The 121896-nt window shown below is 37.4% G+C and overlaps 3 protein-coding genes across 4 annotated transcripts in view; 2 read left to right on the forward strand and 1 right to left on the reverse strand.

The window, feature by feature from the left end:
• Window positions 1–6829, reverse strand: part of NMBR (neuromedin B receptor) — an 8285-nt gene extending 1456 nt beyond the window's left edge. Inside the window, exons 1-2 of the mRNA XM_052646046.1 lie at window positions 6408–6829; window positions 978–1326 (exon numbers count right to left, since the gene is read on the reverse strand). Coding sequence (XP_052502006.1) covers window positions 978–1326; window positions 6408–6829 — 771 coding nt within the window. The remainder of the gene's footprint in view (window positions 1–977; window positions 1327–6407) is intronic.
• A 29986-nt stretch (window positions 6830–36815) lies between these two features.
• On the forward strand, window positions 36816–38643 carry GJE1 (gap junction protein epsilon 1). The gene is made up of 3 exons (XM_052646108.1): window positions 36816–36854; window positions 37520–37702; window positions 38248–38643. The coding sequence occupies exons 1-3, from the start codon at window positions 36816–36818 to the stop codon at window positions 38641–38643; spliced, it is 618 nt and encodes a 205-aa protein (XP_052502068.1).
• Window positions 38644–46881: 8238 nt separating this feature from the next.
• Window positions 46882–119453, forward strand: VTA1 (vesicle trafficking 1). Of its 2 annotated transcripts, none has more exons than XM_052645791.1 (8): window positions 46882–47008; window positions 68430–68524; window positions 71252–71379; window positions 72050–72125; window positions 98884–98992; window positions 103770–103946; window positions 111377–111457; window positions 118366–119453. In XM_052645791.1, exons 1-8 carry the CDS (start codon window positions 46897–46899, stop codon window positions 118509–118511), a joined length of 924 nt encoding a protein of 307 aa, XP_052501751.1. In that variant the 5' UTR covers window positions 46882–46896; the 3' UTR covers window positions 118512–119453. The 2 variants fall into 2 exon arrangements, with proteins under 2 accessions (XP_052501751.1, XP_052501752.1); XM_052645792.1 differs by having other exon boundaries at window positions 103773–103946.
• The last annotated feature ends 2443 nt before the right edge of the window (window positions 119454–121896 follow it).

Here is a 121896-nt window from a genome sequence, read left to right on the forward strand (position 1 = left end):
CCTCCATAGCAGGTGGAGCCTAGGTGCAAGAATTTCACTGCAGTATACATTTATTTACTATTTATTTATTGGAAAAGCTATAAAGTTGAATTAGACCAAGTCTGACGTTGGCTCCAGCCCGCCCTCTTCTCCCTTTCACTCTTGTTTTGAGGCCCTCTGTTCCCAGTCTCCTGCTTTGGTATTCTAACCAAACCTCACCCCCAGTCCCCGGGTAGTGTCCTAGTCCTTTTCTGATGTAACCTTCCCCCAGACTTTCTGTCATCCCTTGTGGGCTACTGGGAGAAGACACAATAATTGAATAAATGTATACTCAAAATGTGACTCAGATGGTAAAGAATCCGCCTGCAAGGCAGAAGACCTGGGTTTGACCCCTGTGTCAGGAAGATCCCAATCCAGTCCATAGGGTCGCAAAAGTCAGACACAACTGAAGCGACTTAGCACACACACATAATTAAAATGTGAATTTTTTTCTGGTTTATGTGTTTCTTTGCATAAACATTTGCACATAAAGAAAAGCCATCAGAGACATTCTAACAGGCATGTTCAGGTGTCAGATAAATTGGACCTCAGTGGACTTTTACAGCTAAGCTGCTGCTGCTGCTAAGTCGCTTCAGTCGTGTCCGACTCTGTGCGACCCCATAGATGGCAGCCCACCAGGCTCTACCATCTCTGGGATTCTCCAGGCAAGAACAGTGGAGTGGGTTGCCATTTCCTTCTCCAATGCATGAAAGTGAAAAGAGAAAATGAAGTCACTCAGTCGTGTCTGACTCTTAGTGACCCCATGGACTGCTAAGACATGGCCACAAAACAGAGACCACTGTCTCCAACATCCCTTCTAGTTCAGGCTACTATGTGTCCCAGTGTCCTCTTACTGTTCTAATCATTCCTGATACTGAAAGCCCATGAACTAGAAACTCAAAATAGCACTGACTGCTTCTCACCAGCATGCCCTCAACATACACACCTACAGAGCTTACCTGTTTTTTGGTATGTTCATTGTATTCTCCTGGAAGATTATGTGCACTTTTAATTAAGGTCTTTGCAATGTGATAGTAATAAACACTAATGATAACAAGTGGTATGAGGAAGTAGACCAAGAAGATGAGCACTGAATGAATCTTTGGATGTAATTCATCCGTCTGAGGGTAGGGTATACACGCCGTGAAGCTGCCGTTATCCAAGCTGCCAATGCGTGCCACTTGGGAAAATATGGCTTCGGGAATAGCCAACAGCACGGAGACCACCCAGATGCCCACGGCCTTCACACAGGTCCACAGCACTGCCCCTGATGTCTGGATATCCATGGGGTTTACAATGGCTCTGTACCTGGGCAGACAGTACATCTCAAATTACTCTCTTAAGAAAGAAAAATTAAAAAGAGAAAGGAAAAGAGAGAGAGATTTTACTAAGATGCCAACCTGTTTACCATAGCCAAGACAAGGAAGCAACCTAGATGTCCATCAGTAGAGGAATGGATAAAGAAGATATGGTACAGATACACAATGGAATAATGCTGCTGCTACTGCTGCTAAGTCGCTTCAGTCGTGTCCAATTCTGTGCGACCCCATAGATGGCACCCTGCCAGGCTCCCCTGTCCCTGGGATTCTCCAGGCAAGAATACTAGAGTGGGTTGCCATTTCCTTCTCCAATGCATGAAAGTGAAAATTGAAAGTGAAGTCGCTCAGTCATGTCCGACTCTTAGTGACCCCATGGACTGCAGCCCACCAGGCTCCTCTGTCCATGGGATTTTCCAGGCAAGAGTACTGGAGTGGGGTGCCATTGCCTTCTCAGCAATGGAATACTACTCAGCCATTAAAAAGAGTGAACTAATGCCACTTGCAGCAACATGGATGGACCTAGAGATTGTCACACTGAATTAACAAAGTCAGACAGAGAAGGAGAAATATCATATGACCTCCCTTTTATAAAGAATCTTTAAAAAATAATACAAATAAACATTTATGAAACAGAAATAGACATAGACTTACAGAATGAAAAAAAATTTTTTTGCACTTAGTAATGTGAAAAAAAAAAAGAATTGTGGTTTCCAGGATTAAGGATGGGAGGAAGGATAGGAATTGACATGTACATACCACTCTATTTAAAATGGATAACCAACAAGGACTGACTGTATAGCATAGGGGACTCTACTCAATGTTATGTGGCAGCCTGGATGGGAGGGGGATTTGAGGGAGAATGGATACATGTATATGTATGGCTGAGTCCCTTTGCTGTTCACCTGAAACTATCACAACATTGTTAATTGGCTATACTCCAATACAAAATCAAATTTTTAAGTTTTTTTAAAAAGAGGGAGGTGCCAACACCCCAAGCTGTTATGTAGTGTGTGGAATAACTAAGAACCCTGGTGTCTGTCTGTCCACAAGTCATTCCACTGCTTATGAGCACAGAAAAGATGAGAAAAAAAATTTTAAATTGTCATTTCCCAAACTTCAATAATTTGCTTACATCCTTCACCAGTATTTTCTCCATCTACACATACTGCAAGTATTATCATATATTGAATAATTTTAATTAAATACTTTTATTTCCAATTACTACTGCAATTACTATAACACATAATCATAAATATAAAATGTTCACAATGTTATAATACTTAATAATAGTATTATTAAAATTTACCTGAATACTTTTCTAGGGCTTCTGAGGTTGAGTCTCCTATGTCTTTTTCCCCCTAAGGACATTGAGAAACCTTAAAGAAGAATTTAGATGGGAGTTTTCTCCTTAATTTAGTCACAAGGACAGAAAGAACTGGAAATGGAATAGCATTCTGTCTTTATAGCTCAAATTTCATTAATGTCAAGACCTCATGAAGTCTTCTCCCACCTAACACCATCATAGTAGTAAATGAACCACACTCCAGGACACAATAGCTTAAACAATCCAAGCCTTCTAAACCTCATTCAATTGCACATAACTATTAAGTAAGTTAACAATAATGCAAACAAAACAAAATCATATGTAAATCTCAAATCACTTATATCTATCTTTAAAAGCATTTCAGGTTACCCATATACCTAGGAGGTTAACAAGATACAGAAAAAAGTGATTTTAGTCAAACAAATTAGCACTGTTATTTCATCTCTGATATCTTTTAGAATATCACTTCAGATCTTTTTCTGCATCTGTAAGGTGGGGATAAAACCATCTCCCTCAAAGTTTTGTGATTAGAAAAACTGTACAGAGTACCTACTACAATGCCTGGCACCTAGCAGTTAGTTACCATGCCATGAACCTATGCCTTCTCTTTATTTATGTTTGAGTTAGTTTTATATTTCAAAAATTCAGAATAGTTTAAGCTATAAAACAAGCAGATAAAGTCTCCCTCTGAGGTTCTTTAAGAATTCATCCCATTGCCCATAGGAGAGGAGCAGCTCCCAACCTCAATAACATAGTCTTTCTCCTTCCTGACTTGCACCAGATGTCATTTCCAGACCCTCAACAGGAAAGTGGCAGTTCACATTTTCATCTAGAGGGGCTTCCCACGAAATATACAGAAATGAAAGCAAAGCAACAACAAGCAGCTTCAACTCCAAATTTAATGAAGTTGCAAACACATACAGACTTTGCACATGGCAGAACTCAACAGGCATGAGTTTCTTTCTCCTATTCTGATTAACTGAATGTTCTTCCAAAACTGAAAGAAATACAATCAGTAACTAGAATGAGCTAATGTATCTTCTTTTCTAAACTTTATCAGATGAATACATTCAAATAGGCTGGTTTGTTTTTCAAATCAGAGCGCACTGAGTGCTACAAAGCAGAAGTCTCTCATTCTATATCTGGTCCCACTCCTGAGTTAAAACAAATTTCAAATCATTACCTCCTCATGTCCAAGAAATGTACTGCTGCCATTGTCCCTTGAATTAAATATTACAGACATTAGCTCTTGACATCCTGTTACGATATTTAAAGATTTTCTTCCTTATACCTCCTTTATTCTTCTCGTTCTGAACTTCTTGATTTAGTAAGATATATTACATTTTTACAAGATAGTCAGTGCCGTATTATTATGGCTAAACAAATATTGCTCACTGCAGAGTTAAGTAGTATATTATGATGATGTTTTAAACTTAACTTTTCAGTCTGCCACTAAATAGGAAAAGCCATTAAGAATTTCTTATACCAGGGAAAGTAATAATGCATCTTAATGGTGAAGAGTCCAGGTTTTGAATTGGGTTCAGACAATGGTTCCATCACTGTGAGACTGTGGAAATGTTGCTTAATTTCAGGTCTTAATTTTCTTCACTTTAAATGGTAATAATTACAGTGCCTATTTCATAGTGTTGTGAGGATAAGAAACAAAAAAAAAAAGTTAGCACAGTACTAAGGGCAATTAATCTTACACCTATCTCCAAATCCATAAGAAATTAAAATGTTCAGTGAGATGAAGTATGAGGTTAATTACTAATCAACACTTGATTACTATGTTCTGGGAGAAAAATAGAAGTGTAAACATATAACAAAGCGTTTCCAAACCATTTGAAGTGTATTTTGGAATGTACTATGTAATTTCACCACTAGTAATTCCAGTTCCTTGGTTTAAATTTTCAAAATGCACACCGAGAAGCAAGAGTAGGCTCTGGACCACACAGAAGAGGCAACCAACTTTATGCTGTTATTAAAGTACCCACACTATGTTTACAAAGTATGTGATCCATGTAAACTGAAAAAAGTCAGTAAATATATAAAGAATAGCATTTTCTCTTTCCTTTGTCAGAGCCAGTTTACCAATTTCCAAAACAGTAGATTGAGAAAAGTAATCTGAAATAAACTCAAGCCCTAGGTCTTGCTACTGATATCACTTTTTAAAATGAAAGCATAAAGAGAGTAACTATTATAATGATAGCTCTTCATTAAGTTTTATTCTAATCACTAAGTAGAATTTTTTTCACATTCTAATTAAAATGGATTTCATGAAGAAGGGCAACTAAACTAAAACATCACATTTTACTTCTGATACACAAAAAAAGTGTTTTAAAAGATAATACTGAATAGAAATGGTCATAGAAACAAAATGAGATGCATAACTTACTCAAAGTCACCCATCTTTATAGGAATGTGGTTTTAGAAAGAATACATTATACAAACTAAAAGGTCAGTAGTATTTGGTTTAAAAGACAATGGCTCTCAACTTTCTATTGAATATTGTCTTTTCATCAACAAAGATTAACTTCTCAATGCCAAAGTGATGTAAAGGCATTATTACAAATGCCAAGAAATTTAGATGGACTCATTTTTCATTAATAATTTAATATGTAAATTAAAGTGAAGGATCATGAACACCACCTTAATCATTCAAGTTAAACTGTTTAGATAAACAGTTTAAGTCAACAACCCACTCCTAAGGAAATTTGACCAGGGTTCCAAGCAATGATGTCTAATTACACATTTCTCCCCACACCCATCCCGATATTCCTCCTGCTTAAATTCCCCAAATCATGATTGTAGAGAGTCTGGGATAGGGTACTAGACCAAGAGTCAACAGGACTGGATTCTCCTCCCAGGCCTGCCTGGGCTTCAATATCCTCATCTGAAAAATAACACAGTCGAACTAGTTGATCCATAAGGTAGATAAATAGACATTTCCCACTCTTGAAATATATGGAAAGAAGATTTTATATCAAAGATGCATTTTTCAGCACTGTTTTAAGACTGAAACTAAGTATCTTACCCGTTAGTAGGGGGGAAAATCATATCACTGGACTTCAGGTAATAAAACTAGAAGACTATATAAAGTCATGTCTGAAGAACATGTACTATTCTAGATGTTTTTGCTTCAAATAAATAGCAGCATTTAGTTAGGCAGTGAAATAAGTCTTCTCCTCATTTGGAAAAAAAAAAATCAAAATCAAACACTTTCCTAGTATTAAGGCAGACAGTCTTACCTATCAGGTTATTAAACTATTGAATAAGGAAAGTGCACCTCTAATTTTTTAGGGACACACCAAAAGCTTCTACAAGATTGTTGCACACCTATTCTACAGCTTTTCTATGAAATGGATAATGAAGATCCCCAAAGTGTGTGTGACTCAATGGACATGAGTTTGAGAAAACTCAGGGAGATAGTGAAGGACAGGGAAGCCTGGCGGGTTTGCAGTCATTGGGTTGCAAAGACTCACACACGACTTAGCCACTGAACAACAAAAAAGTGTGGAAGAGAAAGGCTAGGCTGTGCAATTTTAAACTAATGTAAATATTTTTTAAATAATTATTTTCTTATTATTTTTTCAAGCTTCCCATCTCTGTCCATTTTAACTCCTTTTACTCTAATTCTCTGATAGAGTCTCTCTCCTTCTCTCCCCTCTTCCTCCCTGCCCTTCCCTTACCCTTCCTTGCCCGGGTACACTTCTGCCCCTCTCCACGGCCGCGGCCTCTGCCCTTACCGGTCGGCACTGAGGGCAGTGAGAGTGAACACGGACACCCCCACGGAGGTGAGCTGGATCACCGGGATGAGTTTGCAGCCCACCTTCCCGAACATCCACTCGTCGAAGAAGTAGCGCGAGGCATCCACCGGGACGCAGGTGAGCAGCAGCAGCACGTCCCCAGCGGCCAGGTTAGAGATGAAGATGTTGGGGACGCTCCTCATGGCGCTGTTGGTGATGAAGATCTTCACCAACATAATGTTGCCCAGCAAGCCCACTGTGATGATGAGCAGGTAGAGGGACGGGATCACACAGCGGATCACCAACTCCGGAGTGGTCCGGTCCGGAGCGGGTAGGAAATCCCTTTCCGACATCCCGGGAACGAAACCGCTCCGATTCCCGCCCGCGGGCTGGGAGAGGTTGGAAAGAGACTCGGGTGGCATGGTCTCTTTTCCAGGAGAGTTCGCTGGAGTTTCCGTGCGGCCAGGCGCCCAGAAGAGTGCAACTCACTCTTAGGCTGAATGGATTTCCCTCTCGCCAGGACAAGCTTCCCGCCCGCGAGGATCGGGTCACACCGCGTGATCCCCAGGAAGACCCGGCGGGTGAGAAGTGTCCGCAGGACCCAGCCCTTCACTTTTAGAAGGGGCGCGTTGGCTCCTGCTGGCTCCGAATTGAAAAAGAAAAAAAAAAAAAGGCAAAGCAGTTGAGTCTTTGTTCCAGTTCTCAGGGGATTGCCCTCGCTTCTAGCTAGCAGAAAATAACCCTTTTGTGAATAAAGAGTTATCGCTCTGAAATTAGTTGAGGTACCTGTCAGACTTTTCGCGGGGAAGGCAGGAAGTCATCCTGTCGCTGTCCAGCAGCTGAAACGCTAGGAACTAGCAGTGGGGCGGTTAGCACTTTACTGGTCCCACAGCTTTGCTCTTGTTCTGCAGTTCCTGCAGCGTTGTGTGGGATTGGAGGGGCTCCGAGTCCTTTCTCTCGCGGGACCTCGCTCTATAGATCCATCCTTACCCGCCTCCAAGCAAGAAGCGCCCCAGACAGAAGTTTGTGAACCTCTGAAGATTTGGGGGCTGAGCTGGTGAGTCCCTGATCCTCGCACACTGAATTTAGGAAAGAAAAGGAGTGACAAAGGAGGAAGTAAATGAATGGTATTCCTTACTACTTTTCTTCCTTGACCCACTTTTCTCACTCCAAAGATAGAAACTCTTTGCTATAGTCAGCATATTGTTTCTTTAACTTACATTTCATTGAAATAAGATGACACCACCCTTAGGGCAGAAAGTGAAGAGGAACTAAAGGGCCTCTTGATGAAAGTGAAAGAGGAGAGTGAAAAAGTTGGCTTAAAGCTCAACATTCAGAAAACGAAGATCATGGCATCTAGTCCCATCACTTCACAGGAAATAGATGGGGAAACAGTGGAGACAGTGTCAGACTCTATTTTTGGGGCTCCAAAATCACCGCAGATGCTGACTATAGCCATAAAATTAAGGCGCTTACTTCTTGGAAGGGAAGTTATGACCAACCTAGATAGCATATCCAAAAGCAGAGACATTGCCAACAAAGGTCCATCTAGTCAAGGCTATGGTTTTTCCAGTGGTTATGTATGGATGTGAGAGTTGGACTGTGAAGAAAGCTGAGCACTGAAGAATTGAGGCTTTTGAACTGTGGTGTTGGAGAAGACTCTTGAGAGTCCCTTGAACTGCAAGGAGATCCAGCCAGTCCATTCTAAAGGAGATCAGTCCTGGGTGTTCTTTGGAAGGACTGATGCTAAAGCTGAAACTCCAATACTTTGGCCACCTCATGCGAAGAGTTGACTCATTGGAAAAGACCTTGATGCTGGGAGGGATTGGGGGCAGGAGGAGAAGGGGACGACAGAGGATGAGATGGCTGGATGGCATCACTGACTCGATGGACGTGAGTTTGAGTGAGGTGATGGACAGGTAGGCCTGGCGTGCTGTAATTCATGGCTTTTCAAAGAGTCAGACATGACTGAGTGACTGAACTGAACTGAACTGAAGGTACACAATTCTTAAATGTACAGATCTGGTATACACCATTCAGAACCTACAGTCTAACCACTATCTCCCAGTGTAACCACTGCTGTTCTGCCTTTTATCATCTGAAACAAGTTTACCTATATTTGAGCATCATATAAGTGGAATTATAAAATGTATAACCATGTGTTAAACACTTCTTTGGGCTTCCCTGGTAGCTCAGCTGGTAAAGAACCCTCCTGCAATGCAGAAGATCCCAGTTTGATTCCTAGGTCAGGAAGATCCCCTGGAGAAGTGATAGGCTACCCTCTCCGGTATTCTTGGGCTTCCCTAGTGGCTCAGGTAGTAAAGAATCTGCTTGTAATGCAGAAGGCCTGGGTTCGATCCCTGGGGAGGGAACATCCCCTAGAGGGCATGGCAACCCACTCCAGTATTCTTGCCTGGAGAATTCCATGGACAGAGGACACTGGCAGGCTCCCCTGGGATCACAGAGAGTCCACGGGGTCCCAGGGTCAGACACAACTGAGTGACCTTCACCTACTTACTCTGAGCCAGCTTATTTTACTCAACATTATATCTGTGAAGTCCACCCATGCTTTTGCGTATAGCAGTTTTCATTGCTGTATAGTATTCTAGTATAAATATACCATTGTTTGGCTATCCCTTCTAATGTTGCTTGACGTTTGGGTTCTTTCTAGCTTTAGGTAACTTGAATAATGTTTCTGAAAATATTCTTGTGCCTGTTTTCTGGTGCACATTTGAATTCCAGATGTGGATTTGCTAGGTCACAGTGATTAAGAATGTTCTACTTGAGCAGAAATTAACAATTGTTCAAAGTGAAGGTTTTTCCAAGGTTTTTCCAAGGTTTTCTTCTTTTGCATGTCTATGAGCAATTTCACCCCTATGTATATACTCAGTATATATCTGATACTGATAGAGTGTTTTAAATAGAATGTCACTAAGAACAAAATAACTTTCCAAATTCACACCATTTAAGTCTAATGTAAACCTCTCAGAAGTGGCACAGTTCTGAAGTTAACTAAGTAACACTGTTCACATTAGGAAATAAACATTTGGCTAGTTCTTGATTAAGGGATAAAATTGTATGATAACAAGAAAATTGGTCAAGGACTGCCTATAATGATCTAATGTGATGAAATGTGCCAAACCATTTGTAAAATTTAAGTAATTTTTTCAGATATTACTGACCAAGAATGGCATTTAATTATCATAGTTTAATTAGACAAGGTAAACATTTGCATTATAATCAATTTTATGTTTTTCTAATTCAGTTACAAGTCCTAATTATACTCTTCTTGGATTTCATTACTTAAAACAGTCTGTTATTGAAGCTAGCTAAATAGAATGTTTATATAATACATTTGAATATTTGTTAATGAACTTTATATATCATAGATAGCAAAGCAATTGATATTACATGTAAGTTGAAAATGTCTCTAGGAATTTTATCTTGTTATTTAAGTTTTTACTTAGCATCCAATCTCATTATGCAAAATAAGTTAACTAAAACCAATCGTCTAAACTCTGAAATCTCTCAGCCTTTCAAATTGCAACTATCCATCTTAGCCTATTTTATATTAAAATATATTGTAGTTTAAATTGCTCTATGCATAGTTTTATTCTCTTCTGGTTGTATTTGGACAATATTAATGATTTAGACAAGAAAAATGTCTAGTCTAAAACTGGATTAAAAAATAGCCAATTGCCTAGAATTGCAGAAATAAGGCATCTGAATTATTGATCTTTTCCATTCAAGTGAATCCTTATGCATTTACTCAAAGGCTTGGGTTGTGGAAGTAAAGAGTATAATAAATGTGTAAATAATGATGACCATCCTGATATTTTATTAAAATATGTTACAATTTTATTACATTATGTAGGAACTACTTTAATACATCACAAGTCACATATAGGTACATGAGTGTTGCCTCATTTGTATAGAATCAATAACATCAGAGATAAATAATACTGAAAGGACAAACATTTTTATTGGAATCATTGGGTTCTTCAGCATCATATCTAATTTAATGTGTATAAATTTTGAATCTTAATTTCACATATGAAACAATCAAAATTCACACAGACAAAATAACTTGCTTAATTTCATAAATACACTAGTAAAACTATATTGAAGTTTTTTTTCAAAACTATTTTGAAGTTTATTATATTTGACTTCAAAGTCTATTTTATTGCATTGTTCCCAGAGAATAAAATTGCCTGGAAAAAATGTGATTTCTATATAACTGAAGGGTGTATTTTTAATACTGACATTTTCAATGCTTTTAAAATGTATATATTACACGTTTCATTGCCTTAAATTGAACAAATACTGTTCAGAACTATATATAAACATTTCTTGCTGTTTCAAACTCATGCAAATAAGTTAGAAATCACAACCAAAAGTAAGGACAAACCAGTCAACTGAAACTACGCCAATGATAGCAGAGACAACATATAAGTAGATAAGAATATTTAAAATGTTAGTAAAACCTTATTTAGTGAGTTTGAGGAGGAATAGGGAAACTAAAATGTAAGGAGAGACATGGAGTATAAAAATACATATATGGAATTTATGTAAAAGAAAAAGCAACATTTGTGATGGAAAGCTTTATAGGATTAACAGCTGATCAAATAATATAGTACAGAGAGAAAAAGACTGAAAACAATGAATAAAGTATCAGAGCACTCGGAAAATTTCAGTGACCTAATGTATCTGTAATTAGGTTAACAAAAGACAGGAAACAAAGGAAAAGGTTTCTAAATAGTTGAAGAAATAACAGCCCCAAATTTTTCAAATTTGAAGAAAGTAGATCCCAGGTAGAAAAAACGTGAAGAAAATTCTACCAAGATTGAAGACTAGAAGTTTTCCCACTAAGGTCAGGAACAAGGAAAGGATGTCCTCCTTCATCACTTTTATTCAACATTGTACTACAAGTTCTAGGGCTGCAATAGAGACACGTGTACCCCAATGCTCATCGCAGCACTGTTTATAATAGCCAGGACATGGAAGCAACCTAGATGTCCATCAGCAGATGAATGGATAAGAAAGCTGTGGTACATATACGCAATGGAATATTACTCAGCCATCAAAAAGAATACATTTGAATCAGTTCTAATGAGGTGGATGAAACTGAAGCCTATTATACAGAGTGAAGTAAGCCAGAAAGAAAAACACCAATACAGTATACTAATGGATATATATGGAATTTAGAAAGATGGTAATGATAACCTTGTATGCGAGACAGCAAAAGAGACACAGATGTGTAGAACAGTCTTTTGGACTCTATGAGAGAGGGAAAAGGTGGGATGACTTGGGAGAATGGCATTGAAACATGTATAATATCGTATATGAAATGAATCACCAGTCCAGGTTCAATGCAGGATACAGGATGCTGGGGGCTGGTGCACTGGGATGCCCCAGAGAGATGGTATGGGGAGGGAGGTGGGAGAGAGGTTCCAGATGGGGAACATGTGTACACTCGTGGATTCATGTTGATGTATGGCAAAACCAATACAATATTGTAAAGTAATTAGCCTCCAATTAAAATAAATAAAACAGTCCATGTTAGAGAATGGCATGATTTTCTATGTAGAAAATCCAAAAATTCAACAACAAAAAACAGCTCCTGGAACTATTAATAATAAGTGATTACAGCAAGGTTGCAGGATACAAGGTTAATATATGTCAATTTATTTTTTATATATCAGCAATAAACAAGTGGAATTTTAAATAAAAATTAAAATTCCATTTACACTAGCACCCCCCAAAATAAAATACTTAGGTATAAATCTGACAAAATCTGTACCAGATCTAAGATTATTAAAGCAGATGAATCCATGAGGAATGCAAAAGGGCTCAAATACTGGAGACCACATCACCTGTAACCATGGTGGCCTATGGGAGACCCACAGGCACACACAAATAAAAGGATATTTGGGGGTAATCACTACCACATGAGTGTGTCTTGTCTACGTTTCTGTGTAAATGTGTTTCCTACTTTCACTCAGGCAGTTAGCATACAATGATACGACATATATGGGAGATAAAACAAGACTGGACTACCTTGTCAAAGACACTATTACCAGAAATGAAACTAGGCATGGAGAAATCAGCACAAACAGAACTCACCCTCAATGCAAAGAGATGTTCAAAGGATGAAAGCTTCTTGCAAAAATATTCAGCCCCATGATATCTTATTTTAGGGAGAAGGCAAATGATAGCAAGCTTCTCAGTCTGGTAAAGCTTTAACTAAATCTCTTCCAAAGGGAAGAACTGTTAAATGTGAGTGAACAAAACAGTGGGAAGGAGCTTGTGCTCCAAATCAAACAGGGATTATATATATATTATTACAAATAGAAGCTGAAGTACCCCAGGATGAGAGGACTATGTCTGGAATGACATCACAGACATTCGCCCTGTGAAACCCCTGTAATTGGTGAAAATTATAAATAAACATAAATAATCACCTAATGTCTCCAGAAATTTTTCAAGACACATACAGCAACTAAAGAAATATCATTCAATATTATCTACTAAATCAGTGAAAACATCCAAACTGACATTTGAGACTCAATCCTCTTTTTCTATCCCCACACTAAGCTCAGAATGACATTGCTCCTCTCCAACTGGGTGCAGCCAAGAACACAGGGCTCCCTCTCGCCCCAGAAGAGGAACAGATTATTAAGCGCCATGAAGAACCGTGGTAACATGACAGTCACACACAAAAAAGACAATTCTTCAGAAACTAGATTTAAAGTCACAGACTATTATGGTCTAACTGATGAAGAATTCAAGACAGCCACCATGAACAAACTCAAGAAGCTATAAGAAAGCTCAGATGTTCAGTAAACTCAGGAATAAAGTTAATGAATACGAGGAATACTTTATTAAAGAGATTAAAATTCTAAAAGCAAACCAAACAGAAATTCCAGAGTTGAAGAACTCAATAAGTGAGATGAAAACATCAGAAGGCACTGGAAAGAGAGACCATATGTTAGAGAATATTCGTGAGTTCGAAGAAAGAAATCTAGAAATGATAAAGTAGAATAGATAGAATTAAGATGTTAAAAGATGAAGAAATTCTGTGACAACTATGTGACTTCATTAGGAAGGGCAATGTTAAAACAATGGGTATCCTAGGAGGAGAAAAGAGGAGAGAGCAGAGAGCTTATGTAAAGAAATAATAGCAGAGAACTTCCTAAACCTGGGGAAGAAAATGGAGATCCAAGTCCGTGAAACTACGAGAACATCAAATTGCCTAAAATCAGAAATGTCTTCATCAAGACACATTATATAAAAGCTCTCAAAAGTTAATGACAAAGAAATAATTTTAAAAGCTCTCAGGGTAAAAAGAACATGAGGAACCTCCATTAGGCTATCAGCAGAATTTTTTCAGCATAATCTCTACAGGTCAGGAGAGACTTTGGAATGACACACTCAAACTATTGGAAGAGAAAAAAAAAAAAAAAACTCTTAGTCAAGAATACACAGCAAAGTTATACTTCAGATATGAAGGAGAAATAAAGGTGTTCCTAGAGGAACAAAGGCTGAGAGAGTTCATCAATGCTATTAATGTATCTCCTCTACAGGAAATAATGAAGGAAGCTCTTCTATCTAAAATGGAAAGGGAAAAAAGTACACAAAACTTTGAGTAAGATGAGAGAGACATACGGTAATACTCTATATCAGAATAGATTGTTTAAAACTTAATTGTAGTACAAAGGTTAAAGGGGAAAAAAGCAGTAAAAGTAACTATAATTACTTCAGTTTGGTAACAAACTCACAACATAAAAAGGGATAATTTAAGACCACAAAAATGGGGAAGAGGAAAAGGATGGAACCCACATAGGAAGATGAAGATAAGGTATTATCGGCAGAAAAAGGACTATGTTACCTACAAGACACTTTACACAAAATTCACAATAACCGCAAAACACAAATCTAGAGCAAAGACACAAAACATAAAAACAGGAAACAGAAAACCACCAAATTAAAATGGCAGGCCAAAAATGGAAGGAAAAAGAGACAAAAGAAATACAATCATATAAAAAGATAAATGGCAGGACTAAACCAAATTTAAAATCACCCTTATATAATTTTATAAACCAATGTTACCTCAATTTTTTAAAAGTTGTTCTTCAAGGAGATAAAACTGAAAAACCTTTAGTTAGATTGACCAAGAAAAAAGAAAAAAAATACCAAAGTCAGGTATGAAAAAGGATCATCACTTTGGTACTTTGCAGAACACGATGAAGAAAGTGGTGGGATGATACACACAATGGAATTTATAAAACCATATATTTAAAAAGGGACTTGCACCTTAAAAAAGAGCCCTTATAATTCAATCATAAAAGGGTAAATAGCTCAATTTAGAAAGGCACAAAGGATCTAAAGAGACATTTCTCTAAAGAAGATATATAATTGACCAATCAGCACATGAAAGGATGCTCAACATCATTAATCATCAGCGAAATGCACATCAAAACCATGATGAAAAACTCACTACGATCACTATGATTAAAAAATAAAGACATCAGGAAACGCTAGTGGTCCAGTGGCTAGGACTCTGTGCTCCCACTGCTGAGGGTCCAGGTTCAACCACTGGTCTGTGAATTAATATCCCACAAGCTGAGTGATGCAGCAAAGAATAAAATAAAATTTAAAAACTATAGACAAAATCAAGTGTTGACAAAGATGTGGGGAAATTCAAAGCCTTAGAGAAATGAAAAATGGTGCATTCACTGTGGAAAACAGTCTGACTATTCTTCAAAAGATTACACAAATTACCATATTACCCAGCAATTCTACTCCTAAGGATATATACAAGAGAATACCAGACCACCTGACCTGCATCTTGAGAAATCTGTATGCAATCAGGAAGCAACAGTTAGAACTGGACATGGAACAACAGACTGGTTCCAAATAGGAAAAGGAGTATGCAAGGCTGTATATTGTCACCCTGCTTATTTAACTTATATGCAGAGTATATCATGAGAAACGCTGAACTGGAAGAAACACAAGCTGGAATCAAGACTGCCAGGAGAAATATCAATAACCTCAGATATGCAGATGACACCACCCTTATGGCAGAAAGTGAAGAGGAACTAAAAAGCCTCTTGATAAAAGTGAAAGAGGAGAGTGAAAAAGTTGACTTAAAGCTCAACATTCAGAAAACAAAGATCATGGCATCTGGTCCCATCACTTCATGGGAAATAGATAAGGAAACAGTGGAAACAGTGTCAGACTTTATTTTTGGGGGCTCCAAAATCACTGCAGATGGTGACTGCAGCCATGAAATTAAAAGACGCTTACTCCTTGGAAGAAAAGTTATGACCAACCTAGACAGCATATTCAAAAGCAGAGACATTACTTTGCCGACTAAAGTCCGTCTAGTCAAGGCTATGGTTTTTCCAGTGGTCATGTATGGATGTGAGAGTTTGGCTGTGAAGAAGGCTGAGCGCTGAAGAATTGATGCTTTTGAACTGTGGTGTTGGAGAAGACTCTTGAGGGTCCCTTGGACTTCAAGGAGATCCAACCAGTCCATTCTGAAGGAGATCAGCCCTGGGATTTCTTTGGAAGGAATGATGCTAAAGCTGAAACTCCAGAACTTTGGCCACCTCACGTGAAGAGTTGACTCACTGGAAAAGACTCTGATGCTGGGAGGGATTGGGGGCAGGAGGAGAAGGGGACGACAGAGGATGAGATGGCTGGACGGCATCACTGACTCGATGGACATGAGTCTGAGTGAACTCCGGGAGTTGGTGATGGACAGGGAGGCCTGGTGTGCTGCGATTCATGGAGTCTCAAAGAGTCTGACACGAATGAGTGACTGAACTGAACTGGTGGCTCAGATGGTAAATAATCAGCCTACAATGCAGGAGACCAGGTTCAGTCCCTTGAATGGGAAGATCCCCTGGAGAAGGAAATGGCAACCCACTCCAGTATTCTTGTCTAGAGAATTCTATGGACAGAGGATCCTGGCAAGCTTAATCCTTGGGAATGTAAACAGTCAGACACGACTGAGCAACTAACACACTATACACAAATTAATATAGTTTTATTCATAATAACCAAAAAGTAGCAACAACTCAAATGTCTATCAAGCAATGAATAAATAAAATGCAATCTATCCATACAATAATATTCCTATATTGCATTAAGTAATCAAGTACTGACACCTGCCCCAATGCCAATGAAGACTGAAAACACTATGCTAGTTAAAGAAGCTAATCATAATAGACCAGATAATGTATGATTCCATTTATATAACATGGATTGTATGAAATTTATATGAAATGTTCAGAAAGGGCAAATCTATAGAGGTGGAAAGCTGCCTAGGACTGGAGAGCTGTGGGGAAATGGGAATAGGAAAAAATGCTAATGGGTATTGGTTTTGCTTCCCTGGTGGCTCAGAGGTTAAAGCGTTTGCCTGCAATGCGGGAGACCTGGGTTTGATCCCTGGGTGGGGAAGATCCCCTGGAGAAGGAAATGGCGACCCACTCCAGTATTCTTGCCTGGAGAATCCCATGGACGGAGGAGCTTGGTGGGCTACAGTCCACGGGGTCGCAGAGTTGGACACGACTGACAACTTCACTTTCACTTTCATGTTTGTGCACACTCAGCCATTCAGTCGTGTCCAACTCTGCGACCCCATGGACTTGTACCCTGAACTTACTATGTATGTTCTTTGATTTGCATCAATATATGCAACAAAATCTACTACTTGGGAAGAGGTTATTTCTGTCGGAAAGGAGCAATAAATACAACTGTTAGAATTTCTGATTTGTTGATTAAAAACAAAAAAAATAAGTCATTTTCTTAACAAGCAAAAGTTTGTTTGGTTTTAAAATAATGTGATTTCTGTGAGTATTCCAGTTAATAATGTTACTTGTAAAAAAATTAACTAGACTGCCACTTAGTCAAAGTGGTCCATATAGTCTAAGCTATGGTTTTTCCAATAGTCATGTATGGATGTGAAAGTTGGACTATGAAGAAAGCTGAGAGCCAAAGAATTGATGCTTTTAAACTGTTGTGTTGGAGAAGACTCTTGAGAGTCCCTTTGGACTGCAAGATCAAACCAGTCAATCCTAAAGGAAATCAACCCTGAATATTCATTGGAAGGATAGATGCTGAAGCTGAAGCTTCAATACTTCGGCCACCTGATGCGAAGAGCTGACTCACTGGAAAAGACTCTGATGCTGGGAAAGATTGAAGGCAGGAGAAGGGGATGACAGAGGATGAGTTAGTTGGATGGCATCACCAACTCGATGGACATGAGTTTGAGTTGGTGGACAGAGAAGCCTGACATGCTACAGTCCATGGGGTCGCAAAGAGTCGGACACTACTGAGAGACTGAACTTAACTGAGACTGCCATTTATGTAACAGTGTCTTCACCTTATTCAGAAGAAACTTCAGTGAAATAGTTTTATCCACCTGCTGGTTTCAAATGGGATTCACAAAAATTTCATTTTATGCAAATTAGGACATAGAATTGGAATGGGATTGGAAATGAAGGGAAAAATTGAAGACTGAAAAACCTGGGGTACCAGAAAATCTCAGGAACCTTTTAATCCGTGTAGAAATATGACTTCAAAGAATACGCATTAGTATGTTTCTAGTAAACTCTACTGAAAGATAAAGCTCTTTGTCTCTTGGTGGGATATCTCTGAAATAATTTGCTCAGAAATCACCAAGGCACTACCTAACATACAAGCAATTTGTGCAAATTATTATTTTGACAGAGCAAATAAATATTTCAATTCCTGGTAGTTAAATAGTATTTCTTATTCTACAAAGATAATTGAATTACTATAGTACATTAGGTTTTCATTCTAAATGTTTGGTAGAACCACAAAAGAAAACAAAATAATCCCAAATTGGAACGCTTGACCTGAATATGAAACTGATAAATAATCTGCCAGATATCTATCAAAAATAAGTAGGATTATAATTTCTTAGGAGTTAGTAGCTCCCAAGCATTTCACTTGAATTCATATTTTGTGCTTAAAGGAATAACCACAGTGTGATTTGATGTTTTCCCGCTTATGGTATATAAATGGGAAGTAGTTTATACAGGCAAACTATTTGGCTTAGTTTTCAGTAGAAGAAGGTGCTTTCTTTTTTTCAAATGTTATGAAGTAAACAAAAAAATATTATCTTCAAACTCAACATCAAGTAGGGATTGAATAAATCTCTAAAATCATTTGATGTGGCATCAGTTCAGTTCAATTCAGTTCAGTCGCTCAGTCGTGTCCAACTCTTTGCGACTCCATGAATCGCAGCATGCCAGGCCTCCCTGTCCATCACCAACTCCCGGAGTTCACTCAGACTCATGTCCATCAAGTCAGTGATACCATCCAGCCATCTCATCCTCTGTCGTCCCCTTCTCCTCCTGCCTCCAATCCCTCCCAGCATCAGAGTCTTTTCCAATGAGTCAACTCTTCGCATGAGGTGGCCAAAGTACTGGAGTTTCAGCTTTAGCATCATTCCCTTGAAAGAAATCCCAGGGCTGACCTCCTTCAGAATGGACTGGTTGGATCTCCTTGCAGTCCAAGGCACTCTCAAGAGTCTTCTCCAACACCACAGTTCAAAAGCATCAATTCTTTGGCACTCAGCTTTCTTCACAGTCCAAATCTCACATCCATATATGACCACTGGAAAAACCATAGCCTTGACTAGACAGACCTTTGTTGGCAAAGTAATGTCTCTGCTTTTCAATATGCTATCTAGGTTGGCCATAATTTTTCTTCCAAGGAGTAAGCGTCTTTTAATTTCATGGCTGCAGTCACCATCTGCAGTGATTTTGGAGCCCCCAAAAATAAAGTCTGACACTGTTTCCACTGTTTCCCCATCTATTTCCCATGAAGTGATGGGACTAGATGCCATGATCTTCGTTTTCTGAATGTTGAGCTTTAAGCCAACTTTTTCACTCTCCTCTTTCTCTTTTATCAAGAGGCTTTTTAGTTCCTCTTCACTTTCTGCCATAAGGGTGGTGTCATCTGCATATCTGAGGTTATTGATATTTCTCCCGGCAATCTTGACTCCAGCTTGCGCTTCTTCCAGCCCAGAGTTTCAGCACTCCTCAAATAAGACTCAAGACTACTAGCATGTCTTTATCCCCTAAATACTCATCACTAACCTACAATATCCCTTGTGGCTCAGCTGGTAAGGAATCTGCCCGCGATGCGTGAGACCTGGGCTGGATCCCTGGGTTGGGAAGATCCCCTGGAGAAGGGAATGGCTACCCACTCCAGTATTCTAGCCTGGAGAGTTCCATGGACTCTATAGCCCATGGTGTCGCAAAGAGTCGGACACGATTGAGCGACTTTGGGATCTTCCATGTAGCTCAGATGGTAAAGAATCTGCCTGCAATGCAGGAGACCTGGGTTCAATCGCTGGGTGGGGAAGATCCCCTGGAGAAGGGAACGGCAACCCACTCCAGCATTCTTGCCTGGAGAATCCCATGGACAGAGGAGCCAGGCGGGCCACAGTCCATGGGGTCGCAAATAGTCAGACACGACTGAGCAACTAACACAACAGAAAAAAAAACACTATAACCTACAATGTATCTTAACTGGCAATTCAGTCAGTTCGGTTCATCCCAGTCACTCAGTTATGTCTGACTCTTTGCGACCCCATTGACTGCAGCACACCAGGCTTCCCTTTCCATTACCAACTCATATCTGTCCAGCCGGTGATGCCATCCAACCATCTCATGTCATCCCCTTCTCCTACTGCCTTCAATCTTTCCCATCATCGGAGTCTTTTCCAGTGAGTCAGTTCTTCGCATCAGGTGGCCAAAGTATGGGAGTTTCAGCTTCAGGATCAGTCCTTCCAGTGAATATTCAGGACTGATTTCCTTTAGGATGGACTGGTTTGAGTTGACAATTCAATATTTTATGTCTCATTAGCGCCACCTACTGAGTTCTGGTCACATTTCAGAAATCTCAGTTACAAGCAAATGTAAACGAAACCAAAGTAACAAAAGGATGATAATAGAAGGATCACATCTCCAGCATTTTCTTTTTATTAATGCTATTAGAATAGAGGTGAGGTAACCAGAGCAGTGGATGTCAAGTTAAAAAATAATTAGCTTTAAATTTCATTTATATAACTGTGATACTTGATTAAGATATTTCACAAAAGCAAATAAGCCATGCCTATCATTAGACTTATAGCAAAAATTATATAAAATAATGCATGTGAAAAATCCTCCCAAAGCACAAAACAGTAAAAAAAATTTTTTAATTCTATACAAGTTAACCCATAATGGAATGCCATTTTCAGTTTAACTTTTTTCAAAAAATTTCAAAATGCCACAATTAAGCATATGATCTAAGCTAGTCTACTACTTTAACTTGATTAATCAAAGCATTTAGGAAGGCTCAAATATTTCATTTTACTGGAAAGATATTTCTATACTTGACATTTAAATCTTTTTCTTGGTATTTTCTCATTCCTAAAAATAAAGGGCCTAAAGTCGCATTTTATTTTTCAGTTCTGAAAATGTTTTGAATCATATACACTGAACAAGGCGTATAGAGACGCAAATGAAAAAAATGAGGGTAATTCAAACTTCTGACTTTGCTGAAATTACTGAAATGAAGAACTTAATGTGGTTAAGTGTCAAGTTTATAGTATCACTGTTAGTAAGTTTTATAAAAACAGAATGATTCTGTTTAGAAAAAGTTCTCCTCACAAACTTTAACTCTTTCACTACCTTCCTATAGAGCTTGTCTGAAGTAATAAAATAACAATAAATAATTAAAAAATAAAAATAAACAACTTCATAGATCTGATTAAGTACATTTATTACACTCATTTTTTTCTACCATATACAGAATGCAGGTACAACACCAGGACTGAGGAATCAAACAGTGCTCCTATTACAGGTTTTCTCATCCACAGTCACCAATCATATAATAAGCAGCTAACTAAATTTGGAAGCATCTAAATATCTGTAAACATTTCAATATTTGCCACTTTTTCCTGCACTTTCAGTTTTGTCTGAATGCTTCCTTTTCACACAGAGTCTTTGATGTTTTGAAAATATAAACATAGCCAAAATATTAAAGTCACTCATACTGTCCAAATGCAAACATGAATGTTTAGCAGAAATCTTCCTGTGGCCCAATTCCTTCCTATATTCACATTTTCCTGGCTGTAAATCTCTGGTGATGCCCCTGAGGTTTCTCAGCATGAAGAGCCCAATTATAAAATAGGAAAAGCTCCACCCAAAGCCAATGCATGCAGTTACAAAGTGCTTTGGAGAGGTTAAAAGAGTGATATGAATTCGGTCCACTGAATATAACCTGCAGCGATATTGCCAGAGAAGACAAGAATTTGAATGAGAGTAGGCTGGAAAATAAATTACCTTGTCGCCTTGAAGGCCATCTCCTTGGGTCAAGGCTAAGGGTCTTTTCTTTGGTGTTATGTGGCGATATCATCTCTATCATTATTTTTTTTCCCACACAACTAGTCTGTGGTCAGTAATCTGCTATTTTTTTGCACAAATTGTCTTTCAGAGAAGGGAAAGTGTTCTCATTCATTGAATGGGAATGATTAATCATGCTAACAACTGTCTTTCTCAAAATCCATCATAACTTTAAATCAAGGTGAGGGTATTAATAGGACTTTGTATTTATTTTCTCTTTCTAGGTTTGTACATCAGTATGTGTCTAGCTAATGTCAACAGCAGAAGAAAATAACATCATGCTTCAAAAAATGCAGTCTTGTTAATATTTAGTTAAGAGGTACTGACCTGATAAGGACCATCAGTAAACATTTCAGTCAAAACAAAACAAAATGCATTTACATCTACAAATACTTTTAATTTCCATAGCAGAAACTTTAATTCAAGGCTAAATAGACTAATCCTGAGACTAAGGATGGTGGCATAAAATATAATTATCATAAAGGTCAATACTTACTGATTAGGGTCTCTATGCCAAATATCCAGCTAGATGATTTACATTTATTATCTCATGTCATATTCTTACCGATGCTATGAACATACTATTATGATTGTTTCACAAGGAAGAAAACTAAATCTAGAGTGGTAAACTAATATATGTATAGATATTAGTTTAATATATATATCTATCTCCCAGGTCATTCAGCTAGACGGTGACAGAAAAGAGAACTGAAAACTAGCGCATCTCCATTCACTAGGAAAAATGTGTCCTGGCAAGGAGCTACATAGGCTAGGATTAAGAGGCACTCTTTTCTAACTCACTTAGAATCAGAGTTGGATCACCAGGCTGTGTGCCTGTGGGGCTGTCTACCCAAATTCAGTGTGTTCTTCCCATTCATACAAAGATGTCAAGGACATCCTGTGTGTTGCCAAATGTTCTAAAAATTCAGGGAGAGAAGTCTGCTGTTAGCTCAGTTGACCAGAAATGGGATCATAACACATATATTAAAATTTAGCCAAAAGAAAGTACAGAATTTGAACTAGGAATATGAAAAGGAGAAGGGCAAACTAAGACATTCTTGGAAACTGCAAAGGATTCAGATGTAGAAAAAAATAAGGCATGTGCGAGATACAGGAGCCAGTCTGAGTAACAAAAGCATAGATTTTTTTCAGAAGGATGGGAGATCAGACTGGAAAAAAACCAACTTGTGGAATTCTCAAAATGTTAAAATAAGATGTGGGATCTGTGGTCATAAAAATCTGGGGAACAGTAGAGGATTTAGGAGAGACACAGCAAAGACGTACAAAAATGATTTTTCTAGCATGGGGTATGGAGCAGTGGCTGTGTGGTGCTGGAGCAACTGTGAGGATATACCCCACATCCAAAGGCAAAGAAGAAGCCCCAGCAAGACAATAGGAAGGGAGAAATCACATTTAGAATCAAACCCCATACCCACCAGAGACGCTCAGAGGGCTCAAACAAACCTTGTGTGCACCAGGACCTAGAGACCCCACAGAGACTGAGAGAGAACTGTGTTTGGTGTCTCCTGAGGAGGTGCGGGCAGCAGTGGACTGCTGTGAGGACAGGGGCTCTGGGTGCAGTAGGCCTGGGTGCCGGGGTCCAGCCCCGGTGGATCCAGGGTGATTCGAAGGTGGGGACAGAGTCGGCGTCCTGGAAAAAACTTATTTAATTACAGATATACAGGGAGATTAGAAACAGATAGTGTAGTAGGAGAATTAGTGGAGAAAAGAGGCTGAACAACTGGTTTACATGGAATACCGATCACCACCTACGTAGGCCACAGGCGTCTTTCCATTCTCCCAAAGGAGAGGAGGCACTGAGGCCTCCCCGGTCTGATCTCAGAAGCCCAGGCAGAATTAGCAGGCTTGGTGAGTACCCACATTTCAGATGGGAATTCAGCCAGGAAAGCGGAGAGCGAGAAAGAAACGACACGGGGGAATCAGTCTTTCCAGAAACGGATCCGATTTCTTTATTTTTCAGGTTTGTTTATATACCTTTTTGTTATACATAGGGATGAATACAGAGTCACGTGGGGGTCAGCAGACCTGACCCTTGTCACAATCAGGTGCTTCATATAAAATTATACAAAGGTCTTATGAGTTTCATCATCTTTTGGCCATGAGGTCTGCTAACATTTTATGGCCCTTTCTGATACCGGTCAGTTAACCAGAAAACTTATTTTTCCAGGGGTGATTTTTTCTTAAATCAGGCGCCACCCTCCAAATAAAGTTGCATTCCTATAGGGTGAGGGTGTAGTGAGTTACAATCAAGAAAGGAATTTACTTAACCTAAGGTTTAACATGATTAATCTTAAAGGTTAATACTTATTTCTCCTATACGCTAGTTATATTCATTATAAGGACAGGAATATGGAGATTTAGCAGCAAGTATTGGCTCAAAAAATGTAAACCCTTCATCAATGTTCCCCTTAAGATCTATTTTGTTTTAAGATAAAGATAAAGTTACATTTTTGCATAGCAAGGACACAGTGATTTATAGTGATTTATAACAAAGTACAGTGATCTATAACAAAAGAGAAGATTCATTAACTCAAAAAGTCTAGTATTGCTAACATCAGAAACTACTATATTTCCTTTTCTATATTCCAAATACACTGATTAATATATTCCCAGGTGCCTAAGGATATGGAGGCCTGATGGCAATCATTGACTCATCAATGAAAAAAGCCCTATGCTAATACTCCAAACTCTCTGTGCTGTTTATGGCTGAGAGGCTGTCACACAAGCTAGTCTGTCAGCAGAGAGGTTTGACCTGAAACATCCTTGTCACACCCAGGGCAGGGAATCAGCAGTAATTATTGGCAGGATAAATGAAAAAACCCTTCACCAATATAATTCCTAATCATCTTACTAATACTATACTAATGATCTTCTAACTTCTCAAAAGAGTCTGTTTTTAGAAAGTTTTAAAACATCCCATGCCTCTCACAGTTGGGAGGCTGTAAACAATCACATGTGGCCGGACGAGCCTGATCAGGCAGGCCAGAGAACCTCCAGAGTTCATAAGTTGAAACACTCTTATCACGCCCAGGAATTTTTATTAACTGGAGCTGCAAGTTAACTCCTTCTCTGAGAGAAATGGTTATGGGGGAGAGCTCCCCATAAAGTACTCTGGTTTGGGGGGTAGATGCTCAGGAACAGGGGGTTTCCTGAGGATTGATCACGCCTTTGTGTATGCCAAGCTTCCTTCCTCATGACCTTTGCCATGGGAGGAGTTCCTCATGCTGGCTCTCAACACCTGGGTATGGCACAAGCCTTCTTGGAAAAGGCTGCCATTAACCCCCATAGAGCCACCAGAGCTTACACAAGACAGGGGAAACAGACTCTGGGAGGGCTCAAACAGAAACGTGAGCACACCAGGACACAGGGGAAAGGAGCAATGACCCCACGAGAGACTGACCCGTGAGTGTCCAGGAGTCTCTGGCAGAGGCGTGGGTCAGGGGTGGCATACTGCAGATTTGGGGGCACTGAGTGTAGCAGTGCATGCATGTGACCTTTTGAAGGAGGTCACCATTATCTTCATTGCCTCCACCATAGTTTGGCTTCAGGTCAAACACAGCCCCACCCTTAAACAGATAATTGGATTAAAGATTTACTGAGCATGGCCCCACCCATCAGAACAAGACCCAGTTTCCCCCTCAGTCAGTCTCCCCCATCAGGAAGCTTCCATAAGCCTCTAATCCTTCTCCATCAGAGGGCAGACAGACTGAAAACCACAATCACAAAAAACTAACCAATCTGATCACATGGACCACAGCCTTGTCTAACTCAATGAGACTTTGAGCCATGCCATGTAGGGACACCCAAGACAGGTCATGATGAAGAGTTCTAACAAAACGTGGTCCACTGGAAAAGGGAATGGCAAACCACTTCAGTATTCTTGCCTTGAGAACCTATGAATAGTATGAAAAGGCAAAAAGATAGGACACTGAAAGATGAACTCCCCAGGTCAGTAGGTGCCCAATATGCTACTTTCTGGAGAACTAACTCCAGAAAGAATGAAGAGATGGAGCCAAAGCAAAAACAGCACCCAGTTGTGTATGTGATAGATGATGGATGTGAAGTCCGATGCTGTAAAGAGTAATACTGCATAAGAACATAGAATGCTGGGTCCATGAATCAAGGCAAATTGGAAGTGGTCAAACAGGAGATGGCAAGAATGAACATTGGCATTTTAGGAATCAGTGAACTAAAATGGACTGGAATAGGTGAATTTAACTCAGATGACCATTATATCTACTACTGTGGGCAAGAATCCCTTAGAAGAAATGGAGTAGCCATCATAGTCAACAAGAGTCCAAAATGCAGTACTTGGATGCAGTCTCAAAAACAGCACAATGATCTCTGTTCATTTCCAAGGCAAACCATTCAATATCACAGTAATCCAAGTCTATGCCCTGACCAATAATGCTGAAGAAGCTGAAGTTAAATGGTTCTATGAAGACCTACAAGACTTTTTAGGACTAACACCCAAAAAAGACATCCTTTTCATTATAGGGGACTGGAATGCAAAAGTAGGAAGTTAAGAAATACCTGGAGTAACAGGCAAATTTGGCATTGGAGTACAGAATGAAGCAGGGCAAAGGCTAACAGAATTTTGCCAAGAGAACACACTGGTCATAGCAAACACCCTCTTCCAACAACACAAGAGAAGACTCCACACATGGATATCACCAGATGGTCAACACCGAAATCAGACTGATTATATTCTTTGCAGCCAAAGCTGGAGCAGCTCTATACAGTCAGCAAAAACAGGACCAGGAGATGACTGTGGCTCAGATCATAAATTCCTTATCACCAAATTCAGACTTAGATTGAAGAAAGTGGGGAAAACTGCTAGACCATTCAGGTATGACCTAAATCAAATCCCTTATGACTATAAAGTGGAAGTGACAAATAGATTCAAGGGATTAGATCTGATAGAGTGCCTAAAGAACTATGGATGGAGGTTCATGACATTCTACAGGAGGCAGTGATCAAGACCATCTCCAAGAAAAAGTAATCCAAAAAGGCAAAATGGTTGTCTGAGGAGTCCTTACAAACAGCTATGAAATGAAGAGAAGCAAAAGGCAAAGGAGAAAAGGAAAGATATACCCATTTGAATGCAGAGTTCCAAAGAATAGCAAGGGGAGATAAGAAAGACTTCCTCAGTGATCAGTGTAAAGAAATAGAGGAAAACAATAGAATGGGAAAGACTAGAGATCTCTTTAAGAAAATTAAAGATACCAAGGGAACATTTCATGCAAAGATGGGCTCAATAAAGGACAGAAATGGTATGGACCTAACAGAAGCAGAAGATATTAAGAAGAGGTGGCAAGAATACACAGAACTATACAAATATGATCTTCATGACCCAGATAACCACGATGGTGTGATCACTCACCTAGACTAGACATCCTGGAATGCCAAGTCAAGTGGGCCTTAGGAAGCATTACTACGAACAAAGCTAGTGAAGGTGACTGAATTCCAGTTGAATTATTTCAAATCCTAAATTCTAGATGATGCTGTGAAAGTGCTGAACTCAATATGCCAGCAGATTTGGAAAATTCAACAGTGGAGAAGGAAATGGCAACTTGCTCCAGTGTTTTTGCCTGGAGAATCCCAGGGACAGGGAGCCTGGTGGGCTACCATCTATGGGGTGCACAGAGTCGGACACGACTGAAGTGACTTAGCAGCAGCAGTAGCAGTGGCCACAGCACTGGAAAAGGTCAGTTTTCATTCCAACCCCAAAGAAAGGCAATGCCAAATTATGCTCAAACTACCATACTATTGCACTCATCTCACATGCTAGTAAAGTAATGCTCAATATTCTCCAAGCCAGGCTTCAACAGTATATGAACCATGAACTTCTGGATGTTCAAGTTGGATTTAGAAAAGGCAGGGGAATCAGAGAACAAATGGCCAACATCTGTTGGATCATTGAAAAGGCAAGAGAGTTCCAGGAAAACATCTACTTCTACTTTATTGACTATGCCAAGCCTTTGACTGTGTGGATCACAACAAACTATGGAAAATTCTGAGAGAGATGGGAGTACCAGACCACCTTACCTGCCTCCTGAGAAATCTGTATGCAGGTCAGGAAGAAACAGCTAGAACTGGATATGGAAAAACAGACTGGGTCCAAATCGGGAAAGGAGTACCTTAAGGCTGTATATTGTCACCCTGCTTATTTAAGTTATATGCAGAGTACATCATGAGAAATGCTGGGCTAGATGAAGCACAAGCTGGAATCAATATTGCATACAGAAATATCAATAACCTCAGATATGCAGATGACACCACCCTTATGGCAGAAAGTGAAGAACTAAAGAGCCTCTTAATGAAAGTGAAAGAGGAGAGTGAAAAAGTTGGCTTAAAACTCAACATTCAAAAAACTAAGATCATGGCATCTTGTTTCATCACTTCATGGTGAATAGATAGGGAAACAGTGGAAACAGTGACAGACTTTATTTTGGAGGGCTCCCAAATCACTGCAGACGGTGACTGCAGCCATGAAATTAAAAGACGCTTGCTCCTTGGAAGAAAAGTTATGACCAACCTAGATAGCATATCCAAAAGCAGAGATATTACTTTGCCAACAAAGGTCCATCTAGTCAAAGCTATGGTTTTTCCAGTGGTCATGTATGGATGTGAGAGTTGGACTATAAAGAAAGCTGAGCGCCAAAGAATTGATGCTTTTGAACCTGTGGTGTTGGAGACAACTCTTGAGAGTCCCTTCAATGGCAAGGAGGTCCAACCAGTCCATCCTAATGGAAATCAGTCCTGAATATTCATTGGAAGGACTGATGCTGAAGCTGAAACTCCAATACTTTGGCCACCTGATGTGAAGAGCTGACTCATAAGAAAAAACCGTGATGCTGGGAAACATTGAAGGCGGGAGGAGAAAGGGACAACAAAGGATGAGACGGTTGGATGGCATCACCTACTCAATGGAGTTGGTGACGGACAGGGAGGCCTGGCATGCTACAGTCCATGGGGTCACAAAGAATCAGACATGACTGAGCGACTGAACTGAACTAAATATGGCAACAAGAAGACAATTGAGAAACTATTAACATCAGAACTGAACTGCAGTGGGAGCAGAGAGGAGGGATAATCTGTCACTAGAAATGGCAACACTGATTCTTCCTCACTATGAATGGTAGTTTTAAAAAGTTCCTAGATGTAATATCTGTCCATGTGGGCAAGTTAAAACACCAGGATCTTTTGGAATTGGACATAGGGATAATGGTCAAGAAAGACTGTAGAGTTATTAAGATATCATATAGTGATTTAATAGAAATACTAAATCAAAGAAAGAACTCCAACATTCATTGCTCTGCATATTCTTTAACTCACAAAAACTTACACCAACCCAAACACATACTCCCACACCTACACAAAAAGATATCTCCAGCCTAGAATTACCACAGGAAGTTGTGCATAGAATAGTTGGCTCGAAGGGAGTGTGTAGCATTATTAAAGTTCTGCTTGAACACAGATAAAGGTCTCCAAGGGGATCTATTTTTAGAATCTTTTATGAAGGACTTGTGCTCAAACCGTACTTCCACTGTCTTGAAATCTGAGTACCTTGCTCTTGTTTTGAGTTGTGACATACCCAGAATCGGGGAACAGTCTCTATATCATATGTGATATCACTCGATTCCAATTGCTCCACCAACTTTGAGGTTTTGTTTTTTCACAGATCTCCTTGTGTCATTTGACAATAGATAAGCAATTTGCAGCCAGGTAGTACTTAGGCATTCTTCTATTTTCTTATCCATCAAATGTCTATTCATAACTGTTACATAATTTTAGCAGATCTTTTGACATAAAGTCATCTTTTAGATTATCATTATTGTAAACTTTATCCAGTTAGCTAAAGAACCCCATAATTATCTTTGCTATTAACATAATTGCTTCTAACAAATTCACTTCTGATATCATCATTAGAAACCTGCCATCTCACCCAAAGTAAGTCCTATATACATTTTAGAGATAAAAAGTGTTATTAGGAACTTGCAGCCCACAGACTCACCTTAAATTGTTTTATCTCAATAACATAAATGCTGGAACTGGTTTCCATTTGCTGCCATGTACAAGCGTGCTTGTGATGATAAGGACAGTAAAGGTCACTACACATTCAAAAACCTTTCACTACATCTTGAAAAGTATGTACCCTGAACATATAAATGTGGAAGAATCATTCCTTCTAAAACTATCTGTGTGATGGTTTTAGTTAATCTGACTCATAAAACTTGAGTAATTATAGTCAGTAGCACATTTATATAATCATCTCACATATGGTTTCATATTTTACCAGCTCTGGTACATTTGCATCCTGAGATATATATTAACATTTTAAAGATAAATTAACATTTCCTAATACTTAATAAGTAGGAATTCATAGAAAAATGGATATTAATATTTGTTTCTAAAGGGGAGCAAAAGTGGTTTATGTATCAGGTGTTCACAACAGGGAAAGACATTAATCAGCTTTCAAAAGCTAAATTTGTCTCAAGCTCATTATTATTCAAAGCAATGAATTTTCCCTGGTAACATGTCACAAAGGGAATAAAGAAAGGAAGTTCTAACGATAGCCCAGCAGTTTAGCACAGGATTTTAATTCAGTAATCTGGAGTTTATGCACATAAGACTGATTACATGCATAAAAGTTTGATTCTACAATCACTTCATAAATTAAAGGAAAGCCATGTATTTCAATATTACAAAATATGTTTCAACATATACTGGAATTAAGAAGCATTTGGAATATACTGCTTCACCAAACATAAAATAATTGTTAATTTTCTTCACACTAAAGCATGCAACAAAAGCATTTACAATTTCTCATTATGTCCAACATTAGAAAATTACAAAGAACTGATCACTTGTAGAACCTATATTGATGAACATTGGGGTACAATAGGGATAAGCATTAACAAAGGAATATTAAGATTGGGCTCCTGAGTTTGACTTTGTAGCAAATAATTTTACAAAAATCATTGATTGTCAGATGCTTGCATGCATGCTCAGTCACTTCAGTCATCTCCAACTCTTTGCTACAGTATGGATTGTAGCCCACCAGGCTCCTCTGTTCATGGGATTCTCCAGGCAAGAACACTGGAATGGGCTGCATGCCCTCCACCAGGGGAATCTTCCCAACCCAGGGATCGAACTCGCCTCCACCTTCACCTTCTGCATTGCAGGCAGATTCTTTACCCACTAAGCCACCTGGAAAGCCCGTCAGCTGCTTAATTCCATGCAGATACTTGGTACTCAGTTGACTTTTTAATTTTCAATATAAAGTTAGAACCACTGTGCTACAAAGCTTGCAAAATTGACATTATACTTATTCAAAGGTCATATGATCTTAACTCTTTGGAACATTGTCAGCCAAGAAACAGTGTGAAGGGGTTTTATGTTCAGAAGGAGTCGGATACGACTGAGCGACTGAACTGAACTGAGGCGTCCTTTTCTGCTTTCTGCTTAACAACAACTAGAAAATTGGATCAAAAAAAGTTAGCCATCATTGTAAAAGAAGAGACAGACAATGAAAAACAAGCAGCTCAAGACTGTAATCCCAGAGAGAGAAGTGATCCACAGGAAGCTTGATTGTTAGAACTCATTACCCTACAGGCAGTTTTCAGGCCACCAGTCAGAAAGTGAAAACCTTAACAGAGCAGTGAATTGAGGAACCAGAGTCAGTGTTTGAGGAGGCAAAGATGACTAGAATTTGGAGGATAGAGTATTATCAAGGCAGGAGCTAAATAGAGAGAACTCCAGAGATCTGCAGGGGGGCTCCCCTTAAGGCTTTGACCAAGTTGTTGTTCAGTCGCTCAGTTGTGTCCAACTCTTTGTGACCCCATGGACTGCAGCACACCAGGCTTCCCTGTCCTTTATCATCTCCTGGAGTGTGTTCAAACTCATGTCCATTGAGTCAATGATGCCATCCAGCCATCTCATCCTCTGTAATCCCCTTCTCCTCCTGTCTTCAATCTTTCCCAACAACAGGTTCTTTTCCAATGAGTTGGCTCTTCGCATCAGGTGGCCAAAGTATTGGAGCTTCAAGTTTAGCAACTGTCCTTCCAATGAATATTCATGGTTGATTTCCTTTAGGATTGACTGATTTGACATCTTTGCTGCCCAAGGGACTCTCAGGAATCTTCTCCAGCACCACAATTCGAAGGCATCAATTCTTCAGCACTCAGCCTCTTTTATTGTCCAGCTCTCACATCAGTACATGACTACTGGAAAAACCATAGCTTTGTCTATACAGACCTTTACCTGCTCATACATAAGAATAAACTTCCCATGGCCAGAGAAAAGAAATACAAACCAGGCTGAAAGTACCTTGTGTCTCCATAGCCAGACCCGAATTAAACTTCCTGAGCAGGGTTGGCTCCACAAAGATTGGCAATTTTTTTCTTAAAGGCCTGGATAGTAAATATTTTAGGCTTATGGGCCATATGATGTTTGTTGCAAACATTCAATTCTCACAAAAGCAGCCACACACAGTACATAAGTGAATGAGCATGACTATGCTGCAATAAAACCTTATTTCACAAAAGGAGTGGCTGATCCATGGACAATAAATAGTTCACTGACCACTGTCCTAGAGATAAAAAATATTGGAAATGAAAAGTGCTCTTAACAGGCTTAACTTCAGATGAGATTCTGTACAAGATCATTGTTAGCATAGTGACTATTCATGATGAAACACAATGAGAAAAAGGATTTATAGAGTGAATCAGGTATGTTTGGCAACCTTTCAACCATAAAGCATAATAATATCAAACATATCACACATAAATTAATATGTATTTATTCTTAGTCCCAGAACAAGAGGTGAAGGAGAAGGCAAAAATACTTGAAGAAATAATGGCTTAATTTTTTCCAAATGTGTTGAAAACAAATCCATAGATTCAAAGCATTCAACAAATTTCAAGGAAATGAGAAAACCAAGGTTTAGACTTGTTAGGTGAAACTCAGCGTTAACATGGAATGTTTAAACAGCCAGTAATGGAAGAAAAAGATAGGAACTCAGATCCTCTGGATTTACAGGCTGTGTTCTCCTACAGAGCTTGGTTATATGGATGGAGCAGCTGAAGAAGAAATAAGGGATGTGTATTATATAACTAGAAACCATGCAGTTTAGGAATATTTAAAATATAAACTTGTTGATAAACAAGGAGAGCAATACCTTTGATTTAACCATTAGGTCAAACAATTACTGGCATCACACAAATTATTGACAGTAAATCTCAGAGCTAGTACAATAACTCCAAGAGCGGTTATAAAACTTAAAATCAAAAAGTCATACATAGAAATTATTTCAAGTCATAGAATTCACTCTTTTCATTTTGTCGAAATGGGAAACACCCCAGAAACTTAAATAACTTGCCTAAAATCACACCATTGGTTATAGACCCTTTCTTTTAAGCTATCCCCAGCATCATTCCAGAAAATATAAATTATTCATACAGAAAGACAAACCCAATTTTGGCAGGTCAGAGATTTCAGTGAGATGTGAATTGGTTAAGGATTGTGATTTATGAATTGAGGCATCTATCCAGATTGCCTTCTCTCAGCTGTCCTGTGAAGCACACTGTTGCAAGCACCTAAATTGACCTCTATTTCATCCCATTCAACAGTCATTCCATAGCTCCTGTGGAGGAGGGCAAATTACTGTAACAGTTCAAAACTTATATAGAGATCATTTCTCTTTGTTTGCCAGATATAAAATAAGCCAAGATAGATTGTGACTCTACTCTGAAGGATTTAACAACATAAGTGATGCCTCATTTTAAGCAAGTTCTCTGCAGTGTGCAGTATACGGCTTCCTAGGTGGCGCTAGTGGTAAAGAATCTGCCTGCCAAAGTAGCTTAGATGTAAGAAACGTGGGCTTAGTCCCAGGGTCGGGAAGATCCCCTGGAGGAGGGCATGGCAATCCACTCCAGTATTTTTTCCAGGCGGGCTGCAACACACAGGGTCACACAGAGTCGGACACGATGCACACGTGCTGCAGTATACATGTCTACATACATATGTACAAATGTATACATATACATACAACACAAGCACACGTGCTCTTATCTAAGCTCCATGAAGGCAGGGGTCACATCGTTCTCACACATTCCCAGTACCTTACCTTACACAGAAGTTGATACTGTAGGTGTTCAATATTTACTGAATGAATGAAAAAAGGGTAAATAAGCACAAACACATAGAAAAGCATACCTCTAGAGCAATACATATAATTTGATTTTTAAGTACTAATTTAAAACAGATTATTAAATAATAATAATAAGTAACATCTAGGGATTAATTTCCATGCATAAGTTGCCATGAACAGTGCTTTTCAGCACTTTTATTTTAGCCAGTCTTGTCTTGAGATCTGCACAAAATTAGAGGTTTATCCCCTTTCTGAGTTAGACCACAAAGGTCTTAAATGTTTTTAGTCTCAGAAATTTTTAGGACACCAAGAATATCATCTGTCAAAAGATTGTCCATGACTTCTAGGGCTTAGATTAGTACTGGAACATAGCAGTGATCGATTAATGCCAGAAATTTCTGTGTGTGTGTATGTGTGTGTAATAGCGACAGTAGTAGTGGTAGCAGCAGTGCTAAATCTGGGCTTGCCTTCCATCCGAAGTTGAAAGCTTTCAGCAAGATTGAGCAAGCAAGTTGATATAGTTGTCTCAAATGTTAGGCCATTTACTCAGGAAATCCATTGAGGTGCCCTAATCATTTTTAAAGTCTTTGAGGCTGGGAGAGCAGAGAGAGATTTTAATAATTAAATTTACTCAAAGCCCACTGGGGTTCAATCCCACTAATCCTTGGTGAGCAAAAGTCCATGTCTCGGCATCTGAGTAATAGACTCTGATGGAAAAGACATTCCTCCCACATAGATTAAATGGACATGAACAGGGAGAGAGATGCTGCAAACAGACATGTATATATTTGAGCTTCCCAGGTGGGTCAGGTGGTAAAGAATCTGCCTGCAATGCAGGAGACTCAGGTTTGATCCCCAAGTCGAGAACATCCCCTGGAAAAGGGAATGGCAACCCACTCCAGTATTCTTGCCTGGGAAATCCCATGGACAGAGGAGCCTGGTGGGCCACAATGCATGGAGTCACAAAAGAGTCAGACATGACTTAGCAACTAAACAGTAACAAACAATAGCTATCATAACCTGCTTTACAATTTCTTAAGTTTCCCAGAAGTCAGGGTGTTTTTCAGACTTTCAACTTTTTATTTTGTATTGAGGTATCAGCTCAGTTCAGTCACTCAGTCGTGTCCAACTCTTTGCAACCCCATGAATCACAGCACGCCAGGCCTCCATGTTCATCACCAACTCCCGAAGTTTACCCAAACTCATGTCCATTGAGTCGGTGATGCCATCCAGCCATCTCATCTTCTGTCGTCCCCTTCTCCTCCTGTCCCCAATCCCTCCCAGCATCAGGGTATTTTCCAATGAGTCAACTCTTCACATTAGGTGGCCAAAGTATTGGAGTTTCAGCTTTAGCATCAGTCCTTCCAGTGAACACCAAGGACTGGTCTCCTTTAGGATGGATTGGTGGGATCTCCTTGCAGTCCAAGAGACGTTCAAGAGTCTTCTCCAACATCACAGTTCAAAAGCATCAATTCTTCAGCTCTCAGCTTTTTCACAGTCCAACTCTCACATCCATACATGACTACTGGAAAATGTATTGAGGTATAACTGATTATTAAAAGACGCTTACTCCTTGGAAGGAAAGTTATGACCAACCTAGCCAGCATATTAAAAAGCACACACATTACTTTGTCAACAAAGGTCTGTCTAGTCAAGGCTATGGTTTTTCCAGAAGTCATGTGTGGTTGTGAGAGTTGGACTCTCAAGAAAGCTGAGCACAGAAGAACTGATGCTTTTGATCTGTGGAATTGGAAGGACTGATGTTGAAACTGAAACTCCAATACTTTGGCTACCTGATGCGAAGAACTGACTCATTTGAAAAGACCCTGATGCTGGGAAAGATTGAGGGCAGGAGGAGAAGGGGACGACACAGGATGAGATGGTTGGATGACATCACAGACTCAATGGGCATGAGTTTGGGTAAACTCTGGTAGTTGGTGATGGACAGGGAGGCCTGGCGTGGTGCGGTTCATGGGATCTCAAAGAGTTGGACACGACTGAGCAACTAAACTGAACTGAACTGATAGCTGATTAACAATGTTGTGGCAGTTTCAGATGAACAGTGAAGGAACTCAGCCATATATATATATATACATTCTCCCCCAAACCCCTCTCCCAACCAGGCTGCCCCATAACATCGAATAGAGTTCCATGTACTATACAGTAGGTCCTTGTTGGCTATCCATCATTTTGAATATAGCAGTGTGTATATGACCTTCCCTAGCTCCCTAACTATCCCTCCCAGAAATCAGTTTTATTCTGTACAAGTAAACAAGAAAACATGGAACTAAACAAGAAAGGATGAATACATGGGAAGTTTCCCATGTACTTATCTTTTCAGACTTACCTAACAGGAAGACCCCACCCGCCCAAAAAAGATCACTCAATATTTCAGAGAAAGCTCTAGACTGGAATGCACTGATTTACACACAGGCAATTCTTAGGTAACTGAGAGGCAGTGTGTGTCAGAGCCCTTACTGGGCTGGCCTCCTGCTTTGCTGGCATGCCTGGGTGACTGTTGGCTGTGCTGACAGTGTAGGTCAGGGGATTATTAGGTCGACTACATACCCCAGGCTCTTTGTTTTTGTTTTGTTTTGTTTTGGGAGGGAGAGAGGAAAGTTGACTGGGGCCCCAGAGATCTATGAAAAAAAAAGAAAAGGAGGAGGGGAGAGAAATGTGCAGTGATAAGTGCTTTCTGTTGTAAAAGTCACGACAGGAAATAAGGGTTTGATTCTGGCAGAAGCAAACTGGCAATGTGAGTCAAGGATTAACCCTCAGAGATGCCAGGATAACATCTCCTGAGACATGTCTCTAAATTACATCAAAAACTTCTATGAAGGATGTGTGAGTATTATACAAACAGCAACGATTGTATGAGTCCTCTCTGTGTATTTTAACCTGATTCGCATGAGTGCTGATAAATAGGGTTCTCTACGTACATGGACAGTCATACAGATATCAACCATTTACTTCAAAATATTCTGAGTCTAAATAACTGTAGCTAGAATAATTCAGGAAGTACTTCTAGCTGTTAGTGCTTTAAAGCAGCTTGCTCTCTCAATTTGATAGTTGAAGAAGTAGGAAAGAAGATGTAATGACAACCAGATAAACACTATTTGGTTGTTAAGAAAGTGCATATACTAATGAGTCTAATGTTGGATTTGTTACCCAATTATTTTAATAGGTACTAGATATACTAAGATTATCTTGATTGTATTGCAAAAGGGATATTGATTGAATTCAAAGCTTTCTGCAAATTTCCAAAATTATTTATTTCATTAGCAACAAGGTCCCAGTTGACTGTTGCACTTCATATTTTCAGAGTGAAAAGCATTAAGAAATCTCATAGCACATGATTTAAAGAGGACTTGGTGATCTTTAAGTTTCTTTCTTCAAAATTTCATAAATCTTAAATTTTTAAAAAACGTGATGGTGAATACATACTTTAAAATGTCCTCCTTTAATTTTTGTTTTCAAAAGATTTTTTTTTTCTCCTAAAACTGTAACAGATGAAGCCTCCCACCGTGATTGGCCAATTTCACACCCTTTTCTTTGGATCGGTTCGAATGTTCTTCCTCGGGGTCTTAGGCTTTGCAGTCTACGGGAACGAGGCTCTGCACTTCAGTTGTGATCCGGACAAGAGAGAAATAAACCTCTTCTGTTATAATCAGTTCAGACCAATCACTCCACAAGTAAGTTTTCCTGCGTGTACATACATAAACCTTACTCTACACCTGATAAAACTGTTTCCTTTTTAAATGTAAATAATATGTAGACTATGCTAATGAGTATTATTTCTAGAATAATGTTTTTAAAAATTAATCAAATATTTCAGGTAAATCAATTTAAGTAGATCAAGAGTTTCTTCCAAGTCCAGCATTCTATTATCTATTGATGTTAGAATTATACTCCAGGCTTGTAATTAGAAAATGCAGATAGGGTAGCTACTAAAATAAAGTATATCATCATTGTTAGTAATTGGTAAGTGATGACAGTAAAATGCAACTACTTTTTCACAATTATTAAGACATCTAAAGTTTTAAACTTTAAACATCTTGAAAATTAAATGAGATATGTCCAGCATTGCTACTTTCATTATATTATTTTTTATTCCTCATAAGACTTACAAAACTTAGAATTTTTAAGTTAGCCTCTATTGAGGGTCAGTACATTTTGAAAGTGTATATTTTCATGACATGCTGATGGATTTTACTAAGATATTTCTGACACACTTTAGGTGTTCTGGGCATTACAACTAGTGATTGTCCTGGTTCCTGGAGCTATTTTCCATCTATATGCTGCATGTAAAAGCATCAATCAAGAATGCATTCTTCAAAAACCCATCTACACTGTGATCTACATCCTCTCTGTTTTGTTAAGAATTAGCCTAGAAGTGGTAGCATTTTGGCTTCAGATTCACCTTTTTGGTTTCCAAGTAAAACCTCTCTACCTGTGTGATGCTGTGTCTCTCGGGAAAAAATTTACTATTATAAAATGCATGGTGCCAGAACACTTTGAGAAGACCATTTTTCTCATTGCAATGTATACATTTACTGTCATTACAATAGTATTATGTGTTGCTGAGATTTGTGAGATAATATTTAGAAGATTATGCTTTCTAATTAGTCAATGACCAAAAGGATGATTAACTACTGTCATGCCACTATTATTTGTCAACCATTTTTACTTAGTTTTATCAGTGAGTACCTCAACTTCAAACATAAATATTTGTTTTTTAAACTTACCTCACTGTGTCTGAAATTTATGTCTAGTATAAAATATAAGACTAAGTTCTAAGGCAGGGATTATTGAACAAACATTTCATTCCATTTTTTTTTCCACACATTAAGAAATATACATGGAACTAATGATAACTCATTTTTTAAATAGTACTTTTACAGAGCTCTTTCATACACAACAACTTAATCAATCACAGTATTTTGGCCAGAGAAATTTTTATCAGCTCTTTTACACTGGTGGAAAAGTTAGGTTCACGGAAGTTAATGTATGCATCCAAGGTCACACAACCAGACCAGGATTCAGCTTTCTTAACTAGAAAGTCATTTGCCTCCCCATTTATGTAAGCAGCATACATTTTGTGGATGTAATTATTGTTGCACTCATATAAAATATGACTTACTGAAGTACAGCAGTTTTCAGTTAATTATTAAAAGAGTCATTTTATAATTTGATCACTAACTTGAAGAAATGGAGCACTTACATTTTTAATATTCTATTCATACAGTTTTCTTGAAATTTTTAATAATAAAGTATATGGTAATATGGCCACTAAATAAATAAAAAATGCTATGTAAAATAATGTGCATGGTCTCTTTGCTTCTTGTTGGAGGAAAAAAAATCCCTCTGTGCTCATAGATATTCTATAACTATAGTTTCTATATACAAGATTACTGAGATAGAAAACTATATTTATATTGTTAGACTTCCTAAATCACTATGAAATGATTTCTAAGGTATTTTCATATTAATTCAGTACATTTCTTTTTAACTGCCTGTTTTACCAATAATCATGTCCATATAATATCATTTAAACACTTTATGTATGACTGCCTTATACTAGCAGTTTATTAAGGAAATAAGTATAGTCAGTAAAAAACAGGTTTTCAATTTTTTTCTTAAGCATTTTTCAACCCATAGTTGATATCATGAATTTTTGCATTTAAGGATTTTTAAATCATTGATGCTTTCTCCACATGACAGCTCAAGAGACATTCAACAAATAGCTGCTTAGTATCTATTATTAAACACATACCACATTAAAAGTTCAAACACAAAGATAAATAAGGCTTAGCACCTTTATAAGACCAAGAATCCACCTGCTAATGCAGGAGACAGAAGTTCAATCCCTGGGTCACGAAGATCCCGTGGAGAAGGAAATGACAATCTACTCCAGTATTCTTGCCTAGAAAACCCTGTGGGTAGAGGAGCCTGGTGGGCTACAGTCCATGGGATCACAAAGAGTCAGACACGACTGACTGACTAACACGCATGCACGCACACACACACACACATACACACATAAATTATTGGTGTGTTAGTCGCTCAGTCATGTCCAATTCTTCAAAACCCCACAGACTGTAGCCTAACAGGCTCCTCTGTCCATGGGATTCTCCAGGCAAGAATACTGGAGTGGCTTGCCATTCCCTTCTCCAAAGGATCTTCCTGACCTAGGGATCAAACCCTGATCTCTTGCATTACAGGCAGGTTCTTTACCATTTGAGCTACAGGGAAGTCCTTACATAAATAATTCTTAAGTTCTATTCTGGGGCACAGTGAAATGACTTGAAAACAGTTGATCCTTGGTGCTTCCTTTTAAGCTCTGTGAGATGGGAGCAGGGTAACCCTCACCAAAGGCCCAATTTTGCTCCATTACTAAGGCAAACCTTTCTGAGTACCCTATGAGATACCCCTTTGATGCTTTGAAAACATTATTTTTCCACCATTCTCAAATTCTTGAATTCCCTTCTCAGGCTGGTTGACTCACTGTCTTAGTCCAATTGGACTACTATTACAAAATATCTCAGCTGGATAGGTTATAAACAAAGGAAATTTATTTCTTATAGTTCTGGAAGATGGAAGTCTCAGATCAGCATGCAGGCATGTTCAGGTTCTGATGAGAGTCCTCCTCTGCATTATAGTCTTGTCATCACAGCCTCACATGGCAGAAAGACCAGAGGCCTCCCTAGGGTTCCTTTTACAAGCACACTAACCCCATTCATGAGGGTTCCATTCCCAAGACCTACTTACTTGACAAAGGTCCCACCTGCTAAAATCATGACACTGGAGGTTAGGATTTCCAAAATATGAATTTTGGGGGGAACACCAACATCTGGCCCATTGCACTCACAGTTGCCACAGAAATTACTGTAGCTACATAAAGCAGGTCTTTGCTGTGCCCAAGGAAAGAAGGGAGAGGGGTAAAAAGACATTTTTCTTGATGGCCTCTTACAAATTTTCTAAGGGAAGATCATTAAAAAAAAAAAAAACAGAATTCCCTTTAATATCATTGCCCATTCAAAGATGAACGCTTTGATTTATTCTTATTCTGATTCATCCTAGGACATTTTCAAAGTAATGCCCCTTTTAAAGAGAATTTCTACCCTAGCTGTTGGGAAAAGTAACTATTCTCACTTCTATGTGACTCTTGGATATCGTTCCTTTTAATCCTTTCAGGTAGTTCTTTTCCTGCAAAGATGTTACATTGATCAGGACTCAGTCAAAGACCCTTTACAGATCTCTGGGCTCTCATGCTTTGCAGCTTCTCCCCCTGAGGCAGTCTGTCCTGTCAATCTAGCCTCCTCAGCCCTGGACTCTCTCTCCTCAACTGACAAGGAGGAAAGATAGCATTTCTAAGCCACTAGAGGAACTCTGGTCACCTCTGCTTCATTTAAGTAAATAGCGCATATGTGTAAAGATGCAGATTCTGTGTGAGTTTGTTTGGACAGTCTTTTTAATTCCTTAATGATATATATTATTCTATGATTTCATTTTGTTAGTAAGTATATCAGGATTGTTAGCACACAGCTATATATTCCTGGATAATAAATGCTACAAAAAATATAGCATTTATAACATATAAATATCAGATATTTAATTATATAAAATATAAAAACTGATTTTTCTAACAACTGCAAATGTCGCCAAAATGAATAAGAATGTCAAAGCTAAACAAATAACTAACTAACCACTTGAAAATATATTTAAAGATATATTTAAAGTTATTGCATAAAAAGTTATGGGGTCAAATAAGATAATTTAAATTGAAGTTTTTCAGTCTGTTTATAAATGAAAAATGGTCAGGATACTACATATTAAATCCTATAAGATGTTGCCAAAATTGTAGTGCATGGCAAACTGACAGCAGAAAATACACTTCATATTTAAAAAAGAAACAATAAATGTAATTCAAGCAGCAAATATAAGAACTTCAAAATAAAACTAAGGAAAACAAAAACAATTTAATAAGGATAAAGACAGAAAGTAACAAACTATAAAATGAACAATATACAATAGATAGATCCAAAATTTGTCTTGAAAATAACAATTAGAAAAATGTAGCATATCAAATCATGTGTGCAAGTATATCCTTGTAAGATTTTATAATATATATGGAGTTATACATTGTCACTTGAAATACACTGTGATAATTTAAAGATGTATACTATGAAATACAAGACAACTAGGAAAACAAAATCAACAAAATTTTGGCTACTAAGCCAAAAAAGGAAATCAAAACCTTCAACGAATCCAAAAGATGGCCGAAAAGACAAAAAGGAACAAAAACAGAAGAGACAAATTGAGCATAATAACAAGGTAGTAGAATTAGACCTAAAAATATCAAATTATAATAAATATAAAGGTCTAAGCATTCCAAAGCAAAACGGGGATAGCTAACTACATTTTTTAAAATATACAGATCAAATTATTAACAGGAAGCTCACTTTAAAGATTTAAAGATTCAATATTTTAAAAATATTTTAATGAATATTAAATAGATAATAAAAAGTAGAAAAAGATATATCATGCAAACGGTAAGGATCAGAAAGCTGAATTAGCTGTATTAATATATGAGAAAACACAAGCAGATTTCAGGGTAAGGAATAGTGACAAGGATAAAATAGACATTTTATAATGATTAAAGTTTAATTTCATTAGGACGCATAACAGTTATAAATGTGTATGCCTCCAATTAGAAAGTGCCAAAATATAAGAAGCAAAGCCTGCTAGAGCTTAAAAGAGAAACAAATCCAATTATAATTAGATATTTCAACATCAGTAATCAACTGACAAAGTAGAATATCAGGAAGGAAATAGAACACACCAATAAATAACTGGAACTAATCGATATTTAGAGAACACTCTGCCAAACAAAGCACAGAGTATATATATTTTTTCAAGTGCATGTGTACCATTCTTCAAGAGAGTACATTTTCTGAGTCATGATAGAGTCTCAAGAATTGAAATCACAATGGAATTGAACTAGAAATAAATATAAATAAGATATCTGAAATATGCTCAAATATTTTAGAAATGAACAATACATTTTTATGAACCTATTGATCAAAGAAAAAATTACATGGAAAATTTTAAACATAATTTATCAACATTTCTAGCAAGCAATTAAAACAGTTATTGGCAGCATATAAACAGCTCTAAATATTATATTAGGAAAAAAGAAAGTTCCACCTCAAGAAATTATTTTTAAAAACAGTTTAAATACTAATTAATTAGCAGGTAAATAAAAATAAGAGCACAAAACATTGAAATAGAAAACTGAAAGATAATAGAAAAATTAATGAAATGAAAAGATGGTCTTTGAAGAGACTAGTAAAATTGATCGATTTCTAGTTAGCCAAACTGAGATAAATTAGAGAAAGATATTCTTTCAGAATAAAAGAGAAAATGAAGATTACTCATATCATAAATGAAAAAAAGAAAGGGACATCAAAACAGAACATTTAAATGATTATAAGGAAATGCCATGAACAATGTTACACCGGTGAGTTTGATACTTACGTGAAATGGAAAAATTCCTTGAAAGAAACATATTACTAACAGCTGACTCAACAATAATCAGAAAATATGCACATCTCTATACATATTAAAGAAATTAAATTTAAAAATCAAAAGCTTTCTCAGAAAGAAAATATCAGGCCCAGATATCTTCAGTGGTGAATTCCATCAAATGTTTAAGGAAAAAAAAAGACAATCTCTTTTGGGAAGGACTATTTGCCGTGTCATTAAATGAAGCCAGTATAACCTTGATATCAAAAATGATTAGCAAAAACAGTCTAGCATATGTAATCCAGCAATATACATAAAAGATTAGACATCATGTTCAAATGGGATTTACCCCAGGAATGAAAGTTTGCTTTAACATTCGAAAACCAATTAATGCAATTCAACTAGATTAATGGAATAAAGGAAAAAACTCACCTAGTCATCTTAATAGATGCAGATAAAGCACTGGATTACATAACCATTTATTAACATAATGAAATAAATAAAAACCCATATCTCTCACTGTCAGAGAGTTAACTAAGCTTGATAAAAAGCGTCTAAAAATACCTACAGGAAATATCCCACTTAATAATAATGGAAGAATAAATAATTTCCCCTTTAGTCAGGTAAAAAGATAAGGCTGTGTACTTTTACCACTTTCGTTTAGCCCTGAACTGGAGGTCAAGAAGACTAAACAAAACAAAAAATACATTATACTTACTCATTAATGTAGTAAGACAAAAAATAGAACATATACAGATTAGAAAAGAAGAAATATGGTCACAGACACAACCATGAAATAAAAAATTCTAAAGGACTTACTAAAAGTTACTAGAATTTGTAATGAAGTTATCAAGGTTAAAATTTCTGTAGAGTAATAAAAATGAAATTATAATTTTAAAATATCATTTATGATAATATTCATAAACATGAAACAGATAAGAGATAAATTTTACAACAGACATGCTAAAGCTGTACAACGAAAACTAAAAAAATAATGTTGAAAGAGATTAAAACTGTTTTAAATAAGTGAGTTTTTGGTTTGGAAGCCTTAATCTTTTAAAACTCAGTCACTCGAAACTGATATGTTGATCCAACACAATTTCAGTTAAAATCCCAGCAAGCTTCTGTAGAAATTAAGAAGCTGCTTTTAACATTTACACGGAATACAAAAGACCTAGAAGAGCCAACATAATTTTGAAAAAGTAAAATAAAAGTAGGCAACTTACATTACGAACTCTCAAGACTTGCTCTACAATACAAATGAATGCACATGAATAATAGAAACAAACTCACAGGTACAGGGGCTTCACTGCAGGCTCACTGATGAAGAACCCACCCGCCAGTGCAGGAGATGTGGGCTCAGTCCCTGGGTCAGGAAGACGCCCTGTAGAAGGAAATGGAAACTCACTCCAGTATTCTTGCCTGGAGTATGCCATGGACAGGGGAGACTGGTGGGTTACAGTCCACGGAGTCACAAAGAGTTAGACATGACTTAGTAACTAAACAGCAACAACACACCTTCCTACAAAGGTACAATAATCAAAAGCGTGTAGGGCTGGCATGCAGATAGGCCTAGTGATTACAGGAATAAGAGATCAAAAATAGTTCAACACATATATAGTTATGTATTTTTTAATTCTCCAATATAACTTAATGGTGCTAGAATAACCAGATATCCATGCTGCAAACATAAGTAGCCTTTTTTTTTTAACCTTTATCCCTGTCTCAGCCATGGATGTGTAGATGGAACTGGCCAAGTCATTGGTCTTCTCTTTTAATCTTCTTTAGTAACTGTAAGAGGGAGGGAAAACAACTGAACTGAGGAGATGATAAACAATAAGAATGTGAGTCTCATATATCGGAAGCCAAATTTCTACCATAGAGAGTGTACCCTAAAGAAACAGCTATAGGTATATACCATCCTTATTAAATTGGCTGCTGCTGCTGCTGTTGCTAAGTCGCTTCAGTCATGTCCGACTCTGTGCGACCCCATAGACGGCAGCCCACCAGGCTCCCCTGTCCCTGGGATTCTCCAGGCAAGAACACTGGAGTGGGTTGCCATTTCCTTCTCCAGTGCATGAACGTGAAAAGCGAAAGTGAAGTCGCTCAGTCGTGTCCGACTCTTCTCAACCCCATGGACTGCAGCCCACCAGGCTCCTCTGTCCAGGGATTTTCCAGGAGTGGGGTGCCATTGGATGTGAGAGTTGGACTATAAAGAAAGCTGAGCTCCGAAGAATTGACGCTTTTGAACTGTGGTGTTGGAGAAGACGCTTGAGAGTCCCTTGGACTGCAAGGAGATCCAACCAGTCCAGCCTAAAGCAGATCAGTCCGGGGTGTTCATTGGAAGGACTGATGTTGAAGCTGAAACTCCAATACTTTGGCCACCTGATGCGAAGAGCTGACTCATTTGGAAGGACCCTGATGCTGGGAAAGATTGAGGGCAGGAGGAGAAGGGGACAACAGAGGATGAGATGGTTGGATGGCATCACCGACTCGATGGACATGGGTTTGGGTGGACTCCGGGAGTGGACAGGGAGGCCTGCGGTTCATGGTGCCACAAAGAGTCGGACACGACTGAGCAATCGAACTGAACTGAACTGAAATATGGTATAAGTCGGCAGCATTGAGCAAGAACTATTACGTGAATGCCTTATTTGTGCATTGACAAGATAGTAAGTATCAAAGAACTTTGCAAATTGTTCATTACTCTCCCAAAACCAGCTATCTACAACCCAGCTTAGAACAAAGGCCAGTTATCTTTAAGTTTAATGGTTCAGTATTCATGTTGAAAAACCATCTGGTTATTTTATCCAATGTGTCCATATAGAAGTGTAATTTAAAATTTTGAACACATCTCTCCTCTTATGCTAGAATTAAATTCAAAGTTTCTAAAGTCAGAGAGGCTTCTCTGGACGCTATTAATATAATGTGAGGAACTGGAAACGATAATTCCTGAAGGATGCCAAAGGCAATTCACCTCTTTACCTTTTCTCCCAATTAATAAACATCATTTTATTCCTGTTTTCCCCTTTCTACCGGTTCTTAAGCCACAAAAGGGGGGTCGATGGCGAAACAAAGAGAAGTAAAACAAAATCTCTCGTCCCTCCTGCCAGCAGCCAGCAGAGGGCGCCGGTGCCATAGGCAGCGGGATGGCCGAGGCGCTCAGCCTCCTCTCGGCTCTAACCGCTACGTGCCAGGCGAACTGAAGTTGTCCCTGCTGCCAACCCGTAGTTGCCTCGCTGTCGCTGAGCAACGGGGAAATGGGTGGGATTTGCTGTGCGCGTTCGTGCGGGCACCCTCCCAGGCGGAAGCGGAAGTGTCGGCGGCAGGCGAGTAGGAAGTGGTGATTCCTGAAGAGGAGATGGCTGCTCTTGCTACACTCCCCCCGCTGCCCCCACAGTTTAAGAGCATACAGCATCATCTGAGGACGGCTCAGGAGCATGACAAGCGAGACCCTGTGGTGGCATATTACTGTGAGTCCTTCCGAGTTTCCGCGGTCCTCCTTGGCCTCCGCCCCCTGGTTCTTAAGGCCGTCCCCGCCTCTCTAGCTTTAGACCTGAGCTTTGGCCTCTGACCGGTCCCTTGGGGACAGAAGTCCCTGGGGGTCCCGCCCTCCTCAGGGATCCCCAAGTTCTCTGCCCCTCCAGGCCTCAGAAAGGCAAAACTTCGAGAGTACTTTAGCGTCCACCAACTAAATATTTTTAAACGGAATACATGGGCTCATGGACTCTGAAACACAGTGTTCTAAAGTTTTCTCCCTGTGTGTACACAAAGGAGCTTTCTGTCTCCACCAGGAAATTAACCTGGGTAGTTAAGTAACTGAGTTGGGGATAAAAGGAAGGTAAGTGTTCCAGAGACAGTAGTGATGTGGGCAAAAGGAAGAGACTAATTGAAAACATTGTAATGAGTGTGGGTTAATTATGACAACTTGCAGGCCCAATCATAAATGTGTGGCTGCTGCAGAACAAACACTTCTGTTTGCCCATTTCACCTTTTGCATTTAAAGTGCTGTCTTCTACCAATGAGAACTTTTAGCCTTGATTTTGAGTAATAAATGAGGTCGAGACATTTGGTGACATACTCTCACTTTGGTTGTGATACATATAATCTACAGTTGATGAAAAACACAGACCACACTTGATCACATGTTTTCCTTTGTGCTAAAGAGAGTAGTTCCAGTATAGGTTATTTTATATTCCACATTCTAACTTTGCTGCAAATTAAACAAGTGACCAAGCAACTATAGTATGCTGAAAAGGATTTTTAACTTTGAGAAGCTCAGTATAATGTGTCTTCTCTTATAGACAATATAAGGTTAGCCAAAATATGGTCCACTGTCATCCTGGCCATAAACCAGGAGTACCCCATCTTCATTCCTCAAATGTGCAAGGCCCGTTCAAACCTCCACATTCTTCCCTTTCTTGGAAATCTACCTTTTTTCCACTTGGCAAACTCCTTAATTCAGATTCTAACTCAAATGTCACCTCTCCTGTGGGCAGTAAGATGATTACTTTCAAGGCTTTACCTCCTCAGTTTGTTCAGATCATAACATTTTTGCGTTATACTTGTTTTTCAGGTTCCTCAAGCAGGGACCATTAGTCATTCATTCAGCTTGTATTTATTGAGATTTTACCTGTATGAGTATTACCAGGCACAGTGGCTACAGCATTCATGAAGCTTACATATTATGGGGTGGGGGGATTAAACAGTAAAATGAGTAAATCATATAGAATATTACAAGATTGTGAAGGAAATTAAAGCTGGGAAAGAACAGGGAGTACCAGGAGTAGGGTGGTAGGAAATGAGGGAGGGATTTCATTTTCAGAGTGGTCAGGGAAAGCTTCACTGAGTTCACATCTGAACAAACTTAACCGGAGTGAAAAGCAAGCTTTGCATCACCTGGGCAAGAGTACTCTCCATAGAGGGGATAACAAGTGCAAAAGTCCTGAGGTAGGGGTTTGCTTAAAGGAGGATCAAAGTGACTCTTGTAACTAAAGTGAATAGAGCAAGCAGAAAAGCGATGTGATTAAAGTCAGAGAGATTATTTCTTGTAACAATAAAGTGGGAACCCTTGATTCTGGCTAGAAGCAGTCCCTCCATGGGCGCTGTATTCTATACGTTTGTCACTGTCCTGGGACCCTTTATTTCTTGTGTCACTATCCTCCCTCTTTTGCTGTTTCTTCCTAAACTTGCCCCGGTTTCCTTCATTTAAAAAATAAAAGGAGTTCTCACTGTGAAATTCCCCTAGAGTTGCAGTCTTGTCTGCCCAACCTCAAAGCTAGGCTTGAAATAGTTGTCTGTAGTTGTCTTTAGATCCTTACCTCATAGATCTTTTTCAGCCCATTGCAGTCTGGTTTTCAATTCCATTATTTCACCAAAACTGCTCTCAGCAGGGTCAAGAACCATGATTTTTATTGCTAAAACCAGGTGTCACTTAAAAAATATTTTTGTTATGAAGCACTGGAGAAGGAAATGGCAACCCACTACAGTACTCTTGCCTGGAAAATTCCATGGACAGAGGAGCCAGGTAGGCTACAGTCCAAGGGGTCGCAAAGAGTCAGACATGACTGAGCCACTTCACTTTCTTTCTTTCTTTCTTATGTACATGTTAAAGAACATATGTAATGTGTATATACAGTTCAAGGAACAGTAAAATGAATGCTAATATATCTACCATGGTTGCTGTTATTAGACTTTCAAATTTTTGCTGATCTGGTGAGTGTGAAATGATGTCTCACTGGAGTGAAATTTGCAATTCACTGAGTCTTAATAAGGTTGAGCATCTTTTCATATGGTAATTAACCATTTGTGATTTCCTATTGAAATACCTACTTATTGCTTTTAACCATTTTCTATTTCATTGTTTTAATCTAGCTACTGATCTTTTGGTATTGCAACTGTCTTCTCAAAGTTTATTTGAGAAGTTTGATTTTTGATTTTTCATTCTATTTATGAAATCCTTTGATGTGCAAAAGTTCTTAATTTTAAAATATGACCAATTGAGTAATTTCTTCCTTAGGATTTATGTTCCGATTTTCTAGGTCTTGATTTCTTTTTATGTACCTTATTTGAGATTTTGGCTTTCTGAGTTTGGGGTGTCATTCATCAAATCTAGAAAATTCTCTACTTTCAATGATTGTTTATCTGCTATCTCTGTTCATTCCTTCAATTTTAATTAGACATGTGTTGCATTTTCCTCCTTTAGCTTCTTTGTCTCTTAATGCTTTGATAGTTTGTGTCCATTTTCTTTCTGTGCTGCATTCTGTGTGATTTCTCTAGGTCAGTGTTCACCTTCATATATTCTATTGTATAACCCATCTGTTGCGTTTCTATTAATATTCTCATTTTTTATTTCTAGATGTTCTCTTACTTTGTTTTTAAATCAGCCTTGCCATTTCTGATCATCTTTTAACTGTTTTAAACGCACTCATTTCTTTAAGTGCTTTAAAAATATTTGCATTTATATTTGCTGTCTGATAATTACTGTATAGGTTATATTTTAGGTCTGATTCTGCTGTGTAACAAAAAATGGCTTATGACAGTTTTTTTCTTGTAACTTAGGCGCTGGAACTACTAAACTAGTACTCTTTAAACTTCAATATGCAAATAATTCTATAGGAATCATTTTCACATTTCGCAACTTCTGTGTTTCTTTCCTGACAAAGTTCCTTTGGTCAAGGTGGCAAAGCAGTATGCTTCCCTTTATTTATTTATGTATTTATTACTTTATCTTGTTCTCAGTTGCCCTCTTCCTACTTTAAAGGATAAAGGCAGACTCTCCTGCATCATTAGAATTTTTATGGTGTATTGTTCTGGAGGAGAAGGTGGAAAATCCTCCAGGGTGTCCAGGAAAAAAAGGACAGTTCTAACAAATTACTGGTGTTAGTGAAACCTCCATTTATTAAGCTGTTAGATAGAGCTTCCTGTCTTTATGTGTCTTATTTGGAAGAAAATCAGTCAGAGCACAGAATAAGCCTTTATTTAAAAATGCTGGGCATGGGAAAGAAAGGATGTCAAAGGAACATTCTAACATGCAGCTTTTTATAAGGGGAGTCACCTGGAGTCATCTCCTTTCAGGAATAATTAGTCAAGAATGAACCTCAGAAGAAGGAGGAATTTTTCTTAGCTATTAGCAGCCATTGTTCAATCATTTTGGATTTTATCCAGAGGAGTGCAGTGGGGCAGTTTGCAACCAAGGTCAAGTGCAAGATGGTATGGAGCATGTTGTCCTTGTTCTTGGGGAACATGGTAAGGCCATGTTCAAAACTAGCCTGTGTTGAAGTTTCAAAATGGTAAGAGTTTTCATTATATGATCCTAGCATTTCGTTCTCTGTTCCTTATTAAAGTGTCATTCCTGAAGTAAGTTCAGTTCAGTTCAGTCGTTCAGTCATGTCTGACTCTTTGCAACCCCATGAACCGCAGCACGCCAGGCCTCCCTGTCCATCACCAACTCCCGGAGTCTACCCAAACCCATGTCCATCGAGTCGGTGATGCCATCCAACTATCTCATCCTCTGTCGTCCCCTTCTCCTCCTGCCTTCAGTCTTTCCCAGCATCAGGGTCTTTTCCAATGAGTCAGCTCTTCGCGTCAGGAGGCCACAGTATTGGAGTTTCAGCTTTAGCATCAGTCCTTCCAATGAACACCCAGGACTGATCTCCTTTAGGATGGACTGAGGTAAAAGCAAAAGGGAAATGCTGAAATGGGAGTACCTTATTTCATTCAGGTGACAAGCTCATATCAAGGTCTGTAGGTTATCATCAAAATTTTAGTCTTAGAATCCAGAAATGAGAAAGAGTGTGTGGGAACATGTGTTAACATTTATTTGAATTAGAGAAGTCATATTTTTTCTGAAAAAAGTAAGCCTCTAATGGCTGATTGGTTTGACTTTAGCAGTTAGTTTTGCCATTTATGTAGAATGGTGGACATTCTCCTCAAATGAGGTAAATCTTCAGCTCTGAAGTGTTTTGCTTTTTTCAGAAATACATTTAAAACAAGTGATAAGATTAAAATATTATAACTTTTTTATTCCTGCCAGAGGATGTTGAAACAAACACTATTTCAGTTTTCCCAATCCTGTCTCACTCTTACAATAAAAAGAAGCCTTTGATTGAAAGCAAATGATGAGTCTTTATAAGATCCTCTCTGTATACTTCAGAGGAATTGAGATAACGAATACTCTGATGAAGGGGTGACACATTCTTTTCTAGTCTTAAAACAAATTTCGAGGCAAACCTAATTAAAATGTCAGCTAAGAAAGATTATTAAAAATGTTGTTTGATGATAAGTGATGATGTGGTTTTTAGCCTATAACCCAGAAGGAATTTAAAGAATTTGGTGGTTTTGCTGTGACAAAGCTTCCATTCTCATCTGCTGCTTTATGTGAATGAATTTTCTCCCTTGTTAAATTCATAAAAATGAAAGCAGGAATAGAACCAATACTCTGGTTCATTATGAGGATAAATCATGTTAATTCATAGATAGGCAGTTTAACTCATGCATTTCCAAGAAAATTTTACTTTTTATACTTAGTGATTATTAAGATAAATTAAATTCATATTGTTTTAAATGTTACATTGTTATATATAACAATTGCAAAAACTCAATTCCAGAAGAAACATTTTAACACATAGCACCTTCTCTCAGGAAATTTAATAAAAATTTAAATTTATTTTTTTATATACTTTTGTTGCAGAGCAGTGTGATAGGATAATCAAGTAACACCTTTGAGCATGCAGATACATTTTTATAATAAAGTCCTATAAAGTAAGTACATAGAAATATGGGTTAAAAGAAAATAAGACTGTATTCTGACTCTTTAAAAAAATAATATTTTTTATCTGAAAAGATTGTAATAGATACCAAATTGCTATGGTGTTTACAGTTGAAAGAGTGATAAAATTTTTAGATGTCAGTACTTGACATCTGTAGTACAGAAATTGCATTTTTTACCTGTTTAAACTTCAGATAAAAAGTAGTAAATGTCAACCTAAAAATGTGTGAAGGGATATATTTCTGTAAACTTAGAGCAAACAAAAATTTTCTAAATTCCTAGAGCAAGGAAGAATTTTTCGTGAGAAGAAAAACTAAAGGTTATTTTGCTACTTACTGATTTATGAAAGTTCCATATTCTCTTATATTTCCTCTCTGTATGTTGCTGTCTGCCTGGAATCCCCTATGACTTCCTCTTAGTCAAACTTAACTCTTATTAACTCAATACTTTTTACTTTTTTTCCTTTTGAACTGTGTGTAGCTGGAGTAAGCTATGCATTGGAGGCATTATTCAGACACATTGATAGACACTTCAGTGAATAATCGGGGTTTTCCATCCTCTGGATCACTTTTCAGTATGCATTGTGTTTTGATTTTCAGATATTTGGTTGGTGTTTTTGTTTCTAATATTTTGTTGATCTCTTAAGTTTGTGGGTTTTTTGTGGGTTTTTTTTGGTCATGCCTCATGGCTTACAGGATCTTAGTTCTCCAACCAGGAATTTAACCCAGGCCCTCAGCAGTGAGAGCTTGGATTCTTAACCACTGGACTACCAGGGAGTTCCCAACTCAGTATTTTTTGCAGATTGGTTTTCCTGAGCTCATATGATGTCTAGAAATGGTATCAAGTACATCCCTCCTCTTGATCCTCTTGACCTTTCAGTCTCCTGGATTCTCTTGGAAGACAGGGACTGATACCTTGTTTTCTCTCACTGCCTGACACATAATTGGCATTCATAAATATTTAATGAATGTCATTGTTCTAAATGTTGTGAATATTCCAGCCTACTAAAATATTCACTCTGAGAGCAAGAAATATGTCTTAAATTGATGATCATTAAATCTCTTAACTACTAATACAGTACCTAAGCCATGGTAGATAATTGGAAATTATGTAGTTTACATGTAATATGTGTTGATTGAATAAATATAGGGTAATTCATAGTTTTTTCACATGCTCTTACTGCAGTAAGGAAACGTAATGAAAGGAATCTCAAAGCACAGTATTTCCTAGCTTGTGGCTATTAGATTGTCATAGATATGTCATAGGGTGTGCCCTTTGTGCTTCCTCATTTCCAGTATTTTGTGATTTCCAGAAATGATTTAGATCTGGCCTTAATGGGAATACTCTAGTGTTTTATCATTTTTTGTTACCTTAGTATTCCTATATTTCTAAGTTGTTTGATCTTTTATTTTCAAGTCAGGAATAAGTGTTAAAATATCATATATCAAATTACTTTTTGACTAATATGCTTAGAGTTTACTTCTTTGACCTTTTTAATTAGTAATAACAAATTATTGAATTTACTCTTACTTGGAACATCTCACTCCTGGAAAAAATTGTTACTTTTTTTTTTTCATTAAGTTATTTTGAAATAATTATAGATCCACAAACAGTTACAAGAAATAATACAAAGAGATCTGAGTGCCTTTTACTCATTGTGCCCAGTGGTAATATCTTGCAAAGTCATAGTACAGTATCACAGCCAGAATATTGATACTGACACAATCTGCCCATCTCTTTTAGACTTACCTAGTTTTCCATGAATTCATTTGTGTATATGTCTGTATGTAGCTCTAAATAGTTCTCTCAAGTGGAGGTTCATGTATCCAACACCATAGTGAAGATAGAAGTTGTCTAAGAAGAATCCTTCATGTTAATCCTGTTACAGCCAGAAGTTTATACTTTGAGGACTTTCTTTTATATACTTATCAATTTCTCACATTTAAAAAATTTAACTTGAGCTAATGTCGATGCGTCAAAGTTTTCTAGAATATCTTTCATATCTGTCAGATTTTCAGATTTATTAGTTAAGAAATTACAGACTTAACCTTCCCTTCCTTTCTTCATACATGTCACAGTCAGCCCAGTTATCACGTTTGCATTTTTACTTACCTTTGTAGTTTCTTTGCCATCATACCCTCACCTTACATGTAAGCTATTGAGATAGCTTCCTACCTTCTACTTCAAGCTAAATGAAAGTTGCTCAGTCGTGTTCAATTCTTTGTGATCCCATGGACTATAGCCTGCCAGGCTTCTCTGTCCATGGGGATTCTCCAGGCAAGAATACTGGAATGGGTAGCTGTTCTCTTCTCCAGGGGATCTTCCCAACCTAGGGATCAAACCCAGGCCTCATGCATTGCAGGCAAATTCTTTATCGTCTGAGCCACCAGGGAAGCCCCTACTTCAAGCAGGTAGTACCTGTTGCTAATTGAAAGTTCTGCTTTAAATGCTTAGTGAAAACAACACAGAATAAAAGAAGGATAAAGTTAACTAAGCATTTAGAAACCCTGTGCTACACAAGCAGTACAATTAATTTATAAAAGCATTGCATTAGGAAAAGAATGTTTCCAATAGATGAAAGACAGAGGGCCAGTGTCCTTGATAGGGAAAACACTCATATAAATCCATTTTAAAAAATGAAAACTATGATCCCCATAAATGGACAGAAATGTGTATGTACTACTAAAAGAGAACATACTAATTTTTAACGTTCAGCTGAATTAGTAGCAAGTGTAAATTAAGATGGCATACCATTTTTTGACTAAAGTTATAACTTATACAAAATGAGTATGTGATGAAATTCTCCTTGACTTGGCTGTGTGAATTGGTTCCAAGTTTTAGAAAGCATTTTATTGGAGTATATAGAATTGTAAAAGTATCTGATGTGCAGTAATTCCAGTTTTGAAAAGCTTCTGCCTAGGAAATAATCACTAATACATGAAAAACTTTAGGATTATGTGAACAATTATATACGTTTGTGGCAAGCCGCAAAACAGCCTAAACATATATCATAGTGGAAATGGTTAAGTTATGGTATATCCATTGCATAGAAGGTGACGTAATCATTTAGAAATTAGAAAGCATCTTTTGTAACGTGGGGAAAGATTGATATAAAAATTCAGGATATAAAATTATATATATATACTATGATTTGAACTTTTCACTGCAAATGGTGACTGCAGCCATGAAATTAAAAAATGCTTGCTCCTTGGAAGAAAAGCTATGAAAACCTAGACAGCATATTCAAAAGCAGAGACGTTACGTTGCAGACCAAGGTCCATCTAGTCAAAGCTATGGTTTTTCCAGTAGTCATGTATGGATGTGAGACTTGGACCGTAAAGAAAGCTGAGTGCCAAAGAATTGATGCTTTTGAACTGTGGTGTTGGAGAAGATTGTTGGGAGTCCCTTGGACAGCAAGGAGATCAAACCAGTTGATCCTAAAGGGAATCAGTCCTAAATATTCATTGGAAGGACTGATGCTGAAACTGTAGTACTTTGGCCACCTGATACTAAGAACTAACTCATTGAAAAAGACTCACATGGTTGGAAAGACTGAAGGCAGGAGGAGAAGGGAACGACAGGATGAGATAGTTGGATGGCATCACTGACTCAATGGACATGCATTTGAGCAAGCTCCCGGAGTTGGTGATGGACAGGGAAGCCTGGTGTGCTGCAGTCCATGGGGTTGCAAAGAGTTGGACACGACTGAGCAACCGAACTGAACTTTTAAAAATGCATATATGTGTATATATATATATATACACACACACACACACACATACACGGAGAAGGCAATGGCAACCCACTCCAGTATTCTTGCCTGGAAAATGGACCGAGGAGCCTGGAAGGCTGCAGTCCGTGGGATCGCTGAGGGTCAGACATGACTGAGCGACTTCACTTTCACTTTTCACTTTCATGCATTGGAGAAGGAAATGGCAACACACTCCAGTGTTCTTGCCTGGAGAATCCCAGGGACAGGGGAGCCTGGTGGGTTGCCGTCTCTGGGGTTGCACAGAGTCGGACACGACTGAAGTGACTTAGTATATATATACATACATAGACACACACACGTACATAATAAACTTGGAGAGAAAAATAGCAGCTTTAGGTTTCTGGATGGTTTTCTTTTGATTGTCTTTTTAAAAATTTTCTCGTAAGTGGGCGTGTTTCATACCATCATTACTAAACAACAAAAGCTTTACTTAAAACAAAAATTTTTTTAAAACACCAATAGTAGCTCCATCTGACTATCAGAAAAAATATAAGTACGTTTAGTGATAAGGAGTACATCAAGGCTATATATTGTCACCCTGCTTATTTAACTTATATGCAGAGTACATCCTGAGAAATGCTGGACTGGAAGAAACATAAGCTGGAATCAAGATTGCCGGGAGAAATATCAGTAACCTCAGATATGCAGATGACACCACCCTTATGGCAGAAAGTGAAGAGGAGCTAACAAGCCTCTTGATGAAAGTGAAAGAGGAGAGCAAAAAAGTTGGCTTAAAGCTCAACATTCAGAAAACGAAGATCATGTCATCCGGTCCCATCACTTCATGGGAAATAGATGGGGAAAGAGTAGAAACAGTGTCAGACTTTATTTTTTGGGGCTCCAAAATCACTGCAGATGGTGACTGCACCATGAAATTAAAAGACGCTTACTCCTTGGAAGAAAAGTTATGACCAACCTAGATAGCATATTCAAAAGCAGAGACATTACTTTGCCGACTAAGGTCCGTCTAGTCAAGGCTATGGTTTTTCCTGTGGTCATGTATGGATATGAGAGTTGGACTGTGAAGAAAGCTGAGCGCCGTAGAATTGATGCTTTTGAATTGTGGTGTTGGAGAAGACTCTTGAGAGTCCCTTGGACTGCAAAGAGATCCAACCAGTCCATTCTGTAGGAGATCAACCCTGGGATTTCTTTGGAAGGAATGATGCTAAAGCTGAAGCTCCAGTACTTTGGCCACCTCATGAGAAGAGTTGACTCATTGGAAAAGACTCTGATGCTGGGAGGGATTGGGGGCAGGAGGAGAAGGGGACAACTGAGGATGAGATGGCTGGATGGCATCATGGACTCGAAGGACGTGAGTCTGAGTGAACTCCGGGAGATGGTGATGGACAGGGAGGCCTGGCGTGCTGCGATTCGTGGGGTCGCAAAGAGTCGGGACACGACTGAGCAACTGAACTGAACTGAACTTAGTGATAACTCATGATTTGAACATGGCATCATCTTCTGTAATTTTAATCAAGCTGAATTTCACTCCATTTCTAGAACCTGACTGACTTTCTGTTGTCTCCAGACCTTCCAACATTGTTCTCTAGCCCTTGACACCTCTTGCCCTCCTTACCAAACCCACTCCATTTTTATCCTTAAGGTTCTAGCTTAAATGCCACTTTCTCTGGGAGGCCTTGTCTTAAACTCCCTGGTTTTAAGATGCGTCGTCTCTCGGTCCTCATTGTGCCTTGTATGGCTTTATCTGAATTGCTTTTCATATGCCTGTAGTCCCTTCTAGAGTGTAAACTTAAGGACGCTGTACCCTGCCAGGGCCTCTTGATTCATTCACTGTACCAGGTAGTGCTCGGCCACTAAAGATACTTACACAATAAGGAATAGGTACTCCAGAAATGGTGAATTGACCTGACTTTTGAGGCAGCCATGGTCCTTATAGCTACACCTTATAGTTGTCATGGAATAAAGAGGCCAGAACTAACATTCATGTAGCTTTTGCCATTCATAACAATCCTTTTCTTCAGGGTATCTGATTTGAACCTTACAGTCGTCCTGGTCCTTCTGTTAGTGATGGAACCGGGACCTGAATGACAGATGCTAGATGAGAAGTGGGTATATGAAAAATTGTTGAGAGTAGGTAGTAATTAGATTAGCAGTTACAGAGTGAAGGTAAAGGGACTTGTTAAATCAGTGGGAAAACAAAGGGAACCAGTGCAGTAATCTGGAAGATTCCTGATAAGTGGAGAGTGAAAATGAGGACATGCTTGATATTACTGACATAACTTTCTGAGCTTTGTATCTCTCTCTCTCTCTCTTTTTTTTTTTTCACCTTAATGAAGCCAGAAAATATTTGAGTTCCTACTAAACATAGGCACCATATCATAAATATTTTTATTCTGTGACATTTGATGTTGTGGATAAAGTGAAAACTAGAAAGATTCTTTCCCTTTAAACTATGTGTTGATATTTAGTATCGATATCAAATATCAACACATAAAGCTGATATTAAATATCAACAGACAAAGTTTCAGATTTGGTTTTTAAAAGTTTCCTCTAGGGGGTGGTATTGTACAATTAATAGACATTCAATGAACATGTATAAATGTTCTTTGAGAGTCATTTCTTTATATGACCACAGGAAAATTAGATGTAGTTCAGTTGAAAATACATATGGTATATTTCGTATACAAGATGTCATAGGACACCAGTGTAAATGCTTAAAGGCTAAATAATAATGAGTTTTTATTGATGGTGGTAAGCTACTTGGATATTAGGATTAATAATCAGTTGCCTGTTATTTGCTGTTAATCACACAGAAATTGATTTAATGACTAATAAATTTAACTAAGCTTATTATCTTTAACCAATTAAAGATAAGCAGTTTTTTTGTGCTGATTTCTGAATCTGTAGCAACTAATTTGAGCTCATAGTCCTTTTGTCTAAGTATGTATCATGTCTTTATTATAAGCTGACTCTGGATACTTTACTGCACCCATGACAGGTTAATAATAAAACCTCAGAAAGTTGGACTGCTGACTTATCCATTAACATTCCATTTCTTTTTTTATTTTGCAAACATATTTGCAGACATGAATTTTATATTATAGAATAGTCATTTTAATAATTACTCCTGTTTTGAGTAAGTCATTTTGGTTTTAGACTCTCTAAACTAACACACACACACTAGCATTACAGTAACTTGCACGGGCTGTATGTGTGTGCTCAGTTGCTTCAGTCGTGCCCGACTCTGTGACCCCATGGACTGTAGCCCTCCAGGCGCCTCTGTCCATGGGATTCTGTCAGCAAGATACTGGGGTGGGTTCCCATGCCCTCCTCCAAGGGATCTTCCTGACCCAGGGATCGAACATGCATCTCCTGCATTGGAGGCAAATTCTTTGCCAACTGAGCCATCAGAGAACCCCTATCACAGTCAACTACTATATAAAATTGCATTTCACATGTTAGTTTAGAACTTACTTTTCCCTTCTCCTGTCCTTTGGCTGTAGTTGTCGTATATTTCAGTTATAAACCTGTAAACCCTAGAATGTTGTTATTTTTTAATTGTCCTTCTTATGATGTGCTGATATGTCCTTCTTATGATATGGGGAGGGGGGTTCAGGGTTGGGAACTCATGTGTACCTGTGGTGGATTCATGTCAATGTATAGCAAAACCAATGCAGTATTGTAAAGTAAAAAAGAAAAGAAATTTATAAAATGAGGAAATAAAATTTTTAGTGTATTCCCACATAATTACCATTTTCGGCATTCTTCATTCCTTTGTAGTTGGTTTTAAATGTGTCATTTTCTTGCCTGTTGAAAAGTTTATCATTTCCTTTATAGGATTGTCACCAGTTCTGTCAGCTTCTAGGGTGTGAAACAAGCTTTTATTTTCATCCTTATTTTTGAAAGATATTTTTGCTGGGTAAAGAATTCATCAATCATTTTTGCCACTCCTCCCCACCTTTGAGGGGGTGGACTCCAGTTACATATATGTTAGCGCATTTGATGGTTCCCCATACCTCACTGAAACTCTGGTTTTGTGTTTTCCTTTTCAGTCTTTTTACTCTCTGTTTTATTTTAGGTAGTTTCTACTGCCATGTTCTGAAGTTCATTTGTTTTTTCTTTTATGATATTTAAACTACTATTAATCCTGTCCAGTAAAACTTTTCATTTCAGATACTCTTATACTTCATTTCTGGATGGCCCTTTTGTGTTCCTTTGTGTATGTTCTATCTCCTCATTTTATTCATGGCTTCCATAAAATACTTCAAAATGATTTCCCAGTATTTTAATGTCATCATCTGCTCTTTCCATTATTTTGTCATTGTTTTATTGTTTTATGTTCACATTCTTCTACTATTGCCATCGTTAGTGATTTTTGATTGATTGTGGGACAGAGTGAATTTTAAGTTCCTGAATGTCTATTCTTTGAAGGGATTAAATGCAGCCAGCAATTAATTGCTGTTCAGTTTAATTCTTTGGTGCCTTGTTTTGTTTTCAGCTTTAGAGGGCAGTTCTAAAGTACTCCTTGCTGTAGGGACAGGTTAACCCTATTACTTAGTTGGGGGCTGTCTACAGAATATCCTGGGTAAACCTCTGGGGCTCTCTGCTCCTTTTGGTTGGAACTGTAATGCATCCCAGCCCTATGTGTGCACTGGGGATAGTCCAGCTCACAGCGTTCATTCTTTGGCCTTGTAGAGTTTTCTCCTTCACATGCACATGGCAGTGTTCACCTGAGCCTCCAGATAAACTCCTATATAGATTTTGGGGTTTCTTTTCTGTGTAGTTTCATACTCTTCAGAACTCTGCCCCTCAATTTACAGCTGCCTCAGTCTCCCTGAACTCCAGTCCATTTTCTCAACTCAGAGGACTGTGTTCGGTTTAGGATTCCCTTCCTACTCCTTAGACTGGGATGTTCCTCCAGGCAGAATGCTAGGTTGATATTGGTGTCATCTCATATGTTTCCTTTCTTCAGATGTCTTAATCTTACCATGTCTGTTTCCATTGTCCAAAAACCTCTTTTATATATTTTGTCTAGTTTTCTTTGATTGTTCACAGTAGGATGGCAAATATTACTCCTTGTGGCCAGAGTTAGAATCTGTGTTCTTATTTTAGTAATCAAATCATCACTATTATTTACTAAGTACCAGCATAGTCTTTTAGTAGGAATTCAGAAGGAGCTAACTTTTCTTAAAGCTATTATATTATGACAGAAGCTCTTAAAATACTTCATGAAGGAATGAGTGTAGTATATACCCTTTATTAGGATACATTCATTCATACTTTGTTTTTATTTTATTTTTTTCCCTTCACAAAGACAATACTAATCATAGAGCAGGTATTTATAATATACTTATGAGTAGAGTAATAGATTTGGTTCTATTTACTGGAATAAAATTTGGCTTTATACATCAGTGTATGTCATAATGATTCCTACTTGGGTGCTATATTTATTTAACCCACTAGTACATCACTCTTAACAATTACTTTTATGTGTCTTTTGTGTCTTTATATCATTCATTTCATATTTTTAGATTTCTCATGTATAAATGAGGATGTGATAGAATGTTAATGTTTAGATTTAATGAAACTTTGAAGTATACATGCCTTGAGGATTAGTAAATATTTGTCTCCTAAATGCTTCACATTAAAGTTAAGTTGGAAAGTATTTAATCCTTTTGCAAATATGCCTCATTACTCATCTTTAAAAAATATTTATTCATAAAAATGAACACATTTCCTTGATGAAATAAATATATTTCCCTATAGGTGATTCTAGCTACATATTTATTCTGTTTTACTAGGTAATTTTCCATGTTGGACATCAATTTTTCTTCATACTGCTGCTTCTACAATGAATTACTTGTCCTGAACAGAGTTTTATATGAAAGTAGTCCTTTTTCCCATCCGTATGACTAAAAGATCTTTTGGTGTATAAATTTTCATAAGTAGATTTAACATCTTTTCACTGTATTAATATTAGAAAATGTGTCTTGTTGTACAACTTACAAATTGTAAACCATGTAAGATATTCAGAAATATAGAAGCTAGGCAAATTTGTACTTAAATCTTTTCAATTTTGAGATGATTATTTCCAGTCCTTCAATTAAAGGTGTTACTTTGTAATAATGTCCTTGTAATTGCAAAGACTGAATATGCATGTAAGCCAAGATGAAAATGGGTGTAAGTGAAACCATTAAACTGTGTTGTCATTGCACTGTATTTCAAGTATCAGCCGCTTGTATTAAGGTTAGCTTTTAGAGGGTAAGAAGCTTATATTATATTTGTGTTGTGAGGAAAATTGATGATGGTTGTGGTGGTAGTGAATTGGGAATAAATCTGATTCTCACTTCAAAGGAGATACCGATAATCTTGATTTTTATTATGAGCAATGTTGGAAGTAGTTAAAAGTAACAAATCAAAAACAAAATTGTACTTTTTACATAGGAATAAATAACTTTCTCTTGATAATAAGAAAATACTGATTAGTTTTCTGTGTGTTTGCTTAATGGACTTTTACCGTTGCTGGATAGTCGTTTATTTCCACAGTTGCTCTATTAAGTAGTTCACTACGCTCCATAGATGGTATAATTCATATACTGTCCACTTGATAATGAAATAAGGAGAAAGACCTCCCAGGGAAATGAAGCTCACTCCTCTATTTCCTTACATTGTGTTACTGTGTTGACTAATAGTATATATAGACAGTAAATAATTAACTGATGTCTGTTTAATTTTCTGTGTGTGTGTTTGGGTGAGGGTTTGCTTGAAATATGCTTGAAATAGTCATTTGAGAAGTTGAGAAGATAAGGAAATCAGTCTTTACACAATTAATATAAAATGTCTTCAGAGAATGCCAAAACAGGAAAGAAGATGGGAAACAAAACAGAGAGCTTTAAGATTAGTTTCAAACCAGATGTTTCACGCAGGACATAAAATGTTGGCATGTCATAAAAATATGTATGTTTAAAAAACTGTAGCTTGCTCAGTTTGTAGTGATGGAAAGTGTATTTTACTTGCTCAAATAAATAATACTGGAATATTCAATATGAAGAAGTATTAAGCTCTTCTGAGGTTGATAATTCTAATATTTATAGTGATGCTGACCTGTCTGTGGTCTGTGTTGCTGGTATGTAGATGCAGGGAGAGAGGATTGTTGAGCTTATATATATATGAGTGTACGTTTGCCAGAGGAGTGTAATAAAAAGATTCAGGGTTTAGACATAGGGCAATAAAATCCTAGAAAAATCTATCATAAAATCAAAGCTAGTTACAGAAGGAAGTTAAAGGAAAAAAGACTGATTGTAATGAAGAAGTAAGGAGACACCAATGAACTGGAAGCCTATTGTAACACACAGAGTTTAAAGTTGGAAGAAAAGCAGTTATGTTTAGATTGAGTACATGATATACTGATATTAACAGTACAGCAGTTTGAAATGGTAATTTAGTTATGAGGTTACTAGCATATAAGGGAGAGTCCGTACAGTTATGGAGATCAGAACTGATAAGAATTGAGAGCACAGCACTATGTATGCATTAGAAATAGATTTGCTTTCTTATTGCAGAAAATTCAGAATTACAATGCATAAGTAAAATAAGGATTTATTTCCTCATTTAAAAGAAAGTCTGATATCGGCAATACCCAGTACCAATTCCATGAAGTCATCAGGGACCCAGGCTTTTTCTGATTTCAAATGTATTAACCAGCACATGATTACCAAAGTCGCCTTGTGGTCCAAGCTACCTACTAGAGTTTCAGTCATCCCATTTCTGTTCTAGGCAGCAGGAAGGAGAAAGGGGAATGAGTCATTTCCTTTCCCCTGCTGTCATTCCCGTTTTACAGTCCTTCCATAAGTCTCAACCACTTCTGGTTATATAATATTTGTCTTAGGTAATAGCATGGCCATATTTTGTTTTGAGGAATACAGGGAAATGTACTGTTTTGGCTAGCTATATTACAACTCCCTAATAATATAGGAATCTTGTTAGTAAAGAAGACAGGGAGAAAGGATGCAGGTAGGCTGCTAGCTGTCTCTGTCACAAGTATTAATTATCCATGTGAACAGCAAAATTTTTAAGATAGTGGAAAGATAAGGAAAGACCCTGAGGTCCATGAGCAATTACAAGCATAACAGTCCAGTCGAAGAGAATGGATGAGCGCTAGACCAGTGTATTTAGAACGCCTTGAGAGAATACTGTAACAGTGGGATGCAAAAAGAAAACCAGTCATACTTACCAACTCTTCTCTTAAATGCTAGAAAAAATGTAAGAGAATTAAAGCTCATTACTTGAGAGAACTGCAAAGAAAATGATTTCTTAAGTGACATTTAGGTTTTAATTAAGACAAAGAGGAAGAAGGCATCTGAGGAGAGGTAAGACAGTTTGCTGATTCTTCAGAACTGTTTCAATAGTAGTTCCAGGGAGTATGGTGGAAGGAGTAGGGCTGTGTGGAGAAACATGGACTTGGTTGGGGCAAAAAGTATAGTTTACAGTTGAGAGGAGGAAGGATGCAATGAGCAGTGATGCTCAGCCTTTTGCTTATCTACCCTCAAGTTTAAAATGATTAAACATGAATATTATGTAACGTAATAAATAATTTTTCTGTATTGATATACTATATATAATATATTTAAATATATATTTATTGTAAAAATACTACATGTGCCTGACTCTTTGCGGCCCCATGAACTGTGGTCTGCCAGGCTCTTCTGTTGATGGGATTTTTGAAGCAAAAATACTGGAGTGATTTGCCATTTCCGTCTCTAGGGGATCTTCCCGACCCAGGGATCAAACCCTGGACTCCTGCACTGCAGGCAGATTCTTTATCTGCTGAGCTACCAGGGAAGCATATAAAAGAAAAGTATAAAGGATGAGATAAACATATCAATAAAAGGCTAATATTTTCTTCCCACACTCCAGCCATTCCCTGGACTCTTATGGGTCTCAAAGTCTGCAGCCTCAGTATAGCTTAGGGTGAAAACTGTTAGGGGAAATAGAAGCAGCCTGGCACAGAACTGATCCCTACGCTCAGCTAAAAGCCTTGCCCTTGAAAATAAGAGCAAGAACACTTAAAAGTCTCCAGAAAAAAATTAGTAATACATTAAGAAATACAAAGATTAAATTTCAAGGAAGAAAAAGCATATTATCAGTTACAGGTATTATCATATGAGGAGATGACATTTGATCTGTAATCGCAGTAAAATCAAATAGCCAAGGCATATAAAAAGTAAAAACATACCAAAGATGAACCACAAATCATTAGAGAAGGAAAGGATTTTTTACCACTTGCATTTGGGACAGATACCAGTAACTGAGGTAGATGCAAGTTATTAAAGAGTTAAATTTGAAAAACCAGAGGAAAAACTGAAAAAATCATGTAGCTGAATATCCAGTTTCTTGGAAATAAATAGCTTTCCAAGCGTAGAATTGATAGAAAAATCACTTTGGGTACATAAATATTTTAAGTTTCTGTATTTTAAAACAACATTCAAAAATTGAAAGATGGCCTAATTTTCATCCAAAATGTTTATTTTCCAAAGAGCTCATGTGATGTACTTTTAATAAAAGAAATACAGCAAAAGTGCTAGAAGAAAAGACCTGGACAGCTCACTAAGAGGATGTGTTGGGGAGTTCTGTCACAGTTATGACAAAAAAAGAGCTGACTGAGATAGACATGAAGCTTGAACAACTCAAGAGATGACTGCTTTAAAAAGGGGAGGGTGATCAGCCATGCTTTTAAATGGGGAGAGGTGATTCAAACCTAGTTCTCAAACGACCTGGGCATGTTATTAAATATGACTGGTTAAAAGAAAGAGAAAAAGGAAATTTTGTCACATTGTGATCAAAGCAATGAATATAATAAGTGGGTTTTTATTTTTGCTTCCAAATTAGATTTTTTTTGTCAGATTAGTATCCAGTGCTGGATATTGTACAGTAAAAATGAAAGTATCATGCTTTTTACATTGTGAGTCAGTATAAATCAGTACAGGTCTTTAAGAAACTCCATTTTTGTTCTCATTGATAACTGGATGAATCAAACCCCTACATTTGATACAGAAATAAATATATTAATAAATTAAACTTCAAGCTCTGTGAGATAACCCTAAAAGCCTAAGCCTTTAAAAGTAGTTCCTTCAGACACAGATATTGAATTTAAACACACACAGAATACACGATTGTATTAGTATATTAACACATCTTTAAAGAAGGTGTGAATTGGAAATCATAAGTGTAACTAACAGCTTGCCATGCTTAAAGCTGTAGTAAATAAAGCTACGATAGATAGTAGACTAACAAGTAACAAAGGAAGATAGACAATATACAGAGTTGGGGCCTTTTGTCCCATGAAAATTTAATATATGATAATGAATGACAAAAGTGGCATTTAAAACCATCAGGCAGAATGAACTGTTCTTTCATTCATGTATTTTATCTATTCAGAAAATGTTTATCGAAGGCCAAGGACTGTCGCAGATGCCAGGGATCCATCAGCAAACCAAGTAGACTACAATTGCCATTATCATGGAGTTTAAGTTGGAGTTGCAGAATCTGAGAAGAAATAGGTTGAATGATTCCCTGCTGAGGAGAAAAGACTAGAGCAGGAAAGGTGATAGTGTTCACAAGATTCCACTTGGGGGTGTGAGGGCCCTCTTTCCTACTGTATAAAGAACAGTTTGTTAAAAAGCAAGCGACCAAACAGAAAATTTGATGAAATTTTTGTTTTGATAGCTATTCTGCATTCATAAAAGAGAATATAGAGGTCTTCAGTACATCTCTAAGATCTTTTGAGTAGTGAAAATGCAAAATCAAAAGTGAGATAACACAGTCCTGAGATTGATAGGAAGTTTAATACCAGTTTTTAATTTAATGTCAGCTTTTTGTGAGTTTGGGAGAAATGACTGCTTGCAAGTGGTGTTGTAGCTATAACTGCATAGTGGTAATTTGTTTTGAAGGACAGTTGAAGAGTAGCTCTTCAGGTGAAAAAGGTACACATACTACAAGCCAGCAGTTCTCCTTGGTGTCTCCCACCGGAAACTCATGCGTGTGCACTCAAGAAGGTCTGGTAGTGCAGCATGGCTTGTAATGATGAAAATCTGAGAATACCTCATTGTGCTTTAGTTCAAATGTCGTGTCCATACTGTGGAGCCCTGTAGGGCTACGCAAATCTTCAGAGCATGTTGTTGAAACTAAGAGGAAAATTACAGGCAATATGTGTACACACCAGTGGTAATAATTGCCACCAAACTTCACAGCTCTCATCACTGAGAAAGCTGTTTAGGGTTGTGGTTTCAGAGAAGTTTTTAGCTTCAGCCTTATCTGTAATATTTTTATTTTTATTTTCAAGAGATGGTATTATTGTAGCCACACGTTCCAAGAGGTAGTATTATTGTAGCCAAACAAACTCACTCAGAAGGACGATGCAGATAGTGGAGTGCAGTTTATTACACCAGTGGGCCCAAGGCAGTCTCCTCTTAGCCAAGGACCCCAACCAGTTTTTGTGAAAACCTTATATACCCTAAGTGTACATGCTCAAACCCACCTCCCCAAATTCTCTGAAACTAGTCTGAACAAAGGAAAAGAAGGATACAATCAAAGTTAACCCGTGAGTGATTCGTATGCCTTAAACCCATGATTCATATGCCTTAAGCCTAGGTAGTTAACAGTGGACAATTATCAATAGACCTGTGGCCTTACCTCAATAAGCATAATAAAATTTATGATTCTATTCAGTTACACAGATAATTAGGGTATTCTTTTAGGCGATGGAGACTCTAGGTACGAGCCCTGGGGCTCTTCCATCCGGGGGTCTTGTTTTCCAGTTGGTATGTCGTTTCCATAGATACTGGGCATATAGCTCAGAGTCCACAATCTGGCCCAAGATGGAGTCTTGCTTTCAAGATAGAGCCTGTTCTGTCTGTTTCCTCCTTCAGTATGTTTATTTTTACGTGTATACATAAAAATGACCAAAACAATTCTCCCCATTAACCTCAGCTCAAGTGGCATTTCCTCTCTCCCAATACATATTGTGTATTTTATCAGTTATCACATATCTGGCCCTTGGCAAGTGCTCCTATACACAAGGTTGTTTTTCTGAATGCCCTCATTTACCTACTAAATTTAAATTGCAGGTTCTTTTGACAACCTCAAACTGGTCCTTTTATTTTAAATATAATGTCAAAAGAGAAGGCCTTCCTTCATAGAAATTTGTTATCATCATCATGAATCTTGTATTCTTTGGATAGTGTTTTACGTTTTTTATATTTGTGAATAAGATCCACAGTAAATCAAAGTTTTATTTCTAAATTCACTTAAATTTTAAATTATTTATTAGAGACAACATATTTTAAACATTCAGTCCTGGGAATTATTCACATCATTGTATTTTTCTTTATAGGTCGATTGTATGCGATGCAAACTGGAATGAAGATTGATAGTAAAACTCCTGAATGTCGTAAATTTCTATCAAGGCTAATGGATCAGTTAGAAGCTGTAAGTTGAACACTGAACATTTTTCTGATTAATGTTTATAATGCCATTTTATTTCATTTGTGTGTGTTTGTTATTGTAGCTCTAACTGTTGGTGGCAATCAGCAGTGTCATTATAGCTGAGGAAAAATTAGACAATTTTTTTTTACATTTACATTATAGTGCTTAGGGAGTTGTAAGTAAAGGTTGGTTTCAGTATCTTTGCCTATACATTATTTCTTGTTCCAGGTTATTATAGACCTTTGAATCATTATTTCATAAGTAACAAATCATTTCTAACCTTCCTTCATGCACTCACATGGATGATTGATTTAGAAATTCTTAAATAGCTCTTATAATAATAAAATGGGGGACCTCCCTGGCAGTCAAGTGGTTAAGACTTTGCTCTTCTACTGCATGAGGGTGGGTTTGATCCCTGGTAAGGAAACTGAGATCCCACATGCCACAAGGCACATCAAAAAAAAAAGAAAAGAAATGGGCTGTTTATGTAGTGAAAAAGACAAGGCAAGTTTCCTATTGTCTCTTCCTCCCACTCTTAGTCCTGTGACAAGATACTCTTACAGTCCAAGCATTCTCCTCTGCTAACAGAAATGTGGTAGGTGACTAATGAATCATCTTGAACTATGATGTAACATCACAGATTGTGTAGAAGCACCAATCCAGGGAAAACTGAATGGATTTGACTGGGTATCAATATATCAGGAAGGCAATGCTAAACTATAGTAACCTCACTTAGTAATAGGGGCTCCACCCTGTGCCCCAGACTCTTTTCTAACAATGTCAAGGTCTACTCATTACTTAATCTCCTCCCTGGGTTGGGAAGATCCCCTGGGGGAGAGCATGGCAACCCACTCCAGTATTCTTGCCTGGAGAGTACCTTGGACAGGGGAGCCAGGTGGGCTACAATCCATGGGGTCACAAAGATTCAGACACGACTGAGTGCCTAACAAGAGAATTAGAAACCTAAATATTTATTTGACCAGTTGCATTATTTTGTTTAGAGAAACAAAACTTAAACATTAAAAATCAAAACACTTATACCAGTCAGTCCAGAACCTTTTATAAATGTTGAAAGTTATTCAGATCAAAGTGTTAGTTGTATGAAGCAGCCATGGATAAGAGTGTTCTCTTTAACCTTGTATGGGTGTCTGACCTTCAGAGCCAGAACCCTGTCATCTTCTGCTATTATCCACCCAAGGTAGGCCTGGTGGCATTACTGATGACCACTCAGCTGCCCTTGGAACCTGTCTGGCCTTCTGCTTCTAACACTGCTTCTGTGAATGCAAGAAAGGTTTGAGTACTCTTTTTGAGAGTGAGGTTAGGAGGTGGATGAAACAGTATTGCTGACAGGTAGCAATACTTTGTAAAATACCATCTCTTATAGACATTAATATAGAATAAACCTCTATTAATTTTACAGCTTAACAATAATAGGTGAAATAACAATAGCTTATGGATAAGGCAAAACTTAAATGGTTCTTTATAATACACAAAATGTAAAATCACATTTATAAAGGGACTTACCAGGAATTTTTTGTTATCTACATTAAATAACAAGGAAGTTTATTCCATGGTGAGAACGTATCTGCTTGTATTATAATGTTTATATTTATATTTGGTTCACTTCAGGTATATTATGTTTTTGCTGAGAGATATTTTATGTTAAGGATGAGATTAAATGGCTTACTCCCACTAAATTTTTCTAGAAATAAATTGCCTCTCCAATTAAATTATTTCACAATGTGGGTACAGTAAACTAGTGTTACATGTGGGACTTTTTTTTCTATTTTTGTTGGGGGTAAGGATGCCCAGATGTCTTTAAATTCCAATATTCAGTCTCTTCTGGGCCTTAATTATGAGAGTACTTACTTTGCTGATTTATGAAAAATTCTGTGGCTTTTTCTAAATTTAATTCTTCACTTTATAATGTTCTTTACAATTGTGTGATAATTCAGATCTAATATTCTAGAAGGTCATGTTAGTCCAATATGACAGTCTCAGTAAAATATAGTAATTTAATTTGTTGTTTTTAAAATACTTTTTCTGTGTGTAGGGAAGGGATATACTGACTGGAAATTTACATCGGTGTAAATTGTGTTGATTTGAGGTGTATATTTGGCTAAATTTAACAGTGTGCTCTGAGAAATACTTTTTAGGATATAATGAGCCTTCTCATTGTATTTTTCTATATTTGATAGGAGATATTGAAATAGGAGTAAATTAAAAATTTAAATTATATGGCTAAGAAATAATTTCTTAACTCCATTTTTTTTGTACATTTGAAATTTTTGTCTGATGCTTTACATAGATAGTTGGGCATGTTATCTTTTTTTTTGCTCTTTATTATTTTGATATTTTGGCTTCCCAGGTGGCTCAATGGTAAAGAATTCACCTGCCAATGCAGGAGACGCAGGAGATGCAATTTTGATCCCTCGGTCAGGAAGATCCCCTGGAGGAGGAAATAGCAACCCACTCTAGTATTCTTGCCTGGAGAATCCCACGGGTAGAGGAGCCTGGTGGGCTGTAGTCCATAAGATGGCAAAGAGGCGAACACAACTGAGCATGCTCATACATGTTTTGATATTTAGAACTAAATTATACTTTCAGGTTATCATGAGTAACTTTCTTCAAATTTTTGTAAACATTGGATTTGATTATTAGGATTTCTTATACTTGGTATATGCTTCTCTGAGTCCAGAATCATAAGTTCTATATCTCATTTCATTTTAGCTTAAGAAACAGTTGGGTGATAATGAAGCTATTACTCAAGAAATAGTTGGTTCTGCACATTTGGAGAATTACGCTTTGAAAATGTTTTTGTATGCAGATAATGAAGATCGTGCTGGGAGATTTCACAAGTAAGTAAAGAAAGATCAAATGAAAATGACAAGTTTTATTACTGTATAACCAGAATTTATCCAGTTTTTTTCTTAAAAAGTACCAGGATTCCTGATTAATTATTTAGGTGTTTGTTTTGTTCTGTTTTTTTTGAATCTTAGAATAAGTCTGGGTTATAAGAGTGATCCTGGCTTTTTAGATAACATGGCTGAAAGACAAGTACCCAGAGCAGATTCATTTCCTCAGTAAATACACTCTAACTAGCCATTCTCTAGCAGTTAAATAAAATCTGAGTTACTATTAGCCAAAACATCCTGGTTCAGTGATACTGATTTTAAAAATTTCCAACCCCACAGATTCAAATGATTTGTCGTTATAGTAAAACTTAAATACAAAGAAATACACATAGCATAATATCAATTCAGATAATATTGTCACTACAGTTTCTAAGGAGAAAAGCATACTGTGAAAACCTTATTGTACCATATTCACCTGTAATATGTGTTGTCACTTCCTCCTAATACAGATTACAGAAGGAGCTCCATTGTGTTCCTAAAATCTGATTTTATTGAAAACGTGAACTTCAGAGTGCTTTATAAAACATTGGAAGTTTTTTTCTCGTAGCTACAAGACTAATTCTGCATCTTACATTTTTCATTTCAATTAGACAAACTCTCTTTTCTCTTCCAGAAACATGATCAAGTCCTTCTATACTGCAAGTCTTTTAATAGATGTCATAACAGTGTTTGGAGAACTCACTGATGAAGTGAGTGTATATTCTTTATTGCCTTATTAGCTAAAAATCAGTATTGGTTGCTTTTTATTAGTTTTGTTATTGCATTGTTTATTTAGAGCACTTGTCCATCAGAAATGTAGTAAAAGCAAAACGTGTAATTTTAAATTATCTACTAGCTACATTTTAAAAAGTTAAAAACAAAAGGTGAAATTATTTTTTAACAATAAATGTTCTCTTTTTGTAGTAGGTTCTTTAAATCCAGCATGTTTTTAACACTTCAGTGAGTGCATGGCTACTATATTGGTCTCTGAACCCCAGGTTCATAGTTTTATTTTATTGAGTTTTTAAATATTACCAATCCTTGATGCTGTTAAATTTATTTATTGTTATTTGGTAAACATTACTGGAGAGAGAAACTTTTTAGGACTTTTTTTTTTTTCCTATTTTATTTCTTGCCAGAAATACTATTGTTAGAGATTTGTTTCTATTGTAAAATGCATATACAACTTGATATTTTATGAGGTGCTTCCTATCCATTTTATCAGTTTGTTTCTCAAAACCACTCTGAAATAAGTTGAGCACATATTCATTTTATGTATGAGCAAATTGAGGCTAAGTGATGAACTTATTGCCATTAGTTCCAGTGTTGTTCTTTTCACTGTAATGGGCTTTACCATTCACCTGGAAAAATTGTTTTCTGAGAGGAGAGAGATTAATTTAGAAAGAGAAAGAAGAAAAGGGAGTTACAATTGAGACTGATAGAGGAATGTCTTATTAGTGATATGAAATCTCTGGAGAGATTGCTTTTTATGAAAAGTGATTTTTTTCAAAATGGTTAGCTGTTCAGAGTAAAATTCCAAACAAAACAGTCTATGAGATAGTTTACATTTTCATAAAACAGTGTATCAAAACTGTGCAAGATATTCTTTGTTTATATGTAAAATGAAGTGAAGCTGTAGGGTTGATGATCATAAGCTAAGTTTTTGAGTTGGCAGAAATGTGCAGTACAGTTCAAAACTGCTAAATGAGGGACACCTTTTACTGAGTGTGACAGTCCCTTTTATTTCAAAGCATTCCTGACCCTTGCCCACAGAGCATTCCTCCATCAGTCAGATGACTGGAAACCACCAGCAGATATTTCCAAACACCCTCTAGGATATGGGGCAGTGCCCATCGAGGACCACTTCTGTCAGATTTTCTTGAAATGGAGAGAAAACTGAGACCTGGAGTGTGAAAATCAGAGATGCTTCTCACTCACTTATATTTTAAAGGTTCTATAAATCTAATGTTTGGCTCCGTTTCTGCTCCCATCTCCTGTTACTATTTATCTAGATTTTTTTTCCTATTTTACTAGTATGCGTTGTTGTTGTCTAGCTGCTCAATCATGTCTGACTCTTTTCTGACCCCATGGACTGTAGACTACCAGGCTCCTCTGTCCATGGGATTTTTTTGGACAGTACCTGGTGGGTGAAGGAGAAAAAGAGACCTGATTAGAAAAGTAAGTCATAAGCGAGATTCAGTTCAGTTCAGTTCAGTCGCTCAGTCGTGTCCGACTCTTTGCAACCCCATGAATCGCAGCACGCCAGGCCTCCCTGTCCATCACCATCTCCCGGAGTTCACTCAGACTCACGTCCATCGAGTCCGTGATGCCATCCAGCCATCTCATCCTCTGTCGTCCCCTTCTCCTCCTGCCCCCAATCCCTCCCAGCATCAGAGTCTTTTCCAATGAGTCAACTCTTCACATGAGGTGGCCAAAGTACTGGAGTTTCAGCTTTAGCATCATTCCTTCCAAAGAAATCCCAGGGCTGATCTCCTTTAGAATGGACTGGTTTGATCTCCTTTCAGTCCAAGGGACTCTCAAGAGCCTTCTCCAACACCACAGTTCAAAAGCATCAATTCTTCGGCACTCTGCCTTCTTCACAGTCCAACTCTCACATCCATACATGACCACAGGAAAAACCATAGCCTTGACTAGACGGACCTTTGTTGGCAAAGTAATGTTTCTGCTTTTGAATATGCTCTCTAGGTTGGTCATAACTTTTCTTCCAAGGAGTAAGCATCTTTTCATTTCATGGCTGCAGTCACCATCTGCAGTGATTCTGGAGCCCAAAAAAATAAAATCAGATTAGACAGATGATAAAAAGACTGGCATCTTCAGTAAGGGGACTTTTTTGAATAAAGAGCTATACTTTGAGCAAAAGAACTAGCTAATGATTACTGTGGAACCTCATACAAAGTGGATTGTCTTTGACCTGAGGAATAATAATATGTTTAAACTTAGATTTAAAATTTTAAATGCAGGTATATCAACCAAAAATAAATTGCCACAAGACTCTTGGAAGTCAAAAGACGAGAAATATGCAAAAGAGAGGTGAAAATTCGAGTTAGGAGAGTAGACAAACTCTCAAGTTAAGAAGATAGTTTTAAAAGAGAATATGGTTAGATAAACATCCTGATAAACACCTGCATGTAAAAGGCTAGAGGAAGAAGTGAATAAAGAAACACAATTAGAGAAGAGGATGGAAATGTCAGATGTCAGAAGAGAACGTCATAATGAGGCAAAGTAGCAGATCAGTTTGCCATATCGTTCTGAGTGTCTCTTCCTTCTGAGAGGCGTCTCCTACTTCTTACTTGGATGAACTGCTTTTGCTCACATATCTCAGAAGCATGCACACAGTTCCATGAAGTTATAACTGCCAACAGTGGGGAACCCAGACAACAGGTAAAGTGACAGATACAGGAAAGAGAACAAAATGTTCACAAATCTTAAGTGACTAATGGAGATTTTGTTTTGTTTTTGTTTTAATTGTTGGACATATAAATATCTCTATTTAGCATGTAATTCATCTGTATTTCAAAAGAAAAAAGAATCTAAGTTTACATTTAGGTACTAGAGCCAGACATCCTGGAATGCAAGGTCAAGTGGGCCTTAGAAAGCTCACGACGAACAAAGCTAGTGAAAGTGATGGAATTATGGTTGAGCTCTTTCAAAGCCTAAAAGATGATGCTGTGAAAGTGCTGCAGTCAATATGCCAGCAAATTTGGAAAACTCGGCAGTGGCCGCAGGACTGGAAAAGGTCAGTTTTCATTCCAATCCCAAAGAAAGGCAATGCCAGAGAATGCTTCACTCATTTCACACGCTAGCAAGGTAATGCTCAAAATTCTCCATGCCAGGCTTCAAAAGGACATGAACCATGAACTTTCAGATGTTCAGGCTGGATTTAGAAAAGGCAGAGGATGAGAGATCAAATTGCCAACATCCGCTGGATCATCGAAAAAGCAAGGGAGTTTCAGAAAAACATCTACTTCTGCTTTATTGACTATGCCAAAGCCTTTGACTGTGTGGATCACAACAAACTGTGGAAATTTTTGAAGAGAAGGGAATACCAGACCACCTTACCTGCCTCCTGAAAAATCTGTATGAAGGTCAAGAAGCAACAGTTAGAACCAGACAACAAACAAACCAGAAACAGTTAGAACCAGAAACAACAAACTGGTTCCAAATCAGGAAAAAGTACATCAAGGGTGTATATTGTCACCCTGCTTATTTAGCTTTTATGCAGAGTACATCATGAGAAATGCTGGGCTGGATGAAGCATAAGCTGGAATCAAGATTGCTGGGAGAAATATCAATAACCTCAGATACGCAGATGACACGACCCTAAGGGCAGAAAGTGAAGAAAAACTAAAGAGCGTCTTGATGAAAGTGAAAGAGGAGAGTGAAAAAGTTGGCTTAAAACTCAACATTTAGGAAACTAAGATCATGGCATCAGTCCCATCACTTCATGGCAAATAGATGGAGAAACAATGAAAACAGTAACAGACTTTTTTTGGAGGGGGCTCCAAAATCACTGCAGATGGTGACTGCAGCCGTGAAATTAAAAGACACTTCCTTCTTGGAAGAAAAGTTACAACCAACCTAGACAGCATATTTAAAAAGCAGAGACATTACTTTGCCAACAAAGATCCATCTAGTCAAAGCTATGGTTTTTCCAGTAGTCATGTATCAGTGTGAGAGTTGAACTCTAAAGAAAGCTGAGCACCGAAGAACTGATGCTTTTGAACTGTGATTTTGGAGAAGACTCTTAAGAGTACCTTAGACAGCAAGGAGATCCAACCAGTCCATCCTAAAGGAAATCAGTCCTGAATATTCTTTGGAAGGACTGATACTGAAGCTGAAACTCCAATTCTTTGGCCACCTGATGTGAAGAACTGACTTACTTGAAAAGACCCTGATGCTGGGAATGATTGAAGGCAAGAGGAAAAGGGGACAAAAGAGGATGAGATGGTTGGATCACATCACTGACTCAATAGACATGAATTTGGAAAAGCTCTAGGAGTTGGTGATGGACAGGGAAGCCTAGTGTATTGCAGTCCATGGGGTCACAGAGTCAGATATGACTGAGCAGCTAAACTGTAGAACCCTTAACAAGGAACTGCTTCCTTAGTTATTTGAACATAGTAGCTAAAGCCAGAGAAGGCAGTGGCAACCCACTCCAGTACTCTTGCCTGGAAAATCCCATGGGTGGAGGAGCCTGGTAGGCTGCAGTCCATGGAGTTGCGAAGAATCGGACACGACTGAGCAACGTCACTTTCACTTTTCACTTTCATCCATTGGAGAAGGAAATGGCAACCCACTCCAGTGTTCTTGCCTGGAAAATCCCAGAGACGGGGGAGCCTGGTGGGCTGCCCTCTATGGGGTCGCACAGAGTTGGACGTGACTGAAGTGACTTAGCAGCAGCAGCAGTAGCAGCTAAAGCCAGGACTACCTAATAGGACAAACAGTCGGACTTCAAGAGGAGTCGGGGGAGATTTGTTTAGATACTGAGGATACTAAAGAATGTATGTAGTATAAGCATGAAAGCGACATTTTCCCAAAGTGTTTATACTATTTTCTTTCCCTATCTCATCACCTAACCTGCTACCTAATTTTTTTGCCTTGCATATGCACTAAAGTAGGAAATCAGCATCTGTTTTGGTGGTTAAAGGATCAAGAAATCAGAAGTGGTCTGAAGTAGTATAGAGAAAATTAGGCATTGTAGGGACGGCGTGGAAAGGAAGTCCCTGAAGTTATTTTATTGGGCTGAGATTTATTCTTTGGGTCTTCATGTAAATCCTGCATTTTAAATTAGAAAAGGAATGTACACACAATTAATGTGTCAGTATGAGTAGGTAGTTTTCACTGCCTTACATATGTTTGTTACAGCATGCAAAATTTGTATATCCAGTGAAAGTTGTATATATCAAAAATTTCTTTGGCATACAGTACTGACATTTCTCATATCCATTATTACACAGCGATCTTATCCTTGCATGACTAGTGAATGGGTTTTTGGCCATGATTGAAGATTGACTAAATAAAGGCAGCTGACAAGGAAAGTAAAATACTGGCAAGATTGTCCATGCATCAGTAACATAATCCCCCAGCCAACTGGTTTGATCACCCTAGTTTCAAATTCTACTTTCTCTTACTTGTAATGTTGTTTTGTTCCATCATTTTCCATTTCTAGAAATGGCATCTCCATCATTATCACTGAGGTAATAGCTTTTTTCTAAACAATTATTTTAAGTGTTAAACAGTTTTAAACAGTGCTCCACTTTAGCAGCTGCTACCAAAACAGATAAATAAGGTGATCATCGGCATTAACTCTCTGTTGTAGGTTCTCACTGTTGTCTGAGGAAATCTAAGCCTTGTATTTATTAACTTATGATTTAAGCACTCAATGCCCAAATCAAGATGCAAACTATTGGAACATTTCTTATTTCAGAATAACTGTTAATCCCATGAGATGTTTTAAAAACTGGGTATATAACTGGTTACTTATAACAGTTGCAACTCATTCCCTTCTTTCAACTTTCACTTCAGTTCATTCTGTACTTTAAAAACACTAGCAGAGACAAAGACAGGAAACAGACGGGGAAAGAATGAGTTTAAGGATTTCAGGTAGGCAGGTTTTTTTTTTCTTAATATATACTCCTGTAGGTAGATTGATTTCAGGACTTGATATATTTTATTTGTTCATTTATAAAGGAAATGTAGTAGTTATTAACTGCATAGTATCCCATAGTTTTTTGATAAAACTGAAACTCTTCAAAAAGACTTGTTTCTCTTGCTTCTCAAAGAATGCTAGTTGAGAAACATTAAAGCCTACAATAACAAAAAAATCTTATAATTTTGTCATCTTTATAATCAAGATAATGATTTATGCTATCTTTAAACATTTTATATTTTCTAAAGTTTAAAAAATAGTATTTTTTTTTTCCTATCAACTCTGAAAATTTTTGAAAGAACAGAAAGGTAGTTGTCAGAGCCAAGCCGTACTGAACTCCCAACTAAGAGGTCATTTTACCTCTCTGGAATTGGTTTTTCCTCTGTAAATAAAATGGGAAGCATGGTTGAGCAGATCTCTGAGGTCCTTTGCAGCTATCCAAATCTATGATTATATGTGCCGAGCATACAACAAGAGACGGGAGAGGGCAAATAAAAAACAAAGATGAGAAAGGAAACAAAAAGGGAGAGGAGAGAAGCAAATATCGTTTTTGATTAAAAGCTCCAAAAGGAGGGATGAGAAATTACCCATATAAGTTGTATAAATGATAATGAAAAGTAAAGCCACCAGAAATGATGACAGCAAAAAACTAATCTCTAGTAATAAAAAAGGAGAAGAAATCTGACATGGCATTGTGGGGGTTATCAGTATAGGAGATAATAGGGTGAACATCTGGGGCATCTGTATGGCATTTGTACATAAAGATGTGAAGTCTTCTAATTAAATTTATTTAACATTTCAGCCTTTTTTTTAAAGGTCAGTCGTTCACAAGCTATGTTACTACAGATAACCTAATGAATTTTCCTATTTTAGGCTCTTTTTCCATGCTCTCCCCAATCATTGTTTTAGTGAAGAACCTAAAAGAGACTTCTCCTTTCCTGGTATTGCAAGTCCAGGCTCCTTCTTGGTACTTCTTACCAGTCCCTTTTTACGTTTGTCAGACCAATCTGCTTACCGCCATCTCTGCTTTCACTGTTGTAAACTAGGTTTTTTTTTAGCCTGCTTTGTCTAGGTCTTGCCTTCTCTACAAGTCTTAGCTACATTATTCTAGTCCTTATGTGCATTTTTCCATTCTCTCAAATTTTCCATGATTGAGATTATATGATTGTTAAACTATAAGTGCATTAACTTAAGGTTTATATATTGTATTTTGGAATAAATGATACTGCACATCCTCAAAGGAGGGACTTTTTCTCATTCTACTCTTACATCTTTTTTGGCAGTAACTATAAATTTGCACATTGATTAAAATCTCAGAGTGCAAACAGTAGCTATTCAGTGGCTGTTTAGCTATAGCTATTTCAAAAGTTGCTATAGTTTCGCTTTTCATTTTTCTATCTATAGATGAAGATAAGGTTCAGACTTGTTTACACAGAACTTCTTTCATAGTTCTTATAAAATGCAACAGATATAATTTTTCTTGGTCTATTTTCTGACTTTTTTTCCTTTTAATTTCATGTCAATATTCATAGTTGCCCAAAATTTTAAAAGTCTACATTTTCTTTAGTCTTTAGCTTTAAAAAAATAAAATGGTTTATCTGTTGCTATTCTGTTTCTGAACTCTGCTATCTGTTTGGTAGACCCAGGTTCAATTACAGAGTCAGGAAGATCCCCTGGAAAAGGGAAAGGCTACCCACTCCAGTATTCTGGCCTGGAGAATTCCATGAACTGTATAGTCCATGGAGTCCCAAAGAGTCAGACATGACTGAGCAACTTTCATTTAACTCTTTTAACTGTGTTTTATATAATTCCATCTCAGAATTTGATTAAATTTATAGTCATGTAAACTTCTACCATTCCTATAGCTGTCTTGGAATCAGTGTCCCAGTTTTAGGTGTAGAGTCACCAGAGTATATGTTAAATTTTTTACTTTTCTCTTTTGAAGCAAGAAATGTTCAAACCATAAACAGGTTATATTCCTACTGGAACATCTTGTGTTAACTACTTATGGCCAATGTTGATAAACTTCCTTTTATTGTATTTTAGGTTTATTTCACTTCTAGCAATGTTTGAGGAGCAGATACCATTTTGCCTTTATCTGTTGAGTTTCTGCTAATTTGAGGGAATCAAATGGTATGTTTTCCTGCCCTCATGGGGTTTGTGTTCCAACTTGGAAAGAGAAGCAGAATAACTGATTATGATGATATATGGTGTAATAAGAGCAAAATACAGTAAAGGGATATACTCCTACCGTTGATCTGGCACTGTACTTAGACGCTTTTTTCACTTTCACAACCCTGAATTACAGTTAGAAAACAGACTCAGAATATATAAGTTCGTTATGCCCAGATGCTATGCCCCAGTACAGTATTCACAAACTCTCTGTGATAAAGTCCAGCCTCTTTTTTTGTTTCCCTCTTAATAACCATTCTGTTGCAGACTGATTGTTTTGTAAAATACAAGTTATGATTATCTAGAAAAATAGCACTTAAAGAAGACATATAAAATACAAGCCAGATTTGTTTTGTCTGCTAAATGCTCTCAATTTCTATACTATCATGTCACAAAACCGGTAAACAGTTTGCGAGCCAGCTCTGGTTCTCAGACCATATTTTGATTGGCGCTAATCTACATTTCCTCTATTGGAGCTCCTAGAGAATCCTGTTTATATTTTAATCTGGAACTCTCCCTACTTAAAAAACAGAGCTGCAACATAACTGGAATGATCATGTACATGAATAGCTGGCTTCAAAGGAGATGGTCTGTTTAAGGTATTCATTTGCACTGGAAAGTTTGGAATTAAGTAAAATCTTATTGCTAGCCTGGAAAACCATGGTAGATCAGGAGAAATGCATCTCCTTACAAAATCATGAGTTTTTCTTTTTTTGTTTTTATTGGCTATGTTGGGTCTTCATTGCTGCATGCAGGCTTTCTCTATTTGGGGAGAGGTAGGGTTACTCTTCATTGCCATGCTGGGCTTCTCATGGCAGAGCCTTCTTGTCTTGTTGCATAGCATGGGCTCTAGGTGCTTGGACTCAGTAGTTGTGGTACACGGGCTTAGTTGACCTGTGGCATATAGATCTTCATATAACAGATCTTTGTGGCACATGACAGACTTTATTTTTTGGGCTCCAAAATCACTGCAGATGGTGACTGCAGCCATGAAATTAAAAGACACTTACTCCTCGGAGGAAAAGTTATGACCAGCCTAGACAGAATATTAAAAAGCAGAGACGTCCCTTTGCCAACAAAGGTCCGTCTAGTCAAAACTATGATTCTTCCGGTAGTCATGTATGGATCTGAGAGTTGGACTCTAAAGAAAGCTGAGTGCTGAAGAACTGATGCTTTTGAACTGTGGTGTTGGAGAAGACTCTTGAGAGTCCCTTCAACTGCAAGGAGATCCAACCAGTCCATCCTAAAGGAGATCAGTCCTGAGTGTTCATTAGAAGGACTGATGCTGAAGCTGAAGTTCCAATACTTTGGCTACCTAATGCGAAGAACTGACTCATTTGAAAAAACCCTGATGCTGGGAAAGATTGAAGGCAGGAAGAGAAGGGGACCACAGGGGATGAGATGGTTGGATGGTATAACTGACTCAGTGGACATGAGTTTGAGTAAACTACTGGAGTTGGTAATGGACAGAGAGGCCTAGCGTGCTGCAGACCATGGGGTCTCAAAGAATTGGACATGACGGAGCAACTGAACTGACAATGAACTAATATGGATCTTCCCAGGCCAAGGATCAAACCTGTGTCCCCTGCATTAACAGGCAGATTCTTAATCACTGGACCACCAGGGAAGTCCCCAAATCATGTGTTTTGTACATATACCATACCTTACGTTTTCATGCTCTCACTATATACTGAAAGTCTCATTCTTAGTAATTATAATAATAAATAGATCTATGAGGGTAGTATTGTCTCTCTTGCTAGAGTAGAAATTTCTCTTTTATTCACCTCTGCATAATAATTGCCAAGAACAGTGGCAGATACAAGCCACTGTTCTTCAATTAACTCTTAAGTGAATGGAGTAGTTTTGCATGCAGTATTAGTATAATGTGGTTAAGAGTACTGCAGGCATTGACCTCAAAATTCCATATGCCATTTTGTAACTGAGTGACTTTGGGTAATTTATTTGAGTTAGGTAAACCTGTTCCCACATCTATAAGAGGAAGAAAAGTATAAAGCCAGCTTCATGAAGTTGTCCTGGATTTTAAATGAGAAAATTCATGTAAAGCCTTTAACAAAGTACCTAGCATATAGTAAATGCTCAACAAACATTAGTTTTTTCTTTTCTTAGTTGGTGGATAATCTTCTAGTGTCCTGTATTTAGAAAGGATATCCTTATCTACTCAATCTTATATATTAAGGTATATTTATTCAGAAATAAGCATTATGTATTATTACTTTATATTTGGATGTCCAACATATACAGTTGGAATTACAAAACAGACTAGAAAGAAAGTGTTGAAGAAATAATGGCCATAGACTTTCTAAACTGGGTGAAAAAAATACTTATGGATCCAAGAAGCTCAGTGAATCTCTACTAAAATAAACACAAAGAAACCATACCCAAGAGCATCATGGTCCAACCTGTAAATATCAGTGATGGAATTTGAAAGAAATCTTGAAGGAGCAGTCTTGGGAAATAACGGATTACACACAAGGTAACAGTGCTTTGAAAGATGGTTGATTTCTCTTTTTCTTTTAAACATTCTGGCAAGAAGATAATGAAATTGGCATATTTAAAGTACTAAATATACTTTGGCCACCTGATGCAAAGAACTAACTCAATGGAAAAGACCTTGATGCTGGGAAAGATTGAAGGCAGGAGGAGAAGGGGACAACAGAGGATGAGATGGTTGGATGGCATCACCAACTCAATGGACATGAGTTTGAGTAAGCTCCAGGAGTTGGTGATGGACAGGGAAGCCAGGCATGCTGCAGTCCGTGGGATCACAGTCGGACATGACTGAGTGACTGAACTGAAAGTACTGAAAGAAAAAACAAATGAGCAAAAAACCATGACAACTCAGAGTTCTGTGTAGAGCAAAGCAAATAATGAAGGTAATACTCCAAATAGGAAAAGGAGTATGTCAAGGCTGTATATTGTCACCCTGCTTATTTAACTTATATGTGGAGTACATCATGAGAAACACTGGGCTGGAAGAAGCACAAGCTGGAATCAAGATTAAAGTGAAGTGAAGTCACTCAGTCGTGTCCAACTCTTTGCGACCCCATGGACTGTAGCCTACCAGGCTCCTCTGTCCATGGGATTTTCCAGGCAATAGTCCTGGAGTGGATTGCCATTTCCTTCTCCAGGGGATCTTCCCAACCCAGGGATCGAACCCAAGTCTCCCACGTTGTAAACAGACACTTTACCGTCTGAGCCACCAAGATTGCCGGGAGAAATATCAATAACCTCAGATATGTACCACCATTATGGCAGAAAGTAAAGAGGAACTAAAAAGCCTCTTGATGAAACTGAAAGAGGAGAGTGAAAAAGTTGGCTTAAAGCTCAACATTCAGAAACGAAGATCATGGCATCTGGTCCCATCACTTCATGGGAAATAGATGGGGAAACAGTGTCAGACTTTATTTTGGGGGGCTCCAAAATCCCTGCAGATGGTGACTGCAGCCATGAAATTCAAAGTCGCTTACTCCTTGGAAGGAAAGTTATGACCATCCCAGATAGCATATTCAAAAGCAGAGACATTACTTTGCCAACAAAGGTCCATCTAGTTAAGGCTATGGTTTTTCCAATGGTCATGTATGGATGTGAGAGTTGGCCTGTGAAGAAAGCTGAGTGCCGAAGAATTGATGCTTTGGAACTGTGGTGTTGGAGAAGACTCTTGAGAGTCCCTTGGACTGCAAGGAGATCAAACCAGTCCATCCTAAAGGAGATCAGTCCTGGGTGTTCATTGGAAGGACTGATGCTGAAGCTGAAACTCCAATACTTTGGCCACCTCATGCGAAGAGTTGATTCATTGGAAAAGACCCTGTTTCTAGGAGGGATTGAGGGCAGGAGGAGAAGGGGATGACAGAGGATGAGATGGCTGGATGGCATCACCAACTTGATGGACATGAGTTTGAGTAAACTCAGGGAGTTGGTGATGGACAGGGAGGCCTGGCGTGTTGCGATTCATGGGGTCGCAAAGAGTCGGACACAACTGAGCGACTGAACTGAACTGAATACTTTCAAATAATGAAGGTAAAATAAAAGGCATTTTTAAATCAATTAATTCATGACTAGATGTTCTGCAATAAAGAACTAAAGAACAGCAGAAAGGAAGCTTTTCAGGATGAAAGAAAATGATTCCAGATGACAACTTGAATTTATAGGAAGGAGTAAAGTATAATGATATGGTGTATAATATTGATACATTTAAAACTATATATTTTTTGTTCATTTCTTTAAATAAATATATGCCTGTTTAAAAATTAGTATAACTACACATATATATATTTGGTAAACCCAGAAGAGAGCAGAGAAAGGGAATAGAGAGAAACAGGAATAGATAGAACTAATATAAAACAAATGGCAAATTTTAAGCCTACATACAGGTGTATGAGTACATACTATAAACGTAAATAAAATAACACTCCAAATTAAAAGTAGAGATTTATAAAAGAGCAAGCCTTAACTTTATACTATTTATAAGAGTCATCCTTATTTTGAAAATGAAATGATAAAATAATAATCAATGTAAATATACTAAGTTAGATTGGAAGTGGTCATATTATGTTAGATAAGGTAAATTTTAAGGTGTTTTACCAAAGGTAAAATGGGACATTTTGTTCATCAGTTGTTATAGTTCATTAAGAAGATACCAGTTATAAATGCCTATGTATCTAGTAAGACTTTAAAACTTTATGGGAAAAAAAAAGGTGATAGAAATAAAGAAAATATATAAAAAATCCAAATTATAGTTGGAGATTTTAACATGCTCCTCTCAGTCATTGGTGGATAAATAATTTTAAAACAGATTAACTAAAATGAATAAAGACTGGCCACATCTCAAATATTGACTAGAGAGTGCAAACAAGAGCTTTCATACATTGCTTGGTGAAAATGTTAGATGTAATAACCACTTTGGGAAAAGATCTGGCTGATTTTTATAAAGTTAAACATCCACCTACCTTTTATCCAGCCATTCCTCGGTGTTTATCCAAGAGAAATGAAAACATGTCCAGAAAAGACTTGTTCAAGAGTGCTCATAGGAACTTTATTCATAATAGCCCAAAGCTGGAGACAGCCCAAACGTCCACCAACAGAGGAACTGATAAATAAATTGTGCTGTTATTAAGGTATAAAAAGGTGCTACTGATATACCCTAAAACATGCTTCAATTTTGTAGACGTTATGCTGAGCAAAAAAAAAAAGACAGAATACAAACTATATGATTCCCTTCATATAAAGTATTACAATAGATAATTTTATTCTAGTGAAGAAAATTAGTATTTTGGTGTGTGGCAAGGGGAAGTTGGACAGGGAGGCCTGGCGTGCTGTGATTCATGGGGTCGCAAAGAGTCGGACACAACTGAGCGACTGAACTGAACTGAACTGAACTGAAGGGGAAGTTGAAAGTTGATCTGGAAAGGGATATAAAAGAACTTTCTAGAAAAGTAGAAATGTTGTATTTTGATAAGAATACATTTTACACTTATGAATCTTTTTGGGAAAACTCAGCAAACTATATACACTTAAGATTTGTACATATCAAGGTATATCAATTTTACTATACAAAAAAAATGCTGAATATTGAACTATTATTAGTAGGTTTGGTTTTTCTTGATGGTATTTGGTTAGCAATTCTAAAACTGCTTACTCTGTATTCAAGAATTGTGCAATTGAGTAAATATATTGAGGGAGCCAGGTTTCTTACTTCTGGGAAAGGAAGGTACATTGGGGGATGGGAGAAGACTAGATTGTGTTATAGTGTTGGGTTCAAACTGGCTATGTCCATATTAACTCATGCTTTTAAATATACAAATAAGGCAAACTAGATATATGTATATAAATAGTTATATATGTATAAATATGTGTATAGACAATAAATGCATGTATTTATGTACATGCAGTGTGTATACGTAGATTTGTGTACACATGCACATAAAACATAATACCCATATCTCTGTACTGAAAGGACCTAGAAGCAATGATGCATCAATAACAGTGAGCACCTGTAGTGCCTTAGTTTGGGTTCTAAATACCCTTCGGGTCTCACAGGACTGAATTTCTTGTGCTGGGTCAGGGAAAGTCCTAGATGAAGCTGGGCCTTCTTATTCTGCCAGAAAATAAAGAAGTGGTTCACATAATCACAAGCACATATCAGAAAGATCCAGAAGCCAACTTGAAAGTGTTCCTACTGTCTGTATCAGGGACAATTTGACTATCAAAATATGGCATTAATAGGTAACCCATTGAAAAGAATTCATGGCTCCCTACTGAAGGATACAATGAAATAAATAAATAATGGAAGGATAGAGAAAGCTTCTTACAGTAGAGTTCTGACTAATAAGTAAGAAGTAGAGAAATAACAATAAAGTTAGAAATCATTCATGGGGTTTAAAACTAGTGGGTAGAAAATTTGGTGAAGAGCGAGATATTTACATTAGTATCTAAATATCTCCCCTCAAATTATTTATTAAGTTTAAAAGGAAAAATATTAAGCTAGCAATGAAGAAACCTGTCTGATACCACTTTAACCAAGTCGTCAGACTTAATACAACCAGTAATGGGACCAGCTAATACTATGTGTCTCTTAATGAGTTGAAATAAGAAAGACAAACATCTCACAACCTGAACCTAATCATAAGGAAACATCAGACAAATCCAAACTGAAATGTCAATGTCCAGAAACACTAATAACAAAGGCTGTCTAGATTAAAGGCTGAAGAGACCTGACAACTAAATAATGTTTGCTTTTTAAGTTATTATAAATAGACCCAAGGGAGGAACTACCAAGGACATCATTGGGCCATTTATAAAATTTATTGGGACTGTGTATCAAATAGTACTCTTGTGTAAGTGTTAGATTTCCTGATTTTAATAACCGTTGTCTATGAGATTGTCCTTCATCTTGGAAAATGCTTAATGAAAGGGTAAGAGGACAGAGTGACTTAAACTAGTACTGATAAAAATGCAGTTAATATTTTGTATACTAAGAAGTCAGGCATATGTAAGTAGATTGATAAAATGTAAACAATTGGGTGATCTGAGTGAAAGATTCTATACTAGTCTTAAAAACTTTTCTCCCAGCTTAATGAAATTATATAAAATAAATTACTTCCAAAAACATATATATCTATATATATAGAGAGAAAGGTGTTTTCTTCCCCCCCCCCCCCCCCCCCCCCCGCCAAAAATAATATTAGCTTCTTTTCTTGCCTTGGTGGACTAGGTTTTATATGGTTAATGCTCATACCTTCTTTGGATGAAAGTAAAAAGTGAAAGTGAAAGTCATGTCAGATTATTTGCGACCCCGTGGTCTATACAGTCCTTGGAAGTCTCCAGGGCAGAAAGAATACTTGTGTGGGTAGCCTTTCCCTTCCCCAAGGGATCTTCCCAACCCAGGGATCGAACCCAGGTCTCCCTCATTGCAGGCAGATTCCTCTGTCCCTGGGGATTCTCCAGGCAAGAATACTGGAGTGAGTTGCCATGCCCTCCTCCAGGGGATCTTCCCAACCCAGAGATCGAACCCAGCTCTCCCTCATTGTGAACAGATTCTTTATCAGCTGAGCCACCAGGGAAGCCCAAGAATACTGGAATGAGTAACGTATCCCTACTCCAGGGGATATTCTTGACCCAGGAATCGAACCGGGATCTCCTGTATTGCAGGTGGATTCTTTACCAGCAGAGCTACCAGGAAAGCCGACTTTGGATATCTTTTGGCTAATTGGAGTATACATTTCACATATCATAAAAATAGAGTAAATTTAAATGTATATTTTAGTTAAGATTTTTTGCTACAGTTTTACTCTCATTTTTGTTTTGTTTTTTTGTAAAATTCTAGTTGCTTTGAAAAATATAAAGGCATAAAATTTTGAATAAATCTATGAAATGTGTAATTTGTGATTATAAACTTCAATATTTGAATCATTGTGATAGTAAATTTGTTGAATATGTACTTTTAAAGTGATTCTCATTGTGCTATGTCCAATGTTAATGGGAGTTATATATAGCCTTTATTTTTTGTGTATAATATGCTTGGGAGATCATGGCATCCGGTCCCATCACTTCATGGCAGATAGATGGGGAAACTGGAAAACAGTGGCTGACTTTATTTTGGGGGGCTCCAAAATCACTGCATATGGTGACTGTAGCCATGAAATTAAAAGACACTTACTCCTTGGAAAGAAAGTTCTGACCGATCTAGACAGAATAGACATTACTTTGCCAACAAAGTTCTGTCTAGTCAAAGCTATGGCTTTTCCAGTGGTCATGTATGGATGTGAGAATTGGGCTATAAAGTAAGCTGAATGCCGAAGAATTGAGGCTTTTGAACTGTGGTGTTGGAGAAGACCCTTGAGAGTCCCTTCAACTGCAAGGAGATCCAACCAGTCCATCCTAAAGGAGATCAGTCCTGGGTGTTCATTGGAAGGACTGATGTTGAAACTGAAACTCCAATACTTTGGCCACCTCAGGCCAAAGTTTGGCCACCTGACTCATTTGAAAAAAACCCTGATGCTGGGAAAGATTGAAGGCAGGAGGAGAAGGGGATGACACAGGATGAGATGGTTGGATGGCATCACCGACTCAATGGACATGAGTTTGGGTAAACTCTGGGAGCTGATTATGGACAGGCAGGCCTGGCATGCTGCAGTCCATGGGGTCACAAAGAGTCGGACATGACTGAGTGACTGAACTGACTGATACTTGGGACAGTTGTGGGCCTAAGGGTGCAAATGTATTATCTGTGATGATATCACCAAGTTAAGAGATTTTTACTTTCTTTCATGTCACTAACTACTTGGAAATGTTATGAAAACTGTGACTTATCTTCCATCCATACGTGTATTGCTTTTTTTTGCATATAACTTAGGGAGTTTCAGGGATACCCTTCACCCTATCCCCTGACTTTTCCTTGGAAGCCCAAGTCAAACTGTGCACTCAAGTTTAATGTTCACATGTATTCATTAGCAAAATGCCATTCTAGGACAAACAGCTTCAGAATCATTTGTGGTACTTGATTTTTAAAAAACATGGATTCCAGAATCTGCTCTCCATTCATTCATTCACCAAATATTTGTTAATCTCTACTGTATTCCAGACACCATTCTAGGCACTAGTAATACAGCAGTGGATTAAATCCCTGACATCATAGGAATCACATTTCTCTGGTAAGGATAGACATTAAGCAAATAAATAAAATGTATAGTGTGTCAGATGATAAACACCATGGGAGGTCTCTCATGGTGGGGATAGGAAGTTCAATTTAAATAAAGTATTTGGGAAAGGTCTTACTAAGAAGCCCTGAAGAAGATAATGAGGTAAATCATACAGATGTTCCAGGAAGAGACAAGAAAAAGTGCCAAGATTTGTGAACAGCAGAGTTACCCATTAAAGTTCAAGACATAACAAGAAAGACAATGTAGCTGAATCGAGAGTGAGAGGAATGGAGGGGGGTTGGGGTGGTAGGGCAGGGAGTTCAAACATAATTGATTGAATTTGACTGCTATGTTTAAAGTATTATTACATTATAATGGACAAAGGTGAAAATAGGGAGACCTATCAGTATATTATTAATAAAGTGAGGGCAGTGGTGGCTCAGGCCAGAATTTGCAATAGAAAACATTATGAGTAGTGGTTAGACTCAAGATATATTTTGAATGTAGAGCTGACAGAATTTAAAAGATTCATTGGTAGAATATGAGAAATCGGGGGCTTAAAAATAACTTCAAAGTTTTGGGCCTAAACAGTAACAAGGCATTTATTGACTTGTGGAGGAACAAATTTGGTAGAGGAAGATGTAAAATCAGTTTTGAACTTTGGGTATTTTGAGCTCTCCAATATACAAATGAAGTGCTGAGCTGAATTATAGATCCTGACGTTCAGAAGAGAGGTCTGAGCAGAGGATATGAATTTGAGAGTTGTCACATGGTATTTAAAGCCGTTAGACAGGAAGAGATAGTCAAGATCAAAGTTTTGAAAATTTGTCCAAGAACTGAATGCTGTGCCACTCCCCACCTGAAGATGAGAAAGAATCAAATCCACGAAGGACTAAAAAGGAACACCTAGCAAGGCAAAGAAAACCGAAAGACCTTGATAACCAGGAAACCAAGTGTAAAAGGAATTGCAAAGAGGTTGGAGTACTCCGCTTTCCATGCTGGTGGGAACAAGTAAGATGACATTTAAGCTTTGAATTTAGCAAGAGAGGAGTAATCCTCAATGTTGACAAAAGCAATTCCAGTGCATACTGGAGATAAAACATGCATAGGATGGTTTCAAGAGGAACAATTGTAGACAGATAATATAAAGCATTTTCTTTCAAAGTGGCTTTTTGGTTTCCTAATGGAGAATGATTGGTATCAGATTTTCTATAGTTTTAGACCAGGAGTTTATTTTTTATTATACCCTAATATGATTTTTGTATGCATCAGATTTGAGAACCCCTCTTGTAACATATGATTGGTGTTTGCTACCAATCATTCTTCAGTATAGCAAGTACAAGTAATTTAAAAATAAATGAAAATTCTTATTTAATCACTGCTGACTCCATTGGCCAAAATTTGCAGATGTCAGCGAGTCATCAACCTAGTCACAAAACAGGTACTTAAAGGCCAGGGACAAAAGTTGAAAAAAAAATTTTTTTTTTCTTTTTCCGGTAATTCCTATTTCCCTGAAAGGATGTCTGTAATCAGCCAAAAGGAATTAAAAGATTTCAAAAATATTGACATCTTGAAATATCATCCTCTTCAAATATTGTTTTATATTTAGCATCCTTTATTTTAAAACAATTGAAAGTGAATTAGCTTTGCGTTACAACTGCCAAAATCTGCTCAAACTGTAACCACCAGTTTCTAGAGGCATCTTGGAAATAGTGGGGATTAAAAATTAAACTATTGTATTTATTTATCTGCTTTGGAGGAATTTGTTTTACTGTATTTATTAAAATTAACCCATTTCAGGTGAATATTTTTTAAATCTCATATACTAACGAAGGAACCCAAGATGGTTTAAATATCTCTATACTGTTCATACTATGAAATTAGGAATGAAGTAACCTTCTAAAATCATTACAATATGGCTTACTTAACTAAGTCTTTAGACAATTTTAAATTATTTCAAGCCAAAGAAAATATGTCTCATTTTTAAAAGATTCCAAAAGAAAGTAACAACTTTCCTAAGCAATTTATTCATTTACAGTGATTCTCTATATTTACCAAAATATGTCCCATATAAATACACATTAAGTATCTGACCTTTGACTATTTAAAAGCCCATTTTCCTGTATTTTATATATTCCTGTCTAAATTGCAAATTGCATTTTGCTAATTGTAGCTAACCAGAGCACCTTGAAATGGGATAGCTGAGTTGACTGCTAGTGTGGCCTTAGGTGAGTCATTTTACGTTTGTAATGCCACTTCCTCATTTCTATGATGATGGAATTGTAGATTCATAAGAGAAAATCATGAAGGAAATATTATGGACTTTAGATAATTCAGGTGTCACAGTTAATGATGGGAGTTATTGCCTGAGTTTCACATTGGACTCCAAAGCACATGGCTAACAGTTCATCCCATTACCTCTAGCACTTAGCATGGTAAATGACTTGAGTAAATGCCAGATACCTGTGGACTTCCTGGGAACAGGGTGTCATATGGGAATATGAGCCTAAGAGAAGAGGAGACTTTTGACATAAGAGGAAACCTCTCTCATTAGAGGAAGAATAGAATGAGAAAGACTGAAAATGAGACAGAATCCCAATTGGAGTGAGGGTAAGGGTAGGAAATGAGACTTAAGCCATGTCCATAAAGTGGAAGGCCTTGAATGCTGGGTTAATCTGTATTTTACATTGGGTCAGGCTTTAATGTCTCAGAGCCTTAGTGTGAGTAAAACATAACCTGCTTAAATTTCATGGTTATGGTAAGGACCAATTAAAGGGACAATATGTGAAAGCGCTTTATAACCCACAGTTAGTTAGTTCAGTAGCTCAGTCGTGTCAGACTCTTTGCGACCCCATGGACTGCAGCACGCCGACTCCTGGAGCTTTTTCAAACTCAGGTCCATTGAGTCGGTGATGCCATCCAGCCACCTCATCCTCTGTCATCCCCTTCTCCTCCTGCCTTCAATCTTTCCCAGCATCAGGGTCTTTTCATATGAGTCAACTCTTCACATCAGATGGCCAAAGTACTGGAGTTTCAGCTTCAACATCAGTCCTTCCAATGAATAATTAGGACTGATGTCTTTGAGGATTGACTGCTTGGATCTTCTTCCAGTCCAAGGGACTTTCAAGAGTTTTCTCCAATACCACAGTTCAAAAACATCAGTTCTTCGACACTCAGCTTTCTTTATAGTTCAACTCTCACATCCATACATGACTACTGGAAAAACCATAGCCTTGACTAGATGGACCTTTGTTGGCAAAGTAATGTCTCTGCATTTTAATATGCTGTCTAGGTTGATCATAGCTTTTCTTTCAAGGAGCAAGCATCTTTTAATTTCATGACTGCAGTCACCATGTGCAGTGAGTTTGGAGCCCCCCAAAATAAAGTCTGTCACTGATTCCATTGTTTCCCCATCTAATTGCCATGAAGTGATGGGACCAGATGCCATGTTTTTTGAATGCTGAGTTTTAAGCCAACTTTTTCACTCTCCTCTTTCACTTTCATCAAGAGGCTCTTTAGTTCTTCTTTGACTTCTGCCGTAAGGGTGGAGTTACCTGCATATCAGATTATTGGTACTTCTCCCTGCAATCTTGATTCCAGCTTGTGTTTCTTCCAGCCCAGCATTTTGCATGATGTATTCTGCATATAAGTTAAATAAGCAGGGTGACAATATACAGCCTTGACGTATTCCTTTCCCAATTTGGAACCAGTCTGTTGTTCCATGTCTGGTCCTAATTGTTGCTTTCCTGACCTGCATGCAGATTTCTCACGAGGCAGGTAAGGTGGTCTGATATTCCCTTCTCTCTAATTTTCTACAGTTTGTTGTGATCCACACAGTCAGAGGCTTTGGCGTAGTCAATAAAGCAGAAGTAGATGTTTTTCTGGTAGTCTCTTGCTTTTTCTGTCATCCAACGGATGTTAGCAGTTTGATCTCTGGTTCCTCTGCCTTACTAAATGCAGCTTGAACATCTGGAAGTTCACGGTTCACATACTTTTGAAGCCTGGCTTGGAAAATTTTGAGCATCACTTTGCTAGTGTGTGAAATGAGTGTAATTGCATGGTGGTTTGAACATTCTTTGGCATTGCCTTTCTTTGGGACTGGAATGAAAGCTGACCTTTTCCAGTCCCACGGCCACTGCTGAGTTTTCCAAATTTGCTGGCATATTGAGTGCAATACTTTCACAGCATCATCTTTTAGGATTTGAAATAGCTCAGCTGGAATTCCATCACATCCACTAGCTTTGTTCGTAGTGATGCTTCCTCAGGCACAGTTCACTTCGCATTCCAAGATGGCTAGCTGTAGGTGAGTCCCATCCTGGTTATCTGGGTCATGAAGATCTTTTTTGTACAGTTCTTCTGTGTATTCTTGCCACCTCTTCTTAATACCTTCTGCTTCTGTTAGGTGCATACCATTTCTTTCTTTTGTTGTGCCCATCTTTGACTGAAATGTTCCCTTGGTATCCCTAATTTTCTTGAAGACATCTCTAGTCTTTCCCATTCTGTTGTTTTCCTCTATTTCTTTGCATTGATCACTGAGGAAGCCTTTCTTATTTCTTCTTGCTCTTCTTTGGAAATCTGCATTCAAATGGGTATATCTTTTCTTTTCTCCTTTTCTTTTAGCTTCTCTTCTTTCCTCACCTATTTATAAGACCTCCTCAGACAACCATTTTGCCTTTTTGCATTTGTTTTTCTTGGGGATGGTCTTGATCACTTCCTCCTTTACAGTGTCATGAACCTCCGTCCATAGTTCTTCAGACACTCTATCAGATCTAATTGCTTGAATCTCTTTGTCACTTCCACTGTATAACTGTAAGGGATTTGATTTAGGTCATACCTGAATGGTCTAGTGGATTTCCCTACTTATAACCTATAGACTAAACACTTTTGCCCAAGATTTTAATCTTATCTTGAATTTAGCTTACTTCCTCCAGTAGTCTCTAATATATATCTTATACCCATGGCAAAATTTATTTCTTCTCCCTCATTCCCTGTCCACCTTGTATGTTTCTGCGTTTCTGACCTTGCTCATACTTCTCCATAGAATAGTCTTATTGCTTTCTACCTTTTTTTCACATCTTATCCATTCTGCAAGACCAAACTGAAGTACTTTTTGCTTTACCAGTTATCCTTTATTCCATTTTTTTTCCTTCATTCAGGGAACTCTTTGCTTTACTTACTCCAAGAAAATCTGTAGTACTTCCTCACTACTCTATTTTTTATAGTAATTCTCATTTATATTTTAATTCTGTATCCATAACAAGAATAGAAATAATATATTGACTTTTTTGCTGGAGTATAGGTTAATAGTAATAGTTTTTAAATAATGTTATTTTACAGATACTTAATTCAAGTAAACATGCAAACCTAGAGACTTGTAAGTGTGGGAAGAATTCACTCTTTGCAGAGCTTCAGTCTCTATTGTTTAGGATTTTGAAACAGTGAAACTAATGAGGAAACCCAGGGTTTTATTTAACACACATTGCTTATTCTGAAGGGCTTCCCTGGTGGCTCAGAGGTTAAAGCATCTACCTGGAATGTGGGAGACCCAGGTTTGATCCCTGGGTCAGGAAGATCCCCTGGAGAAGGAAATGGCAACCCACTCCAGTACTCTTGCCTGGAGAATATTCTGAAAGAATGGGAGTGGAGGGGGAAAAAAGTTGAACCAGATGATAGTGCTGTTTCTATATGCCAAAAATAGTCAAACACTGAATATTTCAAATCGTTCTACCTAAGTATATAATAAATTTAACTGAACATCCTAAACCTAGTAGTCACTGAAAGTGAAAGTGAAGTCGCTCAGTCGTGTCCGACTCTTTGTCGACCCCATGGACTTTAGCCTATCAGGTTCCTCTGTCCATGGGATTTTCCAGGCAAGAGTACTGGAGTGGATTGCCATTTCCTTCTCCAGGGGATCTTCCCGACCCAGGAATCGAACCCAGGTCTCCCGCATTGCAGGCAGACGCTTTACCGTCTGAGCCACCAGGGAAGCCACTATGCCACCACAAATAATAAATCTGTATATTAAACAGAATAACTCCCATCCTAATCATTTAAGCTATCATGTGTCTGAGATGCGTATACTTGTTGGGTAGCTACTGTATGCTAGTCGCCAAACCAAGTGCTTAAATGTATCATTAACAACAGACAGACATAGACCCTACCTTTGAAGAGCTTATATTTTAGAGTATGCCTGTTGTGGTGTGGGGGGCTTCATAAGCATACGTATTAAATGCAACTAAATTGTGGTAAATAATATTTTCTAAAATATGAGAAAATTTGGGGGAAATCAGGAGATTTCAGAGGAATCATTTCAGAGGAAATGATGTTCAGTCTGATCTGTAAAGAATGAGTTTAAGAGTTAGCTAGGTGAGAAAAGAGGCAAAGGCAGAGGGAACACAGTGAGTGGGACCCATGTGTTTAGGAACAGAAAAGCTGCAAGGGTAGCTTGTTGGTGGCAAGTGAACAGATAAGAACATTAGAGGAAATTGAACAGTCAAGTACCAAGTAAAGTAGGATCTATAGCTAGAGTTACAGTTTGTTTTGTATTTTAAGTACACTGGAAGCCATTAAAAAAACTAACATGAATTGATTTATATCTTGAAAGATCATTCTTCTCTGAAGACTGAATGATAGAGGTATAGTGGGGATAAGTCAAGAATACAAGAAAGGAGACAGATTAAGGGGCTGTTACAGAGAAAATGGGGAGATAAGACCAGTTCTAGATAGTTATCAGAAGCATAATCAACTGGGGTCCTGATAAATTAGATGAGGGAGTCAGTAGAGAGACACAGGGTAAGAGAAAGGTGCAAAACTTAATTCCCAAAGACTTCTGACTTGGGAGAATGAAATTCTGTGGAGGAAAGAGTTGGGGGTGGGGGAGCGGGTCAAGAGAACAGTTGGGGACAAGTTAATTTGAGTTGTACATGAGACATCCAGGTGTAGTCACTGGATATTTGTCAGAAGCAAAGGAACAAAGATAAAGGTAGTATTTAAAACCGTGAGAATAAATATGGACAGGTAAGAAAATAAGCTGTAAGACAGGAGTCCTGAGGCCTGCAGAAATCCAGCAGGAAATGCAGTGGATGAAGATGGCCCACTGTGAGATAATAAATGACAAGGGTAAGGGTATGTGAACTAGAGAGGAAGGTCGGGGAGGGGGTGGTGGTATAGAGAGAATAGATAAATCTGAACATATGTGCATCATCTGAAAGGGGTTGCCTTTACTGACTCATACAATTTTAAATATTTGGTAGTCAGTATACTAGGATAATTAGTACCAAATAAACTCTACTGGGATAATTTGGACACGACTGAGCGACTGAACTGAACTGAGGATAATTAGTACCAAATAAACTCTACTAGGATAATTAGTACCAAATAAATATGGCCCTAATGTTATTCGATCTTCCTTTTTTTAAACAAGAAGTTAAGAATTTGGATTTTCTGTGCGTTTTCTAGTATTGAATTATGTGGAAAATATAATTCATATTTAAAATTGTATGAGTCAGCATTGATTTAGCCCACCAAATTACAGTCTCTGCTTGGACAGGGTACTTAGGATTATTTGGAGATCAGATAAAGGATTAGCAGCCAGAAGAGATGTTAGGGAAACCAGAATATAGTGTCATAAAAACCAAAAATAGAATGTTTCACAAAGGTCTCATGTTTAATATGGTCTCATGTTTGGATGGTCTCATGTTTAATATGCTGCTGACAAGTTTGGTAAGATGGTGCCTGAAAGTGTTGGTTGGATTTACTAGCGTGTGGAATAGGCTTTTGGTGACATTAGCAAGAACAATTCCTCAGTCGAACTGACTACTTAAAATTAAGTAATGTAGAATTAAGTAATGTGAATTAAGTAATTCACTATGGGGAGTGAATTGAATGATAAAGAACTGAAGACTTTAAATATGGATGTTTCTGAAAAGCTTCTTTGTGAAAGTGGAGCAAAATATAATTGCACCTGGAAGAAAATGAGAATCAAAGTATGGAACTTTTTAAAGAATTGAATATATGAGAGAATTACTAAGAGAAGAAAAATTAAATACGCAAATTCAGTTATTTGGAGGGTTACCTTTTTTTAGGTTTTTATATACTACTTACCTAGGACTTCCCAAGTGGCACAGTGGTAAAGAATTCGCCTGCCAATACAGGAGACGCCAGACAGGTTCGATCCCTGGCCAGGAAGATCCCCTATAGTAGGAAATACCAACCCACTTCAGTATTCCTGCCGGGAAATCCCATGGACAGAGGGGCCTGGCGCACTACAGGCCACGGGATCACAAAGAGTCTCTTCTGACTGAGCGACCGAGTACACAGACACAAATACTACTAGTCTGTAGTGTAGTGTAGTGTTAGTCACCCAGTCATGTTCAACCCTTTGCGACCCCGCAGACTGTAGCCGCCAGGCTCCTCTGTCCACGGAGTTCTCCAGGCAAGAATACTGGAGTGGGTTGCCATTCCCTTCTCCAGGGGATCTTGCTGACCTGGGGATCGAACCTGGGTCTCCTGCATCGCAGGCAGATTCTTTACCGTTTTAGCTACAGAGACGCGCTTACCTATAGCAGTATGTAAAGAATCTCACATTACAGAAACTCAACTGAGCATCTGGACTGTATGCAGTACTTGTAGTTATTGATGACTTAATGGATCTTTACAACAGACTAATTACAGTTGTTTTCAACATGACAAAGTCATGTGTCCTCTCCAGCTTTCCTGTACATACAAATCACCTGAGGGGTATGGGGAGGGTGTCTTGTTAGCGTACAGATTTTTGTTCAGTGGGTCTCAGTTGGACTTGAAGAGTGCATTTCTAACAGGCTCCCAGGTGATAGCAATACCACTGATCCATGAATATAGAAAAAGTGTTAAGAAAGAAGAGGTAACTAGCAGCTTTTCCACCGATTTTCCAGTTCTCTTTCTAGCTACCCTATGATGTATTATTTCCCCCTTTTTAGAACTGAGGTAAATGATAATTAAAGCTGTTAAATAACCCAAGTTGAAAGGTAAAGTTTGCCTAGCTGTCAGTCAGTTGTTCATGTGTTTGCTTTGGCCACTATAGCATCTTAGTTTTTGTTTTTGTAGATTTGTACAGATCAGTTTTTCTTCAGTGAAAATTGTTGTTTTCTTTTATATTTAGTTTTAAATTCCATTTGACCTCTCTCCTAGGCATTAAGAGTTGCAAGTTTCACTGGAGGGACACTCCCATAGTTCCATTGTAGTCCTTTTCTGAAACATGAAACCTTAAAAAGTTACATGTCTTGAGGAAGATGGCTTTTCATGAAGTTTGTCATGCCCTAGGCAGTTGGTAGAATCCAGTGATGAGGTGGGGAGATTGCCAGAATATTCCAGAGCTGTACCATGCAAAAATAGGTTTTATCTAGAAGTGTGATATAGGTCATTGTAATGTATAGTTTTATTTGACTTCTTTACTGCAGTCTAACATTGACATAAAAATATTTCTTTTAGAATGTGAAACACAGAAAGTATGCAAGGTGGAAGGCAACATATATTCATAATTGTTTAAAGAATGGAGAGACCCCTCAAGCAGGGCCTGTTGGGATTGAAGAAGATAATGGTATGTATTTATATAAGTAAAATGATTTAGTGGAATCATAACTGTTCAATATATTATTATTCAGAATTTTTGGAAACCATTTTATTTCCTTCATCAGGTCCAAAATCAGGTGTAAAATTATAAACTTAGGGACAAGTGAAAAATTAAGGCAAAACTGCTCTAATATCTGTTTGTGTCAACAACAGAATGGCTTGGTTTTCTCCTGCATCTGATCAAATTTCATTGCTACATGGGACAGGCAGTCCTTTCGTAATCTATAAAATGTTTCCAAACCATAGAGAAAACTGAAAACTTACTTTTTAATAAGGTGAGTTTTGGAGGGGAAAGAGGGGTAGGTAATACTTTCACAAAATTTGTAATAGAGTATGTAAAAAATATTAAGTGAATTTCTCATTTCCACCATAGTCTTTATCATCCCAGATTCTGCTGAAAGCAAAAGAAGTGACTTTTTTTAGTATTTTGTATATCTTTATAGAAATTATTTTTTATAAATTACTAGTAAATAGGAATATATATCCTCACTTTCTTAACACAGTTGGTAAAATACACACTGTTCTATTGATGCATCTGGGTGGTTGGCTTATTTACGCATTCACTTAAGATGTTTATTTAGAATTTTATATTACCATTCAGTTAAAAAAAGAAACACTATAGTTGTACATGTAGCTACTACATGTAAACTATTGCAGCTCTTCTAGAGATGCAGGCTTTCATAAAGCATTTCAAGTGAATTTTTGCTATTTCTGAAGAACACTTGTTTATCTTTAGATAGCCTTTTATATATAGCACACCCTTAGAAATCTTTGACACTTGATGTTATTCTTGTTTGCAGAAGAGGAAACTGAGGTTTCAGGTTTTAGCTGTCCTAATTATTAGACCCGCAGAGAGGGGAACCAGAACTGGAGTTACTCTAAGTCCTGTGCTCTTTTCACTAACACTACAGTGTGAATACTGTAATACTAAGTTGTTATTAACTGTTTAAAGTGGACTGTTCTAAAGTATGATTAAGTTTTGGGCTTACTTACATCACAACAGTGAAATTGGATTTTTTAAAGTTATTGCCACAACTTTATATCTCACTTTTTCATTTAATATTTTGGAATGTTTTGCATGCTTTTCTCCCTGCTTTAATGCTTTCCATAGTCAGGTTGGTATATGTCAGTACTGCTATGTACAGAACGACTAGTCATTTCCAGTTGTCCAAGAGAAAAGATCTGAGATCCTTAGCCTAACAAGCAAGACTCACCATGATGTGGCACCAGCCTACCTTACCGGCTTTATTTCCTCCTTCTGTCTCACGTTGGCTTAGTCTGGTAGGACTGCTGCAGCAAAGTACCATAGACTGGACAGCTTGAACAAAAGGTATTTATTTTCTCACAGTTATGGAGGCTGGAAAATCCAAGATCAAGGTCCAGCAGTTTGGTTTCCGGTGAGATGTTAATGTGATTACTCCTTGAAGAAGTTCAAGGGCAATTAGATATTCCACCCAAGATTTCAGAAGAAAGGTCTAGGCTAAAAGTGGTATTTTGGAGTTGTCGGTTTAAAAGGAAGAAGTGAAGCTAAAGTAAAATATTGAATAACCCAGGGAGAATGGATTGCTTAAGAATTAAAAGCAAAGATGGAACCAGCCTTTCTTCACCTTTACTAATCGCGTTAGATTACAAACTGAAGCAGAGGCATTTCTGTTATTTTAAGTAAGGTACTTACACATACATGTAGTAAATGTAAAAAGACATTTAATATTCATAATTTCAGACATTTATGTCTCAATTCTTAAATACACATTGAAAATGAAAATATCTTTGCTGTTTTAAACATATCATTATACTTTTGAGTAGTATTTCAGAGGTATCATTCCAGACACATTGAAATACCTAATGATCAATTTTGTTTTTCAGGTACTCTGAGTATCAAAGACTTCTCTCATCTTAAACATTTTAACCTTTTCTCTTGAAAGTAGGAAGTATTACATTTTGATCATTATCATGGTCTCATTTGTTCTGAAATGGTTATTTTAGGTCTTCTATAATATATTGTAGATTGTTAAATATATACTGTATAATTTTTGTTTTAATTTCCCAAAATTAGCTTAAATTGAGCTTATAGTTTTTATTCATTATTTTCACTCCATTTTATAGAGCTTCTGGATAGTAGAAAATTGTTAGCTATAGGACACTAATAATCCTTTAAAATATAAAAAAGAATATTTTCACTATATGCTTTCAACCTATTAAATAATTTAAAATGTAGCCTGGTGTCATAATTAGGTGTTAATGTCACAACATCTAACAGTGTCTGCTTAGAAATGGCTTATGGGTCTAAAAGAGGATGTCATGAAATCGAATATGTATCCAAAACCTTTTCTTTAAAACTGACTTTTCTTTTTCCCAATGTAGCATTGTATTCCTTGTATTATTAAATTTTACAAGATATTCTAGGTATAAAAGATACTATGTTTAATAAAAGTCTAATTTCTGTTGTTCTGTAAGTCTAGTAAAGCTAGTAAAAAATAATAGATACTAGGAACTTCCCTGGTGGTCGAGTAGAAGGTTCCACTGAGCTTCCAATGCAGGGGACATGTGTTCAATCCCTGGTTGGGAAACTAAGATTGTACATGCTGTGCAATGCAGCCAAAAAATAAATACTATACCTTTGTTAGTTTAGAGGAAGAGAAAAAAAAGTATTCTTATTTTTGAAAGCAGTACTGTATTACCATATTGTCTAAAAGTACAGAGGGAAGTCATATAATTGATACAAAAAAGCATTCTAGGAAAAATTTAGGCGTAGCTGAAGGGGAATCTGTTAACATTCAAACTCTTGAGTTTCCACATCCACTTGGTTTCAGTATATGCAAAATGGTATTCTTTTTAAATGGTCAACATTAACCTATACGTCAGCAATAAAAACTAATGAAAGTAATTTTGAGGTTTTTTTTCTTTTATTCATTATGACTACAATTTTCTCCATGGCCTTGAACTTATTTATAGTGTTTGCTTTAGAGTTATTTTCCACTAATTTCAATATCTGGGTCACATCAGGGTCTTTTCCTATGTCTCTTTTTCACCTGCCTCTGGTCACATTTTCATCCCTCCCCCCATATCTCTAATTTTTGTTATCAATAACCTTTGTAGCTCCTCTGCATTCACTAAACTTCCTTTGCAAAGTCTTGATTCTTGTTCTAACAGACAGTTGACTTGCCTAAACTGCCCCTCTTTTCTTTCAGCTTTAAGGCTGTTGCTTTCTTCAGGGCTCCTTAGACCCTTCCCTGAGTCTGCCTGCATAATTCAAGGGCCATATAGGTATTCAGTTGAGGTTCATACAAGCATTTCAAGGCTCAGTTCTCTGCAACTCCTTTTTTTGCATAGACTTTTGGGTGCCCTCAGGTGAAAAGCGACATGAAAGCAAACCTTCCCTGGTGAGATTTCTTCTGTCAAGGCTCATCTTCATTCTACTTTCTACCAACTTTTATTTTTTGGTAACATTTTATTTTGTCTTGGGGTGGAGCTGATTATCAATGTTATGATAGTTTCATGTGAACAAGGAAGAGACTCAGCCATACATATACATGTGTCCCTTCTCCCCCATACTCCCCTCCCGTCTTGGCTGCCACATAACATTGAGCCTTGTTAGTTATCCATTTTAAGCATAGCAGAGTGTGCATGTCTATCCCAAACACTCTAACTGTCCTCTGTTCACTCTCCAGTGTCTTTAAAAAGTGTTTTGATTTTTTTTTTTCCTTCCCAGGATGTTTGTGTTAGAGTTCTCTAATATGGGAAAAAATTATGTTAGTATATAGAACATCTACAAGTTCACTTAGTGAAATTCCCCAAAGTGGCTAACTCTTATTACTCCTTTCTACATAGACAGCTCAATGTGAAATTCCATTCCTTTGTTTTTGTTGATTAATTTGTTGAGTGACAAACACACAGGTAATCATTTAATAGCTAGTAAACAATAAATCTTGAGTAAAAGGCAGCTGTCAGAAAATAGAGCTCTTACAGAAAGCATAAATGTGGTATGTTTGCTGAGAAGTCCTCCTTTTTTTTTTCATAAATTTTAAGGATGAGTTTAAAGAATTTACTTTTAAGAAAAATATATGCATAGATTTTATAGAGTTGGAAAGTATTAATTTAAAGAAATGTTATTCATGCCAGGGACAGCTAAGTATTGTAGAAAAGGAAAAAATTAGAACAATTATTTTAAGAGAAGCTGCTTATCAACTGCATTAAATAGAATTGCACTTGAAGGTTTGTCATGTTCATATATCAAAAGAATATTTGGCATTTTTATTTCAAAATACAGATTTCCTCAACTTACAATGGGGTTATATCCTGATAAACCGATCATAAATTTGAAATAACTATGATTTGAAAATGCAGTTAATAACCTACCTTACTAAACATCATAGCTTAGCCCAGCCCACCTTAACCTACAGCTGGGCAGAATCATCTAGCACAAAGTCTATTTTGTCATACAGTGTTGAGTATCTCATGTAATTTATTGACTAGTATACTGAAAGTGAAAAAGAGAATGGTTGTGAGTGTATCAGTTGTTTACCTTTGTGATCTCGTGGCTGACTAGGAGCTGTGGCTCCCACTGCCCAGCATCAAAGAGAATACTATACCACTTATCGCTGCCTGGGAAAAGATCAAAATTTAAAGTATAGTTTCTACCAAAGCCATATCACTTTTACACTACTGTTTTTTTAAAAAAAAAGATAAAACCATAAATCAGGAACTGTCTGGACCTCGTTTAACATTTCATGTATATCATATAGTAGATGTTGAGGAAAATGAAGATGCTGGAGCCACCTCTCTGCCCACTCAGCCACTTCAGCCGTCATCTTCCACATATGACCCAAGCAACATGCCATCGAGCGGCTATACTGGAATCCAGATTCCCCCTGGTGCCCACGCTCCTGCTAATACCCCAGCAGAAGTGCCTCACAGCACAGGTAGGAAGTTGAAGCTTAACAGATTTGAATTCTTCCTTTCATAAATAACAACTGCTCCTCTTATCTTATTTTTGCCTCATAATGATGGTCCTAAAGCATGAAGTGGTCTTTAAATTCCACGCGAACCCACAAAAAAAATTAAATCCTTTTCACTGAAGTTTTTTTTGATTTATGTATTCTTTAAATTGAAAGATATTTGCTTTACAATATTGTGTTCATTGAAATTTTAATACTAGTTGTATTTTAATTTTTTAAAAAATGACAGAATATTTATGTGTAACTCATTACCATTTACTTTATGTTTTATTAATAAGTACAGTGTCTATGGGCTTCCCCAGTGGCTCAGTGGTAAAGAATCTGCCCGCCAAACTGGAGACCCAGGTTCCATTCCTGGCTTGGGAATATCCCGTGAAGAAGTAAATGGCAACCCACTCCAGTATAGGAAATCCCATGGACAGAGGAGCCTGGTGAGCTAAGTCCATGGGGTTGCAAAAGAGTCAGATGCAACTTGTGCCACCACCACCGGGCCGCATAGTGCCTGTACTTCTCGTGTGTGTTTCCCTTTTCTTTTTCTTCCCTTTTCACTGCTGTTCAAGAATAGCACTGAAGTGAGTGGGTCTTACTTATAGGAGTGTCAGTCAGACTCCTACTGTGATCACAAGATCCATTTTTCTCTTGACTCATTTCCCTAAGACCCTGCCTCTACCTTCAATATGGGTATTATTGATGAAGGAGCCGGCTTTGAGGCACAGAACCTCAGTAGCAGTGGATTTACAGACAAGTGAAAGGAGGGGTTTCAGGTTTGTTTGTTTTTTTAATTATTACAAACATGTCTAAAAATAAACCACAGAAGTGATATCTACTGTCTTTGAATAAATTAGTACTACATACCTTATTTTCATAGAAAAAAAAATCTGACAAAACTAGTCTCCAAGAATAAGTCAGTGTCAGTAGATAAACTGTTTAAAGTTGCAGACAGCTACTCTTTGGTTTTCTTGTATTGTTGACAGAATCACCTTTACTTCCAAATAGAAGGGCGTTTAAAACCGTAATTTAAATAAAGCTTAACTTTAATAAAAATTTTTTCCAAAAATTGTTTTTAAACTTTTACTTTTATCTCAGCCTATGAGTAATCTATGGTAGTAAACTATGTATTTCAAAATGTTTAATAGAATAAAAGTTGCCTTTGAGCCTTGCTTTCTACTATTTCTGTTATTCACCATTACTTCATTGACTTCCAGATTTTCAGCTTCTATTTACCCAAACCATTTAGGTTATTTTGCATGCGTTGAACAACATTTAAGTTTTCTATTTTGACCACTGTAGGTGTGTGATTAGTCTCTTCCCTCCTATTTTTCTCTTCCCTTCTATTTTAAAACTGTCAACTTCCTTTCATCTGTAAATACCACAAACATTTTTGTCTTAAGCATATTGATGAACATGGTTGTTTTAATGCTGATCTCTTTTGTATCACCATTCTCTAAATTTTACCCTGCCTGACTTTTCACTGCGCTATGGTCTATGTAATGGCATTAATAGACCAATTTGCATTAGTTTTGTAAGTAAAATTTCATGGAACATTGTTTTAAATATTTTATTATCTTTTAGGAATGTTCAGTATTTCCATTGTAGAACAAACTAAGCAAAACCAGCTACATACTTAGATGTATTTGCCTTCAATAAATACTGCTCGAATATACTAGTAAGTTTAAACACTGACCTAGAGCCTCCAACACTGTCATCCTTACAGAAGGACAAAGTGAAAATAAAATGCACTTGGGAATCACGTAGTATTTGTTACTAGTTTCTGCTCCTTGTTAAACCACAAACTCTGCTGTTACTCATCTTTTCTCTCTCTAGGTTTTTCTTCTTTCAAAATGAAATTAATCATACTTCTTATAGTTGTTTCAATTATTAAAGAGGAAAAACTATGAAAATTGATTACTGTGCCTAACACAAAATCAGTGTTCAGCAAATTAGCTTCCTTTTTTTTTTAACCTTCCTTCCTATTTGTGTGCCAAAGAAAGGATATTTAATAGCAAGTTAATGAACACTTAAAATTATTTTGTGAATCAGAAAAAGTATCACAGTTGTGGATAAGGTATTGACCTTACAAAAAGATTGACTAAAGGGTATTATTGCTCAGTGTATCTTAGGGCAGAGTTATGGTATAGGCATATATGCATACATTTACAGTGTGTGTTCAGTTGCCAAGTCTTGTCCGACTCTTTGCGGCCCCATGGACTATCACCCACCAGGCTCAGATTTTGTAGGGCTTTCCCTAGGCAAGAATACTGGAGTGGGTTGCCATTTTTACGTATTTACAGGATGTCTATATATCAAACATATGAGATGGAAAGTATACTTCTAGTAGGAGGGTTGTAACAGGTTGAACCATATGACAATGGTTCATAGGACAGAATAGACACAAACCACGTGTCTGTTTTTGTACAACGGAGGTGGTAGAACATTAATTTCATATATTCAAACTAACAGATTCCTGCTTAGAATATCCAGACATAAAGATAGATATCAAGAAGTAGTCTTCTATTTATTTTAGGAAGTTTTCTGGCATAAATAGTTCATTTCGATCCATTTAAATGTGGCATTAGCCTTATTTTTTTTCCCACTTACGTTCTTTAGCATGAGGCATAAAATTGAAAATCTTAGAATTGCTTTAAGGCATCAGGTATATGTTCTTACAGACTTAGCATTTAAATAATTATTGTGTCTATTTCATAAACTTAGGCTAACAGAACTGTATTAGATAGTGCTATCCCTAATTTTCAAACTAAAGAAAAGCCATTTTCCTGAAAAAATATACATACTAGCATAGCTAATAAGTGACAGTCCTAGAATTTGAACCCAAGTCTTTCAGATTTTGTGTTTTTGGCACCTCCCTTCTATTTCCCTTCCTCTGAAAAACTAAAGTTCTATCAGATTAAAACCTACATTTCTCATAATATTTTTCTCCTTAAGAGCTTAGATATGGAAATCACCTGTTTGCTGGCAAATTTTTCTATTACATTTAAAACAGTTTTTAAAAATTAGTTCATAGTTACCCAAAAGAAAATGAAATAACATTTTCAGTTTATAAATATAGCAGATGTTTCCCCTCTTACTCACTTCAAGAATGATTTACTTTCTCTCATATAAAGGTCCAGGATGTACTTTTATCAAAGGGAAATCCTTAAGATAGCTGAAAAGAATAGTATGTACTAATATACAGTGTTTAGTTCTTCCACAGAAAAGCAAAGAGGGTGCAAAGAGGGCGGGTTTAGTGATTAAACAGCCAAGTGTTTGGCTCTTTGTGCTTTTACCGCTGTGTACTATCAGATAGAGGTCATACAGCCTACAGTTTTTTCCTTCTCTTGAAATATGCTTTCTACAGTCTGTAAATATTGAGGAAGAACATCTCAGTAGTAAATCTAAATAGATGAAAAATTAGTTTAGAATTAATGCAAACCTTTTAATTATAAAGGCAGCTCACCTCATATCTAGATCAAAAACTTAGCTCTTTTATTGTTTTTTTAAGTGACAGAAGAACTGCATTTGAGCTCTGCTGTCCAGCCTTCAAACTGTTTTGTATTCTGGCTGACTGTTTCTGTCAGCACTATTTTCCATGATTATTCTGAAGTTTACTCAACCCAGTGATCCTACATTTGCTTATAATGTTCCTCGTAGTTATCATGTCTTTCTCTTTCACTGCCTCTTCAAATGTTACTGCCATTCAGGGTTCTGTTTAATTATACTTCTTGCATCATCTTCTCGAGTTTTCTTACCAATACTCATTTCTCTTTTTCTAGAGTTCCGTCAGGAGAACAATTTAGTACTTAATTAGAAGTCATAAAGTATTTAATTTTGAATGTATATAATCTCATCAAATAGGCTATGTAAAAACCATCTGCTAAAAATAATTAGCCAGAAGTTACTTGTTAACATTTCTTTTTTGTTAAGTGATAGAAATTTCCAACACACTTCTGCCTTCCCCAGGATTGTTTTTATGGTGACATCACTCCAACATATTGTAATGTAACAGGCTACAACCAGTTTGCAGAATAACAAATGAAACCTTTACAAATTGAGGTAAGAAGGAAAAATAAGTAGCTTAGGGCATTTTAAAAAGCTAGATTAACATAAACTAAAAACCATTCTTACTGATTTAACTGGTATTTATACACTTAGTTCAGCCTCTGTGCTAGGCCCCCACAGGAACATGTCATGGTAACTGCCAAGAACATAGGCCTTGGTCCCTGTACATGGAGACAGATGAGAAGCCATGTCTTCTCACTGCTGCATAAGACTTGTTGAGCAGCCTATACTGTCAATTCAAGGTTTGGTTGAATGACTCTGATCAGAGTTCTTAATAAATGCTGACTGTTTGTGGGTTTTTCTTTTTTTAGTATCACTCAAATAAAATTTTATTTTAATGCATAATGGTCTTTGCAGGTGACACTAGTGGTATAAAACCCACATGCCAATGCAGTAGACATAAGAGATGCAGGTTCGATCCCAATGTCAGGAAGATCCCCTGGAGGAGGAAATGGCAATCCACTCCAGTATTCTTACCTGGAGAATCCCATGGACAGACGAGCCTGGCAGTCTACAGTCCATGGAGTCACAAAAAGTTGGATATGACTGAAGTGACTTAACACACACACACATAATACATAATAGATCATCTCTGTAAATTGTCTTTTGTTCTTGTTCAGTAATATTGCCTACTTAATCATCTGGAGATGTGCAAGGAAGCATTTAAAAATTAATGCAGGATGCTGACCAACGAAACCTTGCCTTCTCCACAGAGAAAGGGGTTTGTTAGGAGGATTTTAATGTACTCAGAAACACAAATTACTTAGTAAGAAATGACATTGATATCCAGATTATCTGTGAAGAGTTGTCAGTTTACCCTTTTTTCCCTAAAGATCTGTGTGAAAAATATATGTAGTCACCTACCTGTGTTTTTATGCTCAGCTGCTTCAACTGCCTGGACTTCACTAGGTAGTTTCTAAAGAGCCCTGTTGAATCTTGCATTCTAAGTTAAAAAAAAAAAAATTATATTGTGTAATTATTTGCCTTTGAAAGTTCAAGTTTCATGGGAGAATTATGTCATATGTTTATAACTTAATAAATTTTGTTAGGGCCTTCCCAGGTGGCACAGTGGCAAAGAATCACCCTGCCAGTGCGGGAGACCCAGGAGACATGGATTTGATCCCTGGGTCAGGAAGATCCCATGGAGGAGGAAATGGCAACCCACTCCAGTATTCTTGCCTGGAAAAGTCCATGGACGGAGAAACCTGGTGGGCTATAGTCCCTGGGGCAGAAAAGAGTTGGACAGGACTGAGCTACTAAGCACACACACATATGCATATTTTGTTAGCATTTTTTAAAATCAAGCAAAACATAGTCGTTGAATTGGTCAATTTAAATTTTTATGTCTCCTGACTTTGCAGTTATATAATTTTTCTTATAAATAAATTCATACATATATATGTATACACTATATAAGATTGTTTGTTAGTATTAGCTATAGCAGAAGATTGGAAACAACCTAAATGTCCTCAGTGAGGGATAGCATTATAAAATGTGTGTTCATGTATGTAATGGAACACTACTATATTTACCCATTAAAAGAACAAGGCAGGTTTATATATTTTAATCTGGAATTATTGCTAAGGCATATTATGTGAAAAATGCACAGAATAGTACAGTATGCAGACATATTACCATTAGCAAAATATTAATATATTAATAACACATGCTGAAGTATGCCTTCTCCACAGAGTGAGGAGTTTGACCAGAAGATTTTGATTTAGGCAAGAACACAGATTTCTTAGCAGATTTCTTAGCAAAGTACATTTCTTTATTATACATGCATACACTGGTCTGAAAATACACATATTTTTATGTGAATAGAAGGGTGCCCTAAAAATAGTGATATCCCTCAAGTGGAATAGAATGAGAGGAAAGCTTTTCACTTTTTTCCACCCTTTTTGGGGTTTTGTTTGTTTGTTCTTTGACTATTTAAAATTTGTACTTTTCATCCATACCCCTTCATACTTTGGAAATGTTTGTTCCGTTTTTAGTTAAAAAGCAAGATTTGTATGACTTAGTAAAAATAGCACCAAGGCTGTGAAAGTGAAACTAGTTTGCCAAAACAAAACTGAATGATATAAAATAGTATATGTTTAAACTGTTTTTCCGTTGGATGGGAAATAATAAGGTCCTTCAAAGTCAAGAAGTCTTTCAAGTAAAATTCGTGCCTGCAGAATACATTTGAGAACTTAAGTCAAACCATAGCTCTAGAACTCTCATTGCCCCTAAAAACTTCCCAGTTTGTTTTCTCTCTCTCTCCTGTTCCTTTTTTATGTCCTAGTGTCTTTCCTACTTTACGCTACTGCTGTTTAGTCACTAAGTTATAGTCTGACTGTTTGCAGCCCCATGGACTATAGCAAGCCAGGCTCCTCTGTCCATGGAATTTTCTAGGCAAGAATACTAGAATGTGTTGTCCTTTCCTTCTCCAGGGGATCTTCCCAACCCAGGGATCGAACTCTCATCTGCTGCTTGGCAGTCGGATTCTTTACTACTGAGCCACCTGGGAAGCCCCCTACTACACATTGCCTATGCAGATTGAACCTCTTAGCTTGGGGCAGCAGAATCCTGGTTTCCATTTGAGTCTGTTGATTGAGAGTAATCAGCTTTTCTTCTTCATTTGCTTTCTTGTTGATTGAATCATCTTGTTAATTTAATAATTTTTGTTAATTGAAACTCTTTGGAAGTTTCCACAGTTTATGTTAATTTTTTAGATGATTTAATAGTCTTTAGTGTATTACTTAGCATTAATCAAGAATGCTAGTTATCCACTGAATATGATATTCATGACAAGTTCTAATAGGAAATCATAACTAATTGCTTCTTGGGTATGTAAAATATTATCTTAAAAACATATAAACTGGAAAATTGGAATATGTAATTTGTAAATTTCATTGACAGAGATGAAATAGGACTCATTCCATAAGTTAAACTAAATCATAATTATATCCGACCTGGTCCTCAAAATTATTCAATTATTTAAGAAATTAAAAGATGGGAAGGGAATCTGTTACTTCTACAGATACATGGTAAGCTTTATTGAGAAGCATCTTGAAGAAGTAGATGTGATAGAAAATGAAAAATATATAATAAGAATATATGTTACCTCATAACACATCTATGTAAATGCTCAAAATATATTTTTCTGCATATTTCCTATACCAGCCTCCAACATCAAATAAGATGTATATCAAATTACAGTCCATTGAGATTTCAGGAAAGTAATCAAGTGAAGTAATGAGATTCTTCCATGATCCTCTGAGTGCTTTCCTAATATATAATTAAGAGGATTGAGGGTGTAACACTTCTGTACTCATTTGTGGTTTTCTGATTTGCAGGTGTAACAAGTAACACTATCCAGCCTACTCCACAGACTATTCCGGCCATTGATCCTGCACTCTTCAGTACAGTTTCCCAGGGTAAGTCAGCTGTTTTATGAGGTATCATGTATCTCCTATTTGGGGTCATTGTTTTGTGCTTTTATCTTGGGATGACTGTATCTGAATGTCTAGGTAATTTGAAATACACTTCTTTAAATGCCTTTATTCACCAAATTCTCCAATAAACCAAGATTATTTCTTAGATCAAAAATATTTAAATCCAAAGGCATTCCCCCCCCCTCCTTTTTTTAACAATTCCTTTTTTTATGTACTGCTGGGTATAGTGGTACAAACATGTAACCAAAGCTATCGTGGAAGCTTCTGTTAGTTTAGTTCAAGATTACCTCGTGATTTGATTACAATCTTCTTTACCTGCACTAAGTTAATAGATTATCTAAGAAGAGAGAAACTAACCATAGTTGAAGATAGAAGTCTCTGAGGATTGTTATGTTGATTGATTGGTTCATAGGCTAAGTGATTATTTTATTAATTCCAATCTTTCTAGCTTTTCTGGAAAGAAACAGAACAACTTGGGTGTTCTGTTTGTTTAATTTAGTCTTTTTCAGAATTTTCTTCATATGTCTGATGAGATCAGTCCTTTTATATGTAAGATGAAGACCTTGGTTGGTTACTTTCAGTAGCTGTCATTGAATTTCCCCTGATGTTATATCTGCAGGTCTGTTTTCCCACTTGATTTTTCTGTTCTCCCTTGTGAAAACAGGCTATTCAGCTTCCTCCTGCATCTCAGCCATAGATAAAGAGATTTTTTTCTTGGAGGGGAATGGCAAGGGGTGTACCACACATACCTTGTCAGTCCTAGCTCTATCTAGGAGGTTAATTCCGTGATTTTAGAGAGACATTCTCTATCTTTTTAACCTAGGGTGCCATGTGAGAGATGGGAATGCAGTAGGGCAAAGGATGTGCACGTATGCAGAGGGTGATAGAGTGAGGAAGGTTAGACTGATGGTGTAAAGACCCCTAACCCCACTCCTCATATAGCTAGACCATCTCTGAAGTTTCTCTAGGTAAGCTCCACATAAAGGCCTCCTATAAACATGTTTTGAATTGGAATGTTTTTCCACTCTTATCTAACAGCATGTGTGTTAGCCACTCAGTCGTGTATGACTCTTTGCAACTCCATGGACTGTAGCCCACCAGTCTCCTCTGTCCATGGAATTCTCCAGGCGAGCATACTAGAATGGGTTGTCATTCCCTTCTCCAGGAGATCTTCCTGACATAAGGATCAAACCCAAGTCTTCTGCACTGCAGGCAGATTCTTTACTGTCTGAACCATCAGGGAAGCCCATCTAACGGCATACCTCCATTTAATTTCTAGTTTTCTAGAAATTTCTTTAAATCTCTTGTCAGTTACCTGTTCCAGTTTTTACAGTGTTTGACTTCACTGCTTTTCCTTCAATTTTAGGGTTTATTTCCTTGTGTTTTGCCTTATCATTTTAATATGGTTTCAAAAGAAAAAATTACATATGCTAAGTCTGCCATCTTACCCAACCAAACTGTCAGGTATGAATGCAGAATGCTGCTGCTGCTGCTAAGTCACTTCAGTCATGTCCGACTCTGTGACCCTATAGATGGCAGCTCACCAGGCTCCCCCGTCCCTGGGATTCTCCAGGCAAGAACACTGGAGTGGGTTGCCATTTCCTTCTCCAGTGCGTGAAAGTGAAGTCACTCAGTCATGTCCGACCCTCAGCAACCCCATGGACTGCAGCCTTCCAGGCTCCTCCGTCCATGGGATTTTCCAGGCAGGAGTACTGGAGTGGGGGGCCATTGCCTTCTCCGTGAATGCAGAATAAATATTGTTAAATATGTAAGGATTCTGAAGTTTCACCTACCACATACTGTTTCTAAAGAAGTTACCAGAGGATATGCTCCATCAAGAGAACAGTGATAACCAAAAAAAGAAATATGAGATATAAGAAATGGTGAAATTAATCGTATGTCACCTAACAGAAAAAATTCCATTGACAACTTTTCCATAGGCTTGAAAAGCAGTTGCTCTAAAATTAGAAAACCAATTTCTTAAACCTCCTTTAAGAAAACTGAAGTGGATTCCATGCAGTATATACAATAAAAAGCTGTAGAATGTGAAAGAAATGGATAAGAAGCCATAGAATTTGTCTGCCAAGAAGAATGAAAATATCCAAGAAAATATTTTAAATTGTACAAGAAATTTCAAGTAAGAAGCAAACTGAAATATGCCATGATTTTGAACAATAATAGAATTATGAAATATAAGAAAAGGGATTTTGTTTGACTTGGACACAAAGAACATTCTCCTTGAAATGGCATAGGCTTATCACAAACAGTATTTTATTCAAGACGGAATATAAATCAACACTGACAAGTTGAAGGTAGAGAGAGGTATTTCAAGAGGTTGAAAGGTGGAATAAAAGAAGGCTCTATTTAGGGGGAGTATCCAAAAGTGAAATGTTGACATTTTTTCTAGAGTTGATGAAATAAGACAGAAGTAAGCAGCTAAGCAACTTGAAAAAAAATAATAAATTTAGGAGGAGACAGGGTAAGAAAGAAGGAAAGAGTGTACATGGCTAAATCCTTTACCTTCTATAGCAGAGAGGAGGCCTTACAAGTAGCTGAGAAGAGAAGCGAAGCAAAAGGCAAAGGAGAAAAGGAAAGATACACATCTGAATCCAGAGTTCCAAAGAATAGCAAGGAGAGATAAGAAAACCTTCCTAAGTGATCAATGGAAAAAAAACAGTAGAATGGGAAAGACTAAAGATCTCTTCAAGAAAAGTAAATATACCAAGGGAACATTTCATGCAAAGATGGGCACAGTAAAGGACAGAAACGGTGTGGCCCTAACAGAAGCAGAAGATACTAAGAAGAGGTGGCAAGAATACATGAAAGAACCATGCAAAAAAAGATCTTCATGACCCAGATAACCACAATGGTGTGATCACTCACCTAGAGCTAGACATCCTGGAATGTGAAGTCAAGTGGGCCTGAGCAAGCATCACTATGAACAAAGCTAGTGGACGTGATGGAATTCCAGCTGAGCTATTTCAAATCCTAAAGGATGATGCTGTGAAAGTCCTGCATTCAGTATGCCACCAAATTTGGAAAACTCAGCAGTGGCCACAGGACTGGAAAAGGTCAGTTTTCATTCCAGTCCCAAAGAAAGGCAATGCCAAAGAATGCTTAAACTACCACACAATTGCACTCATGTCACACACTAGCAAGGTAATGCTCTAAATTCTCCAAGCTAGGTTTCAACAGTTCATGAACCAAGAACTTCCAGATGTTCAAGCTGGATTTAGAAAAGGCAGAGGAACCAGAAATCAAATTGCCAACATCCACTAGATCAAAGAAGAAGCAAGAGAATTCCAGAAAAACATCTATTTCTGCTTTATTGACTATACCAAAGCCTTTGACTGTGTGGATCACAACAAACTGTGGGAAATTCTTCAAGAGATGGGAATATCAGACCACTTTACCTGCCTCCTGAGAAATCTGTATGCAGATCAAGAAGCAATAGGAAAAACTGGACATGGAACAACAGACTGGTTCCAAATTGGGAAAGGAATACATCGAGGCTGTATGTTGTCACTCTGTTTATATAACTTATATGCAGAGTACATCATAGGATATGCTGGGATGGATGAAGCTCAGACTGGAATCAAGATTGCTGGGAGAAATATCAACAACCTCAGATATGAAGATGACACCAACCTTGTGGCAGAAAGTGAAGAGGAACTAAAAAGCCTCTTGATGAAAGTGAAAGAGGAGAGTGAAAAAACTGGCTCAGTACTCAACATTCAAAAAACTAAGATCATGGCATCTGGTCCCATCACTTCACTGCAAATAAATAGGGAAACAGTGGAAGCAGTGAGAGACTTTATTTTTAAGGCTCCAAAAAATCACTGCAGATGGTGACTGCAGCCATGAAATTAAAAGACGCTTGCCTCTTGGAAGAAAAGCTGTGACCAACCTAGATAGCTTATTAAAAAGCAGAGACATTACTTTGCCAACAAAGGTCCATCTAGTTAAAGCTGTGATTTTTCCAGCTTTCATGTGTGCATGTGAGAGTTGGACTGTAAAGAAAGGTGAGCACCAAAGAACTGGTCCTTTTGAATTGTGGTTTTGGAGAAGACTTGAGAGTCCCTTGGACTGCAAGGAGATCAAACCAGTCAATCATAAAGGAACTCAGTCCTGAATATTCATTGGAAGAACTGATGCTGAAGTTCCAATACTTTGGCCACCTGATGCAAAGAACTGACTCATTGGAAAAGACCCTGATGCTGGGAAAGATAGAAGGCTGGAGGAGAAAGGGAGGACAGAGGATGAGATGGTTGGATGGCATCACCGACTCAGTGGACATGAGTTTGAGTCAACTCCAGGAGTTGGTGATAGACAGGGAAGCCTGGTGTGCTGCAGTCCATATGCTTGCAAAGAGTCAGACACGACTGAGTGACTGAATTGAACTGAAAAACTTATAAATCAAGAAACAATGGTATAAGATTATCATTTGGAGTTAGGGAAATAACCTAGAGAAAACAAAATCATTATTTGGTTTAAAGAGAAATCCCTGTATACCCAGTTGATAAAACTATGCCTTTCCAAAGTTGATATATCTGATCTTGACAGAGGACTGTTCAGTTGTTAAGTCATGTTTGACTCTTCAACCCCGTGGACTACAGCACACCAGGTTTCCCTGTCCTTCACTGTCTCCTGGAGTTTGCTCAAAATCATGTCTATTCATCGGTGATGATATCTAACCATCTCTTCCTCTGCCAACCCCTTCTCCTTTGCCTTCAATCTTTCCCAGCATCAACATCCTTTCCAGTGAGTCAGCTCTTCTCATTTGGTGGCCAAAGGATTGGAGCATCGCCTATAGCGTCAGTCCTTCCAGTGAATATTCAGGGTTGATTTCCTTTATAATTGACTGGTTTGATCTCCTTACAGTCCAGGGGACACTCAAGAGTCTTCTCCAGCACCACAGTTTGAAAGCATCGATTCTTCAGCACTCAACCTTTATGGACCGACTCTCACATCCATACATAACTACTGGAAAAACCATAGTTTTGACTATATGGACCTTTGTTCACAAAGTGATGGCTCTGCATTTTTTTTTTTTGTCTCTGCTTTTTTCATACACTGTCTAGGCTGGTCATAGCTTTCCTTCCAAGGAGCAAGCATTTTTTAGTTTTATGGCTGCAGTCCCTATCCACAGTGATTTTGAGGTACAGATGTGAGAGTTGGATTATAAAAGAGGCTGATCTCCAAAGAATTAACGCTTTCCATTTGTTGTGCTGGAGAAGACTCCTGAGAGTCCACTGGACTGCAAGGAGATCAAACCAGTCAGTCCTAAAGGAAATCAATCCTGAATATTCATTGGAAGGACTGAAGTTGAAGTTCCAGTATTTTGGCCACATGATGCGAAGAGCTGACTCATTGAAAAAGACCCTAATGCTGGGAACGATTGAGGGAAGGAAGAGAAGCAGGGAACAGAGATGAGATGGACGGCATCATTGACTCAATGGACAGGAGTTTGAGCAAACTCCCAAAGGTATTGAAGGACAGGAAGCCTGGCATGTTGCAGTTCATGGAGTTGCAAAGAGTCAGACACAACTTAGCGACTGAACAACAACAGTCTGTGATTCACAACAGTGAGGACCAACTATGATTGTAATCTTTAATACTCAACAAGTATTTGGAGGCTTTGTATATGTTAACACACTGGTCTAGTTACTGTATGTAGATGTATAAGTACATTATTTTAAAATCTTAAATTTAATGTTTAATTCTGTGTGAACTTAATATTTTTTTTAAGTGGGAAATAAAGTAAATATGGCTTTTTTATAGTCATTCATTGAAGTTATTCAACACTTACAAGTGCCTGAAAACTGGGTTAGAAACTCTAGGATATATTACTTCAGCATACTTTTTTGAAAATTTTAGAAAATATTAATTTGGATATGAATTTAGTATCAGAGTACCTAGAACTGCTACATAACTTTGAAGTAGGACTTCATATGTCAAAATTTTCATTTTATGCTTTATTTTCTGGCAAAATTAAAAGCAACTAAAAGAAAAGCAATTATATTTATATATGTTCATTTAGAAAGGGAATCAAAATATATTATCTTTTCTTTGTATTCTATACCCCCAACCTTCTGACCAGTTCTTAAGAGTCCTCATAAAAATTTCTAAAGAAAATGATATTTATTTCCAAAGATAAGACACAGAGTTTTTAGTTTCACTTTTAGGAATGTATATTCAAATCTAAATCTTAGATTAAATATTTTCAGTATAATTTTTTTTTTACCCAAATTATTTGGCTTGGTCTATCCATGTTAAATATATGTGTATCTAGATACAAAGCTTGATGAAAATCAATTTAAACAAAGAACTAATAAGAATTGTTTAGGTTTGATTGTGTAGTTTAACGATATGTTTTAGTTAATCCTTAACCCTTTACATGCTTAAAAAAATTTAGATAATGTATGTAATATTTGCATAAAGTTTGTTACTTAATTTTCTATTTATATGTATATTCTAGTTCAAATCAGGTTTGAATGTCTTAGACTGTGTATGTTGTTCCATAAAAAGAGAGTCTCAACAATTCTGACATAAATACCAAAGCTGCTTTCCTTGTTTTATACAGAATATGAATATATAATTTTTTGCAGTTAATTTGCCAATATATAAAGGCTTCCAGTTTATGACTTCTGGAAAGAAAATCTTGCTTATATAAGTCATTATGCATTGGCATACATATAGTTTATATTAATAGTTAGATTTAAAAGCATAAAGAAAATTTATTCAGATACAACTAAGGGTTGGGGAAAGACCTTCATATTTTTATATAAACTTAAATATTTTCTGTAATCTTGAGTATAAGCATTTACCTAACCTAAATAACACTTTTTCTATTCTTTATAAATGTTTTCATTACTCTATTTTTCTCTTAGGAGATATCCGACTAACACCAGAGGACTTTGCTAGGGCTCAGAAATACTGCAAGTATGCTGGCAGTGCTTTGCAGTATGAAGATGTCAGCACTGCAGTGCAGAATCTGCAGAAGGCCCTCAAGTTACTGACTACAGGCAGAGAATGAAGCCTTTGTACAACATCCATGCATTTTTGGCTTAAAGAACTAACAGTCCAGTACTCTATCTTCAGCCTATCAGGAGCACAGTTTTAAGGAAGACTTCAGTTCCATTGACTTTAACAATGAAATCTGTGTCTGTGTATCAGATTCCTATTGAAGTATTCATCAGCAGCCTCAACCAGTTTTCATTGTCCATTTAGTGGATCCAGTAGTCTCTGAGTGTATAGCTCTCTAATGTGAGCAAGGTCCTATAAATGCCCACTGAACCCTGCTTGTTCAAAACATGAAAACACTTCTATAAAATGTATTGGGAATTAGCTTTGAATCTTAATCTAAATAAATGAAGGAATCTTATAATCTCTAATTTGAACAAACAGACCATAATCACTTTGCTATAAAATTCTGAACTTAACTTTTAATAGACTGCCAGGATATTCTAGATTAGAGATCATATTTCAGTTTTCCTCAAGATTAAACAGATATGAATGTTCTAAACTGTTAGATGAATCTGAAAGAGACTGTATTCAAATTTCAGTTTATACTCAAATGGAGCTACGCTAGAAAATAAAATGTTCATGAAAGGAAAAAATAATGACGTAAAGAGGTAGCATCAGTTCTAGACATAAGAATAATGTTGGTTGCTCAACTGTTTTCCCTTACCCATTGACACTTCAGGTGAATTGGTATTTGCTTCCTAGGCAGTTTGACTGCATGTATTAGAGAATGAAAACAAGATGTTTGTAGTAATGCCTGGAAACTTGGTGCTTTTGAGTTAAGGTTCTCTGCTGCTATGGAATGGATTCCATAGAGTATATAGCTATGAATGATGCAGATTATAAGAACATGATTCTCAGTTGTTGAGTTTATAAGTTTTTTGTGGGGAATTATGAACTTACTGTGTCACCTGCATTTGTGCTGTGTAAAAAATAAATACAAGGTTTCTTTTAACTAGTTTGACTTGTTGCAGAGCCAGATATCATTTTTGCATGCTGAAATTGTCACATTTTTAAAGTCAGACAGTTTTTAAAATGAGAGAAATTTGGCAGATTTACCTGAAATTTATCTGATATATTTCATTCATTACACTAATATTTGGAATCTTTTAACATAGGGGTCAGCAAACTGTGGTCTGTTGGCTGGCCACTTGTATAAATAAAGTTTTATTGAAACTGAATTATTTATTTTTTGTTCTTGGTTGCTTTCCATGACTGCAGAATTATACGGCCTGCCAGTCCAAAATACATACTACTTACTCCTTTATGGAAAAGTTTGCTGACCCCTGTTCTAACAGGCTATTTGGAAGAAAATGAATCATTAACTCATAATGTCTTTCTGTTTTTCTTTGCATAAGTATAGTGCTATTGTATAGAGTTTGATAGAATGAATATGCAGAATAAACAGTTTTAAATTATTATAAAAACAAGCCCCCCATAAACAAGCCTCCTGAAAAATATTTTCGTGTCTTTCACAGCTAAATTCTTAGAACATTTGTAGAGTACAACATTTGCATGTGCAATTCCAGGGTTCTGATACAGCTCTTTGGAACTTTATTGAAATAGAAAAATGACTTGGATGATCTTTTATGTTATAAAAGGTAAATGTAAAGTATAGCTCAGCAAATTTTTGTTCAGATCCTAACATGTCTGGCCACTGGGAATAAAACTGTCTCCTCCCATTTCACACACTACCTGTTGCTCCCAGTTGGGAGAGCGCATGGAGAGGAGAAGATGGTATGAAAACCATAGAGAAGTGGGCTTTGTCATAGCAACTCCTATCTGTAAAATGGAGGTGACACCACTAGCCGTCTTAGAGTTCAATATGAAAAGTGAAATACTACACATGAAATACTCAGCAAATAGTAGCATTCCATAAATGTTTATTGTTACTAACATTAATGTTGCAATGATAATGAAATTGATAATTAATTTCCTGAATATCAGGAAATCCCAGTTGTCTCTGCAGCCCATTACTCTAAAATGCTTTTTTGCAGGAAGAGATTGATCTATAAAGGTTTTTTAACTTTGTGATTCTGCATATAAAATCTGACAGGAGAAAGAAATTTTCTGATATATCACTAGGGTTAAGTAGTTTTCATTTGGTCAATCAGCATGTATTTATTGAGCAGCTGCTATGTGCCTGGTATTGTTCTTTGCATGAGGAAACAGCAGAAAACAAGAAAGAAAAAAAAAAAAAAACCCTGTCTCAGAATTGTATTCTAATAGGGAGGAAATAGATAAAAAAAGAATATCATATATTATATTCAACCAGTCGCATTTGAAAGAAACACTTTAGGTAATCTGGTGGCCCCTCAAGTTTGAGTAGTCTACCCCTACTCCTATCAGAAAGATTGAGTGTAGGAGGAAGATTCCCCTAAAGTGTGGTCACTGGACCCCATCAGCATCACAACAGGAATTTGAAAGTTCTGGAATCACATTTTAGGAACTTCCATATTAGACAGTGATAAATCCTCTAGAGAACACCAGAGTATGTAATGGGAAATGCTTGGGTGTGTGTGTGGGCCTGTGCACAATTAAGTAAGATAGGCTAGGCCTCACTGAGGTGACTGTTGAGTGAAAAAGGAAAGGAAGAGCATTCATGGCACAGGGAGGTCACAAGAGAAGAGGTAAGAGGAGAACAGTGAGGAAGGCTGGTGAAGGAGTGAGAAGCTCAGGATCACACAGGATTTTTGTGCAAGACTTGGCTTTTCCTCTGAGCAAGATACGGAGCCAAAGGATTTGGACAGAAGAGTAACCTGGTGAGACTTTTAAAAAGGATTATATTGCCAACTGCGTCGAGACAAAGACCATAATGTGGACAAGGGTGGAAACTGCAAGATGAGTTAAAAGTATTATGGGACTTCCTGGAGATCCACTAGTTAAGAATCTGCCTACTAATGCTGGAGACACGGGTTCAATCCCTGGTCTGGGAAGATTCCACATGCCACAGGCAGCTAAGGCTATTGAGCCCATGCTCCAGAGCCCTTGCTCCACAACAGCAAAAGCCAGCACAGAGAGAAGCCCATGCAGCACAACCAAGAGTAGCCCCGACTCATCACAACTAAGACCCAGCACAACCATAGGTAAGCGAGTATTGTAATAATTAAGGTGAGATGTCACAATGGCTTAGATCAAGGATAGAAGTGGAGGTTATAGGATGTAATAGGTTTCTGGCTTTTTTTTTTTAAAGGAGAGTCACAGTATTTCTGGTAAAGTGGATCTGACACATAGGCATAGAAGGAATGAAGGTTGATCGCAAGATTTTAACAAGTGCTTGGAAGGAGTGAGTAGTCATTAATAGCAGTGGGGAAAGTGGCCGAATTCTGCTGACATTTAAGGCTGAAATGCAATGTTCCCAAGTTCTTGTGACCATCCCAAGTAAAACTACTTGATAA

This window comes from Budorcas taxicolor, chromosome 9 (genome assembly GCF_023091745.1).
Source record: "Budorcas taxicolor isolate Tak-1 chromosome 9, Takin1.1, whole genome shotgun sequence".
Classification (NCBI taxonomy): domain Eukaryota; kingdom Metazoa; phylum Chordata; class Mammalia; order Artiodactyla; family Bovidae; genus Budorcas; species Budorcas taxicolor.

Bases quoted from the DNA above. Each gene is read 5' to 3' on its own strand.
- VTA1 (XM_052645791.1), top strand. From the start codon at position 46,897: ATGGCTGCTCTTGCTACACTCCCCCCGCTGCCCCCACAGTTTAAGAGC. The intron at 47,009-68,429 runs GTGAGTCCTTCC...TTTTCTTTATAG, and splicing joins CCCTGTGGTGGCATATTACT to GTCGATTGTATGCGATGCAA. The intron at 98,993-103,769 runs GTATGTATTTAT...TATATCATATAG, and splicing joins TGGGATTGAAGAAGATAATG to TAGATGTTGAGGAAAATGAA.
- GJE1 (XM_052646108.1), top strand. From the start codon at position 36,816: ATGTCTCTAAATTACATCAAAAACTTCTATGAAGGATGT. The intron at 36,855-37,519 runs GTGAGTATTATA...AAACTGTAACAG, and splicing joins AAAACTTCTATGAAGGATGT to ATGAAGCCTCCCACCGTGAT. The intron at 37,703-38,247 runs GTAAGTTTTCCT...GACACACTTTAG, and splicing joins TCAGACCAATCACTCCACAA to GTGTTCTGGGCATTACAACT.